General features: G+C 40.6%; 4 protein-coding genes across 7 annotated transcripts in view; 3 read left to right on the top strand and 1 right to left on the bottom strand.

The window, feature by feature from the left end:
- Positions 1-73,666, top strand: part of PDSS2 (decaprenyl diphosphate synthase subunit 2) — a 121,191-nt gene extending 47,525 nt beyond the window's left edge. Inside the window, exons 2-8 of one of the 3 annotated variants that reach the window (XM_062624851.1) lie at positions 661-792; positions 27,030-27,228; positions 46,741-46,815; positions 55,402-55,575; positions 57,015-57,146; positions 61,527-61,562; positions 71,437-73,666. In XM_062624851.1, coding sequence (XP_062480835.1) covers positions 661-792; positions 27,030-27,228; positions 46,741-46,815; positions 55,402-55,575; positions 57,015-57,146; positions 61,527-61,562; positions 71,437-71,595 — 907 coding nt within the window. In that variant the 3' untranslated portion in view covers positions 71,596-73,666. The remainder of the gene's footprint in view (positions 1-660; positions 793-27,029; positions 27,229-46,740; positions 46,816-55,401; positions 55,576-57,014; positions 57,147-61,526; positions 61,563-71,436) is intronic. The other 2 variants (XM_062624859.1, XM_062624868.1) reach the window with 2 other exon arrangements.
- A 13,530-nt stretch (positions 73,667-87,196) lies between these two features.
- BEND3 (BEN domain containing 3) lies at positions 87,197-110,950 on the top strand. 2 transcript variants are annotated; one of them, XM_062624725.1, is made up of 4 exons: positions 87,197-87,425; positions 98,995-99,039; positions 99,501-99,718; positions 104,693-110,950. In XM_062624725.1, exons 2-4 carry the CDS (start codon positions 99,006-99,008, stop codon positions 106,964-106,966), a joined length of 2,526 nt encoding a protein of 841 aa, XP_062480709.1. In that variant the 5' UTR covers positions 87,197-87,425; positions 98,995-99,005; the 3' UTR covers positions 106,967-110,950. The 2 variants fall into 2 exon arrangements, with proteins under 2 accessions (XP_062480709.1, XP_062480712.1); XM_062624728.1 differs by lacking the exons at positions 87,197-87,425; positions 98,995-99,039; positions 99,501-99,718 and adding an exon at positions 99,752-100,884.
- A 7,014-nt stretch (positions 110,951-117,964) lies between these two features.
- On the bottom strand, positions 117,965-122,521 carry MTRES1 (mitochondrial transcription rescue factor 1). Its single transcript, XM_062624697.1, has 4 exons — positions 122,432-122,521; positions 120,395-120,836; positions 119,482-119,554; positions 117,965-118,431 (listed from the first exon to the last, which is right to left on the bottom strand). Exons 2-4 carry the CDS (start codon positions 120,826-120,828, stop codon positions 118,255-118,257), a joined length of 684 nt encoding a protein of 227 aa, XP_062480681.1. The 5' UTR covers positions 120,829-120,836; positions 122,432-122,521; the 3' UTR covers positions 117,965-118,254.
- Positions 122,522-135,735: 13,214 nt separating this feature from the next.
- On the top strand, positions 135,736-140,632 carry CD24 (CD24 molecule). The gene is made up of 2 exons (XM_062624683.1): positions 135,736-135,899; positions 138,557-140,632. Exons 1-2 carry the CDS (start codon positions 135,831-135,833, stop codon positions 138,740-138,742), a joined length of 255 nt encoding a protein of 84 aa, XP_062480667.1. The 5' UTR covers positions 135,736-135,830; the 3' UTR covers positions 138,743-140,632.
- Positions 140,633-144,179: the final 3,547 nt, after the last annotated feature.

Genomic DNA, 144,179 nt, shown 5'->3' with positions numbered 1-144,179 from the left:
CACTGTTTTCTTTATTGAAACACTTCCAAGATCAACATCTTAAATTTTAATTCAGATGTTGCAAAGACAGTTCTGTTTTGATTTCCTTCAAAATTATACTCTGGAATAAAATGAGTTGAAGTGCTTGGTAATCTGTGATGTAGTTCTTTATATGATTTATTTTAACAAATAATTTCTATTATATCAGAGATAAGGGCTCTTATTTATTGGAAATAAGTTTAGAAATTTAATAGCATCTGGAATGTGTCGTCTCCTCTTCTAGTGATTTAGCCTAATCGATGAACATGTGAACTAGAAAGCATTTGACAAAGACAGAAAGAATGCAATTGGAGACATTACAGTCAAAAAGGAAAACTAAGCTTGCTTTGAAATAAGTTGATTTCTGAGGTGGTGTACCTAAGTGGTCATTTAGAATTGCTTTCAACAGATACATATTTGGTGGCAGTTTCTTTTTGACTCCAAATTTACACGTGCAGGATTTGAAACAGTTTTTTTGTTTAGGATTCATAGTTGTTGCTTATTTCCATGTAAATGTGAATATTAAAGAGTTGATGGAATGATGGCAGACTGAGGTCTGAGGTTTTTCTTTCCACTATGGTATGACCAGTGAAAGTAGATTGTGAAAACATGATTTTTTTTTTTTTCTGTCCTTTTTTTTAGGAGTTTTGTATATGATAGCCGAAATAACTTACAGATGCGAGGCTTGGTCGTATTGCTTATTTCCAAAGCTGCTGGACCCAGCACAGCAGACATCTCTTTCCAGCACAACATGGTCAGTGGAATTTATTCCAGGTATGTAGTAACATTTTTTAGCAAGATACACCAAAGTACATTTGATGGGCAACTTCATGGTAGTATCAAGGCATCTTAAGTTTCCTGCTCAGCCATTAAGGAAAATAAGTATTTACCTAATCACAAAACTTTGTTCCTCATGCTCTCCATGGTGAAAACTATTTCCTAATTTTTGTGTAGCTGTTATAATATCCATGCTTATATCTTAATTATGGCTTTGGGGCACAACCAGATAAAATATATTTGGGTCAAGATAGTTATTTGAAAATTTGGTAAGTGGTACTCACAATCAGAAAAGTAAAGATGCTAGAATATTTTCAGTTTGAGTTACTCCAGTGTTACTCAAGTACACGTACTCACTAGAAATTTCAGTCAGATTGCCCGTCTTGTGGAATACCAGTTGGTTTCACTGAGCATGTAGATTTTGCTGTAGACCTTTAGAAGGATATTTTCTCACAAAAAAAAAGCAGCTTAAATAAAGTCTTTACCTCCCACAATTTGCAACAGAATTACTGAGCTTACCGTTGAGGTTTCTCAGGTTCTCACTGAGGTAATTCAACTTCATTGAATTCCTGAATATTTTTTTTAGGCATTTAAACTAAATTACTTAATGCTAGTAACAGCAGAACTCAAAAGAGAGTGGCTGCTCTCCTTTGTGTGTTTGACAGCTAACTGTTCCACTGAGGTAATGAGTGAGATTTGGTTGAAAAATTGTAAAATTTGAATTTTTGAAATCGTTGTGAAAAATATTGAGTGTTGATTGGGTGGGAGAACAGTCAGTCATATTTCAGGCAATTGTATTTCTGACCACTGTGATGTATTAAATGAAGATGCACAAACTTAGTGAAGTGTTTGTATCCTCATTTGTTTTAGAAGTGCAGAGATAGCATTGTAAAATTGAAAGACCAAACAAAGATGTTAAAATGTATGTAGTGTCTTAAAATAACAGAGATGAAAAATGTGTGAATGGGTACAGACAGAAATAACAATAAGTAAGGAAAAAGATGAGGCTGCAAAAGAGGCTTGTTATGGAGGGCTCTGTTGTCCATTTAGCTGTTTAATTCCATTCTTGTTTTGTTTCATCCTTAATGTCCCTTTAGGGTTGTAAAGTTTTTATGTTTATATGCAAATGATGCTGTACGTAAGCATAATTCTAGTCAGTTATGGCACAGGAGGTATTTTAGTTTTTTTGGTAAATGATTAAAAAAGCTTATCTTAGGTATGTCTCATAGAAGGAGAGAAAAAGCATTATTTTTTGATAAGTAAATTCTTGAGTATGATAATTCTGACCCTGGAGGTAATGTTTGAGCATTTAAAGCTGCCATTGGGAAGGTGACTAGTGAAAGTATTCATTAAGGAGCAAATAAAACCTTGAATTAATAATGAGCCATTTGATGTAAATGGACATCATTGGAACTATGCCAGTTCAACCAGCTGAAAATCTAGCTTAATAATCTTAAATTTGAGCAAGTCAATAGCCATTATAATAACTAGTTCAGAGTTACAAAGGTACTCCAAAAATTAAGCACTTTTGAATATACACACACAGGTTCACTTAAGGTTCATTACTGTCTGCAAAAGTGATAGCCATGGAGTTATTATTTTAAATATATTTTCAATGACACTAAGTCTGTAGCATTGTGTAAATATGGGCAAACTGCTGCACACTAGGAGAATGCCAGTGTGTTGATTCGTTTTGTGCCATAGCGGGCATTTCTTGCCCTCTGCTGAGGTCATGATGGGCTTTGTCTTTGACTTTGGACTACTTTCTTTATCTAAGGTACTTTTTCAAATATGCTCTTAAACGTGAGTCTATTTTCGGATTTTGATTTCTCCATTGTATAAAACTAAGAGAACAGGCAGCTTGTAAAACTGTGATCTTAAAGGGCTTTTGTGATTGTTTTATGTATTATAAATAGTGTTCTACAAACTGCTTTCTCCTGAATAAGAGCAAAAGGACATTGTTTTCCATTAGTACATTTTTGTTTGCTCTCCTGGTTACGGTGTATATATTAGATGTATATATCAAAGGCAAAGTATATCCCTCAGTGATCTGAAGAAATATGCCTAATACTTTATTGTTCATATGTCTCCAGCTTTGAAAAGTATTTTTTGGGAACAGATTCTTAGAGATATTCAGCTCAGCTGTAAACTCTACAGCTCTTTTTGTTGCCATGCCATATAATTACTTCATCTTTATATGTAATATTTTTCTGGAAACACTAGTTCTGGCACTGTAATGAGCATCTTCATTGCCTGATACGTGATGTGAACGTTATGTTGTGGACTATTAGCTGGGATATGGCTCACTTGATTTTAGGGTACTTAGTAGTGATTAATTAATTGTATTCGTGAAATCTGAGCATGAGCTAATTTGTTCCAGTAGTTGTCAGCGATTGCACCAGCCCAGTCTTTCTTTTCCCACTGTTTATGTTGGAACCAGCTCTTGTGCTCTCTTTAAATATTCAGTCCACAGTGAATAGCCAGGTTACATCAGTTCACTATATCTGGTACTGCACTACATGTGCAATCTGTGACCAGGAGTATGTAACAGTATGATAATTATTTAACTTAAAAAAGCACAAAGAAACATGGTGGACTTTTTCATCCTGGAAACTGGTGTGTTCTGCATAACCTCTTCTCCCTGTTTTATGTTCCTAAATCACAATATAAGCAAGCAATACAATAACCACAATTAAAACAGAAAGACACCGAGAGCTGAATTTGGAATAGCACAAAAATGGGTTTTAATCCTATTCTCTGTTCTCTATATATGTCAGTTCATGGGACAATTGACCTATGTGTATAAAAATAGATTAGGTATTTGCTTAGCTGGCATCTGTGTTTTACTGGTACACAATGGAACAAAAATGATGCCTGCTACCAGAGAGCAATCTTTTCCAGAATAATGAGGATTACAATTTAGGTAGTTACAGGAATAGGGCTAATATAGTTATATGGTGCTGCCTCTGGCCAGCATTGCCTCCAGCTTTAGCACTTAATTTGCAGGAGACATGATCTGCCCACGTTAAACTGGGGGCGTGGGGGTCATTGTGTGCAAGAATATCGTAGTAACTGCTGGTTGCCTTATGAGCCATGCTGAAGATAAGGGGGGAAGTGTTGTAAAAGCCTGCTTGGCATGCTTTACTCTGTACAGCCACCTCACTATCAGGTTGCCAGCAATCTGGTTGTATTCCTGTTGGTGGGAAAAAGAACCTGGCTTTGCTTCCAGCTCAGCACCAGTGATCCCAAAAGAGGATGAAGTAGCTGGAGAGGGACTCTTCATTAGAGACTGCAGTGACAGGACAAGGGGTAATGGGTTAAAACTTAAACAGGGGAAGTTTAGGTTGGATATAAGAAGGAAATTCTTTCCTGTTAGGGTGGTGAGGCACTGGAATAGGTTGCCCAGGAAGGCTGTGAATGCTCCATTCCTGGCAGTGTTCAAGACCAGGTTGGACGAGGCCTTGGGTGATATGATTTAACGTAAGGTGTCCCTGCCCACGGCAGGGCGGTTGGAACTAGATGATCTTAAGGTCCTTTCCAATCCTAACGATTCAATGATTCTGTAATTCTATGATAAACAGTTCTATTTCGGCTGCTGGACAGACCTCCTAAAGTTGAAACTTTCTGCTGTTCTCTTAATCTTTAGGAAGGCATTTCTTTGGTTATGGAAGCATTGCAAATGTAATGATGAAGTGCAGCGCTCCCTACAGCATATGCATGTAGTATCATGTAAGGGTTGATGTCATTGCCTATACTCAAGCAAAGCATACATCCCGTATTCCCTTGAAACTCCTTCCTACTCCTGTGCCAAAGAGAAAGCAGAACTCACTTTTGGGTTTAGGTGGAATCTAAGTAATGATAATTTATCATGATAATAGTATTAGAGAACATCTTAGATGTGACACAAGATCCTAGAGTTTCATAAGAGGTTTTTTTCATAAGACCATTTCCTAACCGGTGATTACACTAGTCTGACACGCTCTTGCCTTCTCTCAGGACAAAAATCACTCAGATAGTCAAGTATGCAGCTTACTGGTTTTCTCCATTGCTGCTGGAAGTGAGGTTTTTAATTAAAGCTCCAGGATCATACTGCTTCTGAACACTTACAGCTTTATGCTTCATAATTGGAGCTAGATTCTTATAGTTGAAAATATCAAGACTGGCTTGGGTCCTTTCACTAAATACCCAAAAGGGGCATCTTTTTCTGTTCATGTCTGGCACTGCCAGATACTACTGGCTGGGGACTTGAGGAATCTCCTTGGCTTTATATTAAGTAATGAATTCCTGACATAGCCTCTGTTGCAGCTTAAAATGTAAGTAACATCAAAGAACAAAATTACACCATCTCTTCAGGCCTCAGTATCCTTGGCTCTAAAACAGCAAGTTATTTTCTTCTGTCTCATGGTTTGCCTGTTTTTTTTTTTTTCTTTTTTCTTTTTTTTTTTTCTTCTTTTTGCCATTAGTACCAATGTCAAAAATACCCTCTGGTGCTGGCATCCATTGAGTCAGCTCTGCAGATTTCCTTGGATGCTTGTCAGAGGCTTAAAAATCTGTATTTTTTTCAGTCAAATCTTCCAGGGTATTCATACTGGGGAATCCTATGGTTGTTGACAGGCGAAGACCTTTCTACTCTACCAAACTCAGCAAGTATGTGCCTATGTGTGGAATGGAATATGGAAAGTACTATTTGAGATCTGTACTAAAACTTGGTAAATCCAGCAAACAGATTTCTGGGTTGATATTATCAATACTGGCCTCTGTCCCTGCCTCTTCACTCACAGAATGTTGCAGCTGGCCTTTAAAGCTCCAGGAGTTACTCTCTTGCAAGATGAACATGCTTTCCTACAAGACAATGATACTCACTGGATAAACTTGTCTTTGAATTTCAGTTCTTCCTGCTACTTGAAAGAGTGGTGGTAATACTGTAGTGACAGTGATTATGAACATATATTCCTTTTACTTGATGTTTTAGAAACAATTTTGGAACCAGCATTCATGTTGCTTGCAACAAAATCCCAGTTTAGGTGGAAGATAGCAGTAGATGCCAATTCCTTGTTATGGTGGTGGATCTTTTGCTGATTGAATTCCAGTAGTAATTCTTAAGAGCCCTGGTTAACCTTTTTTGCAGACAGACACACACTGATCACACAGTTGGATTTCACATGGGCTTTGCCAAAGTCATCTTGTTCTCACCTTCTCTAAAGGAACATTGGTCTGCAACTTAAAGGTCTCCAAGAAATACCCCATCTCAACCAGAGGGTTTATTCATCTATTAGTTTCTTTTCCGCTGGAAGTTTTTTTGGTTGCAAAGCAGTCAGACAGGTAGGTGTCATTCTGAGCACAGAGGACATATTGCTCTGTCCCTTTGCAGCTCCATCTAGTTTATTCGCAGCTTTTCTAGATATTAAACCAAAGCTTTACCTTAATTTCCTTCCCCTGGATTCCAAAGAGCTTTCCACCATTTTCAGAGGAAGTACAACCTTTTGTTACCCTCTTTTCAGGGTAAACCAGATGCTGCTGATAGTACATCTGGGTTCTCAGGATAAGTCAAGTTGGAAGGGATCTCAGGTCTGTAGACCAATCTCCAGCAATGAGGTCAGACTCGTCTAGCTTTCTTCATGAAAGTCAGGTCTTTCAAGACCATAGTCTGCATATGGTGATAATCAGAATGTGTTTTAAACAGATGAATGAACTTTCTATGCCCTGTCTGTGGCCTCATGCTCTTTTTTTTTTTTTAATGCTGTAGTTGCTGTGCACTCATGAATATGTAGCTCACGAGAGGCCACACTGATTCTGGCATAATCTAGCCTGTTAGGTGTCCATAAGGTCATCTGAGAGATGAAATATCCAAAGAGCTTTCCATCCCAGATTTTCAGAATTAGTAACGTGGGCTGTGTCAACACTTATAGTGGGATCACAAGCTTAGAGGTCTTGTCTGTTTTAGGGATATGCCACCAAAAGTTGCTGTATATTAGTGGGGACACTAGGAATCTCTTCCATTTCTCATAGGTGACAGCTCGCCATCTGCAGCTCTATCTGTTCTTTCTCCAAAACCCATGCCATGGCAGGTGTAGCAGAGGTGATGCTGTGCTTGTTAGAGCAGTCTTTAATTGCTGTATGCATGAAAAACAATCAGGCTGCCTCCAGGGAATTGAAGCTATGTGACTGATGATCCTTGGACAACTTCAGTTTGTAAAGATAAATATGGACTAGCATAGTCAAAAGTGCAGAGGTTGTATAGTGGTTAATAGTATGTTTTGAGACTTGCAGTCTGCACAGATATACACAAATGAACATTGGTTTGTTGGTTTTACTTTTGCATGTGTCCTGGACTGCTGCTGAGCAGGGATTTTATGGTTGAGAGGAATCTGAAATGGCAATACTCTGTGTATTTAGTGTAACAGTGTATGAGGTGTGAGTACACCTGGAAAAAAAAATGTAAAAGGTGTTACACTTTGCGTGATAAACAGAATACTCCATGAGGATGCATACTTTGGGCTCTGCAATCCCTGAGAGCTCCAGATACTGGCAAGTAGTCTCTGTCCTGTCCTTGTGAATGCAACCTAACAGCTGAGAGATGGTAATGCTGATCTTGAATCAGCAGACTGTCAAATCTCCAGTTGGACCAGATGACTATAATAACGAAGGGCTACCTTCTTGTTTAGGAGCAGGTAAATGTTACCCTGCAAAGGAGGTCTTTTACTGTGCAGGCTGTACCTTCACTTGCTCACCTCACCAGTAAAATTTTGCCAGCAAATTCTTTCTACTGTAGACTAGCTTAAAGGTGTTTGTAATTTTTAGTAATCATTTAAATGCTTTCCAACTGAAATGTGTCTCCAAAAGCTCTATTTGATTAATTAATAATTCCACACAAAGCATCAGATAGTCTCCCTTTAAAAGGAAGAAAGGAAAATGCAAATCCATTACAAAGCCTCTTGGCTAATAAGCCATGGCAAACGTGTAGATTTTGGTGAAGGTGAGATTAATTGTCTTGTAACAGTGTAAGCGGCACTTAGAGGTTGCCTTGACCTCTTTGCTACTAAATGTTATAAAAGCCTTCTTTCTGGCTTTCATGGTGTAGGTTTATCTGCTGGAAAGTTATTGTAAAAGATGAAATAAAATCAGATGAAATAAAATCAAAGAATGACCATGGAAATTATTTTGTTTCCTACACAAAGAGTATGTGACTTTTCACCTCATCTTCAGGCCTTGCCCTTCTTTCTGTTTCCATAATCTGAACTGTACAGTGTAGTAACTTGGGGGACTGTATTTGACTGTTTCTTACGTTTGTATTTTGAAGTAAATAAATTATGCCTAACTCTGTCAAGGACTCCTGTTATGTGAAGGGTGCTTCCATATTTGTAAAAAGGTAGAGTTTGGTGGTTTTTTTTCTGTTTGTTTTGTTGTTTGGGTTTTTCTTTGTTTGGTTTTCCATTACTATTTGTCTGAGTTTGTCAGTAATGGAAAACTGAATTAGGTTACCCTGACCTGGTGCATTGCAAAGGGAGTGGCTGTCAGGAGAGTCATGCTGCATTGTATCTCTTCCCATCAGTCATGTAAGTCATGATAGAACATCTTTAAACTCCAAGAAGGCAGAGCATTTTTTTCTTTTGTCTGGTGTAAGTATTGAAACTGTGAGTGTTAGTGCAGAATAGCTGTTGCACTTTAAATTCACATTGGCTTATTGCACACAAGCCCTGGGTCTCAGCTGCAGATATTGCAGAGATTAATCTTATTAATGGAACTGCTAATTGGTGTTTGACGTCTAATTATAGTAACATTAGGCCGTAACAATCAGTTCTCACCTTTACTGGGGTACATTAGGACTCTTATCATAAAAATAATTTCCTCTGGGACCTACTGTTCTTATTCCTGTCTTCTGGAAGCTGGCTTTCAGTGAAGGTGTGGTACCCCAGCTAGCATGTACTTTTGAAGCTTAGCTAATTAAGTGGCAGAGAAAATGCATGGTCCTAAAATATTCAGTATCAAAGTACATTAATAAGTACAGTACTCTTGACAAAATTATTTGTTTGAAAGATAATGGCAAAAGTATGTCAAAATATGAGCAGTGGTGTCTTTTATAATCTTTAAGGCACGTATAATTTGGTTTCCCAATCCTTGGTATCTTTACCATAGTTTCAGTGGGAGGAAATCTAAGCTCTTATTCTGAATTATTCTATTTAGTTTTTACTCTGTAGGATAAGTCCCATGAGATTCTTCATCTCATTTACAAGACAAGTCTCAGGAGATGAAAAACACATACAACTTGATTATATATTCGTATTGATCATCTTCCACCTACAACAATAAACTCCAAACTTAAATCTAACAATATTACTAATTCATTACAACCAGTACTTTTCTTCATTAACTTTTATTGTTTTCAGTATACACAGTGTGTGCAAATACAGCAATTATGTGTTGAATATGAAAAGGTCCTCTCCTTATGCTGTGGAATGAATCAAAAGGTACTGCATTAAAGCTAATGAAAGACTGCAGAGATCTGGACTCAAATCTAATTCAGAATGTCTGGTTAGCACTAGATAGCTGAGCAAGGTAAACTCAGTATGTATATTACAAGGGGGTTTTGTTTTGCTTTTCAAAAAAGGAAGTAATGTTCAGTATCACAGAAAGCATGGTAGGGATAGCTTACCTTGGAGAAATCATAAGACTGCCTGCTGTCTCCTGGAGCTTCCTCCTCCCACTGCTTGTGAAGTGACTACTGGACTGCCACAATGTGCAGCATAGCATACAAAATGCTGCAGCAATGACAAAATTCTGCAGTGGGTCAGGAGCAGCTGTGGGAGCAACAAAGTCCTATCTTCACCCTAGTGGGAGCTTTTCAAAGACAGGCCTGATGACCTGTAGGTAACAAGACCTAGCACAGTCTCCCTGGCATCTCCACACATCAGAGCACTTTGCCAGAGCGGTTCTTTGTGGTTTGCTGTAAAATCTTTCCCTTGTAATACACTTCTGCTTAAGAACTTTCATGTTTTGTTTGCAAAAAATAAAATAGTATTTGTGAAGAGAAATTTCCAGCCATCACCTAAGCACAAACCAGTGCTATGATGAAAGCACAGAACAGCTCTGGGGACTGCTTATTCATCAGAATCATGATGTCAGTATGACCAATAGCTTCACAGCAAGTTCTTAAATACATGTATCTATATAATTTATTTGTCCTACAAACCCCAAAATATCTCCCATGCTTTCCCATCTGCTGAAGTACCAGCTGTCCTGTTCCCAAGCACAACCTAATAACTTCTTCCTTGACAAATTGTGCTGTACAGTTATTCAGTTTCAATACAAATTTCTAATATACTCAAAAAATTGTAGCAATATGAAGCATGACAAGGCTTACCATATGTGTTAGTTTTATTAATATGATTCAGTCAGTACTTTGATATAACGTAACTGAAGATACTACAAAATTTTTCATCTGCTGGGATGGAGTTGAGGTGGTCTTCATTATACTCCACAAGTATATGTATATAGAATTATGTAATTGTGGCGCATCTGAATATATATAGGGAGCATGTTGTTTCTGTGGTAGTAACAGATTGTCTGGGGATTGAGTATAAATAAGAGTGGGCCTGACTGCTAATGAGCATTGCCCTCCTAGCTCAGAAGGTATCGTTTTTTGTTTAGAGTTCAGGAGACTGCATAAGGGCCATGCAGCATCCATTCTCTTCCACTTGAAATAACAGGATGTTCTGGACCCTGATCACATTATATATTAAGTAAATGAATTAATTCAGTTGTTTCATTAGTATCTGGCTTCTAATTTTCAGTAGATTATCCTGTGGAATTTGTCAGCTCTGAGATGCTTGTAAAGCAAAAAACTAATAATTAACCACCCCCCTCCCCCCAGCCTGTTATTGTGGGTGGTGTAGACAGGACACTGTGTTGCTGGACAAAGAATCCTCAATATTTGTAATATATTCCAATATAAAAGTGGGCCTGTGAGTGCATACAGGTTGATAGAGAAAAGACAAGGAAAGAGAGAGAATCTACCACCTACTGTAGTATTATAGCCAGGATTGTTAAAGGTGGTGATAATTTTTCTTTGATATGAAAAACATGAAAAGGCAAGAGAAGATTGCCTAAAACTTCCATGTGACATGGTGGTTGTTGTGTTGGTTTGTTTTCTTTTTGGAGGCGGGAAGAAAGGGTTCTAAGTTGAACTCTGAAGAAGAATGTAAAATCAAAAATTCCTTATTTCAGAAGCTGAATTTTCTTCAGGGAGTGACAGCTGAACTGAGAGAAACAAATTTTGGGGCTGACTCCTTTTGAAGTAGACATTGACTTGTGAAATAAGAGTGCATGCTGATGTCTTCGTATGGTAGATCTTCATCTCCACAAGGAAAGTGGTTTGGGTATTTTTGATGCAGCAGTGGAAGGAACAGTAGCAAAAATTAACCTAATGAAAATGACTCATAGAAATGAATCATCTTCACAGAAACATTTTCAATAGGCATGAGATGGTATTTCAGTAGATTGGAATGGAGAATGTTAGTCCTTGTTTGTTACACCTTGGCTATTAGATTAAGACGAAAGTTAAATTGCTACTTAAATTAATAAGAGATTTTAGGTATAGACGGATTGCAACACTAGCATGTCCAGATTTGGAGATAATGGTTGCATTCTGAATTTAAGTTACTAGAAACATGTATGATGAAAGTAGTAAGTGATTTGAGAAGGGGAATGAGGAGTTGGAGAATTAAGGATAAAGATTTCAAGAATATGAATACAACATGGTATTCTAAACATGCTGTATTTGAGAAGGTGCTTGGGCCGTCGAAAGAAGTCAGAAAGGTGATGTGTTTTTCTAGGGTTTGCAGCAATTGAAAACTTCTGATCAGCACTGACAGCATGATTATGAAGCACGTTCAGTGCATGTGAGATTTTAGGAGCTTGATTGCCCAGCTTTTGAAGTCCGTTAAAAGTATTTGCAGTTGCGGTTTTTAATTTTTCCAAGGACTTGGCCAAATTTGTATGTACTTTTTGTGGAAAGAGAAGATGCAGCCAAGTAAATTTTGCATCTAATATTTCCAGAAAGGGATGAAACTTTTCACATACTGTGCAGTATTTCTGATTTCTTTCACATAATTATGTTTCACCAAACAGTGTTTTGTGGAAAGCTTATGTGAGTCTCTTAGAGCTGAAATTCCATTCTGGCTTCTGATGCTCACATAATAAAACCAGTACAAAAAGTTCAGCTAGACTCATGTGCTGTTCCAGTCAGCAAATTGAATTTTAGCAAAACTACAGTAGTGACTGCAATCAATAAAGGATCCTACTTTATGGACTCAGGTAAGAATTCTGCAGAAATTAAGCTTGTTCTTGAAGATGGCATATTAGCATATAGCAGTCTTTCCACCATCACTCACTAGAGGTTAATGTTGCTTGAATTGGTTGATGGTGTTTTATACCTTATTAAAGTGTGTAGATTGAATCATTCTGGGATGAAAGGACAAAAAAATGAAAGCATGAGATCTGCAGATACCATATAGAACTGCTGTAAATAAGGTAAAAATAGATGGAAATTACGCCAATGTTACAATAGCAGGTTATTTTTGTCATCAAAAGATGTTTTCTCAATATTCCATAATACTCTATTTGCATAGGATATATACTAAGAATAATGATAAAACTTTGCAGACATCAACAGCACCAAGTGCTTGTTACTATGCTGATATGGTCCCAGAAGCAGCAGTCATTGCCTTGATCCAAAAGGTTTATTATCCTTTCCCTGCTGGCAGTTCTGTCAACACACCTGGTGTAAGGGGCAAGGTCTCCGAGAAGTCTGCTGTCTCCCTTTAGCTATTAGCCTCCTTCCTTGTATGTAGCAGGCCTTACCCATCTGCTGCATACTTCTGCTTTGTGAAAAACAAAAACGTCCCTATAATAAAACATTTTAATTTATGGTATTGATGTCCCTATCTAGTTCTGAACATTGAAAGTTCAGAAGGGAAGAAGAGAGCAGGTGTGATAACCATACTTTTAATCGCTAACATAAATGCTGTTACAGCTGTTCAGAAGGACAGGTTTCCTTGACAGTATGAAGTACCTGTGGTTGTGCAAGCAATGTATGGTTTGATTTTTATTTTTTTTTCCCTCTGTGAGTTCAATATTTATTGGTATTTCAGAATATATAGCATGATTTATATAAGCGCGATAAAATATATACATATTTATATATATAAAATAAACCCCAGCCCTATCTGGTACACCGTGTTCTGGTGATTCACACTGTATTTTTTCATGCCTTTTCTTGTGCAGTTAGACATATGAACAATCTAGTCTCTTAACAGGACTGCTTATTTATCAGGTGTTCATTCTTCACTGCATAAAAAAGGTTACCTTCTTTTCTCTCACATAAAGAGGTTCTGTGTATTTCAAGTGCCATTAGTAGCAGAGCTTTAATGTCATGGTTACTGCACCTTAACTTTCAGCTACATTGAATACAATTATAGACAAACTCTTCAGAGATATTTCAGAGAAACACTGGGAGTGATAATTCATGCTGGCGGTCTGTGCGTAGTTGCACTACACAGGAATGGGAATTTCTGTTATGTTGGTTCAAACCACCTCTCATAGTCGTTGCAGATAATACGATAGCCATGCTTCAAATTCTTGGAGGGCTGAGGAACAACTAATACAAGAGAAAGAATTGTCATAAAATTAATTGTTAGCAGCTTGTTTCTTCCACTTACCTGTATGTGAGACCTTTTATTTCCCTTTGCAGTTGGTTTTAGTGCAAGTATTTAAATATTTTGGTTAAATAAAACACAGAATAGTCAAAATTATTTTTCAACCATGATGTCAAATTTGTTACAGAATAGATTTATGAGATGTAATTGGAGGATACTTAGTTTTAAGGGCCTATAGAACAAATCTAGATAACCCTGGAAGGATGGGTATCCTGGGTTGTGCCTAGAGTCTTTCCATAAGCACTCTGGCTGACACATGCTGCTGTCATAAGAGAAAGAATCTTGGTAATTCCATAACAGAATAAGTGATTTTCTCCATCATCATGCTTTGGTGACAGCACTGTCATCCAATCCACAAATTAATCCATTAGTACATTCCTCATCTTCTGATTTTTTTTTTTTTAATTATTTATTTTTATCAACAAGCCTTACTCAGCTCTGAGTTATGTTCTTTCCTTGCATCATCCTACCATCCCATTTTTTCTAAGGCAACTGTTGCCAAAGCTTTTGTTCGCCTCTTATCCTGCCTTTTTTAGACTCCTATTAAAATACCTGCAACTTGCTCACTTCAGTAAATGAAAAAAGAGCATAAAGCTAGCTCCATTTTAAACTCTTCTTTTGTCTTGCTTTTCTGCCATCCCATTGGGTTCAAATGTCTTATTTTTTTACCTTCAGCTGTAAAAACCCACAGTACTGCAGTTTAAGGAATCAGTGATGATTCTGTTGTTTCTAGGCCACTGGTAGTTGTGCAGAGGTGGGCTTGCTTGTGATTGGCTTTCTTGGAATTGGCCACTGGTTTTCCATTTTTGAATTAACATTACAGAATTCAAACTTACTGTGGATTGTCTGGAAACTTAGTGTGAAAATAACTGTAAGACTGCTGAATAATGTTTGCTGTGTTCTGCTTGGGCCTTTAAATTAGCCTGATGCCCTTTGGATTTTATAATTAATCAGGGGCTTGTGTACATTTCACATTGCATAAGTTTCATATTTGTTTAACATTTGCTGGTGTCTGCTGGTGAAAATGCCACCTTGTTGGGGCAGGTAGTTTTGTCAATAATAAAATGAACTGTATAACTGACAGGTAGTAGAATCAATTTGATGAAAATTGTTGTCGTTGATAGAAAACTGTTTACTGTACTTAGTTATCAGAGTACCTGTTCAGTTATCATAGACTTGCATTGCCTGGAATTAATGGAATTCTTTTTAGTTTTGTAAGATTCCTTTTATAATTATTTTTTAAGATCCTATTAAGTAAAAAATGCTTTATTATCTTTCAAAAAATTGCAAAATCACGGGTGGGATTTGTTGGCTAGTTTAACTAGGAAATTATCTAGGGGGTTCCCAAACTGGAGATGTGCTGCTAACATTGCTCTGTGTTCTTTAGCCACTAATTATTCACTAACGATTCAGGAAGTCCAGGTTTGGCTCCCTCAAGTATTTGAAAGGATGCTAATCCCTGGGACTGTCTGAATCTTCAGAAAAATCCTCTTCACCCAGGGATATAGGATACCAGGTCAGGAATGCCTGAGCAGGTAATGTTTCCCTCCCAGTAACTTTGTGGAACAGGTCCAGGTGTCCCATGTTTCTCCCCCGTAATCTCTCTCAGACTGACTGATTTTTTTTTTTTTTCACTGTTTTGCCATCTGTCTGAATGAATAATTCAGCATTTTGTGTAACAGCAGAATAGCTCAGCAGGAGTGGCCAGCAGGGAGGTGTAAGGATACCCTGGCCTTGTGAGCCGCGTGGCTGCTTGCTGTGAGACCCAGATTTCAGAGTGATTTTCTGCATGCCTCAAGAGGAACTTAGACTGAAAAGCCAGTTCTCTGCAGCCGTGTTGTCAGGTGGCATGTCCAGTGCCCTCCCTCTCTTACACAGTTTTTTGACTTCCAAATGCCGGCTGTCACTTGAAGTCTAGGGGACATGTTTTTAAGCAATAAACATATCCTTGCTTGTTCTGGCAAATTTTCACGTTTGCCTCATTACATCTTTTCACCCACATACATTCTATAAACAAAAAAAAGCATGAAAATAAATGTCTCCAACAGTCATTTTCTAGCTAGAAGTCAGCATATGCAGCTGGGTAGAAAGGTGCTTTAAATCATCTTATATGTCCTTCCTCAGAGATGGCACTCTAGTTGTGAGACAACTGTTTTTTCAACCTGCTCCAAAGGATGAGTTGCCTTTTGAACAGTTAAATATTTCTGTGCTGTTAAAGTAGCAAATTGAAATGCAGGTGAGAAACTGCAAAGCTAAGGTTGAAAGTTCAGTTTCAACTTTTAATTTTATGGCTTCTGTCGTTTTGTGTCACAACCTAGCTGTTGTTTTCACTTAGTATTATTAAGTAAGTAACACAGAATTTGCTTATTAAAAATAGGCTATCTTTCTTTATGGCAATGACAGTGAATTTCATTCTTTTTCATATCCTGTGTTAGATAATAGTTGAGAGAATAATAGGTTCCAGGGACCTTTGATCCACCATTATTGTAAACTAAAAATACAACTTAATTTTTTTTTTCCCTCTGACCATAATGATTTTAACCTTGTGTACTAATTCGAATGGGCTTGTGGGGGCAGAGTCTTAAATGAGACACAAATGAAGGAAAAATTGCTAATGCTGCCACTGTATATCTAATGAGCACTGTGTAATAAACCATAACCTCTTCAACATTTCTGTGGAAAATGGTGTGATTATTTTGGATGGTTGGCCCTTTGTGTATGGCTCATTACCATCTGGCATAATGTGTATGATATAGCCTGTAATTGTCAACTCTTATTTGACATGCTGCTGTTAATAAATGTGACTTGCATGGCTAGAACCCCCTAATGGTTATGTAGAAAACTGTAATTAAGGAAAATATGTATGCTTAGGTAAAATACACACCCTTATATACATAAAATAATTCTGTAGATAGTCTCTGTTTGAATTTATCTCCTGCTCTTTCTGGGAACACTTGTATGTATTCCCAGGTTAGTACAGCGCCAAATGCATTGCATTACCAATGTGAATACCTAAATGTGTGAAGACAGATATGAATCCTCAATGTAGGTTGTTTCCTCTTGCAGAACTTGCTTAAAATGGATTTTGAAATGTTTATTCTCTGTGCTGTAAGATAGAATTAATATATCTGTAGTAATAGAACAGGTTCTCAGCCTGGATTTCGATGCTCTTTCACTGGGAAGTAAGTGTAATGGGCAAAGTGGTGCTGATTTTGATATTTTCCTGAATAAGGTGACTGAAATAAACGCATTTGGAAATCCCAGTGCTTGAAAGCATCTAGATATCCTTAAAGGAAAATGGGCTTCTGGCCAGTAGTAAGTTTTCAGATACAGGGACTAACATTATCTGCTGCCAAATCTAAGTTGTCTTTTGTTTATTTTCTGAAAAGTTTCCCTCCCTTGGCTTTATGGCTTATGAATACATGAATAACTAAGAGACATCATCATTTTGATAGTCACATGGGCTTGCAATACAAAACAGGCAATAGGATTTCCCCAACTTTAATCAGCTTTAATACTTCTCCTTAAATGGGATTTCCTCAGGTATTACCTTCAATTATGCCTTTGTCAAAGTCCATTGTTGCTCTTAATAATAGATTGTGGAAAGTGCCTTCACTTTATTCTTCTCTAGATTTGCTTACATTCAAGCTGCTGGATTTTATTTTACCTTTGCTTGATAATCTGGGTGTTTTCTTCTCTTGCATTTGTTGTCTGTAGGCAGATACAAGTCAATCTTACAGATTCGGTGTCAGCCTTCTACTTATTAAATAGTAGTTCCTCCGTTTGTCTATTTTCTTTACTCTGATTACTAGTATGACTCTTCTCAACTTTTTCCTGCTTTCCCAAATTCTTTTGGAATGAAGTTTCCCAGTGATGGTTTTTACTGGCATCAGAAAGCTGGGGTTGACAGAAACACTACTTTTGCTAGTATTCTTTCCTTAAATGATCAATGGATCCTAGCTTTTTTGACCACAGTGGTAACCTGTATCTTAGCTGATTATCTGGGATGATCTGTTGTTTCACCATCCTTTCACATTTTTCCAAACCTTGAGTGTTTTTCCTGAGAGTCCCTAGTCCTGTATGTGTATATGGTCTGCTTTCTGTAGTTCTAGCTGGGATCTTTTGACTGATACTTTTTCTGCAATTCATATTTTCACTTGAACAAAGCATATTGAACCAGCTCAGTTGACTGTGTGCCGAGGATGGTTCATTCTCTTTGCAGTTTACCATCTATGTCATTCCTTCTGTGCAAGTTCCTAAGCGTGAGGTTTTTGGGCCTACTAACCAAAAAATTTTAACTACTGCTGCTGTTATAAATGTTATTATTCACTACTGGCCTGGAAGATATTTATATCTGCTGTGTAAATATATTGATTAAAAATATAACAGGCTTTCTAATATCCCTTGCCTTTATGTTGTTCTGTTTCTGCCCAATCTTACTTAACGGACCAATGCAGTTCTTAAAATTCTTCATGGCATTGCGGGTCTTTTAGTATATCCTTTTTATAATTGCTTTTGCACAGCTCCCTGTCAATCTCTGCATTTTTCTCATTCATTCTTTCATCAGTTTTCTTCCTTGCCTTGTTTCTCTGATTTGCATTTGTTGCTATCAGGTTTCCAGTTTGTTTGAGCTAGAGAGGTAAGGAATTATAGCTGATTTGGCTTGGTCTATGCCACTTTTTTGTTTGTTTTTTTTTTAATTTGGTTTTAATCAGCGTAGTCTTTTTAACTGGGGAATTGTGGCTTTTTGGTCATATATAAAAATATTCTCTAATAGTTTCAAAAAAGTATTCACATTCTTCTATTTAATTTATCTAATCCATTCAGCTTGTTTTATCATTGGAAATGTGTATAATACTATATGCTTCTGAATATTATGTCATTTATAAAGAATGTATGCTGGTTTTGATTAAACTGTTTTCATACAACAAATGTATTAAGATCACATTCACTTATACGTAAATTTTTAGTTCTGTTATGAACTCTTTGCAGCAAATTAAATTTTTAATAGGGATTTCAAGTTGAATGCAGCATTTCTTCAGCTGGGAAATTTCCTTTTAGAAATTCAAGCCGGTGACAGTACGTCAGATTGCCAAAATACATTATTCAGAATATTCAGTATTCTCGTGTACTATCTGCATCATCATTTGCAAAATGAGAGAAGCAGGTTTTTAAAGAAGTAAACATCTTAGCTCTTGCTATGACTTGATGTAGTACTGGATATGGTTTAGATAATCATTAATATAATCTATAGCAGACAATGACTCAAATTTCAACTTTTATTTATTAGAAGTTTAAGTTTTGGTAATTGCCTTATAAAAAGACAATATTGCATTTGACAGTTTTACTTCATTTTGGAAATGTGACTCTTCCCATAGGGGTAACCAGTGATTTTTAAATGGGGATTACAGTATGTGATTTTTATAATGTCAGATTTTAATAAATTTGACAATATGCTTATAAATAAGTAGCTCTAATTTTTGAGTTTGTTTGTTTGTTTGTTTACCATCAGTATTCAACTAATCCAAGAAATTTTTTTCCAGATATCTTATTTCTTTCTTTAGATCTTCAGATGAATAGTCTTGTTTATTTCCTTTGGTTTGATAAGTTAGATTAAGCTAGCCAGCCCTCCTTTAAAAAAGAGAGAGGAAAAAAAAGATCTATAAAATCTAAACTGTAAAGCTACTTTTTTTTTAATAATACTTAATGTAAGTACTGGCACATGTCTAGAGTCTACTTTTCTTCTCTAGCCATGTAGAAAGGGTCTCTAAGAAAAGGAAGAGTAATTGATTTCTCTGTTTTTAGCACCTTCTAGTGCTTATGAAATCTGAGATGACTGAAATAAAATGCAGAGCTATTTACGTTTCTCATATCCTTGCCTATGGGGCTTTTTTTAAAAAAACATACCTAGGCTTCCCTCCATGTCTCACATCTGAGCAATGGAAAACATTCTTTTAATACGTGTCCCCTGTAGAATGTCCCTTGCATTCTTCTCGCTATTGAAGTTGTAACACAACAGGATTTGCCTTTATAGCAAGCGTATTTGGATTCTTACCTTGTCAGCCCAGTTCTCCTGCTCCTCATCTGTTCACACATCCGGATTGTCACTGCTTTTCTGGATCTTACAATGGTTAGATACTTCTTACAGTGCAGGCTTCCTCTTGATGTTCTCTTCTTTATTGGTCCCATGCTCCATGTCTGCCTCAGAGTCCTGGAAGGTGTGAGTCTGACTTACTGATTCTGGTGCTATTTTTCTGCTGGCTTTTCTGATTAACACTTTTTCTTTTAAACTGAACTTGAGGAAGCGATTCTTACCAGGCCTTTGTCTAGATTCCCTCACCTGCTTCCCAGAGCTGATGCTTTTGCTTCCAGACTAGAAATTTCCTTTTAGTCTGTGTGATTTTAAAGGGGAATCACTGTGATGGTGCTATCCAGCAAAAGCAAAATATGCTGTGCTGTAGGCTGTGATCATTATTACTTTGCTGGCTACTAATGCCAAATACAGGAGTAAGCCAGATAGTCTTCAGACTCAAGTTCGCCAGTTAGGACTTCATTTTGCTGGTAGATGACAGTGCAGATATGAATTGCTTGCAGTTCACTGCAGGCAGCTGGCTCCAAGGCTTTGAGGGCTCCTAGCCGTGCTGTAGTGACACAGTGGTGCTTGTTTGCACATCAGTGGCACTAGTTGGAAACTGATGCAAATAGGTGACTTTCAGTTGCTGTCTGGAGAACAAAGGGAAAATCGGTTGTTCTGTGGTAGACCTAAATTAATTATGATTCAAGTCAAGACTATCAAAACCCTTCTTCATAATTCCTGTGTTAAGAAAAGGGAGAGGAGCTGGACTTCAAGTGCCACTTTCCCTCTTCTGCCAACTACCCACAGTGCTTAGGGAAACTGGCTTGCTGAATCCAAGTGAACATCTGCCCACTAAAAATCAAAACATTTTCAAGTCCTATAATGGGCTGAGGGAAGAGCTTACTAAGGCACATTAGGGGGAGAAGAAAGTAAGCAATATTCAGTGGTAGGGGTGATACAGACAAAAATATAATATCTTTTCAAGAATAAAGAAGGAAAAATACATGAAGGAGTATAGGTAGAAGTTTAATTTCAAAAGCTGTGATGCTAGGAAGGGGGGAAGAAGTTGAAAGAGGTAAGGTATGAAGCTGGTTTAAAAATAAACTGACTGACAGGAATGCAATTAAACAGCATACTCAGTAAAGTTCATAGAACTGTTGTCTTTCAACTTCCTTTATCCCTCAAGTGGAAGATGACCCTATGGTAGCTTAGTGACCAAGATAGGAGGAACCACAGGAGTCTTAGTCTCTGACCTCATTAAAGGATAACAGTGGGTAGATATTTTCTGCTGGATACAAATCATGCAATGAATATTTGGTATAAGCCTGCTGCTTTATCGTGAACGTTTTTCCTGTTTGTGAAACCACAGCACCAGCCATACATGTTCACTGGTTTAAACACATTCCCTCCCCACCCTGCTTTTCTTTCTGTTCATTGGCCACAAAAAAAAAAAAAAGGTAAAATCACTTACCTGCCCAAATACATTGTCAGTGCTTAAGATTATTACTTTAATTCTTTAGTCAGTGCCTTTTCATATGTAATTTTCCTCAAGAACTATTTTATTTCTCAGACTTGCAGATACATATGTTATTATAGTTGTCACTGAAACAGAGTGGATGTTGGTATGTATTTTTATTTTTAATCCCAAGTATAAAGGTTTTCATCCAAATTTATCTTTTGTATATTGACAGTCACAGACAAAACAGTCAGATGCTGGGTGTATACTGTTAGTCGCTTTAATTCAAAAGTTAAGTGATGAGAGTTCTTAAAAATTTTTTGATTTATCAGTTCCATTGTCTTTGTATGCTGCAGTTGCTTCCATTGCTGAGAATTTTAGAATATGGATTTTAGTGGCTAATTTAAGTCTTTGATCCATTTCTGTGAAATAATATGCCTACTATTAATGTTTTAAATTATTTAATGATTCTTTGCATAAGCTATCATCTTTTGAGAGCGGCAGTGTAGTTCTCACTGTTAGTTGATTATGGCAGTTAAACTGGCTCAAGTTTTCTTGCTGCTGAGAGCTTGAGTTTCCATTGCAAATAATGCAGAGGAGTATTTAAGCTGAAGTACTCTTTTGTTCACAGCAATACAATCTTGCTATGTAATGTTTCTGTTTTATCATATGTTTTGCAAAATGCTATTATTTCTTTTTAGAGTAGGACTTGAAATTGGGGACTGAAGTCATGCCTAAGAGCTCTTAAAGAGATCACACTGGCTAATGTTTCATAGCTCCAAATCTTTAAAGGTAGCACAAACAATAAAGAGAGTATGCAGGATGCCAGGAAGGAAGTCTGCAAAATTAATTTTTAAAAGTTGCATAGGAAATCTACCATCAAAACCTATTTTGTTTTCTTAGAATTTTGTGTCAGTATTTTGCCATACAGTCTTGTGTAGGCTTCAAAATTTATGTTGGATTCTGCACGAGATGTTCATCTCCATAATAAGACCATTAATGGTACTGTGTGGTGAGGCAGACTCCAAGGCATATGAATAGGAAATTTTAATCCAAAATAAAATTGTGAAATGAAAAAATGATTTATTTTTTTTTTTTACATAGAAGCATATTTACAGCATTTCTTCATTACTTCTTTATTTTTTCTCTATAGATGCAGTGCCTGTGTGAGTGTAGGGTTTCTACAGCAGTTGTATTTCTTACTTTGGCATCACAGCAGCAGGATGTTGCAGCTACTGTGGTAGTTAATAAGGACAGATATAAAAGATTTTTTGAAGTCTGCTCAGCAAAGTTCACCAAAACATATTTAAATCTCAGTGATCTGTGTGCCTTCACTGGGGGAGAGGGACAAGGGGAAGAAAGAAACTGCACTTGGTTTAGGATCTAATTGTCTATATAACCTAATTTTGCGTTTTTCTAGTATTTTCCTGCAAGCTGGTGTTTCACAGTCAGAGAGTCAATATAGCCCCAATGGACCTTGCTGAGTAGTTTTTTTGATTACTGGTAAGGTTAGTAGGTCCTTTGTACTTTCTAGAATGACAGTTACAGCTTGAGGTGCTTACAATCTAAGAGATACTTTGTATCAAGCATTTTACAGAGCTCTAGGTTAGGTATCCTGGTACTAGAAGTGCGGGAACGCAGAGTCAAGAGCAGAAGAAGAGGCCGCTTAGATGCTGTTCTCTTTTGCGCACTACAAGCAGGAAGGGTCTGTGAAGTCAGATTTTCATTAAATAGATGTCCTGGGTTCAGCTGTAATTGTTATGTTTCTCCTTCTTAGTAGCTGGTGTGGTGCTGCGTTTTCTGGGAACACTGATGCTTTTAGTGTTGCTAAGTAGAGCTCACTCCAATAAAGGACTTTTCAGTCTCATGCTCTGCCAGTGAGGAGGAGAATAAGAAACTGGAAGGAAGCAGAGATGGGATGCCTGACCCAGACTAGCCAAAGGGGTATTCCATACCACAGCACGTCATGGCCAGTATATAAACTGGGGGGAGTCACCCAGAAGGAGATCGCTGCTTGGGTTGGGCTGGGTATCGGTCGGTAGGTGGTGAGCAGTTATATTGGGCACCATTTGTGATTATTGTTTTCTTTTTCTTTTCCCCTTTTAGTTCTGTATTCTCTCCCCTTGTTATTTCCCTTATCATTATTAGTATTGGTGGCAGCAGTAGCGTTTTTATGTTATACCTTAGCTACTGGACTGTTCTTATCTCAACCCGTGGGAGTTACATTCTTTCAAGTCTCCTCCCCATCCCTCCAGGAGCAGGGAAGGGGAAGAAGGGAGAGAGAGAGAGCAAGTGGCTGGGTGGTTCTCAGTTACCAACTGGGCTTAAACCACAACAGAGTAGGGTGAAGAAAGAGAGAGAGCCAAGAACAAGTCTGAGGATTTTACAAAAAACTGGGAGAGGTGGGGGGAAAAGTATTGGTAGATAGTAATTGACTTGAAAGAGTGACGAGCCAGTATGTCCTGCTTACAGAAACAGAGGTTGTGGAGTCTCCATCCTTGGAGATACTGAAAAGCTGCCTGGATGTGGTCCTGGGTGACGGTGTCTTGGTGGCCCTGCTTGAGTGGCAGGGTTGGACTAGATTGCCCCCAGTGGTCCCTTCCAACCTCAGCCTTTCTGATACCTTAGTTGAGGAGGGAAGAGTGGGCTGTATTTCACAATTAACTCTGGTTAAGTAAGCACCTAACAGTAGAACTTGTACCTGTTTTTCTCTGTCAGAACTTCTTAGTAAGGTCCCCCACGTACTGCCTGAGTCTCTGTACCATCCTTTTTGGAATAACCATTCCTGCACATGGGTTGACTTTTGGAAGGGGAGAAAGAAGAGGACATTAGGGCACATGTGGAGCACAAAATGGTATCATCTCTTGAAACGTGTTGTCTGTAAGTAGAGTCTCTGGGGTATTTGGTGATGGCTTGCAGGGAGTGCTTGCTTCAGAGGTGAAGGCTGTGGAAATATATTAGCATTTGGTGAAAAAGCTTTCCCAGTTCTTAGCCTGCTTCCATTCAGGAACTTCAGGTGTTTTAAAGATATTGACTGTTTTCTCAGTACTGCCTTGCTATGTAGCTAATTCTTGTGGTAACCACTTCTTTGTTGTCTGAACACGGGCTGTGGAGCAGGAACAGGATGGAATCAGTAGGAGTCCATAATCCCATTGCCCTGTTGTTTCTGCTTTTATACACTGTCATATCTTCTTGTTCTAAGTTCAGCACTGCATAAACATTTTTTTTTATTTTGAGATTAGCTGCTTTCAAATACAGAATTACTAAATCAGTGACTTGTACTTCAGGTTAAGAAAGCTGTATACGGTATTGCTTTAACCATTCAATAGCATCTTGATAACAGCAGGTTTTCTTTGTGGGATGCTGGCCTTTACAAAGTCATGTCAAGAACCCTCCTGTATCTGTAGCAGTGCTGTGGACTTCTTATTATGCCTGGGTATTATGGAGGTTCTCACAAAAAGAAATATTAAAAAATCTATTGCCTAGGATTTCTGCAGTAGCTTTGGTTCTTATATTTTTAGTTTGCTAAAGAGAGAGGGTGGAGCAGCAGTGTATAAGATCAGAATTAGAGGCAGATTATCTCCCTAATATGGTTCTTGTTAGCACAGATAATATGAATACTGTTTGGAGAACAAATGGATTGTGGAAAAAGAAATTAAAACGTCCAGATCCTGAACATTTGGAAAGCATGACACTGATGTATTTGTGTAACCTTTTCATGAAGAGTGATGCTGAAGTCAAAGAGGGGATTTTGATTTCCTTCATTAAAAGCCTATTAAATGAAGAAATAGGACAGTCATTGTTTTGCTTCAGTAGTTGGGGGTCGTGGAGGCGGGCCTGATCTCCTCAGGATATTAATGCCTGCTTTCAGCTGGGGGAAATGAGCCTTCGCTTGAGTTAGCTGCAGCTTTATGTGCTCGTCACTAGGGATCCCCATATGTCCTGGGATCTGCGGCAGTCGGAAATGGCAGAGCTCGGCAGCAGAGAGCAGAGGGCTCTCATTGCTATTCATAACAGGTAGCTCGGCTCAATCTGCCCAGAGCCAAGTCTGTTTAATGTTGATCAGCTGTCCATCTGATAACCTGAATTGATATGGACATTTCCTGCAAGGGCTGCCCGGGCAATGACAGCAGGAGCATCGGGATGTCTTGTTAGTCTTTTTCTCCGAGCTTGAAATTTTATTAACCCTTTGTTAGAGCTGAGCCAAATGCGATTACAATACTGCGGCTGTAGGTTTTGGGAGTTTCTTCCTAGCCTCTTTGAAAAAACAGCGTCCACCTTCAGTTCCACTGTCTACATGGAGAATGGCTGGCTGTATTGTTTTCAGGTTGTTTTTCTCTATATGGAGCAAAAATTGTGAACTATAAAGGCAGTTTTAAAAACAGCGTAAGTTTTTTGTGTGTCTGTGATAAAATGTGTTGGGAACCTCTGTTTATCCTCATGTCCCAGTTCATCTACCTTTTGCATGCCTGCCCAGGCTTTACTAGCTCTTCTCTTGCTAATTGGCACAGATCACTGGCCTGAAACAGTTGCTGCTGGGGTTCTTTGCAGGTCAGAAATATTTGGGGCAGAAGGTTACTTTAATATCATTCAATGTGGTTGCAACACATCTGCACTGTCCTGAGGAAACAGTATTAATTTACTCAGTACTATGCTGGTACTGAGGCAAAATCTAAGCTGAGCATGTGTGAACAGGTGTATGTGTATGTGAAGGTATGGAGCAGTTTGATTACTCCGCTCCTGGTCACTTCTTGAATAAGCACAGGGAGCATAATACACCTTTGTACTAGGGTGCAATTTGATTTGAACTTTAGGGCCTTTTAATCATCTGTCTAGTTGAGAGCATGCATTGAATTTCCTCTCTGCTCATATGTGAAGTCTCCATGACATAAAGGGAACTGCTTGAGTCAGAAAACATGTGAATGTGCTGAAGATTTCCTGGGGGGAAAGTCTGTGTGTGTCAAGGTTTGCAGCGTTAAGAGAATGCTCCAGTTGCTCAGTTTCCCCCTCCACTTGTACCTGCTCAGTTACTATGTTTGTTCATTGCCCTGTTGTAGTTCTGAGCTAAGGTGACATCTCTGGGCTCCTTGGAGTGACAGTCACTAACTGTCAGGGTCTGCAGGGTTGAATTGTGCAAAGAGGGGAGGAGAAGGTTGTGCTAATGACTCTTGTCATGCCTTTTCTGAAAATGAAAATAAGCAGAGGGCAAGGCCCTATGAGATAACCTTTGTGGCCAGCGTCTCACAGGGATTTGAACCTCTAAATTCAGGATGTGGCACAGTGTGTTGGAATAAGAAGTGATTTGCAAACCTATACAAATAAAATTTGTTCTGCGCCCTTTGCTGGACAATCACCTTTGCTTCTCTGCCTCTTCTGACTGAAACAGCAAGTGAAATATCATTAGTATGTTTTTAAAAGGTTCAGCTGTTTCCCCTTTCCCCCCTGTGCCTCCCTCTTCCCCCTCCCGACCCCCCCCGACCCCCCCCAGTATTATTGAACTGCAAGGTATCCCATTATTAATTTAACTCTAATTTGAGCAGTCATTGACTGCAGCATTCTTACTGCGTTCAGATCAGCCTGCTGGTGACTCCTTTGCTGATATGTTCTTTGTTCCTTCCCATCAGTTCTTTCTGCGTGGCAGTTTCTTCATGTCAGTGTCCCTCAAGCTTCTAGAAGACAAAACAAAAAAAACAAAGCACCATAAAGACTGTATTGATTACTTAGCTTTGTTTTGCGAAAGAATTCAAACAAATGACAGCTCCAGATGGAACCTGTGGTACCTGCAGCTTACCTCGAAATACACAGTGATAGTTCTCTGTGCTTAACACCTTCTGGTTGTGGCTCCTGGAAGTGCATAGAACAACTATGTGATAATTCATAAAACATCTGTTTAGCACGTGTGGTTGGTTTTTGTTTGGTTTTTTGTGGGTTTTTGGTTTCCCCTAAGAATATATATTTTATTGATAGTGTACTTTTTCTTTGCTTTCAGTCAAAGAAGTCTGGCTGAGATCACAGAACTGATCCACACTGCCTTTCTGGTGCATCGTGGCATAGTGAATATTGGTGAGCTCAAGTCCTGCGATGGCCCGCTGAAAGATATGCAGTTTGGAAATAAAATGGCTGTTTTGAGTGGAGATTTTCTTCTAGCAAACGCTTGCACAAGCCTTGCACAGTTGCAGAATACCAAGGTAAAAAGAAAAAAATATCTACTGCCAGAGCAAGTAAGAATTAGTGACTCTTCTGAAAGAGAGGCCCTTTAAAAAATCAGCAGTTTGAATACGTCTGCATATATGGAACATCCTTTAAAGATGAGCATACTTATGTTATAGCTTTAGGTGGGTTGACAGGCTGCTGTTGCTATGAACATGTTTACCGCTGCCCTGTAGGATTACTGTGGTGATGTCCTCAGTATACATTCTGGAGCACTGTGGTAATGGATAAGTGGTTTGTTTGGTGAATTTAATGTGTATGTGGTGGCATGCTTACGACTGCACCACCTCTGGCAGACTGCTAGCTGAAGAAGTGTTTGGTTTTTTATTTTGTTTTACCTTATGCTTTGTGGATTGTTTGTCAGTCTTAGGGAATTCTTGGGGGAAAAGGCTTCACTGCTTTGTCTACACAACACTCAGGTGACTTTTTACTCTTAATGAAATTATGTTGTTAGGCATTTGGATGTCCCTGCGTATTGGATTGCCCTATTAATGTGGACGTGCTGTCTTCTAAAGGGCAGCTGCAATCCAGCTGCTTAGCCAAACTCTGAAACTTTACAAGTTTTTCATGACAAACAAATTGTATATATGTATGGTCTTAGAAAATGAGCCTGATGGAGACCTTAAGAGATCATTTTGTACCGGGTTCTTCTTTTCCCCAGATAGGATCAGCTACAACAAATTATTCTTTACATGTTTGTTTGGCTTGATCTTTAAACTTCCTATGGTGGAGGTAGATTCCTGGGCATCCATGTGGCAGTCTAGAGTTAACACCTCATTATGTATATGGCTGAAGAACTGATGTGCCATCCAGTGGAAACAGCAGACTGTTCATTTTTGCAGGGATGCTCTTCATACGTCTGAAGATTGCTGTACATCCTAATGTAAATAAATGTTTGCCATGCATGCAGTTGTCAATAGTCAACGTAATTTTAATCATGAGCTTAAGGAGTCTATGTTTTTAGATTCTCACGCTAAAGCTCATCGTGATGGTGGTTGAGTATTTCTGTACTGCTTTGATCATGAGTGTGACAGTTTCTCTCAAAAGTGGTGTCATTTTGTAACATAGAGCTGAGATTCCGGAGAAGAGACAGAAAATTAGATGTCAGTCTGCTGGAATAGCGAGTTAAGCCTTTATGGTGGTAACTGGTAGTAAGTATTAAGAAAAGTTTTAAATAGTGCAAAAATTTAGTCATACCATCACCAAAATGGGGTGCAATTGATTTTACTAATTATTGCTGATTTGTACCTGTTCATTTAAATTTTGTTTAATACTTAATAAGATTCTTAAGATGGGGCAAAGGATTTAACCCTACATCGATTTTTTTGTTTCAAGATAAGAGGAAACTTATAAAATGTCACACCTATTACTTTGCATTTAGTACATTATTAAGTATTGCAGCAGGAATATAATTCCTGAAGACTTGCCAGGAAACAAGCCTACAGTGAAATGAAGCACAAGTGCAAAGATACACTTTTTTTTTTTCTTCTTTTTTTTAAAAGCAATCATTATACCGCATGTTGGGAAATTCTGCCAAAACATTTTAGCACTTTTTTTCATTTTTCTGACATCTAAATACTTTCATAGCTTCTACATACGATAAGTGGGATGCCATTATGGAAACTGATTGACTTAGTAAATTATTCTTTTTCATACATCTAACCCTACTAGCAAAGTTAGAAAAAATTGAAGTACAAGCTATAGAAATCTCTTGACAGGTGCAATGATTTAAACATACTGTATTTATTCTTTTGTAAATGATGAATTTTCAAATCTGGCATCTGTTTTTCAGCAGTGTGAAATAACTGTGACTTTTTTCCTTCATAATGTTTTGTTTTCTTTGATGTAAAAAGTAAAAATCACAGTACTGCTTCTTTGCTGGCATTTACTTGGTAGCTCAGCAAATTGGCTAATGAAATGAGCAATGTTATATCGTTACATGCATGGTACTGACCATGGTAGGCTGTAACCTCTATAGGCATGCATAGCTGTTGTATAGACTAGAATTTAAAATAAACAGAGTTTTAGCATTAATTGAACTGAGATAATTTTATTGTGTTGTTAAACTCTAGTCTGAGCTTGTGTATGATGCATTTATCTCTGTGCTTCTCTCGGGGCTGACAATTAGATGTGAAATTCTGTAGTCATAATGAAATGCAGAGCTATTTTATAATTGCCAAGGGTAAAATTAGCAAAGTCAATTATTTTCCCTTAGGCTTTTCCCTGTAGATATTAAAAGGCTGCAAGGTAATTGCCTTAGGTAACACTTTGATTTTTAAATAACATTAAATATAGGAGTTGTTGTTGTTAATTCGTAGTAATTTTCCACTTGCTACTGTTGTAGAATCTATCTGTAATGATGTTAACAAGATTTGAGGCTCAGGGCTTGTGTTTTTGGGGGTTTCTTTTAAACTTGTGCTCATACTTCTTGTATGTTACTGAAGTTATGCAAAAGAAGGGTTGGGGTGTTTTCTTTGTTTTGTTTTGGGTTTTTATTTTAATACTTATTTTATTTTAATATCTGAACCTCAAGGACTAGATTTCTTGAATTGTCAGGGAGCCTCCTATAAGCTAAGTTCTGCTGTTGTACTAATATAAAGTCATCTAAAATTTTGTTTTCTGAACATGCAAAATAATTCAGAAAGAATTCAGAAGAAATTCTCATTTTCTACTTTGCGAAATTATGAGGCATTAATTATGATTACGAAGTTGGTATTGACTGTGGTTTAAAATAAAGAACTAAAGGGCAGATGTGTGTGCATGCTGCATTTCTGTAATTATGGCAGAGTTCTACATTTATTCAGATAAAAACTTTAAAATGAACAGTAATTTCTTCAGAAGCCTTTTACAGCTACAAAGCATTAGATTGATCAGATCACATGTACTTACAGTCCTTTTATACATTCATGTTAAGGTTTTGATCACCTTATACAAACTATCCTTGGTCTACTTTGTATTTTGGATGGTGGCTTTTCTTGGCCTGCTGATTGTGGTGATAAATTACGTTCGAAGATAACATGGGTAAAAATCTTATTTCAGAGCTGCGTCCTGCAGTAGATTGTACATTGCTAATCCATGGATTTTAAAACAGAACTGAGTCCCAAGATGAATTGGTTGGGATCTTTTAGTAGATGGTGTGTCAGCAGTGGCTTTAGGAACAGTGGGCCTTTGACAAGGAAAGGCATATTTGGTTTTTGCTACTTAAATAGTAGTAATGCCTGGTAATGTGCTGGTTTATTGGACTGAGGTGTGTTTATGTGGGATGATGGTATTATTTTGAAAGGTTTTCTCATTTTGAGGGTGCAGTGTTTTGATACTAGGATTGTAATAAGGTATTTGTAATAGTCATCACAAACATGTAGATGTGGGAGAGATGGAAAAGCATGTTTGCCTAATAAAATAGGGTACCTCCCAACTATCTTGTGGCTACATGCAGTTTTAAGTAAATATGTGAATAAATCATTAAAAAGTGTAAGATGATATGTTTAACTCTTGGTTCTTTGTTGCCATCAGAAGGTACTATGTCTTTAACATTTGTTATCTAGCTTTGTCTAGCCAAGGCTATTGGTATGAAACTGCTAACAGCAACTTTTGTTGTTTGAAAGTCCTTTGACTCTGGTCTGGTGCCGTTCAGATGCAAACACAGCAAATGTAATAAGCATTAATTCTGTCATCTGTCAGATAAATGATATGGACATTATAACACAAGTGATGTGTGAATATTGACTGATATTATCAAGTAAAGTGCTTTCTCGGTGTATATCACAGAGAAGTTGGAAGAAGCCTTTTGCTTCCTAGAGTATTAGAATCATCAGTTGTCTTACGCAACTATGGAGAGGGTGCATAAAGATACAATTATGACCAGTTTTGATCCTCCTGTACTTGGAAGACAGTGATACATAAAACTTCAGAAGGATGAAATTATGCATTTTAGTGCAATGCCTACTGTAATGTGCTGATGACTAAAGAAAACAATAAAATAGTATGTAAATGTATTGCTTGCAACTCCATAAACTGGTAGGAAGGCATCCTTTTGTATTAAAAAATAAATAAATAGCCCACAAACCAACCAAAACATCATCAGAAAACAGCAGAGCCAAACAAAAAAATAACCCCAACCCACCCGCAAAACAAAAGATAAAAGAAAAAAAAGCAAGCCTACCCCTGAAATACAGGCAGTGGTAGTTCTCCGTACTTCTTACTGAAATCTTAAGCGTGACTGTTTTCTCACTATAATTCATTGAGCTATTGTTGGAATGATTAAATTATTCACAGAAGTGCTTCAAAATCTACAGCCTGAAAGCTTGGAATTGAATTTAAGAATCTTGTCTATCAGTGCAGAGCTTTGCCAGAAGACTGTATTATAGAGCATTGTTTTATTAAGCATTATTTGTTTATAAATAAAGTGTACCACAGATGTAGTACTTAACATAAGGAATTGCATCCACTATATAAGTTTATGTGTACTTAAAGGCATAAATGTGTTGTTTATGTGTATGTGAACACAAGGCCTATTTGGTAAACAAGTTAGTCATATAAATCTTCTTATGTCTTCCTTTTGCAACAATCTGAATGTACCTTGCGCTTCATAAAAGATTTGCTTGATCTTCAACTATGGTTTCTACTTCTGGTTGATCTTAGTCCTATTGAAAAGCTGTTTTGAACTTGAGTGACTTGGCTCCTTGCTGACCAGTAAAGAATATGGAGAGCATCCCCTTTTTGGAATTATGCCCATTGCTTTTTTTGATGTAAATTGACATTTTTGAGAATTGACAAAGTTAGAATCTCCAATTTTAATTTTTAAATGTAATTTAGAAAAGGTAGTACTTGTATCAGGCTTTCTCTTGCCTTGAGTGATGCTAGGAGAAGAACATAATCTCTTAAAAAATATATTTTCAGTATTAAAACAGTGAGAAATCACGGGTTGGCTAAAGAAGTTATTCCCAGGATATGGCAATTTTGTGGTCCTTTCTTCAAAACTGAAAACTTACTGTAAAGGACATGAAGAATGCTATCCCATCAAGAATCCTGTAAGAAATACCCTTCTTAAAAGAAATGCCTCCTTGCCAGTGTAAAGACAGCCATTGACTTGTAATAGGTCCAAATTACTGTCCCCTAGAACAGTGCTTTACATTTTGTTTGAGGTGAGTAGAAAGTGCTTCTAAGTGTGAGATATTTTGAGAGCAATGAAAGTTATTTTGAAAGAGCTATTCTTCATTGTTTTCTCTGGTGGAAAATTTTAACCATAAGTCCTACTAAGTATATTTATGATGCATTTTACATAAAATAAACAAAGATCCTTAATCTGAATTTTCCTTCTGAGATTCAGTAGCAGATTGATGAGAGAAGGCAGGAATAAAGAGCGGTGGAGAAAAGGTGAGAATCAGGAGTAATGTGTTTGCTCCCAGTTGCAGTGTTAATTGAGAAAAACAGAAGCTGCTGATAAAAGCATTTTCAAATCAAAGTGTGTATATTTTTTTAACTTATTTTAACGTTTCACCTCTGCTCATGTATCCTTTTTCTTACCTGATACAAGCTGCTGTTAGAGATAAGTACCTTTAAAATGATCAGTTCACAGAGCAACTAGGTGACACTGAGGCATGAATTTGATAGGAAGTAGAGTCAGATTAGATTGAGACCCACATTATGATGTTGGATAGTGAAGTTCAGTTCTTTTGGAGGCGGGGAGGGGGAAGGGAAAAACAACCTCCACAATTTTTTCTAGAAAGCAGATAAAGAGCTTTTCTGAAGTACGTTACCGTGTCTCTCTTGCTGTACTGACGAGGATGATCAGGGGACTGGAGCACCTCCTGTATGAGGACAGGCTGAGGAAGTTGGGGCTGTTCAGCCTGGAGAAGAGAAGGGTGCGTGGAGACCTCATAGCAGCCTTCCAGTATCTGAAGGGGGCCTATAGGGATGCTGGAGAGGGACTCTTCATTAGAGACTGTAGTGACAGGACAAGGGGTAACGGGTTAAAACTTAAACAGGGGAAGTTTAGGTTGGATATAAGAAGGAAATTCTTTCCTGTTAGGGTGGTGAGGCACTGGAATGGGCTGCCCAGGGAGGTTGTGAATGCTCCATCCCTGGCAGTGTTCAAGACCAGGTTGGACGAGGCCTTGGGTGATATGATTTAACGTAAGGTGTCCCTGCCCACGGCAGGGGGGTTGGAACTAGATGATCTTAAGGTCCTTTCCAACCCTAACGATTCTATGATTCTATGATTTACTGGACTAGATAGGGAGTGGGACAGTATCTATATTGCTGCATATTTTTATTCTGATCTAGTATTTTAGAGTACTGCATAGGTGTGCCTCAAAAACAGACACTGCTGAAAAATGTAGGTAAGTTTAAAGAGCTCAGAATTTATTTATGGAAAAGTACATATAAGGAACACTCTTGTCTGGGTAAAGGGGAAGAAGAAAACTGAGGAAGAATGTAATGGTTTTGAACCTTTAATGTAACATAGAATCATGGCATGATTTGGGTTGGAAGGGACCTTGAAGATCATCTAGTTCCAACCCCCTGCCACAGGCAGGGACACCTTCCACTAGACCAGGTTGCTCAAGGCCCCATCCAGCCTGGCCTTGAACATCGCCAGGAATGGGGCAACAACAGCAATGTCGTAAGGCAATGTAGCCATCATGATGGCATTATTACAAAATAAAGCTCTTCCTTGGGCAATCCTAAATAAGCAGTTCTGTGTCTTAAAATATTGAGGTACATACACAGAATCACAGAATCCTAAGGGTTGGAAGGGACCTCAAAAGATCATCTAGTCCAACCCTCCTGCAAGAGCAGGGTAACCTAGAGTACATCACACAGGAACTTGTCCAGGTGGGCCTTGAATATCTCCAACGTAGGAGACTCCACAACCCCTCTGGGCAACCCGTTCCAGTGCTCTGTCACTCTCACAGTAAAGAAATTTTTCCTGATGTTCACATGGAACCTCTTATGCTCCAGTTTACACCAATTGCCCCTTGTCCTATCACTGGACATCACTCCCTCAGCGTCTCCTCATAAGAGAGATGTTCCATTCCCTTAATCATCTTCGTTGCCCTGCGCTGGACTCTTTCAAGCAATTCCCTGTCCTTCTTGAACTGAGGGGCCCAGAACTGGACACAATAATCCAGATGCGGCCTCACCAAGGCAGAGTAGAGGGGGAGGAGAACCTCTCTTGACCTACTAACCACACCCTTTCTAATGCACCCTAGGATGCCATTGGCCTTCTTGGCCACAAGGGCACAGTGTTGGCTCATGGTCATCTTCCTATCCACCAGGACCCCCAGGTCCCTTTCCCCTTCACTACTGTCCAGCAGGTCAGCCCCCAACCTGTACTGGTACATGGGGTTGTTCTTCCCCAGATGCAAGACTCTACACTTGCCCTTGTTGAATTTCATCAAGTTCCTCCCCACCCAACTCTCCAGCCTGTCCGGGTCTCCCTGAATGGCAACACAGCCCTCTGGTGTGTCAGCCACTCCTCCCAGTTTAGTATCATCAGCAAACTTGCTGAGGGTACATTCAGTTCCCTCATCCAGGTCGTTGATGAAAATATTAAACAGCACTGGTCCCAGCACCAACCCCTGAGGGACTCCACTAGTCACAGACCTCCAGCTAGATTCTGTCCCATTGACCACAACTCTCTGCCTTCTTCCTTCCAACCAGTTCTTGATCCACCTCACTGCCTGATCATCAAGCCCACACTTCCTTAGCTTATCTATGAGGATGCTGTGGGAGACAGTATCAAATGCCTTACTGAAATCAAGAAAAAACACATCTACCGCTCTACCATCACCCATCCACCTAGTTACTTGCTCATAGAAGGCTATGAGGTTGGTCAAACATGACTTCCCCTTGGTAAAGCCATGTTGACTGCTCTTAATGACCCCCTAATCCTTGATATGCCTAGAGATGGTGTCAAGAATAAATTGTTCCATCACCTTTCCAGGGATGGAGGTAAGGCTGACTGGTCTATAATTACCTGGGTTCTCCTTCTTTCCCTTCTTATAGACCGGCGTGACATTTGCCATCCTCCAATCCTCAGGCACCTCACCTGTTTCCCACGACTTACCAAAGATGATGGAGAGTGGCTCAGCAATGACCTCCACCAGCTCCCTCAGCACCCGTGGGTGTATTCCATCTGGACCCATCGATTTATAGATGTCCAGATTACTTAACTGATCCCTAACCCAATCCTCATCTACCAAAGCAAACTCCTCCTTTATCCTGACTCCTTCTGGGGTTATAGGAATCTGGGTCCCCTGGGGAGAGTCTGCAGGAGTAAAGACAGAGGCAAAGAAGGCATTCAACACCTCTGCCTTCTTTATATCCTCTGTCTCCAGGGCACCCACCTCGTTCAGCAGTGGGCCTATACTGCTTCTTGTGTTAGTTTTATTTGCTATGTATTTGAAGAAGCCCTTTCTATTGTCCTTGACCCGACTTGCCAGATTAAGTTCCAAGGAGGCCTTAGCTGTCCTAATTGCTTCCCTACATCCTCTAACAGCTGTCCTATATTCCTCCCAAGTGACCAGCCCCTCCTTCCATAATCCATAGATTCTCTTTTTCCGTACGAGTTTGCCCAGCAGTTCCTTGTTTAACCATGCTGGTCTCCTGGCTCCCCTACTTGGCTTCCTACTCATTGGCACACTCTGATCCTGAGCTTTGAAGAAATGGTTCTTGAATGCTGACCAACTATCTTGAGCCCCTTTACCACCTAGTACCCTTTGACATGATACTTCCCTTAGCAATTGATTCTCAACATTTGCATACAACTTAGCATATATTTTATTGGGGAATGTAAGAACAGTTCTAAGAAATGAATTGTGATTCATACATAATTATGAATCAATTGTTAAAACTGTTACTTGTTTTAATAATTATTTTTAGGGTGCAACAAAATTTACAAATTTGTATCTCTTTCTGAGAGATAAATTTGGTTTCAGTTTATCTTAAAGTAAAACATAAAAGGAGATCGTAATTCAAACAAACCTTATGTCCATTTAATGGATATATTGTTTTTCCTGCCCCGTGTTCTCGAACACTGGATTTTTGAATAAGAGTTCTGTACTGAAGTTTTGTTGACAGTCATGTGAAGTTCATTTGGTAGTAAAAAGGCACTCTTTATAATAGTCGATGGAGGTATGTACACATTGGAGGAAATCCTGTATGTTAGAGATAAAAGTGAAAATCTATTGGAATCAATACTTAGTAATCAAATTTTTCCCACATGACCTTAAAACTCTTGTCGAGTATTTCTGTTGTCATTAGAGGTAATGGTTCTTGTGATGGTGATCATAAAATTGTAGAACGATGCTATTCAGTCTCCTGATTACTGCGCTGTGCTCTTCCCATTGCCCCACTTTTTATTTAAGTTAATTTATTGTTCCAAAATAACACCTGAGCACATGAAGCATTTGGTTTTCTGCATCTTTTACACATTTTTGTCTATTATACTTCTGCTATCTCTTAACCGATAATATAATTAAATACTTGTAAAAATTTTATTATCCTAATGTCTGTCGTTATATGTTTGAAAAGTAATCTTCTTAAGAAGTTAAATTAGAGGATTAAGTGACACAGTTTATTAACTTATTAATTTAATTGAAATTCTAAAAATTGGCCTTAATCTGCAATTGTGGTAGGTTAGCAATAGTCTTCTGTTTGATCTGTAAGAATTCTGTTGCACTGCAGTGAATGTTGGTTTGAGATTACAACCACTTAATGTTGTTTTGATTCCTATTCATTGCATTCCTTAAATAGTTCTTTTACCTTAATGGACTTTTGCACCTGTACAATTTTTTAAAGCTAATGCTTATGTTAAGCTTCCCCAAAGCCAGACTCCTCTGGGGTTAGTATAGGTGTCCTGGGTTCAGTAGTAGCAGTCATTTTTTCTCCTTCTTAGTAGCTGGTGCAGTGCTGTGGTTTTGACTTTCGGCCTGGGAACAGTGCTGATAACACCGATGTTTTTAATTACTGCTCAGATGTTTAGTCTGGCTAAGGACTTCGTGAGTCTCATGCTCTGCCAGGGAGGAGGGGAAGCTGGGAGGAAGTAGAGAGAGGACACCTGACCCAAACTAGCCAAAGAGGTATTCTGTACCACAGCACGTCATGCCCAGGATGTAAACTTAGAGTTACCCAGAAGGGCTAGTTCGCTGCTTGGTCGAGCTGGGTATCAGTTGGCGAGTTGTATTGTATTCTCTCCCCTTGTTCTTTCCTTTATCATTATTGGTGGCAGCAGCAGTGGTTTGTGTTATACCTTAGTTACTGGACTGCTCTTATCTCAGCCGGTGGGAGTTACATTCTTTCGATTCTCCTCCCCATCCCTCTGTGATCAGAGGGAGAAAAGTGGAGGGAGTGAGCAAGGACTGTGGCTGATTTACGACTGAGCTTAAACCACAACAATAGGTCTGTATTGAAAGAGTTTATTTTTCTGTGATTCTTGCCCATGGTACTGCTGGAAAAATTTATGTTTAGATTTCAGTCTGTTTTCTGTCCTCCCACTTCTGCATGAAAAAAATAGTTAGGGGGAAAAAGAAAAGCGGGTTGGAGGGATCTCAAAAACAGCGATTTCTGCAACTTCCCTTAAGGCCATGTGTGACTTACAACCAGTGCCTTGTAGCAGAATGATTGCTGCAGAACGTGGAAGGACTGCGATTTGGACTGATACCAAAATATATAATCGTAGGTAGCATGGAGTTATCAAATCTACCATTGAAGCTCTTTCACAAAAATATGCTTCAAAAATATTTTAAAAGCATCGAGGCATGGAGCTATTGAGAACAGAATTGTGAGTGTTTGAGATTCTGTCTTAATGCTACATGGACTGAGCAAGTAAACAGTCTCAGGAGAAAGTTATCCACTTGGTTGTGATGAATTTTCAATAAACTACTAAAGATTTTCATACCGGTTTGCATAAAGTCCAAAAAATGGTGGGGCAATGCGAAGAGCACAGTGCAGTAGTCAGGAGATTCACTAGCATCATTCTACAATTTCTTACCTCTGAATTACCCCACTATTTCGTCAACTTGCATCTGAATTTGCCTTCCTCATAGTAGCAATTGGACACATCTTTCTGCTTTTCTGGTCTGCACAGCAGACCAAAGTCAGTGTTCATTGCTTGATTTCCCAAACCGAATACCTGTTATTATTCCAGGTAAATACTGACCTCCTCAGAGGTAAACCACACAGCTGCTTCTAACAGTTGGTTAAATAGTTCTTTTACTGACAGAACTACTGTTTGTTGCATTCTAATTAACAGAATGGTCTGCAAAATACTAATGTTATCCATACATGAAAGCAAGAGGGCTTTTCAGAGATGACAAGCATCAGTGAAGAAGAAAGTGAAAACTAATTTGAAGAAACTGAAGAAAAAGCTGATTTACTTGAGAGGCAAGCCAGAGGTCATTCAGGATATCAAGATAATCATTATACCTGGCAAATGTGTTCTGGGTAGTTGGGGTGGAAGTGTCTGTCCATCTTTTCCTCCCTTAGTGTATGACACTGACCTGACAGTTGTATAGTGGTGAAGACAATTGGCTTAGGAGTTTAAAGTGCATGCAAGCTTTGAGATAAATATATGCTTATCGTGTGTGTGTGTGTGTATAAATCAATTTAATTAAATGTTAAGGCCAAATTATGGAAGAAAGGTTCTTACTATATTTTTTTAAAAGGCAAACCTCCTCACTTTACAAAGAAGAAATTGCTTTTCAAAGATTTGAGGCAAACATTAAGAAGTGGCTATATTTGATATTTCCTTAACTGTTAACAAACTGTATCCAAGATGCTGATCACTGCCAGAATATGTAGGAAATAGATATTCAAAAGAAAGTAACATTTATTCTAAGAAATTGAAGTAATGACAAATTGTGGGCATGTGATATTTTATTCTGCATGAGAATACACAGTGTGAGAAAGGACTCTCAAGAGCCAGCAGTTCTGCTGCTTCATTCACCACTTAGAATAGGTATTGGCACTGTCTGGGTTTCTTAAAGCAGAGGTGTTCATTACAGCTCTTTTTTCACAGCAATGAATAACCATCACGTGAGAATTCATTGCTAAAAAGCTTTAGTTCATATACAAATTATAAAAAGAAAATGAATTTTCACAAAGTTGAGGAAGGTGATGTCCTCCATGAGCAATATTTACCATGCCAACTTCATTCTTTTTATAGGTGAAGCAGTGGAAGATCACAAGTTCTGTTTTCTTGGCTTTATTTAAAGTCTGTTTCTTAAACATAGTAAGATTTTGAGAGTGCATAGTAGGATTAAAAAGTAATCAAATCTGTTCTGATTAAACACTGTCTTAACAATAGTGTTTCAGACTTTTTTTTTTTTGAATGAGGACTTAGTACAAATTAACAAGAAATTTGGTTCAGGAGGTGGACTTTCATGACAAGGCAGTTAATGCACAGTTTTGCAGAAGGACTGGAGGTCACTGGGGTTAGTACGCAGTCAGCTGTCCACCTGGAGTACAACTTTAACTGAGAATACACTTTTCAAAAGTGGAAATATGTTTTTGTAATGATTCAGTTGCAATTCAAAGCTGTTAGCAATAGTGATAAGAATCTTAAGATTTTTCTGGATGGTCTTTCTTAGTATTCCCAAGAACATAACTGCTTGTAAAAGGACAATCTATTCCTAGTACAATTAGTAAACGTAACCCTTCCCTAAGAGAGTATTTGGCACAAGCTTTGTAGCCTTGGTTTTATTATTTCAAAGACAAGAAAAATAGTTGTTGCTGCTGCTACAGATGTGAGTAGGCAAGATCAGCTGTGGTACTCTTCCACCACATCTGAGGTTGGAAGGGACTTCTTGAAGTCATCCAGTCCAAACCTCCTGCTCAAGCAGGGTCAGCTAGAGCAGGTTGTCCAGGACCACGTGCAGATGGCTTTTAAATGTGTCCACAGATGGAGACTTCACAGCTCCTTTGGACAACCTGTTCCATTGTTTGATATCCTTACTGTAAAGTGTTTTCAAGTGTACAGATGGAATTTCGTGTTTTAATTTGAGCCCCTTGCCTCATCCTCTCAGTGGGCAACACCGAGAAGAGTTTGGCTTCCTCCCCTTCATTCCTACCCAGCAGGTGTTTATACACATTGTACTAGTAGGAGAGGTTAAAATATATGTGTCTTGTAAATAGGATAATAGATTACATATCTTCTCCTCTTTTTGCACTGCTGTGAAGCTTCTCTTTACAATGAACCTTCTCAGGGTAAAATTTTTAGTAAAAATGCTTTTACATCTAGAGTGGCTTCAAGTGCGAAAATACAGATAGTGCATAAAATTATGGCAGTAATGTAGACTAGTTAATAGTATTTTTAAACAAAATGCTGAGACATTAGACATCTTGCTGGCCATGAGGATGACTGAATCTTTGTATGAACTGGAACTGGTTGTTAATATTAGTGGTTTAAAATTCAGCAGCATTTCTCTTGGAGTCTACAGTCTGATTGCTGCTACTCCTGGTAGAGTGGGTTGTCAATTTGCTAGTTTAACAAACATCTGCAGCTTTGTTTTGTTGATTCTCTGTGTTGAGTGATAAATGGTATTACTTCTGATTAATGTTTATTCAGATACAGTCTATGCAAAATAGTTAATAGCAATTGCAGGTATAATTTCTGTCAACTTGGAGCTGATCAGATCTTTTATTTTTTTTTCATTCAGTTTAATCCACAATTCATTTGTGAACATATACCCAGTTTAATGGTTGTCTGCACCAGTATGACTGGATGTAATACCTGACAGCCATGCTTTTCTGCATCATTTATTGATGGAGGAGGGTTTTATAGTTACAGAACCCTGTAGTCACTATACTTGCTTTGTTTGCTGTTCTATACAGAAGAAAGATATGTAATGAAATTACCCTATCCAGAAGGGTCAAGCTGAAGTTATTAGGTATTTCCCTAACCTACATCACTCATCAACAGTTGGTTGAGTACTTCAGTGAAAGGATTTGGTACATTGGATCTGCAAAGGTATTAATACACTGTGTGAGGTACATGTGGACGTAGAGAAGAGAAAATTATATTTCTTCTGTTGGTTATGTTATTGGTAGGAAAATGACTGAATTATGCACTACAAGTCTTTATACTAATGAAAACCACTTCTGTGGATAGTATTGCATCAGCATTAAAAGGTAACTTAACACTATTGAAAATCCTTAGGGTAGACTCACCTTAAGGTAGGTATTTGACAATACTGAACAATATTCAAATTGACTGCTGCCGATTCTTTTGAAGGTTAGGGTTTTTTTTTATTTTTAGGAATTACCTTTTAACCAAGTAGTGGGTCTGGTGATGTGTTTACATTGCACATTGTATTTTGCTAGTAATTTATCACTGACAGAGTGAAGAAAACCATGAATATGTTTTCCAATGGCATTTAAAACTTGATAGAAAGCAATTTGCTGTGAGGAGTCCCTTCTGTGTGTTACAGCTAAGAGAGGGATGGCTTCAGAAAATGGTAAAGCTCAAGATGATTTCAAATAGCAAATCCAGTAGTATTCAATCAACATTACATTAAAAAAACTCTGTGGGCTGGCACACTTAGTTACCTGTATGACTGATGATGTTTGAGGAGATTACCAGGAAAAAAAACTGAATTACAGTGCTCTTGGAACTCCTTAGAGTTTTTGCTCCCTTTATTTAGGTATTATTGAACAGTCAAAATCCAGTTTCAGCTGTTTACTGAATTTCATCTTTAGCTTCCTAGTGTTGCAATGTTTCAGCATCAAATGCAGGAGAATTTTTAATTTTAAGAACTTCTCATTAGATTTTTAAAAGTAGAAGTATTTCCAAAAATTAACACCTGTTTGGGGAGGGAAGTCAAATGCAACTGAAAGAAGCTTTTATCTGTATATGTAATGTTTCCTGACTAATTTTCTTCTTTATTTGTATGGAGAGGTCTTGCTACGTTTTCAAGTCTATGCTTCAGCGGCAAGTAGGGTCTGTCATAACAGATGTGTGAGGAAAGGATATTGTTTCAACAGTAGGAAAGGAAAGAATTACTTGTGGTCCTTGAAAGGAATTTGGCAAAGCTAAGGTAGCTTGTCAGATGGAAATTGGGCAGGCTGAGGAACAAAGATACATCCCTTGCTGTGTTCTTCCTAGTGCTGTTTCCTGTCTTCACACAAGAGCTTCATCCTTTCCCTGATGTTCCCCTTGAAAATATCCAGTAGAGACTGAAGAGACACTGTGTTGCTACTCTGAAATAGTGGTCTGTGTAATCAATTCCATTTCAGCTGCTGAATTTAAAATAAAATAAAACCACCACACATTGAATGGAGCTCATATTCATTCATTTTTTTAAACTAGAATGAGAAACAGGAAAAAATCCATATGCAGTTTTATGTTGCAGTGAACTTTAGACAGAATATTTCAGAGACAAGTAAAGGGAACAAAGTGCTTGAGTTGCTAAACTGATGGCAGCAATGTCTTCTTTTCATCCAGGGTGTTTAAGAAATCTCATGAAGGATAACTGGGGCCCAGAATCCACTCTTTTCACTGTGCTTGAAGGAGTCTGAATCTTATTTTCTAACTCTGAAGAAAGTGTTCTACCAAAATGTCTTATCTGTGATTTTCCTGCTGTCATTCTAGAGTTAAACGTTCACTTTTAATTAAAATACACTTCTGTTTTCCATAGACAGAGCTAGATTTCCCAGGGCAGTCAACTACAGCCAAGAAATGCACTGCTGTACCTGTGACAATGAATGCATGGCCCTATTCTCTATTGACAGGTATATATAATGCTTTGAGAATTCTGAACCCTGAATTATCCTGTAGATGGGTCAATCCTTAGTAAATACATGAAAGATTTAGTCTGATTTCAGGAAAAGGAGTGAGGAAATTCAGTGTGTGGTTGGTTGAACATCCTGAGTAATTTTCTGAACTGCCAAGAAAACTAACAACCGTTTTGTTTTATTTCTTCAGTCAAGAATTAGAAAAATCTGAGCTTGAGAAACTAGACTCAAAGTAAATTTAAAGCTGTGCATTTTCTACAAACAAGTTACTATCCAGAAAAGGGCAGACTAAGTTTCATGAAACTTCAAACCTACAGAGCTCTTCTGGCATTGAAGCATAGCACAGTCTTCTGGACTGTTTCATATTTGCCTTAATTGGAGAGGTCATAGCATGGGTTCTGTCTTGCTGTGGAATCAGCAATCGTGTGCTTGTATCCAGAATTCACATCATGTTATGCACTTAGTTTGCCTAGATAGTAGGAGGGATTTTTGCTTTAACAGTCCGTCTTTTTTTTCCCATGTTCATCCTAAATTGAAGGCCTTGGTGTTGACCTTTTAAAAGCAGAAGAGATCACATCTCTACAAAAGGTGTTGAAGTAACACCTCCTTAGGAAAAAGAAAAAAAAAAGGAATAAATTAAAAACCAAACGCTGGCAGAACTGTTGCAGAACATGTGTTTAAAGGGCGTGAAATTATTTGCATGAGCACTTGTCACCTGCAAGTAATGGGTCATCCCCTGGGCTGCTTCTAGCCCTGCAGATGCTCCGGGGGAGCAGAAAATAGGCTTTAGAAGATGCTGATGCAGAGTGGAAAATGAAAAATAGAGTGGAAGTTTGTTTTTTCTCAATATGATGTTACTCCTGCTCATCTCAAGCACCCAAGAGGGACCAGACTTCTCAAAAATGTGTAGAGGAGTGGAAAAATAGCAGGAAGAGAGATTATGAATAAGCTGCCTTTGGTTTCTTTTCAGATGCTCCTGTTTTTAAGTACTAATTCTGGCAATACTTTCTTTCCTTCTCCGATCTTTGGACTTGTTTAAAATGGAGCTCAACCTTCAAATGGGGAAAAAAAGAAAAGCAGGTGGAAGCACTTGATTTTTCATCTACCTTTCTTGCTCTCCAAACTCTCTTCTCAGAAATATCAGCAACTGGAACAGGGCACTGGTCAAGCAGAAAGGCACCAATGAGAATGGAGACCACTGGGATACTGTTTTCTGCTCTTCCACTGGCATGCTGCTTGATTTTGGGAAGAATCAGTTCCCTGACACTGTTTTCCCCTTATATAAAACAGGAGGATATAAATTTTACAGTGTTTGTTGATTGCTTTCAAATTTTCTGATGCAAAGTGCTGCTTAAGAACTACTCAGTGTATCACTGACTGCAGGAACACTACTGAATCTGTAATAGTTTGTCTTCCCCTGTGTCAGTTTGGGATGCAGAGGAAAATTACCTGGTTTCCTCATTTCTCATTGCTTTTCCCAGCACTCAGGACCCCAGGCCACTGATGTTAAGCACCAGATGCTTTTCATAGATCGGATTAAGGGTTGATGAATTAACAGAGCCTCATGGAAGAATCCCACTGTGCTCTTAAAACTGGAATTACATTCCTGGTAGCGATCTTCATGGCCTTGCATTTACCTTTAGAAAAAGATTATTAAAAAAAAAAAAAAGGTTTGGAAAGAAGGGGGGGTAATATTAAATTCTTGCTAACATACAGTGTTCAATGTGTCACTAAAGTCTTAATTGGTATTTAATATATGGATTCTGCGAAATAGCGGATGTGTAATTCTCCTAAGATGTTTTATAAACTATAAGAGGAAGAGGTACAATTGTTCACAAATGTTTCACCAAGATTGTTTTAAATCAGTTAAAATTGCCTTTGAGAGCAGAGTTGCACTAAAAAGAGGGAGGAGAGATGGAAAAAAGAAACCCGAAAACAGGGTCCTGCTTGGTTTAGGGTTTCAGGCAAAAGAGGAAAAGGTCTAGTTATCCAGAGCCAGCTGCATTGTTAAAAGTTCATACTATCACTTTGACATTTAGAGTAGGACTCAGTGTCTTTGTAAATTCCTCTTCGTATTACCAGTGTAGGTCTCTGAGCTCAGACCATTTCACAAACCATAACATTTTTTAGTGAGTGATTGATCTGTATTATGTGTCCTAGCCATCAGAAGAATCTTGGGATGTTGCTTGTATAAACTGTAATACAATCTGATCTTGGGCATTTAGTTACAGACTTTCATAGACCTATTGGCGATACTCAGTCCTCCTGGATTTGGGAATAAAGCTTATCTGATACCTTAAAAAAAAAAGGGGGGGGGGGGGGGAGAGAGGGTTTTTTTAGAAAAAGGGAGGGGGGGAGAAGTCAAAAAATAAGCCCCTCATTTTCTCTGTTCCCCACTTAAATAACTCAACACATCTGGTAACACTGTAGGATCATTGTCCTTTCAGTTCCTCTGCAGCTCATACTGCTACAATATTTCTTTGGTATCTAGTTTCCAAAAGGGCAATGCAATTTGATTTTTTTTTTTTTTTTAAGGCTGTTTTTGTAGGTCTTGCAAATTAACCCATATGCATTGCAAGAAAAAACATGACTTTTAATCAGCACCATTTCTAAAGTTAGCACTTGCTCTGTGTATATGAATATGTATATGAACCAGTGCTTAAAAAAAAGAAAACACACAACCTTTCTGCTGGTACTCAAAGCTAGCATACAAATGTGTTTTTATTATCAAAGAAAGTATGCCTAAATGTTAAGGTACCTTTCCGTTAGGGGTTTTATCATTTGACTTCTTGTCTTCAGTTACAGGAATGATAATGAAACTAAACCTTTTAATTCAATCAGAACTATGTTGAGTTTTAGGAAGCAAAAAGAGGAATCAGATATAGACTCATATGCATAGGAAATTAAGCATTCAAAAATTAAAACTTTGAGAGCAACTCAAGGGCTGGCCTTAAGGTGTGCTTATTTGAAATGCCTGCATTTAATTTTACAATAAATCTGGGTGTTTTGTTCCAGTTAAGACAGTTCATGTGTATGACTTGAAATTGTACAGTAGTTCCAGGGAGTCTGTGCACTGCTTGTTTTACATTCTGGATCAAGTTCAGATTTTTAGGCTTCGCTTGAATAAAATAAAAAGTCTGAACCCTAAAGATAATACAGATTGATAAATCTGATTTAAACATTCCCGTGTTGCAGACTTTCAGTGTATGTGGTACAGCTGAGCCTCAGGCCATGCACTAAATACATCCACAGTGCATTCCCAGGGCACCCGAATACCAAATGATCACATTTGAAAGGTTACCTTTCTATGGATTCTGACTTTTCTGTATTAGCCGCAAAGATTAGAATTTTAACAGCTCCCAATGAGAGGTATTGTGAAATATTTACTTGACAGGAAAAAAACCAAAACAAAACAAAGCCCAGATGAGATATCGTCTCATATTCATGAACTGGGATTTATTAGTTCTGTGAACGTCCTTGTGAGAATATGCTCCATAGTTCACACTTCAGGAAAAAAAGTCTTGGTTTTCATTTATATTAACTGAAAACTTTGATAGAAGTATTACTGTAGTAGAGGTTTAAGCAGAGAGAGAATCATGCTTGTGCAGAATATATCCAATAAATCCTGCAGTCTTTCACAACTGGCTTTCTGCAAGGAAAGTTACTACCGTTTATCTCTCTGAAAGTTTGGCAGTAGCTTTGTTAGGAAAATTGGTTATAATTAAAGATGTAAGCCTTTTTCTCCTTTTCTTTTACAGGTTGTGGAGCTCATTTCAAGTGCTATTGGTGACTTAGTTCAAGGTATATATTATGAAAACTCAAAGTCATCTGAGGTAAGAATTTCAGTAGTTTTACATACCTAAGAAGTTTGGTGATATTCAAGTGTGACTACAATGAATATGATGACTCTCTCATCTGTTTAAGAAGGAGAGAGAGGGAGGAAGAGCGTCCTAGTGAGTTTCAGGTGTAACATTCTTATGGTATCTGTGAACTCTGGTGAACCTTTCTAGAAATGTTCAAGGACAGACTGTTTTATTCCTGTGAGTGCTTAATAAAATAATTTCATGTGTCATTACCAGAAGCTCTAGCTTTCCAAACAATTCCAGAGGTTTCTAGTTAGGATTCTGTTAGAGGCACTTATTACAGTGTGACAATACACTGTATTTAATGCAGTGAAAATATCACTGGTATTTTCATGTTAAGTGTATCATTTCCAAGCCCAAAGATGCTTACAAAATGCTTCATCCCAAACTTGTATCAGGTCCTTTCTTCTTCTGAGCATTCACGTTTTGATAGTACAAGCATGAATTTTGTCCTAGAATTGTAAGAGTGTAGCACTGTACCCTCTTCCACCAGAAGTCACCAGAATCAAGAGTGAGTAAGACTGTAGCACTGTACTCTCTTCCACCAGAATCACATTCATGGATTGCAGGAGTTGGCACGGGCAAAAACAGCAGCTGCCAGAGTTTCACACCAAATAATCTTGTATTTCTTCAAGGACAATTATGGATATACTATTACTATTTACTATTACTGTTACTATTTGGCAATGAAAATTGGTCAAATTAGACATAGGCATTTTTGTCTTTACTGGAATATTTAAGGAAACTTGCAGACACTTCTTGAAGTAGGCTTACTTGGGCAGGGCGTTGGAGTAAAAAAGCTTTCTTTCATTTGCTATGACTGTATCTTAACACGTGCAAAAAATCCATAATCTGAAGTTGCCATGACCTTTACAGGTTTTATAATAGCAAGTTTTTGCTCACTGATAAGCAGTATGTATATGTGAATACCTATAGGTAGATAGATACACTCACAGTGACATTGTCTCACATGCCTAGTTTGCCTTGGAGACCTGAATCTTCACATTCAGTAGGTGAAATGGCTTGAAGGTTGCAGATATATGAGTTCATTTATATTTGTTGTGTATTTAAATCGCAGCTCTAGTTTACTATTGCCACGCTGTAGTATGTAGCAAGATTAATACCATAGTGGAAGCCCTGATCACATGGGTTACCGCTACAGTAGATACCTGCACTGATGCCTCTGCACCAGCCAAACCACAGTGGCTGTCAGCTAACAGGGGCTGGGCCTTGGAGGGTGCACCCAGCTACTCCAATGGTCAGTAGCTCTCTCTCCTGCTTTGCAGCAGCAAAGACATGTTACTAAAACTAACCTCCTCTGAGCTTATTGCTCTCATTTTGGTTGAAATCAGGTAGGTAGGAAATGATCACATTAATGAGCTGAGCTCTTCCCTTGGAGGAAAAGAGAGCCTCTAGCAGGGAAGCAATAACGGCTTTCTCAGGAGATGCTTGGGTTGCGTACAGAGCATCCTCTGGCACCTCTCAGGAGGGAACCTGGGTGGAAGTGTGGCAGCAGTGTGATGTTGGGAACTTGATGGTCCTTCTGCACCTGCTGTGTTTAACCCACAGGTAAACAGACTTCAGCCTTCAGGGCTGCTTCCAAGTGCTTTTGCTCGGGGTTGTATGTTAAAATAGATTACTTCTTGGAGGTGTTTGCAAAGAATATTTTAAGCTTTGTTTTCCATATTCAGGCATGTTTAAATACAAGTAGATCCCAGAGATATCATATTTTAAAAAACAACTACTCTTTTGTGTGTAGAAGTAAAGCTCTGCAAGTTCATCTCCACAATGAAACTGCATTTTATCTTAACCTTGGTTGCTGTTTAAATGAGAAATGTGGATTCTTTTGGGTTTCTGCCTCTGCAGAAGGTCCTAATCTTCTTTTTCTTAGTCTTTCATTTTTTGTTGAGTTACTGAAGCACTCTGCTTGTGCAGATTGCAAGGGAAGTGCAAGATAAACTAAGTGCAGTTGCATGTTGTTTACCTGCCCTGGCCCAATTATAGATAAAACTTACTATGCTTCAGTGACTTTGTCTGTCTAAGGCGAATTGAAAGTACAGCATACCCTTTCTAAGGGGCACCCAGTTACCTCAAAACACAATTAGTACGGTGTCATAATAGATACTGAAATTTACATTACAGTGTTTGGAGTTTCATCTTTTTAATCAATAGTGCCTGGCTTCTGATGAGACCGAGAACAAGTGTGGCATTTACTTGAAATCTGCTTGAATTTATTTATTTTTTTTTACCTTGTCCTCTGGGAAATTTGGTTTCATGTTGTATATGAGACACATCCCTGCTGCTCTCCTCGTGCTATTCTGCTGAGGCAGTGTCCTGTTCTCTTCCTGAACATCTCTTCAGCAAAGATGGACAAATGGACTAAGTCATTTGTTGGTCTGCCTTATTTGTTTCCTTTGTGCATCTTACCTCTATCCTTAATTGCAATTTGACTGAAGCAAAAATGTGAACTACATTTCCTAGAGGTAAGACAAATGCTATCTACTCCACAACTAAATCTCAAATGTCAAACATCATTTCTTTTGAAGAGTAGGGCATAGTGATGAAACGGCATTTTCACTGCTGGGAATGTCTTAAATTTGGAAAAGCAGAAGGATACCTTCTCACTTGCTTTGTTTTTTTGTTTTCCCTTTTTGAGGCAGTAAAACTGTACCTTGTGTGTTAAATGACTTTAATGCAATTGTTATAAAGCTCCTTAGGACCATAAAGTAGACTCATTTAGCACCAAGTTGTTTTGAGCTTTGCTAAATGTACCTAGATGGTAGACAAAAATACAAAAACGACTGCAAAGCTAACCTTTTTTCTCTGAGTTCATGTTTACCTCAGAAAAACTTTTCAGTTTGCTTCATTTGGGTGACCCAGTAGGAAAATGGGAAAAATCATTTGACCTAACAATACTGACCTTACTTACTCCTGAAGACATATAATGGATATAATTATTTTACAGCTCTCATTAGCACTTTTTTCCCTTCTGTAAAACCACATGCAATCCTACAGCCGTCCCATTTTAGTACGTGCTGTTTGGTCATTCTTCATCTTGTCTGCATAGTGAGTCATTAGATCTGTGTGAAATGGGGAAAATAAAGATACTATTTAACTTCTCATCTTTATTTGAAGTGACAATCTCAAGTACAAAGTGTAGGCTTCAGTTGCAAAGACAGCCTGAAGGTTAGGGCTGCCATTCATGTTCAAAGTATCAAATAGCTGCTGTGGTTTAAGACATTGCATTAGCAATATTAAGCTAATGTTTTGGACTGTAAGCTGGAGCAGAAAGGGGTGATGTGATAAACCTTTGCAGCTTTTTGTGCTAAATCCCTTCTCAACCCAAAATTCTGTGAGTCAGAGGCATTCTTCCCAGTTCTCATCATTCTTTCCTAAATCTAGGTCTAATTTGGGATTAAAAATTTGTGCTTTAGTGAGTGCAAAGATGAAAATTGTCTAATCTGGCCTTCAGTCATGATCGTGGTATCTATTTTTAACAGAAAAAACATTGCACTGAGTCTCTGTTCCCCACTTTTAGGAGACTGAAGGCTTCCAAAATGTTTGTTAACTCACAGAATACTGTCACGCTTTTAGAAACCTTCTGTCTTAATATACCAGATCATTTAATGAATATTAATGAAGAATGCTTTAGTATCCCTGTCAGTTCACTGAACAAGAGGAAAGCCCAAGGTCAAACAGCAGAATCAAGAGCAGGACTTGAGTGTTGTCTCTTGCACTTTACCTGCAAGACCAGTCTTGCATCTTAAAGTATTAGGGACTTTCATGGGAAACTGCTTTGTTGTTTGGGTTTTTTTCCTTGCCTCTAGGGTATCTAGCTGATGCTAAATTTACATTACCAAAACTCAGTGTCAGAATGTGACTGTTATGTAAGACAAAACAATTTTCAACATGTTCCACTGATGGCTACATGAGCTGTCAGGCATTTTTGACATTTTTGATGCAATCATGTGAAAATTGTGCGTAACTAACATGTAAAGCAAGTTTAAAAAATAAATACATTAGTGGCAAGTACTCGTTTTACCAAATAGTGAATTAACAGGTCTTTGGTTTAGGCCAGTTAGGTTTTCTTCATGAAAATAAGTTTTATTTCTGGCAAAGCACTGACTACATGCAGTGAATTGTATCAAATCTTTGATGTTTGGTCACCAGCTCTGCTTTGAGGTGTAGTGTTTTGGAATACTGCACGTGTCCATCAACTGGATTGCTCTGAGTCTGTGTGATAATTAGGGGATTTGCTTATAAATTTTACTATAGGAGGTAAATCAAGTGTATTTTGAGTCACGTAAACCACCTTTTAGCAGTGCAGCACAGTCAGAGCTTTCACTTTTTTTCTTTTAACAAATGTTTCTGTTGCAGGACAAAAGGGAAGGATAAAATATGGAATCTGAGTAAAGAGCATCTGTGAAAAGAATGGGTAAATGTGTCAGAGGGGAAAAAAGCCACCATAGCTAGAAAGAAGGCCAGTGCTGTTTGTTTACTGCTTTTGTTCTTTTAAATACTAAGCTTTTCCAGGGAGATTTTACAGTAACAGATGTGGAGAGATATTTCCATTTATTAGAAGTGTACAAACTTTTTTAAAACTGTGTGTTGCTTTTTGTGCATTGTCATGATAAAAGTATTAGGCAGTCAGTGGCATGCTTTATTGACCCATTTGCAAACACCCTTGTTCCTCCAAAAGCAGTGAAGACATCTATTAAGAGACCAATAAAACATGCCCTGTCATAGTCAGCAAGCAGGAGTACATCTGTTGAAAGCCTATGTCAGCCATGTGCAAGACACTTTGCAGGGTCTTGCTACTGGTAGAGATTCATAGTTGCAATGGATTTTACGTATGTAAAATAGCAGTTCTTGAACTACATAATTTGAAACTTTAAAATGGTATTAAAAAATATTTGTCTTTTTCTGTGGATTATTTGCCCATTTAGAACTGAACTAAAGTTTGGTGTAAGTGGTTGAGACATTTTGATCATTCTGTGCAACAGCAGATGACTAAGAAAGAGCTGCCATGGTATGGAAAAAAAAACAAACCCCAAAATAAAGGCTCTCTTACAAACTATATAGCTGAAGTTTTACAATGAAAAGGCTCTGACTCCTTCCTGGTTTTGTAAATGGTTCTGTGCACTTTTAAGACATGATTTTTGTTCGTATTTTCCTGAATATGTTTTCAGCTTGAACTGTGTATAAGCATCTTCTTTGGTGTGACGAATCAAACTGATTTATTGTAAGTGCCACTTTTGTACTGAGGCTCCTTGTTAACACCACTAAAAGCTGACCTTCCTGATGGTTATGATTGCATATTTTGTCCTGCAAAGTTCATTTTCTAAAAGTTTTTTGTTTCCCATTGCCTGAGATGATTGTTTCAAACCCAGTCTAAATTATCGAAGTAGCTTAATATAAAAATCTCAGCTAGCCGATTTCTTTCTAACAAAATGGTAACTGACCTTGCCATAAGTAAAATGGGAGCACCCTCAGCTGTTGTTAATTTCCTATAGGAAATTATGATCAGCAGAGCTGGATTTGGGTATTTTCCCTGTACTCCTGTGCCAACATTATCCAAACTGTATCTGGAGTTGGCTGCTTTCTCCCAGGGATGGTGAGGGGTTCGGCATTCTTAATTCAGTTTCTGCTACCCATGTGACATCAGGGTTGATTATCATCTGGACCCATTTCTTAGTGACAGAACTTGTTCATGAGGTCTGAGCACTGGCAATTACAGCTAGAATTAATTCATGTTTAAACAGGCTTTGTATGAAAGGCTGGTAGGAGTCTTCTGGGCCAGCTAATGTCCACTTTTATATTTTATTCTTTGAGTCATCCACTGCTGACAAAAGAAAGCTTACAAAAAGTGAAAATTTCACTAAAAGTAATAAGTGTTGTCATGATGTCAGATTTTGCAGACTTTGCAATCCAGAACTAGTTTCATTTTTCCCTTGATGTTTTAAGATAGCGTTTAGCTTCTGTCATACATACCCTTTTAAGAATGCAGTGTGGTTGGTGGACATTATGTATGACATGAGACTTAAGCTTGGGGAAAAAAAAAGGCATTTGGATTGTTGGAAAACTTTGCTAAAGCAAGGTTGTGTCTGCCTCTGCCTTCTTAAGCAGCAAAAGCTTTAGGGGTATGTGATCATAAAGCATTCTGTGATTAAAATCAACTATATTTTGGCATGCAAGCTCTTATGCTAAAGCACAGCCATATGGGCATACTACCTTTTTACAGCTGGCTTTGTTCTGTAACCAAGAGATTCACGATAGCTATGTTTTTAAGATTTCAATAACATATCCTTAACTGTGCCTCAGATTTTTGTCATTTTTTTTGTTAGATACCCATTTTATATGCTTGACGCTCCTACATAATGTTCATGTAGTGGACAATAACTTCTTGTACCATCATTTTCAGTCCTGTGATGAAATTCAAACTTGTTTAAGAAGAATATGTTTTTGTAAGAAATCATAGAATTAATTTCCATGTACATACCAAGTTGCAATGACTGTTTAAACTTCTTGGGTTCCTGCAGTGGGCATTTGTTAATGTCCACATTTCTGTTGCTACTCAAAGGCTCTAGCAAGCAAGCATTTTCAACTTGCAGGTCTTCTGAAAGATTTATTTAACTTCATAAATCATTTCAGGGTACCATTCTAGAATATTTTTGTCTTGGTTGGATTTAAAACAAATAATTATAAAAATCACTGCCAATTTTCAGTATCATCCAGCAAATTTTAGTAAATACTGTTCTTTCACTGAGCAAATTGGTTGTTAAGTAAAAGATTGTGTTGCGTCTTCCAAGAGCTCCTGATTTTAAATTTAAAATAAATTGATCTATATCGGGGAGGGGGGAAGACTTGATATATGGGAAACTACTTGAACTAAATGCTCATTTTGACATTTTGCCAGTCCTGGGAATTTGCACATGCTCTGGGCTGAGTTAAGATATTAAAACAAATATACTACAGTAAGATGGAAGATTGGGAAAGTTTAGGTTTGACTTTGTAAGTTATCATATGCATAATAACAAACATGTGGTTTCTCTGTTCCTCGCTTTCCTTGTATAAGTTAATAGGATGTCTGAAAGCAAAGGCATTTTGATACAGCCCTGTGTTACTTGGCATTGGAGAACTCTCCTACTTTTTCCATTAGTCTCAAATTATCCTCTCCCTTGTAACACAGCACTTCTGGGTGATATCCATAAGGGAGGAAAATTAGAGCTGAACGGATGGATTCTATTTCATTTGTTACCGATTTCATGACAGATAATACCTTGCTAGAAAACTATAGGGTCACAGAATTACTTCTTGCTCGTTTCTGAGTAATTTAATTGACATCACTTTGAGGAAAAAGGCTTGTTATATAAGAGTCTTTTTTATATTACTCCTTTAAAGAATACCTTTTGGCTTAGTGTATGCTACAGATTTGGCTGAACTGAGAAACTGCAAACATTTAATGTTTATATGCTTGAGATTTTTTTTCTTTAGCTTTTCATTACTGATTTTATTTTTTTTCGAAGCAAAACAGCTGTGCCTTTTCTAGTTTTGTTTTTTTTCCCTTGTTAGAAAGTACCTAAAGGTGTGACAATAACATGCGTATGTGAGAAAGATTACAAGTCATGTCTAGCTTTGAAGATCCCTTCGTAGAATAGTGCCATTATTAACACCATGTGAGCCAAAGGAGCTGCAGTTGAATTTGGGTTTGGGGGGAAGGGACTGGGTTTGTGTTTACTAAAACACTTTTTGGAATGTAATCCAAATCAGTATTTTGGATACAAAGGATTTTGAGAAGTGTTGAGCATCTCTGACCTTACAGTCAAGGTGGTGAAGTTCACCAGAGGCATCACCGAGATCTCCGTCAGTCCCCTGGGGAAGTTAATACCTGACATTTCTGAATTACAGCTGCTTGGGTTTTTTCTTTCTTAAACGCTTTCAGTCATCCCTCATCCTTAATACAGCAATAGAAGTGGTGCGCATCCTTCATCACAGCCCTTTGTTTTTTCCAATGCAGTTCTACAAGGATTTTTAATACCTTTTGGAATTATCTTTTTTTTTTTTTTGACTAAAAAGGAGATATTGTAGGGACTTCTAAATTTTATTAGGGTTTGTTGGCTCTTGGTAACTGGCAAGGAGCTGAAGCCCAGATGTGCTCTGGGTTGGGGCTGGGTTTGGGGAGAGGAGTTGTCTTTTTTTTCCTTTTTATGTTTTTCTTCCCAGTCCCTCATGAGGAATATAGTCATTGATAATGTTCAGTGTAATGATAGTCATTAAGGAAAAGATCTGTGTTGGATCTGTTGACAGCTCCGTGTATTTTGCATTGTTCTTTTTGAGCAGAAAATGGAAATGTTGTTTGTTGAAGCTGCCAGTATATTTATTCTGATACTTTTCTCTACTCATCCCCAAAAGATACCCTTCTTTCTTTGGCACCATGGCACCCAGAGTTTTGTTACTCACTGTAATTCATGCTATCCTGTGCCACGCTGTTAACTTGTGCAAGCTGCCACAGCTGCAGTTCTGGTGTTTTCATGTTAGACTTTGTTTCATTTTCAGGAGAACTGTCTTACAGATGATATCTGCATATCCACGTGGAAGGAGCAGGCTTTCCTGTCACATAGTGCCTTGCTGGCAAAGAGCTGCCAGGCTGCAATGGAGCTAGCAAAGCACAGCGCTGAGATTCAGGACATGGCATTTCAGTATGGAAAACACATGTCTATGAGTCATAAGGTACTCCTTTTCCTTTTGTTCTGGGATCTTAAATATAGAAAGGCTTCTAAAATGTGTTAATCTTGAGCTCTGTTGTATACTGCCACTATGCTGTAGGCTTCCGCCAGCAGGTCAGTGACATTGAGAGATCTGACTGCTGACAGCTGAAGATGTTTGCAGAAGTTGCTGGTATGAACAGTGCTTATGAACAGTGCTTATGAACTGGCAAAATCACACTCCTGGCAATGTAGTTTATTTCATTTAAGCTCTATTAACATCCCTCACTGCATCTTTCTGTAGCCACTTACAACTTTACCTTCTCTGTTCCTACATTCTTCCTAAAGCCAGTGTCTCAGTAGCAGGAGTTGCAGGAGGAAACATATTTGTTCTCAGCTGCCGCCATGCAGAGATTCATGCTAAGAGGTTCAACTGCCTGCAGCAGCACACGAGCTGAGGCTTGCATTGCAGTGGCTGAAGGGCTTGCATACATTCCCTGATGAATAATCTTCTATGGAAGTAACTTCCAGAGGGGGTAGCTGGAGGATGAACAGGGAGGTCACCAGATACGGACAGGAGCAGCCTACACCTCAACAGCAGTACAATTTCCCAGAGGAGGCCTCTGACTTCCATTACAAGTCTTTCCGTCCACAGCTACAGTTAGTCCAAAGGAAAACACACACAGTGTGAAGTTTGGATCCTTGACACTCTTTATTTTGCCCTAAACATCTGTTCCTACTGTATTGCACTACTTGCAAGTATAGATGTAGCTTGAGACAGGCAGACAGATTCAGCTGAGTTCAGACACTTTCTAGTTCCTCCAGGAGAAGGAAGTGGTTTTATAAAGCACAGCTTTATTGCCACAGAAATGCCACTATGTGGTATTACTATATACAACTCTACCAGTAAATTGTTTGTTGTGCAGACTATAATCTTAATATATTGTATATGCTTTAATATTAATACATTCACTATTGACATATAATTTTGTATAAAGGATTTTATAGTTTCCAGAGAAAACTCCTAGCTGTGTAATTTTTCCTTTGTCAGAAGGAAGGTCACATTTCATCAGCTTCCTCAGTTACTGAAAAGTAGAATGTATAACCCTTCACAGATTAAAACCTGATATTCTTTCCACCAAAGACTGAATCATTCTTTTCTTTGTAATTTTCCTGCTTCCTGCCACTCCTGGGCTGCATCCCATCACTTGCCCAGTTCTGCAAGCTGTCCAAGTTTCTTTGCAGATTCTCTACATGCTTCTCTTTACAACTTCCCACCACTGCAATGCTTGCAACATCTTCTTATCCTTCCCCTAAACTTGAAAAAGCGCAACCAAAGTACAAGTGTCAAAGCAGAAAGTGGCGAGTAGGTATAAAATCAGGATATGGACCTTCATTTGGTGAGTGGGTGGATATGTAATAGACTGTTCCTGGGAATTGAAGGAAGATGTTCTTCTCTTTCAGCTACATTCAGACCTCCAGCCATTTGTTAAAGAAAGTTCTACTGACACCATGGCCTTCAGTTTGAATTCTGCTCCTGCAGTCCTCCATCAGGAATTCCTTGGGAGGGAGGCATGGATTAAACAGATCAGAGAGGTAAATTAAAGCACTGTTTAGAGTTTCCTAGTTTTGGAGTTTGTATCTCTCTTCCTGTCTGTACTTTCAATCTGCAAAGAAACTTAGAAATTAATATCAAACAAGACAACATAGAGGTTACCTCTGCTTTCCAGTACTTAACACGTCTCTCTTTCATGCTTTTAAGAGAGGGAAATCTAGGGACATGAAAGTCAAGCTTTGTCAAACTTCTGTGTGTCTGTGTAACAAGTGAATTCATTTGCATGGAGCATATATGTCTGTTCTCTGCACTACTTGTGCAAGCCCACGTCTTACCTTAAAGGTACTTTCGCTGACAGCTTAAAGCACGGGAGTTTGCATTTACAGTTGGTTGAAAGGTAGGCACATATTTCCTTCTGCCAACTTGGCCCTAGGAGCAGTATTTTGAACTGGGGAGGGAGGAGGGCATCTGGGGAACTTGGGTTACTGACCACTACAAAATATTTATGAGATCTTCAAGTGAAGCAAACCTTTTGTCATTTTGAAATTAAGGGCTGCTAGTTTATAATGTGTGATGAGGAATTTTGGAATTCTACAATCTCAACACAAGGCTCCTATGTGGGTGGAATGTAAATGAATTTGGATGATTGCAGTTGGAGAGTAATGGTATTACCACAACACAGTGTATAAAAGCTTTGAAACAATTTCCCATCTGCAGAATCTAGAGGAGGTTGTAGGACTCCAGGAGTGCCGTCTGTCTGCTTGTTAATTCTCGTACCAAAAATGTGCATTATAGAAACAGTAAAGCAGTTCTCTTTGAAGGGGGTGGGGAAGTGACATGAACTATGCATAAGTATTTATTGACTATTACTTTAGCTCAGTGCATTTGGTACACCTTGTCCAGGTGCCTTTCTTGGCTTTTGTTGATTTAGAAAGGAAAATTACCTTTCATTAACTACAAGCTCTGAAGTCACATTCACTATGTGTCATTCAGTGTAGGCCAAGCACTCAAACCAGAGACTTTCTCGTGTTGGCAGTATTCATAAGGGTATGCTCATAAGCCACCCTCTTATGCAATGTCATTTACACAGTTTAAGTAAGCAAAGCATGCACAATGGACTTGGTCCCTGGCAGGTAGAATTGTTCGTAGTAGCTAGGGCATATGGAAATCACATTATAGACCTTTAATTACTGCTAAGTAGTCTGGCTTTCTCCTTTAATTATTTTCTCATCTAAGCATTCATACAATGGAATAAAGGCATCACCTTGCCTTAGCAGCTTCCTTCTCCTACAGGAAGTTTTTTGGAGTTCAAGCGAGCCCCATTGCACCTAGTAGCCTCCACAAGGGTACACAGCTCTGAGAGCATGCGGCTGGAACTCGGTGCCGGTCATGCATATCTTAGATGAAAGCAGTTTACAGAGAGCTCATGAGGGATGTCTGAACTACTGAGGAGGGCCCAGAATTTTTGATTGTCTCACCACAGCTCTCTTGTCAGAGGTCTGGATACAGTGGTTATTCCCAGGGTAGTCTTTGCACCTTTCTGCTGCTGAGCTGAAGACCTTGTCTTCAAGCTCCCTTGTCTCTTCATTTGGAAAGAGCAAAACACATCAGATATCCAGGTTTGGGAAGTTGCATAAACATTAGATATATGTGCTTTGAGAAGATAAGATTCTTACTTGGATGAAATTTAGAGACTCCCTTAAAAGGGACTTGGGATATGTATAGAGAGAAGCCTTGTCATAGGAGGAAAAATAATGTCTAGGTATATGTGTGTGCATACATGGATATATACATATATATGCACACACACACACATATATATATGTACACAGGAATGGATGATCTGTCAAGACCCAGGTTTCTCTTGTTCTCACTGATCTCACCACCAACACTCCCCACCTTTGTGAACTTAAAACTAAAATGCCCAATGAGCTGGAAGAAAGGCATTTATCAAGTGTTTTGTCCAGCATTTCTCAAGTATAGGATTTAAGACATGTGAAAGGGACCATTGCATCTGAGAAAGAAAAAATCAGTCTTGGAGAACATCCTGAAAACCTGCTCCAAAAGCATTGTTAAACCTTGCAATCTGCTTATCTGATGCATTCTGAGTAATTTATTCAGAGATTCAGGGATCCTTTTAGGATCCTGGCAAGGTGAGTTGATATCACACCACATTATTTACTAATAATGGATGTAATGGTACTGCTGTCCCTCACTGCTGGCACATGGTGATCTTTGGTGTTCAGGAGGAAGGCTGAATTGAGTTGGCCGTTCATGTGTCTTATATGATTGGTAAGTAGAATCTTTGAGTGCCCCAAGTCTTGACATTCAGAGGTTGAGCTCCCAAACCAAGCGGTGAAGCCTAGAAAGTTATCTAAGTTTGGTAAGAGTGCACAGCTTTTGCAAGACAGGCTTAATACCTTTGAGGAAGCTAAACCAGATGCAGAAGTCTGATGTAAAAGGAAAAAAAGTCTGTGTGCCTGAGATTGGGGTCAGTCAAAAAAGCTAAATTATTGAGAGGATAAAAAGAAAGCAAGCAAAGGTGCAGTGTAGTAAAGGCTTAGGAAACAGACCAGATAAGGTTACTGCTTGGAGAAGCACAACTGCCATTGACTTAAATTCTTGAGAGAATAGTAGAATGGTTTGGGTTGGAAAGGACCTTAAGATCATGCAGTTCCAACCCCAGTGCCATGGGCAGGGATGCCTCACACTAGACCATGTTGCCCAGGACTCTGTCCAACCTGGCCTTGAACACTGCCAGGGACAGAGAATTTATCACTTCTTTGGGCAACCTGTTCCAGTGCCTCACCACCCTCACAATAAAGAACTCCTTGCTGCTTGTAATGTGTATTAAATGGAGGAGACGTCACACTGAGTACACCTTTCCTGGTATTGCCAAGACTAAAAAGCACCTTCCTCTAACAAGTTGGCATATTCTCCAGTGCAGTGTGAATCTGCATATAGGCAGTCATTTGTTAAAGAACATACCTGTCATGTTTTCTGATACACAATATAACTTGCTAGATACATTCTGAAGAAGCTGTAAGATCCAACCAGTATGAATAAAAGTTGGCAAATCAAGGAGATGAGAATACACAAATAAGGAAGCACTTACTGGCAGTGGTTTTACTACTCCCAGATGCTATCAGGCTGTTTTCTTAATATGCATTTCAGAAAAGCTGACTCTTAAGAAGCTTAAAGAGATACTAAAGAGGTTTCATGGATCAGTCCCCTTTCTCCTTCAGATAAATCAGTTTTGATGTTTAGTGTTTTCCTTTCTGTTCCACTTGCTCAGTCTCTCATCTGTTCTTTTTTCTGTTCTTCTTCCCTTACAAAAATTAATTTATTTTCTAAATCTGTGCCATCTCAGTAACATCTCTTCAGTGCTGTGCTTGCCACATAGTGTTCCTCTTCAGTGCAGGCCTCAGCTTTTCTCCTTATGCCAGCTCAGCTGCTGCCCTTGGCTGCTCTCTGAAGTCCCCACAGAGGACATGGAGAAGTGTAGTGGTCCTAATCTACGTCTTTTCAGGAGATGTATTCTGGAAGAACTGAGGTTTGTGGTCTTCCCTTGTGGAGGATGGAGGAAAGAAATGGGTGATTTTTTTTTTCTCAATGTGCCTTAAAAGAGAAGAGCTGGAGTTGATGGAGGTGATAATGATAAAGCAAGATATAACCTAAGGGAAGGGCTTCAGGCTGGTTAAGAAGGAATGCTCTGCACCTAGCAGACAACTGCCACTGGATCAGAAAGACAGACCTCTTCTACATCGTCCTGTGACAAAATTGAGGAAGCTGGACCACATACTTTTCTGCATCTGGGCAAGGAGAAACTTAAAATTTGTTCATACTTCTTTCTGAATGTATTAGAAGTTACAGGTTGTGTGTATCTGCTACCTAAGTAAAGAGTAATGCTAATACTTAAATACAATTCTAAACCAAAACTGCTTCTAACCTAGGTCGAGTAGCACTGACATGGTCCTGATATCCCCTTTGGACAGCTCTAGGCTATTACCTGTGTGCAAATCACTGTGGATATATGAAGAGTACTCTCTTAAGATAATAAATCCTGTTATTGTTGATAAGAAATATAGTTTATTTTGGAATCTCATGGGAGAGATTAGTTAATGCAAACAGCAAGATTTCTTAAGACCAAAACATTTTGAATTCAACAAATGTTTAACCACAAGTCATGATAAAAAACCTAAAAATTGCATTGAGTATGTGTAGCTCTCGTCTGAAACAGAACCATGTTGTATAAGCTGGTAACACATTTGGTTGTATTTTGGGTGGGGGTTTTTTTTCTGTAGCAGATTCCTAAAGAAAGTCAGTTTAAAGTGGTAGCTCTTTTAATTGCATTCTTTATTCCTGCAACTTTAGACAGTAGTATGTAATGTCGTAACATAAAATCTCTCTTTCTCTTTAAGGCACAAGGAAAAGGAAATATAATGGACTACAAGAAGGTTGGTAAATTGCATTTAAATCTCATTATTTGTAAAGCTTTTTTGTAATATTTCAAAGATATTCTTGACAGTTGAGAGCAACTTTCTAAAGTCAGTTTATAATTTTTGTGTCTGTATACAGAGGCAGAGAAAATGGCTTGTGCAATTTCTTGATTTTTAAAAAGCCAGTAGTAGTGGGCTGTACTGTAACTATCAAATGTAGCTATGTAATAATGATGTTTGTCATTATTTATCCCATTTACTTCCCTAAACTTGGTTTTGAAACCAGGCTTCTGATGGCTTTTGCGGTCTTCTTTTTCTGCAGTTATTTGTGGGTTAGCTCCCATCAGCATGCTCTTTGTAGTGATAGAGTGTGCAGTTACTTAATCTCACCTTCATGCCATGCCATCTATTAAAAAAATATACATACACATGTTTTATAATCACATGTGTTTCTTCCAGTTCCCATTATAACTTTGAGTTAGGTCACCACTGTATTTGCTACTGGGACTGCTCTATAGTAAAGGCAGACCTGAACTAATTAGCTTGAAAGTAGCTAGGAAAAAGAGCTGTAAAGCTCTTGAGAGCTGCAGTAGATGGCTCAGAAGATTCCTGGTTAAATACTGGAGCACAGCGTGCTTGTGGTGGAGACAGGTGACATTGTGTCCCCAGCTGACTCCCTGAGCACAAACGTGACTTGTTTGCAGTCTTAAGCAGATTATGAGGGTCCAGTCAGTTATCTCCAGCATCTGTGTGGAAAATAATATATTAATTATTAAGCCTCATGCATGATTGGTAATTGCTTCTTGAACCGGGGCCTGAAGTGTTAAAGCTATCACTGCTAGCATAGAAGGCTAACACACAGGTACAGGTCAGACTGTTCCTGTAATTACTCTATTAAGAAAATATGTAATTTGGATTATGAAAAAAAAATCTCTGTCCTTCGTTTCTTTTAGAACATAGAAAGGATCTCAGCCTTAGCTTGCTATTTAAAATCATTATGCCTTTATTTTTTTTTCTATAATAGACGAAAACTGATAGAACTGTGATTTTGTAAATCACCACTGAAAGCACTAAATTTCTTCTTCAAATATGTCTGAGACACTTCTGTGAAGGTTTAAAATGAGCTACTTGCTTTCTTAGGTCCAGAATGGGTTTTCTCCTTTAAATTGCTACAATTGTGATCCAACCAGTATCATTTCCATAGTTAAGAAAAAGAGGGGGGAAGGAAGCACCTACATTTGCTTCACTGAGTTAAATATTTGTTAGCATATTCTGTATTTTGACTGAAATTATTTCATATTTTGGATCCATCCATTAAATTTTAAAAAATATTTTGTGCTTGGGCAACTTGGACACCTGAATAAAAGGAAAGGAAGGGGGAAAAGCCCTTTAAGTTTTGTATTTTGAGCAACTGACTTCAGCCATAAAGCATGTGATTTACTGGCTCTGGCTAATTATCTCTTACACGAGCACAGATGATACAAGTTTAGTAATGATGGTGAAAAATTCTCCATGGTTTTCGCGAGCTCAAAATAAAAAAAAAATCAACTTCGGTTGTCACAGAAATCACTTTCAAAAATCTGATGTTAAGTCCCTCTTTTCTTTCTTCGTTTAAAAGAAGTGATCATTAGTTATATCCATGCTAAATGAACCCAGTAACCTGTAGCTCACCCTGGCATAGTAGCTTGACCAGTACATGCACACAGCCAATTAGAAGCCACATTGTGCTGTACAAACTAGTATTTCTTTTTTGCCCTTTGCTATAATGTCTTTGTTTCTGCATCACTAGAATCAGTGTTTCGCACATTGCTTAGTCTTTTCTTCTCAGTATCAAGGGCCCCTCTCATCTTTCTGTTCAGTTGCTAGAATTACTTTGATGTTCCTAATCAAATCTGGGGGTTTGTTTCTCATTGAGTCTCCAAGATTTCTTCTCTTTCATTTTGTAAAAGCAAAGGTCACCAAATCTCACTGTAGAAATTCTGAAAATTTGTATTTGGGTGGGGGGTGTGCTTTTGTAATTTATAATTTTGTAATTAGTATTATTTTTGTTCTTTTAATTTTTTGTTATGAGCTTCAGTCTGCCACGTAGTTGAGATAAGAATGTTATTCCTTTAGTCGAATTCATAAATACACGTATACAGAAATCAGTAGCTGTTTAGCCTGCTTAAGAATATGTACTTGCTATGGTTTTCAGTTACAGTAATGAATGAAGGTAAATTTGAGAAATTGAGATCCACCCATTTAACTTGCCTCCTTAAAAGGCAAAGGTCTTATTTTAGTTCAGTTGTGAGACTGCTCCAGAATTTTGAATTGTTCTTTTGATGTACTTTACATTAAAATGGTATCCCTGTTTTTTCACAGACAAAAAGATACCTAGATGGCACTAGTAAATTAAATGAGGGCTCTGACACAAATATAGAAGTGAAATGCTTTCTATTAATTTGAGGTCTGAAACTGTCATGTCAATAAAGTCACTACGTTCTGCAAACATCTTTTAGTACTTTTTTTTTCTCCCAGCTTTCCTCAAATCCTTTTATCAGAGGGACTTTGGTATCAGAAAAGGCTTATTTTAAGGTCTGTGATTCTTAATATTTTTTTCTCACATTCATATCTGAATGTTTCACTCTTCCTTCCCTGTCCTCCTCCCCCCTCCCCCCTCTATCCCCCCCATCACACCACATCCACATTGATCCATTGTTGTGGTGTTTGAAAGCCTTTACCAGAGATTAAAAAGTAGTTTCAGCTCTGTTTTAGCGGTATTTCTCAAATAACAAAAGAGAAAGTACCAGTATATGGCAGGGACAGAATTCATGTATGTCATTGAAAGAGACAGTAACTTTCCTGTCACCCACATTTGTATGTGTTATTTTGGCAAAAATCTCAGACTTTTAAAATCAAAAAGCTTTTATCCATTTTACATCTACTTTGCATGCAAGATAAGCTGTGTAATTCTAAAACAATAAATTGAGATTCTCAATTTCATTGTTACTATTTTATAATATTGATTAAAAACTCTTCACTGAAGTCAAGGTCTTAATGGTGGTTGGCATTATACAGACTTGTTAAATGAGTGTAACAAAGGCACAACTAGTAGCAAAAATGAGTAAGCTGGGAATAATGCTTATTTTCTGGCCAAGTCTCTAGAATAATTAAAAGGCTAAATAAAGAAATACATCCTGTGTTTTGCAGCCAATGAATATGCCACTGCAAGAATTTGTTGGTTTTCTAAATGAATATTCAGAAAGGATGCATTGAGTCAAGTGAAAGAGAACATAACAAAACTTTATTTTTATGGTAGCCCTGTCCACTTGTTCTGCTGGCTCTTATAGAGGCCTTTCACCCAAACTGGCATGGGAAATATGGTGCATCAGCATAGTATGCTGTTACACACTTTGCTTTGTATATTGAAACACTGTGCATGATAGCAGCTTTTGTACATTTTGTACTGGAAGTAGCATGAGTCAAGAAGCGGTAGATCCTGCTGTTCATACACTGCATGGCACTAATGTCTTCCCGTTTGGTAGGCAAGAGAAAAAGAGGGTCACATTTGGAAACAAGGAGGTTTCTCAGTGACACCCTACTGTCATGCAACTCAGCAGTGACGCAGTGCCGTCCAGTTGTGTTAGCAAGAGTCGCATGGCTCCCCTTTCCCAGCTCAGCATTGACCACCACAGTGCGTTCATCCTCCTGCAGTGCTACCAGCAAAAGCAGGTTTACAGTTACAGGTGGAAATGGCAGTAGCCATGTTTGTTTAAATTCCAGAGAATCATCATGAGATGTGTTACGGGACTGTAGGCCAAAGGCTCTTTTGCTGCTGAAATGCAACAAGAGTTAAAACCAAAGGATTGTTTTTTGTGGGTGCTTATGACCTGTGGTGGTTTTCTGTGAAAATTTATCTCATTTGTTTTGGAGCAACCACTCCCATGAGTTCCTTTTTTTCACATATATTAAAAACAAGCAAACAAAGAGAATAGTCAGAGATTTACTGGATGTAGGGGGTTTGATGTGTTCTGTTATTACCGAAGCAGCCAAAACCATTCAGAAGCAGCAGTTTTCTCCTTTGTTGGAATTAACCACAACTACATTATCAAGATGGACATCCAGTACCAAAAATCAGCTGCATCTTTGTTTTTAATAAGTATTTTCCATAGCTTTTTTGGGGTGAGAATCCAGCACAGCTTTTGTTTCATTAGAGCAAATCATCACATCTTTTAATATAAGTACCAAGTGAATTGTTTGTGTATACTAAGATGACAATTAACAATCACTCTTTGCCTTAATGTGATTAAAGAAATTCATGCTTTTTGGTAAAACGTCATCACTTCACTACCAGTTTAGATTTAAAAGCTAGTGGGCCTCAGTGGGCCTTGTTAAGTTCACTGTGAAAGACATGGAAATGCATAAGGAAGAGCAGTTAGTGTCTCTTCTAAAATATTAAAGGGTCTGTACAATCCATCAGTGTCTTGGGGCGACTTGTAATTTTTTGGCAATGTGTATCCCAAGAGCTGCGTAACAGCAGCAGTGTTCCCTGTAAGCAGCCCATCTTTCCTCAGCTGTTGGGGGTGACCCTCCAGATTTGGTCCTTTTCTGGGTAAGGTGTTTCTGAGTTTGAGATAAAAGGGAGTTTTTCTGTTTGTCAGATGAGTAAAAAAAAAAATAATCCTACTCTGCTAATGGAAGTGTCTGCAGGGTGTTTTTGCTCTTTAAAGATGCAATTTTTTACCTTTTGTATAGAAACAGATTGTAAGAAAGTATTGGATAAATAGTGCGTATCATGCTGCATATAGCCAACAAAGACTTAGGAAAAAAGTAATTATCGTTTGACATTATGAAGTAATGTAATTAAATGATTGTCCAGCACCTTTTGAGAAGGAAGAGCATAACCCTCTGTCCAACTGCAACAGCTGTAGGAGTGGAAGCTGAGACATTCCAAGGTACTTACAAAGCAAAGGAAAAATTTGACAAAATTGACCTGCTGTCTGTGAAACATGGTACTCAAGGTAACATTTCAGCAGCCTAAAACATCAATGCGTATTGGGCATAAAGTTCCCACAAAACAGAAAACAAATTTAGAAAAGCCAGTGCAGAACACTGCAAACTGAGCATTATTCACTCACTCGACCACAGGTCAATTTAAATATTGTGTTTGGGTATGTGCTTCCTGCAGTATGGCAGTGTCATTCGCTTTCACTTTTACTTTCACTGCCCAAAACTGGGCACAGAACTCCAGACTTGCTGAATGCACTTGTTAATCAGCCCAAGAAGTGGCTGATGATCTTTGCTGCAAGGACACACTGCTTCAAGAGAAAAAAAGCATGTGTAGATAACTAACTGTGAAGGAAAAAGAGTGTAATTGAACCATCAGAAGAACAGGACGTGGACCTCTTGGCCTGTTGGTCATTGATTAAAATCTACTTAAATGTCAAATCTGCTTAGAAGGAACTTCTGTTGGATGACCATTTAGTACCCTGTGTGAAAGCAGCAGTTGGTTTTGAGATTCACCATCACCATTTTATTACTCTTTGTGTATTTGTAACAAATCAGTACAATTTAAAAGCTATGTAGATCCTGCCAAGGTAGTTAATCCAAATGTAGAATCCTGTATGAATCTGCCATATATACTTAATTAAAAAAAACCCAAACATTAGTGCCATAAAGTAGGTATTCTTTTTATTATTCACTTAATGCTCCACTGCAGGAAATAATTTCTCTGTTTTAACATCTCCCTAGCTCATAAACAGAGAGATGTGGCGCACAAGCACACTCTTTGCTTTTATGGTGGACTTATAAGGTAAAGTCTGTGAACAGGGAAGTTCTCATGCATAACCATCCCTCTGATCTCGCATGTACAGCCATAACCACAAATGGACTATATATAGTTATATGGCCATTGCTTGAAAATTGCTTTTATTCCATCCAGTAGCTTTTAACTTGAGAGATGGAAGCAGCCCTGAGACGAAGGTCTTGAACCCAGATCCCCCTTTACATAGGAAATAGCTGCTGTCACAAGTTTTGGTTCTTGGCCCAGCAAATGTTACAGTTGAGTGGAAAATGCCCCAACTCCAACTATTTGGTGCTTATGGTTGTCTCCTGAAGGATAGGAAGTAGAAGCTTGAAACCAGGGGGCTGATATAAAACACTCCTTTCCAGTCAGCAGTCTCATTTCCAGAGGGTGATCTTCAAGCAACAGTCAATGGCTTGTTACCATGTATTTGCAGGATATGCCTAGAGCATGTGGGTGCAGAGGGGGATAGTGGAAAACGGCCTTAAAGGTGGAAGTGCTTAGAAAGTGTCCCTTTCTCCTCTTGGCTTGCCAGTATAAGATGACTGAAAAGAAGGAAATTATGAGAAAGGAAGGAGGAGGCTGAAGAACTGCTCTCACTCAGCAGTTTGTCCTCCTGTGTATATTCAGAGCATTCAGAATGAGAAACCTCAGCACTTCCCTCCTTTCCATATCTATTTTCTTTTGCTTGTTCTGTAACTCTTCATCAGAGCTATTCCTTTTTCCAGCCAAAGACTAGCAAAGGAGGAAAAAATGAAAATAATTTCATTGCAAGTCAAGTGGATGAGGCTGAGCTTGGGCAGATAAAACAGGCCGGGCAGGGCAAGACCCAGCACTCAGCCAGGCATCTTTTTTCACAGACTATGAAGGTAGTGATATTGCTGTTGCTTATTCTTAGATTTCTAGAACAGCCTTCAGAGATAAAAATTTGGGGCTCTGAGCTTAACGTGTACAAGGTAAACCTCTCAAGTCTGGCCAATATCTGAATATATTGAGGAAAACAAAAGGTGCTAAAGGAGAACAGTGCTGGTATGTTGGGGGTGGCACTTCTCATCTGAGCCTTAACTTCACTGTACTGCTGCAAGACTATTCTTTAAGCTGAATTTAAATAACCAAAACCCATGGGTGATTTTTTTTTTATCAGACTCTTGGCACCTGTAGAGTGAAGTAAGGTTTTAGTGCCAATAGTCTGAACAAAAGCTTAAAAGTTAAAATGCAGTATTCCAGCATAGCTAGGCGTACAACTGGAGAAATGTGTGCTGAAGCAATCTGTGTTTTGACTTGTATTCAGTTGTAATGACTGAATGAAATCTGAAGAAGGTTGTGTTTTAATGATGGATGAAATTGTTCCTACAAGTGGAAATATGTTTGAAGCACAAAATGATGCCGTATAAATAGAGACTAAAAGAGCAGATTCCTTTATTTAGAAGAAATTAATGAGGGAGCTTAATTAAAGTTTATAAAGTAATAAATAAAAGCAGCCCATTTTGCTTTCCTGTTTATTTGCCTCAAAAATTAGCTGCTCCTCTCCAGATGAAATTACAAAATAATACATCCAAACTGGATACATTGACTTTTTTTTTTTTTCTGTCTACTTAGTTTGTCAAGTTCATTACATAAAATCATTGAAGCTCAAAAATTAGGAGAGTGTGGAAAATGTCGATGTAATACAACTAACAGTACATTTTATAGCTTAAATTAGGGGTTTTTTTTGCATGTAGCAGTGCTAGTGAAGCCTGGTTTCCTATGGAATTATATCCTGTATTTCTTCAATAATTATCCCACTACAAGAAGCCGAATTTGTAGTCTTCCCCCTGCCTTTCCTTTTGCAACCCCAGCTGAGATAGAAGTAAGCATGCAGTCTGGTTAATCCAGGCTGTTTTGCCTCGGTGTATGCTTATTTAAGTTGACCAGCTGCTTCTGCAAATGGAAGAGAAAACAGGGAAGTTTTTATGGACTATTAATTAATGAATGAATTGTTAATGCACTATAATTGCTAATTTTTTCTAACTGAGAAGCTGGGGAAGGAGCTTGCCACATGAGCAGGTATTTTTCATTTCGAGGTTCCTTGAACTTTGTTTTGAAACATTCAGTAGCGGATTAGCCTGATTTTTTTTTTGTAGAGCAATTCTTCTGCATATAGTTTGACACGAGCTTTGTGATTGTTTTGGCTTCAAGGCACTGCATGTGTCCAAGGACTACACAAGACAAGCATGTAAATGGATTGTGTCCTTGCATTAGAATTCTTCCCCTTCCAGATCTGGTGTTATGAGTAAGTCTTAAGTACATATATGCAAACATACATGCTTAAACTAAGCTCCTCTGACCTTAGAACAGTTTGAAGACATTTGAGGGGCTATTTTCTTTCTTGTTTATGTCTCGATGTATACTTACATGAGTATTACAAGGTGTGCTAAACCTTTTTTAATGAGCTTCAGCGAATCAGCAGAGGGTGCTTCAAGGTGTGTGGGTTCTATCATTTCACAAACTTGTGCCTCAAGAAAGGGGAAAGAAATGCCTTTTCACACTACTAGTGTACCTTGTCTCACCTATCCCCACCTTGGCTGTGGAGCTGTGGTGAATGGCCGATTCCCATTCGTTAGAAGATGTGTTGAATTAGCTATGCAGTGCATTTATGCCCTGGGGCAAGTTCCTTTCCAGAGCACAGCGCAGGAAGATTCTCCACTGAAGTGGAGAGTAAAATTTTTATGAACTGGGACTTGAACACTCAAGTGCTGTAATATGCTTTCAGCTAATTTCATCTTTAAATACAGATAATGAATCCACTTCAGTTTGTACTCAGATAAGAAACGTCATTCTGTATGAATGCAAGTATCTATAAAAAATGGATGACTTTTACAAATCGGTCATAGCTTAGATACTTCTTTTTACATGATTTAAACTAGATTGATAAGGTTATACTGATGTAAATTAATCAGGGCATTGGGCTGTGTATTGGAGGAAAACGTGATTTATAAAACTGCGTAATTATTACTGTAGATACTTGTGTTCAAGAAAACCCCTTATTTTAAAAGCCGATACAGTGGGGATGCAAAGGCAGCTATGAAAGCCAGGTGGGGCACATTAAAGATCATGAAATGCTGTCATGCTTTTGGGATAATTAAATCCCAAAGATCCACAGGGCCTTGATTCCCAGGCCCTGGTATGAGGTATCAGGCTGGAGCTGCTCTGGGACACCTGTATTTTAGAGCAGAAAATGTAACAGGGTTTCATGACAGTCTCCTGGTGCTGTTCAGGGAAAAATAATAATTAAGAATAAAACCCCCTTAATTAATAAGTGTGATTATTATTTCAGCTTCAGCTAAGCTGAGATACTGGGAAAAAGCAACATGTTCTGTTCGTCATTTTTGTTTGTGTTATTTCATAGGAAATTTAACCTGCCGTTTACTCAGGTGTTTTAGGTGCCAAACCTTTCCAGCAGCTTGCCATGAAATGTCTGTTACACCATGAAAATATTTCCTTTCTCATATGGTGCATCACCAAACCATTGTCAAATTCCCTAGCCGTTCTGAGAAGACTGAGTTTGCATGGATATAGCACAGTGTGATCATTTAACACATCCCAGTTTACTGACAAAATTTGCTTTTGTCCACTGTACCAAACATAATCATATGGTATATAAATAGAAACCTGTACTACAAAAGACAAGAGTTCAACGTGTGTCATCCTGTGCCTGTTTCCAAACCAGGGGGTGGAATGGCTGTTCATAACATGCAGTTTTTGACTGCAGAAAACAAAGAGTGCAAGCAAGCGGCTCGGCTGCCAGTTCTTGCACAAAGCTCTGGGGCAGCGGCTTGGATTTGAAATGCCCAGATATTTAAAAAAGTATTTCTTTTTTATTAACGGTGTGCCCTTTGGAGACCCAGCATCTTTCTGGTGGTGAAGTAATGGGTGATGTAGTTTAAATTACCCATGGCTGTGGTGTAGCGGGGAGCCAGAACAGAGCGGCTGGGAGCGTTTCAGAGCTTTGCTGGCTTTGGTTCTCACCTTTACCTCGGGAAGGGGCAGCGGAAGGCCCGTGCTCTCACAGATAATTGTGGACGCCAGCCCTGCCGAAACCCACCCTGTCGTGCCTGTGTTTCCTGACAGCTGCAGGGAGCGATCAAAGCCGGCAAAGGTGTGACATCTGCCATCGACCTCTGCCGCTTCCACGGAAACCGGGCGCTGGCGGCCCTGGAGCGCTTCCCTCCCTCCGAGGCCAGGGCCGCCTTGGCCAACATCGTCTACGCCGTGACCCGCTTTCCCTGACCCGCCGGCCCAGGAGGGGCTGCTCTCCTTCGGCCGGCAGGAGCACCGCGGCAGGGACCTCTCCAGCATCCCGCACCGCTGGTCACCCCGTCATCCCAACGGAGGGGCGCGCCGGCCGCCGCCGCCGCCACCAGCACAGTTTGGGAGGGGGGAGTTAAAAGAAGGTCAGCGCCGGCTCTCGCTTGCCGTGCCAGAAGCACACTTGAGGCTGCACCGGCAGAAATAATTAATGAGTGCCGTTCGCGTGACCTCAGCAAATGGACAGGAAATAAGTCGGTATTGATTGGGCACCGGCGGGGACGGCGCCAGGGCGGAGGCCGGTGGTTTTCCTGACAGAGGGAGGGAGGGATGGAGGGATGGAGGGGCGTGAAGATCCAGGTGTCACAGGAAACCTGCTCGAACCTGCCCAGGGAGAGCGAGCTGCCGGAGCCGGGAATTCACGTAGCCACTCACCAAGTGCCCTGGGAAGGGCAGTTTGGGGGTTAACGGGGGAAAATCCTCTGTCTGCCTGCGCGCAGTCCTGTCGCCTCACACTGTTTTTATGTATTCAAATGTAAAATTGCCCTGTGCTTAATGCTTTCCGTATTTGAGAAACTTGCTGAGAAAATGTGTCACGCATGGTAAGTAGGAGCTTTAAAATATTTAATCAAATATTAATTTGGCTCTGTTAAGGGAACGGATTGCCTGGGTTTTATATTGTGCGTATATGACATGTTGCTCTGGGTCAGAGGGGGTTTTCCAACTCTTCTGGGGGAGGGAATATCCCTCCCTCAAATCCAGCAGCTTGTTTCAACACAGTCTTGCACAAAAGAATTTCCTGGGTTTGTGACACTTGTGTTTAAGCCAAATAAATGTTCATTTGTAAGCCTAGACATCGGCCTTTGGCAGAAAGGAAGAAGGAATGTTCTTCTGTGCGCACAGTCTTTCACCACACTGAATGTAAAGCAGAAAATACTGGAGAAGTTTTGAACCTCAGTGTGTTGAATTTTGAAGTCCAATTACAGGCAGCGTATAAGGTGTATCAGAAGCCTGCAATTTGAGACCGTCTCTGTTTTGTTCATAGGAAATGATTTTTGTGGTTTGCATGCATGCAATCTGAGAGCGCCGTTGACAAGAAGGCTGAGTTTACATAAATGATCTAGATTGAGACTCAGCTACCTTTCTTCCTTCTGTGGTGTAATTACAGCCCAATCTGGAGACAGCTAGCACAGCAAACAGATTTCATTACATCCCTCACTCAAACACTAAGTGGAGTTATTTCTGTTAAATTCTCCCCTCCCTCCTTCTCCCCCTGCACTCCTTCCCCTGTCACACAGCTTGTTTGTCATAGACCAGCATGTTGCATTCCACCGAATGCAAAATATAAATAAAAACTCTGTCCTCTAAAAATACACTGAAAATACACCATGCATATAATGTACGTAATATTCTCTGTAATATAAGCCTATATTAAACCATAATAATTATATTTATCGTAAGCAACCATGAGGCACAATCTGTGGTTAGGAGCAGCATCCAGAGCTCGGGTCTCACTTTGTTCTGGAGAATGGCTTTGACACCAGGCCCCTTCTTGCTTGCACTTTCTTTCTCATGCCTGCCCTGGCATTCCCGAGACTCTGGCACTTCTGTTGCTGCAGCAGGATGGCTGGAGGCAGAAGGTGAGCACAAGCAGCGTGGATTAGCCAAGGCAGCAGCAGTCACCGCCAGCCTTAGCTAACCACTGTTCATTTTCACCTGTGATGTTCCCAGAAGTTCTGCTAACTTAAAACATGTGCTCGAAAGAAATACCCAAATTCAGCCAGGGTCCTATTTCAGCTCTTTTTGGCTCTGCTTTTTACATCTAGTAGGAGCCATACATCATCTCTTTGTCTTTCCTCTATAATTGGTTGCTAATGATTTAGGCCTGCAAGAAGCTTGGGTCTGCTGGAGATATTCTGAGCCATCTCACCTCATTTGTGTGAAATAAATGTCAAACATGCTGCAAAACTGTGTACACCTGGTTTATTTTTTCATGAAAGTACGTTTTTTCATTTGTACTTTGTATTAATAAAGGGAAATCAGCAAAAATTAATGGCTTTTATTTTGTATTTTTATCGCCAGAATGTTCCATTTCCTCTTAAACTATTCTTCAACCTTAATTTAAAAAAATCAACCTGAATTGCCCCTTGTCAATATTATCAGGTAATCCTGTATTTAATATTTGCCTGTAATTGTTGAGAATTTTTTGTTGTCTTGGTTTCTCCTGGTAAACTACAAGCAAATTATTATACCCCTCTGTCAAACTGGGTCATTGCTGTGTGTTAATATACTCCCTATGCTTTATACAATTTCTGAGCAACGGTGGAACACTAAGGCTGCTCTGGCTTTACCTCCTTGATTCCCTATCCCCACCTGTCTGCACAAGGAGGCTGGGGAAAGGGAGGCCTGTGGTCTGAGGGATGGCTGATGAAGGTACTTGCACCATTTACTTCAGTTATCCACCTCCTCAACCAGACATACGTTCTGACTGCTCCTCCAAACTCATCCCAGGTCTTGTATTGCTGGACCATTCTGCAGGTGTACAAAATACAGGACAAGGTCCCAGCTGCTGAATTCATCTCCTACAAAGAGCACGGCTGCAGTGGCTGAAATGGCTGTTTCACAGTTCTGTGATGGAAAGTCATTTAACTGCCAGCTGTGCGTTTCCAGTTCTGCAATTGCGATAACACTGTATAAGAAGGTTGTTTGGGAAATGAGGTACTTCCAAGAATAGAAGTGTTGGCTGGAAGGGACTGCTGAAAGTCACCTAGTCAGTTCTCCCATTTGAAGTGGACTGTTGCCAACATGAAGTCTGGTCTTGGGAACCACCAGGGTTCCCTGTGCAACCTTTCCCAGTGCTGCTCCACCTTCCTTGTGAAGGAGGTTTCCTATGTCCAGCATGAACATCCCTCACTGTAACTAGTGGCTGTTGCCTCTTATTTATCACCTGCCACTGCCAAGCATGGTTTGGATCTGCTATCTCTGCCGTGATTCCCTGTCCTGCAACTGTGTGATGCAGTTAAATTGCCCCATAGCCTCCTCTTACCGGCCAGAGCAGCCCCAGCTCTGTCAGTCCTTCCATGGCCATGTGTGCTAGGACCTGACTAATGGAGTAGCTCTCCAGTGGCCTGCATGACTTCTGTATCATCCCTGTTGTGCTGTGAGCCCAAAATAGGCCATTTCAGGGGCAGAGTCACTGAGAAGGGTAAGGAGGAGAGCAAAACTTCACCCTGATGTGCTGGGGTTCTGTATAGCATCCCATATGCTGCTGTGTTTTGGATTTGTGACCAAAACAGCGTTGCTCATGCACTAATGTTTTCGCTATTGCTCAACTGTGCTCGTGTAGCAGTGGGGCTTTCTCTGCTCCTCACTCTGACACCCACTGGCTGGGTTGGTGATGGGCAGGGGGCTAGGCGGGGGTACTGCCGGAACAGCTGAGCTGAACTGACCACAGAGGGATTCTGCACCCTGTAGCAACATGCTCAGAAATCAAACCTGGGGATGGGGTGTGGGCATCCAGCTCCAAGGGGTCTGCTGCTTGGGGATTGTCTGGGCATCAGTCAGCTGGTGGTGACTGTGTTTGCATAACTTTTGGATTTTAGTTCTCTTTTTTTCCCCCTTTTACCTGTTAAGCTGTTTTTAACTTAACACACAAATTTCCTTGCTGTTGCCCTTCTGATTTCTCCTCCATCCCACTGTGTGTGTGTGGGGGGGGAGCTGTGAAGTGCTTAGGTACTGCCCAGGGTGAGCCCACCACAGTCCTTTTTGGCACCGGTGTCAGGTTTAGATAACAAGGTATTTGACCAGAGTATGCCAGAGGGAACTTGGTATAGCTGTTCAGCTGCTGCTGATCGTGATGCTGACTTATTTGTTCTTGACCCACTCCGCGTCATGCTCCCTCTCTTGCTGTACCTCAAATCTGACAGCTTGTTAAAGGCAAGGTTTGGCTTTTGCAGTTTGCTGTGCCGTGTAGTATTCCGTTGTGTTTTGCCTCGGAGAACGATGGTGAAAGCGCTGGCCCTGAGCCTAATCTGGTAGTTGGGCTCTGCATTGCTGCTGTCCCAGTAGTTCGGGAACCATCTCGTGGAGACAATTAACAATTACACCTTTTCTTCTTTTCCTCTGAGAGCCAATTTGTGGAGGAAACAAAGAAAGGCACCGTCCCCTTCATCTCCTGCAGGGTTTTTCACCTCGTTAACAACGACTCTTCAGTATTTTGAACGTCCCTAGGTAATCAGAATGCTCACATGGGTGTGTCTCGAGAATCTGTTTCCAGCTTTTCCTTAGGTTAAGTAACTGTTTAGGAACGTCACACAGGGATGTGCCCTGAGGCAGCGTGGAAGGGTGTGTGGGAGAATACGGGCAGGTACCCAGAACAGTTTTCACCTCGGATGGTGTGGGACTTGGCCCCCCAACAACTGCAGGATCCTGATAAAGTGACACAGCATTTGAGAAAAGGATGCCCTGGCAGTGCTAAAGGGACACAACTTCTTGTGCTCACGTTGCCTACCAAGGGGGGCAGGGGCAGAGGGTCTCTGGATCTGACCACATAGAAAGGGGCACTGTGGCTAAGACAGAGATCCAACACTCATTTCTGGTCACCCCTGTAAGTCGAGAAGAAGTGGCGGAAGCAGAAGTTGACTCATTCAGTCTGAGAGGAAGAAGCTGCTCTTAAGAGGGAGCAGGGGGAGGAATCAGAGAGGCATCTGGTTGTGCAGCAGAGCAGCCACAAGAACAGGAGGGGAAAGACAGAAATCATCAGCTCCTCATCTCTGAGTGAGCTGCAAGATACGCATGAGGATCACAGCCATCAACCTAGTGAGCTAATTATCAGCTGGCTGCTCCAATGCTGGGGAGCATTGGAGCCCCAGCACTGGAATGTCACCTGGGGCTGACGTTCAGGAATTAGAGGGCAAGGAAGCCCAGCATCTGGGATCCCTCATGAGGGGATGGGGCATCAACAAAGGGATTGAAAAAGGAGCAACAGTTGGCAGTCTCTGGAGGCAGCTCCTGTTGAGTGTGGAGGAAGGGCATCTCCTTAAGGAAGATGTTGTAAGCTATTGAGACAAGTGGATAACCACTGGGAGTGGTATCCAGTACCTGAGGGAATTAGCAGTGATACAGGTCACCTACAGCAGCCTGGACAACAACCAGGTATCTGAAGACCAGTGCGTAAGTTCCATGGGGTGGAAGTTTGCATGGAACACACCATCATCATACACCAATACCTTGGTGCTAATGGGTTGGCCAGACATGGAGGCCCCAACTGTGAGTAGATTGGCCAACCAGCACCACCAATCTGAAGAGAATCTCTCTTCCACCCCACCTCTACAGGCCTGTGTCTCAGCAAGGGAGAGACTGTCCCAGTGGCTCCAGCTGTTGGAAGATGGTATGTCTTCCTCCTCGCCCATACCAGCCGTCAAGTAAGCTGTTCACTGCCAAAGGCAAAGGGTACCACACGCACATTTGCATGCCATGCTGTGGTTCTGTATGCACCACCACAAGCAGCACATGAGGAAGTGATGAGGCGAGCCCACTTAGAAGCTGGGGTATGTGAACTGCGAGGAAAAACAGTGGCCAAAAAGGGTCCATACAGGAAAATTACTGATCCAGTTGCTGTTAAGCAATTCCCCAGACAGAGTAGAAGGGCTGGTACCCCTTCTGACCTTAATATGGAACTTCCAGTTTGCAGTTACAAGAATCAGGTAATGAGTACTCCATCCAGGAAATGAGGGGCCATGCCTCCAGCCAGGCGGAGGAAAGGGACAAGTTTATCAGACTGTGTGGGTTTGATGGCCTGGCACACCTGATCAGATGGCTGTGCGCCTCCTAATGTAACCCAGGGTAGGCCTTGCCTTATTTGCAGTAACAAGTGCACCATATTCAACTTAGCATCCAACTCGATAGAAGTTGCTAAAAGATTGAGAAGCTCTTTTTAATTTCATGGAAACTTGAAGGAAGAATTCTCTGGAGTGGCTGGGGAATGCTTCTTGCCCCAGGCAGTGTTAAAGATGCCAGACCAGCCTCCTCGGGGTAAACCTGCTGGTGAGATCTCTCCATTGCTTTTTGTTCTGAGAAGATAGTGTTTGTATTTTCATAGATGTAGAAGGCTAACTTAAGCAACTGCATCATGCTGCAGGTTAATCAAGGAAGTGGCTTCTGGGTCATACTGTTGGCTGTTGCTACTCTCATCAACTACTTCAATCTTGCAGAGAAGTGAGGCATCAAAACTTTTTATTCTTTGTAGTCTTCAAAGTACTTTTACCTGCACAGTGTCTTATCAAAAATAAAGTGAAAGCTTTTCGGTCTCTCAAAGCAGCTCAAAGGGAAGAATATTTCCAGTTCTGGAACCGAGCTGTTCTGACAGTCTTTTCATTAAATTATTTTTCCTTTCAGGAACCAATCCTTAAAATTGGTTAAAATTTACATAATTAGCATTCACATGTTTCTCTTCTAGGGTAAGCCTGTTTGTCTACAGCTAAGAGTGAGTAGCCATTAAGCTAAAATTCTGCACTAAATGCCTTTAAACTACCCAACAAGATAAAGCACAGATCTGGCTCGCTGTAAGTTGTGAAGGGGAGAGAGGGCTACAAACAACTTGGCAATCGATACAGGACAGCTTCACACAATCACCTTTGTCCGCATCTCCAGGCGGTTGCACTCGTGTGTGACTCTGCCCTCAGCTCCCGTTGCTGCCGAGTTCACCGCCACCAACATCAGCCAGAGGAACGCGCTGGCTCCCCCACGTGTAGGAGATGGGTTCTCTGCTGTCCGCGAAGCTGACTTGAATTCTTTCCCATTTGCAAAGTGCTTGCTTTTGTCACGGTACATCTCTGGAGGAAAAGCAGCCTTGTTCTCCAGAACAGAAACAGCAACAAGAGGACTTACTGAGCTGGAAAGCAGCATTCTGCACTGTTCTACCGACTTCATGTGATGATATTGTAAGTCTACTTGCAGCAGAAAACAGGGATTAGTATCACACAAGAATGTTACTCTTGGCTAATAGGGACAGACAGGTGTCCCACTGACAGCTAAAACAATACTTCTCAGATTTATCTGGGATTTAAGGCATTTCCTTATAAAATTCATTTTGAGGAATATTTTGATATGATTGTATAGGAGAATTGCAGTTTTGCAGCAACATCATAAAAAATGTTGGTTTAAAATTTTCTTCTTTACCCCATTGCACTTTGCCTTCCTTCCTTCTCCTCTTCCCTCAGACATCACAGACTGAAAATACACTGGTTTATTATTAGAACGATGGTCAACATTTACAGTTTTAAGATTGTACACAAAAGCGAGTATTGTACTTGCACCAAAAACAGCATCTTAAACCTATATTATATTTTTATGTCTTCAATGTTTACAGCAACTGACTTGCATCAACTGCAAGGTTCAAATTTCAGCACTTATTATATGTCAAATTATAAAAACGAAATGCTATATGGAAGTAATTAGAAAAATCTAAACCAAGTATGATAGAGCAGAGTACTTCCCCCCCCCCCCCCCCCGAGAAACATAAACTCTCATTTTAGAAAGCTTTAAACTCTGCAGATGAGCAGGATGCTTTCTAGATGTGACCAGCTTATCCGAAACAGTGTGATTAGGAAATGAAGCATTTCTCCCTCTTGGCCAGTTTTGATGAAAGCTCTCCAACTTGCACATTGTGTCTGAACATTTCTTCATTCATAGCATGTGCCCATCGAAAACTGTTTTCTGCTTTCAGCATGTCAGCTGTACTATTTATAAGCCAGTCGAACAATGCTAACTAGAGGCAGTAAAAGGTGTGTTTCATATGCAAATCACTAGCAATAATTTTCTACAATTACACTTAGTTGCTCGCATCATTATTTTCATAAGAAATGGGTTTAGCAGGAGAACATTACAGCAAAAATGTCTGTATTAGTAAGTCTTATTTTTTATCAAACAATTTTGTTGCTTTTGTCAACCTATGGAAGTTAATATGTTAACATCTTACATAAGAGTTCAAAAACTGTGAATATCCCAACCTCTGCTCCGATGCTGTTTGCACACAAACAATTCTAGATGGCTTTTAGATGTACATAGAGACTAAGATAATATACCTCTGCAGGAAAATGACCAGGGTTTAAACATCTAGTATTTCCTAAAGATCGCTGCTGCTGCTGCTAAAAGTGGTCACATTACTAATGACTGGAAGTATTTCTTATATAAACTTTTATGCAAAGTAATTGCTTTCAATCACATTCTATTGTAGTAATAACCACGAAGCAGGTGGGGGGTTTCTGTTCTTCATGTAAAGCCACATCTCCACACCTACACTTTTAATTAAAATAATAGTTCCAGATTAAATTTTCCTAATTTCAAAGGCAAATTTCTGTTGGATAAAATGCATTCATGTATTAAATACGTGATTGTTCTCAAAGTCATTACCATAGGGTAGGTATGACTGGGTTATACTAGATGGGTTATAACTAGGTGGGTTAAAGCATCTCGCAACCATCAACCAGAAATCCATGTTCAGAAGGGAAGGTTCCCATCCACCCACAGTGCAAGATTCAGGAGTGGCTTCCCAATAGTAGTGAGGGTAAAGACCGAAGATCACTAGCAGCTTTTAAGACAGTGACTTGCTTGTGAAAGGGACTGTGTAACATGATGGCCATGATAGAAGCAGCTGGGTCTCAAAAAAAATGGGCTGTGTCAGTTTCAGGTTCTTAAACAAAGAGGATTCCTTACATAAGGATTTCTGCAATCTGGATATTGCTACTTCCATTAAATCATAATAAAAAAAAAAAGGGTTTACATAGAACAAAAATAGAGCAAATCAGACAGCTGAGTTCTCAGAGAAACCTACTTTCCTATGTTGCTTAACAAAATACATATTTTTTAGTATTGTTGCAAATATTTGAACTTGTCATATCTTAATGAGGTATGAGACTGTGCAGCAGGCCCAAGAAATGATTTCTCTATATAATGAACAGGATATGGAACTGAGTGTTAGGCACACAAAGGAGAGTGTACTGTTTGCACTTGGACTGGGAGATACGGATGTCTTTGAGAGATAGGACTTTAGGGGCTATATTTACCCCTTCTGGATATAAGACAGAATTTTGCAAACAGACCTTTACGGGATAAATGTTTGATCATTCAGAATTAGTTATGGCGTGGATAATACAATGACTGTGCATTAAGTGAGCATTATTTCATTTTAATTGCAAAGCTGTGAAATAGCATACAATGGCGCAGTTCTTGGCTGCATTAACATAAAGAGAACTGTGATTTCATTGCCAAGTGATTAAAAGAGGCTTATGTTTCCAAGAGTGAAGTTGCTCAGATTTGTCAGTTTTTAAACAGTTATGGATGCAACTGATGTCTAAGTAAACTGCTGCAACACAGAAGGAGATTTTAGGTTGCTCGCTGGCTTAGTTACTCTATTCTTGAAGCTCTGTTACATTTCTGTGCTACTCCATCTTCCACTGCAGCTTTGATCTGATTTTTATTTTAAGCTTTTATATCAAATTCTCCTTCCTTTGGTGCTCAACTGTTACATAGCTGCTGTCTTGCCAGTACGCTCTGGTGCCACTTCAGTCTTGAAAATGTTGTGTTTTTTTTTTTTTATAATGAATGTTCATTTCTTCAAAACTTTTTTTCAGTGAGCTAAATTCCAAGTGTAAGATTTCCAACCCACATGCACCTGCAGATGAACCGGCCTTTTTTTTTTCAAATCCAGAGATTCCATGTGGATTCAGGTTCAGGTTAGATATAAGGAGGAAATTCTTTCCTGTTAGGGTGGTGAGGCACTGGAATGGGTTGCCCAGGGAAGTTGTGAATGCTCCATCCCTGGCAGTGTTCAAGGCCAGGTTGGACAAAGCCTTGGGTGAGATGGTTTAGTGTGAGGTGTCCCTGCCCATGGCAGGGGGATTGGAACTAGATGAACTTAAGGTTCTTTCCAACCCTAACCTATGATTCTCTATTTTGACATCCTCAATTTGGCAAGCGATACAATTATGATATTTCTTGCCCGTCTCTGTGAAGTGTAGCTGAACAGCAATTCTTCAAAGTTTCCAACAACATCTATCCTTGTACCCAAGAACAAGAGCCAGGGTTGTTACAAAATTTAAAAAACAGAAGACAGAGTCATGTAACAATTTTGTTTCTCAGAAAAAATAAATGCAATTATATTAACTGGCACACTGAACCAGTATTCCCAACCAGTATAATACGTTGCTGGCAGATCCCTCCAACACTGCTTGCAGCACAGAAGTCTAAAAATATAAATGAAGTTCAGGTGTCTGCCACTGTTCTTCTCTGCCTAGGTTATAGCAGTGTATGGATATTGCTGGAAGCACATTACTTGTTCAGTATTGTTGCCTGTGGGCCAACAGAGGTTCTAAATATTACTGTGCAATGTGTCCATACATGTCCTTTCACTCTGACTGCCAGTGAAAAGCATTAAGGTATGTGAAGCTGTTTATTATGTCACCTTATTTGCCATTAAATATTTTGGTTAAACTTTGAATTGCAGACTATGTTTTACTGCAAATCAGGTATCGGATGAGTTAATTGGACTGATTTTTTTCATGGTGCCTCTCAGTTTCCTTCAAAGTCCTAAAAATCACTTTGGTTTTTAATTTTAATCCTAGGTGGAAGATCAAAACCTGGGTGCCTTCTTTTTTTTGGTTTTTTTTTCAGCAAACCTATTCAGTCTCCCTGACATCTATTTTATATCCAATACATGCCTAAGTTAAGGTGAATTCCAAGCTGCCTAATTTAAGAACCTGATGAATTTTGGTGAGTCAGTCCCCAGTTCCTGATGTCACACATATGGTTAGTGGAAAGAGCTCAAGTGGACACCTGCCACAAGGGCAAGGGGTAGCCTACCTGACTTCCCTCTGGAGGGCAATCCAGCCCATTTGCTCAAGTCCATTTCAACCCTATCCAGCACATAGGAACCCGCAGTAAATATAAGCCTCCATCTACTAGGCCATCCCTAGGGCAAAGCACCCTTCCAGTGGCAGCTTTCACACCACACTTGGTAAAGAAACCACACCACATTCCAGAGGACAGCTGCTGAGCTCTGGGCTTACTTGCAAGAGGGGCACCCACCCTGCCTGCTGCACACGTGGTGCACCAGCAGCACAGGAATCACTAGAAGTCATCCCGAGAACAGGTAGCAGGAAGCCTCGGTACTGGTGGGGGCTTGTTTCCTGGGGGCTTGTTTTACCATTAGGGTCTTAATGTAAAATGCATGTAAGTTTCAAGGAACTGGCTTTGCACACTGGAGTCCTCTCATCGCTGAAGCTGTTTTCTTGTCTGCTTTCCTTCCTAACTCCCTGACTCTTGTGTCTGGCTGCAAGGTGGCCTAGTTTCAAGATGTGTGGCAGAGAAAAGTGACAGACGATGTACTGTATGCTGGTACCATAGCAATACTTTTTACAGAATCAAAATGCCAAAATTAGTTGGTGCTGAAAGTGCTTTCAACATCTCATGCGGCATCCCTGCCTGCTGAACGCTCTAAGTAAGCTATTGCAAGGATCTATAAGAAAGAAGCATCACTGAAGGTTTCAAGGTTTCATGTTTATTCCAAATGCATGTGGCACAGGAAGCACAAAGGCCTCTAAATTTAGGGTCATTCTTTTGGCCATGTTGCTGTACCAACCTTCAGCATAGTGAGCTGTTCTGACCCCCAGCACAGGGCCTACTGCTGTGAGGAGTACTGCCAGCTCTGCTGCCTCCCTGCCCACCTCTGTGGTTCCTCACCACTGTCCAGCGGAATCTCGAGCTGACCGTATCCTTTAACTAGTACAGAGAGGGCATTCTCCAGGAGGAGGGCCTGGCAACTGCCAGTTTCTATGGGTAAACCTCAAGGAGCCTTCACAGTCCACCCTTACAGAACTCCACACAACTGCAAATGCTGCTTTCAGCGTTCAGGGACTCTGAAAACACATTTTTTGTTGGCGGTGATGGCTGAAGTCTGGTTGCAGTGTGGTCAGGTCAGCAACGGCCTGTTGCACTCGAGAGCAATGGTGATTTTTTTTCCTGAAGAGCTCTCTCGCTGGAGCACCACAACTCCCCTCCCTGGTGACCTGGAAGTTTTGAGAGATTGCTGCAGTGTCACAGAGTGGCTTTTGAGCCAAAGGCATGAAGGGGGGAAAAAAATGAATGTTTGAATAAATGACTTGTATAGCACAAGTTCAAATGGTAAAAAAATGGGACTTGTCTGGCCGAGAAGCCAATCTAAGCTTGCTACCTGCATTGCCTGGAGACAACTCGGCTCACTCCCTTTCCAATGAATGCTGTTACTGCAACAATATGCTTGTGCTTCTTTATGCTTAGCTGAGGCCCTTCAGGTCTCCTCCTGGGCTTGGGTCCCTAGTAGCTACAATGCCTCAGGCCAGTACTATAGAGCAGAAATGAGGTGGAGTTCAAACTGACAAGTATTTTCTCAAGGGCTCTGAAAGTGAATTTGGGATTCCACTGGCTTGCTCTTGCCTTATGGTTGCTTTTCCTTAACCCCACTAAGTGAAGCATTCAAGTAAAATCCAACTGAGATCTAGCACTACTTAGCAGCTGGGCCAAGTGTTGAAAGGTGGTACCCTTTAAGCAAACCTTCAATCAGCCTTACAATAAATGGAGAGGGCAAATTGTATTATAAACTTCAGTCTTCATAGTGCTAACTATAGGCTCAGAAAAGTTATCAGAAGTGCTCTTTATCTCTGAAGAGTGAATAAGTTGCTAACTGCATGTCCTGGGTTCAGCAGTAGCAGTCATTTTTCTCCTTCTTGGTAGCTGGTGCAGTGCAGTGTTTTGACTTTCAGCTCGGGAACAGAGCTGATAACAATGATGCTTTGGTTTGACCAAGGACTTTGTGAGCCTCATGCTCTGCCAGGGAGGAGGGGAAGCCAGAAGGAAGCAGAGACAGGCCACCTGACCCAAACTGACCAAAGAGGTATTCCATACCACAGCACCTCATGCCCAGGATGTAACGGGGAGTTAGCCAGAAGGGCTGGGAGACTGCGGGGTTGGAGGAGGTATCGGTCGGAGCTTGGTCGGGCTGGGGGGGGGGGGCGAGTTATCGGTCGGCGGGTGGTGAGGTGTTGTATTCTCTCCCCTTGTTATTTCCTTTATCATTATTATCATTGGTGGTAGCAGTAGTGATTTGTGTTATACCTTAGTTACTAAACTGTTCTTATCTCAACCCGTGGGAGTTGCATTGATTCTCCTCTCCGTCCCTCCGGGAGTAGGGGGAGGGAAAGAAGTCGGGGGGGGGGGGGAGTGAGTGAACGAGCTGTCTGACTGGGTTTAAACCACGACACTGCAGAACAGGCATTAGCAAAATGTATACTCCAAGTGATTCATCAGAGGAGTTACAATGCTGCTAGTCCCTGCTTTTAAGGGCTCCTTTAAACAGCTGTCTATTAATAACAATAACAAAAAGAGCAGTGAAGTTAAAATCAACAAACTATTATCTGTTAGGATTATTCATGGAATGTGACACTGTGAACACACTAAAAGCCCTAAATGCCAAATTTAGACAAGCAACATGAAGTGGAAGAGGGGAATTTTAGAGAACTGCTTCTGACGGAAGTGCTAAAAATGTGAAACGGTGAGGATTTTTTATCTCAAGAGCCATTCTTGGTATTGTTCAGTTCTAAGGCAAGTGCAGCTATCTAGAGAAGTGCTGAATTAGTTATGGGGCAGAAGATTTATCTGGGATTTTTTCCCAGTTCTCTCTCGTGTGTTTTGACTTGTTTTAATATTTACTTTTACTAAAAACCAACAACAGCTTCTTACAGTGAAATGTAGTTTCAGAGATAACAAATGAAAGATTTAGCTCTAAAATTCACAGCAGTGCCCAGAGCTCCCGTGTGTTACCTGCAATTTACTTGCTACTTGCCCAGTGTGATTTGCCTTGCTACTTTGATCTGATACATCCTTTGTGCTGGAATCCATTGCCCTTTGTGGCAGGATCCATCCTCACCTATTTATTTTTATAATAAGCACCTTTTATAAACACCTTTAGACTTACTCCGTTTCCTTCTGGAAAAACAGAAACAATTACAATATAATTAGAGCACTTGGCTGTGTGCTTTTATTAAAAGGCAAAATGACTCCATTCAACAGAACAGCAGTACGAGCAGTTTATTGTGTAAGTCAAACATTTCGTGGAAAGCTGTCAAGTTGGGCATGTTGCTAATTTCAGTCATTAGATACAGCCAAAAAATGTAATTGCCAGAACTGGCCATAGGTTACAGTCCCGGACTTCCCTCCCCCACATTTGTTTTTAATCTTTGGGAATCGGTTTGTTTTTCTACGAGCTGTTTGTTGAAAAGGCACGTACGATTTGTCAGATTAATGTAATGTCTTGTGTGCTCCCGTCAAATCCAGGGGAGATAAAATCTACAAGGATACTTAATTAAAAAAGAATGTGATCTGGTTTATAAATCATTGCTGCCAGCCACCCCCGAAACGTGCGCCGTGGAAACGGCCTCGCGTTAAAAGGGTGCAAGAAAAAAGCATAAACTCCTTAGGCCCTGATGTGAGTTAAACCAACTCACCGAATTAACTTTCTCCGAAGGACAGGCTAAGCCTTAAACGGCACCAAACACACACCAGCCTCTCCTACTGGGCAGTACGGAAACCCACGTTAACGTTACATAAAGGCGGACAGCGCTGCCACGGGTGCCGCCAGCCTGCTGCGGCGCCTCTGCCAGCGCCGGGACCCCACACGGGCCGGGCCGCTGCCCGCGCAGGGGCCGCGGACGAGTGTGAGGAAGCATTTGCGGCACCCCCGCGCACCGCCCGCCTGCCGCACGGCATGGACGCGCGGGGTGCGATGGACTCACGGGCTCCGCAGCCAGCTCCGGCCCCTGGCGGGGTCTTCACAGCCGCCGGGCAGCCTCTCCGCTCGCCCGGACGGACGGAGCCTGCCGCTGCCTCGGCTGAGCGGGCAGCGCAGCTCCACGCACACAAAGCGCCGCGGGGCTGTGGGGCTCCAGGAGACAGGAGTGGGGCAGCACCCATTTACCTCATGCCGCGGGAGGCGGAGGGGGACACCGGCGGTGCGGGGCCGCGCCGCCACCACGTGCCCGCCGCCCCCCGTCACCTCCCACGGCCACGCGGACCCGGCTGTGTCGCGTCCCGTCGTCCCGTGCGAACACCCGCTCCGACGGATCTCCCCGCACGCACGTGCGCGGCCCGCCCGTGTACCGGCTGCCCGCGCCGCGGACACGCGAGACCGCGCCCGGCTCAGAGCCACCCGGCCCAGCCAGGCCGCGCTTCCACGCAGCCGCTGCCTTGCGGCGGGCGCGCCTCGTCCCCGTCTTGTCCCCGTCCCCATCCCCATCCCGGTCCCCGTCACGCGACGGGAGCGCGCCTTCCTGCAAGGAGGCGTGGATGGGACGGGATGGACGGGGGGTGCCGTGGTGCAGCCGCGGCCGGCGGTAGGGCTGCCCGCTTGGCGCCCAGTGGGCGCCCGTGGCGGGGGCGCGCGGGGTCTCCAGTGGGAACCGCGCGTTCCCTGTCGCTGGCGGCCGAGAGGGCGAAGGGGTGGGGATGGGGGGGGGGGCGGGGGGGAGAGCGGCCTGCTCCTCCCCCCTCCCCTCCCGCCTCTGCCTCTGCCCCTGCCCCGGGGCGGCGGGTGGCGCTGGCCGCGGCGGGTCGGGGCTCAGTGTCCTTGTGCGGAAATGACACACGGTCCCGTCACGTCACGCGAGAGCGCAGCGCGCGGACCCTCGCACACAAAGAGCGGGGGGGGAGACGCGGGCACCAGCGGCGGCCGCTCCAGCCGCCCCCGCCGTCCCGGGGCTGCCGTGCCCACGCGCGGAGCTGAGGTAAGCGCCGCTGCCGCCGCTCGCCTCCCGTGCCGGGCGGGAGGGGCGCCGCTCCGCGCAGCCCCCGGCGGGGAGCGCCGCCCCGGCGGGTAGGGGAGGAACCGGGAGAGGGGCCGCGCCAGCGGAGCGGGGGAGCGGGAGGCGCGGGGTCGGCCCCTCCCCCCCCCCCGGCAGCGGCTCGGGGTTCCGGCGCCGCTCTCCCCCCCGCCGCGGGGGGCTCTTTGTTCGTGACTTGGAACGGTGCTGAAGCGCTGCGGCGCGGGGCACGCGCGCCCTGCCCGGTGCCTCCATCTGCGGGGTGCGCAGGGGGAGGGAAGGAGAAGGAGCGGGGAGATTGGAACGGTCACGCCGCCGTCACCTCCAGCCTCACCTCATCCCCTCCTCCCTCCTCTCCCCCCCCCGCAAGCCGGCCACATAGATCCGCCCGGGCAGGGTTCGGACCGGAAGCACCAACCGCTGCCGCCACCGCCGCCTCGGGCTCGTGGGTCTGACCGCGGAAGCGGCCCCGGCCGCCGCGTGCGGGGCGCGCGGGGCGTCCTCACCGCAGCCCCCGCCTCCGGGCGGAGCGACGCCGCCGCGCCGTCCCCACGTGGCGCCTTCCGCCGCCACCGCCCCTCCGCGGGGAGTCCCGGCGGCGCGGGGGGGGGGAGCTGCGGCGGAGCGGGGTTCCCCCTCCTTCCCGGTACCGGGTCCCGCCGGGGCGCATCGCGCAGTGGTTTCGTAGGGGCCCGTGGAGCGGCGTGGCCCCGTGAAAGATGGGGCTGGGGTCTGGCTTGAGAAAAATGGTGGCAAGAGCGTCGAGAGAGTGGTAATTCACGCCGGTTCTGGGTGCGTGGTGCACTGAGGGGACCGGAGAAGGCCACCGCGGGGGAATTGCCTGCTGCCTTTGCCCGGCTTGCCTGCATTGCCCGCTGCCTCTACCCTACTTTCCCCTGTGGTATGTCCACACAGCCTTTTGTAAATAGAAGGGGACAAACTCTGAAGCAGCAGAATGTGAGCCGGCGGCAGGCCAGCAACCATGTGACAGCTTCCACATAGCGTTGACGCAGTCCCAGAGCTTTTTGGATTGAAGTGCTGGTAGTTTGTCGCTGCCACCTATAAAAACAGTGTGTGCCCGACCCTCGGGGCAGAGACATTTAAACAGGGGAAGAAAAACCTCTTCTTTGCTTCTGGCTGATACCTGCTATTCAGATTATTAATGTACTTGAATGACTACATCTAATAAAACAAATAGTTGCCGTTATGTGTTGATAGATTTCTCTCCCACTATATCAAAGTCAGCACTGGGCCAACTACACTTTCTGTCTTTGCTAAGTATTTTCATAGCTTAGACGTCTGGTAGATAAAAATGAAGCAATGTTGAATGCAGTTCGGAGGAGATTTTAAGTTGTCTGTATGAAGTTCACATGGTGCAGTATTTTAAAATAAAAGGGAAGAATGAGAGGAGAGAGAATGAAGCATTGAGGAAAACAAAGTGTTTCTAATAGACCAGGGAAGGCACCTGACTGAAGAGAAGCCAAATTGATGCATTAATTCTGGAAGTAAGCTAGGTTAGTATTTTGCTGATCACTGCAAGATTAAGTTGGTGTTTGGTAAAGTACAGGGGACAGGTTGAGAAAACTTCTGTGTTGGGCAACTTGTGGGAAAACTGAGAGGAGTGATTTTTTTATTATTTTTATTTAAAACTGCATCTGCAGATGTAACTAAAATTAAATAAAGGCCCAAAGTGAAAACATGCCCCGTAAGTCCTGTTGGCAAAGTGCCCTCACTGCAGGCTGGCTTCAGGAGGCTTGAGGCTTCCTGTCCTTCTCCACAGGGCAGCAGAGGAGGTTTTCAAACTATGTTAAGTATAGGAATCTTATTGTCTGTAAGAGTAATGCTTCCAACAACATCTGCTGGTGCTTTTAAAAATACACTTTTTTCATAGTTTTAGAACTTGTTCTACATGTATTTATAGTTCAAACATGATTATAATGTTAGAATACTCTTTTCTAGGGTATTTAACGTTTCAAGTGTCAGTACTGAGTATCAAGACTAAATTTTACTCAAAATCTCCACTTTTGGCTTCAGCAGCATGCTAAAAAATGATAGAGTAGAAAGCTTCTGCTTTTGGTATTTGTATTGTCTGCTTGCATTTTGCTCATTGTTTGATCAACTGAAGCAACACTCTTATTTCAGTTTAAGATGAGTAGTCAGTTTTAAATCAGGGATTTTTTTCTTAATAAACGTGGTTTCAGGTATCAGACTTCTTCATCCTGCTGCCTTTTCATGCTCCAGCCTTTTCAAAATTTTTGCTCCAAGAAGACGCAAGTTATAAGGAAACCTGACTAAAGATATACAAAGTACAGTCAGGGCTACAAATCAAACAGTACAGATTTCCCCTTCTTTCCCCAGTTTCTGTCTGTTACAGTAGTTTCAGGTGTAATTTGTAACATTAATGGGTAATATTTCAGGCAGCATACTGGCAGTGACCCTTTCTAGTTAGTTGCTTATTCTGAACATCGTACCAATGAGTATGGTACATGAAGGATAAATAGAAAATAAGAATGAGAATGCAGAGAAGTACAGGTTAAAAAAAGCAAACCAACGTTCTTTTGGGGTTTCTTTGTGGTTTGTTAATTTGGTTTGGGTTTTTGTTTTTGGTGGTTTTTTTTGAGAAGGCCTTGTCAAAATTCTGTAATATTTAAAGTCAAATCACTGGCCCGTGGAATTGTACAGAAGGCAAACATTGCCTCCACAAAATAAAACTTACAGCACAATTTTGGAGTAGTACGTATGTGTAATTCAGTTGAATTTAATGTGAGTTATGTTGGTTTTGTACAAGTTGGAGGAATCAGATGTACCCCTAGGATAACTGCAATATTGAAATTACTGAGCCCAGTGCTACAGCTAGGAAGTAAAAGATGCAGATTACTTGGCTCTCAGCACAGAACTCAGAACTCGCAGTTCTCTAGGTTTGCTTCTGCATCCCAGCAGGAGAGTTTTCCAAGAGACAGCCTGGAGAGCAACACACATGCTGAGCAGGAGGCAGCTCCTGGGCAGCCTGAGCAGTGGTGCGTGCCTTCCTTCCTGTCTCCTCCTGGGACTGCAGGGCTGGGTGTTGGGAATGGGTGTTTGCTGTTGACATTTCAAAGCATTACGCGGGAACTGTTCTTCTAAAGCATCATGAGGGATGGTATTTCACGCTGTCACTGGGTGGTTAGAGCAGCCCTCTCCTCACCTGTGTGGGACAGGACTGCTTCCACCAATGTTTCCACCTACCTACCCCAGCTTTTGAGTGTGTGGTCTTCTTACCTTGGGACACATCAGTTGCTCTCTGTGCTTTATCCAGTGCATGTTTCATATGAAATACCAACAGACTCGAAGAGAGGGAGCAGGACCACAGACGCTTGACTGTCCAGTGAGTATCTAGCTACTAGAGTGATTAATCATTGTCCCTTACTGAGGATGAATATGTGTACAGTAGTTTTGGTGGGCTCTGGGTAAACCACACTCTTAACTACATAGCATAATACCATTGCAATGTTGTGATAAAAGTCCTGTTACAGGAAAGTATGTGTAGGAGGAGGTGCTACTTTGGCTGTGAAACAGCAGTTCAGTGTACAGTTCATTGTAAAATTTAGCCAATGTTACCTCCTTCCAAATATCAGCTTTTTTGGTATTGCCACCATTAACTTCACTAGGTTACCTGTGCTTTAAGAGGAGTGTTGTATCTTTCACTGCATGATAATGGTAAGGAAATTGAATAGCTTATATCCACATAGGCTGTTAAACGCATATTTAACATTATTAGCAAACACATGTATCCTAAGTTTTGACCAAAATGTAAGGAACGTTTCATGTCTTCATAAGCAAACAACACTGGAGTAGAATACTTCTCATTGAAGCCTCTGAGTTTTATATATGAAGCAGCGTACCACCACCATGAGGCTTTAAAAGGAATGAACATTTCATGATATACAGTATCTAAATTCCTGTATTTCTAAAAGCATTTTTATAATCAATAATGACGAATTAGAGACATTCCTTCCCACCTACATGAAGATGCTAAAATATTTAGTGGGATGGTGTGCCTTTAAGAAGTAGCATCTACACATTTGCTATGCATTGATGAGCTGAACAGTACAATGTTATGCAAGCATTTAAATTATAAATAGCAAATGTATAAAACTGATAACAGGCATTCTTATTGGAGTATATTAGTTAAGACAATGAATCGCTTACATTTGTTAGTATCATTAACAAGGGTTATGAAGTCAGAATTGATTTCCGCAGACAGCATGTGTGCACTTCTGTAGTTTTCTGTGCAGTTTTTGCACTGCCTTTTTTTGTTTGTTTGTTTTGTTTTCAGGACTTTTTACATTAGATAAGGGAATTTGAAGAGTAAAGAGTTACTTTGTTTTAGTTATGAATAGCAGAACAACAGTAATTTTTCTGGTGGACTTTTAGGGTTTGGTTTTGGTTTTTGCGGGGGGGGGGGTTAAGTCAGAATTTGAAAGTGGTCCATCACACATTTTATGATTGTGGATGCAGCAAACTGCCTTGATGTTGTCAGTAAGATCTTTTCTGTTTGCATTGTGCTGTTTCAGTGGTCACAGTCGTAAGTAGGTCACAGGTAGGGAAAGTATCCTCCAGATCCAACACATGAGTAATTGTTAGGTGGTAAATAGGAGAAGAATGCATGTTATGGAATGATTGAACTTAAGCTTATGATTCAATTCTGTACTGTGTACCAATAAGTAGGTACTTCTACATAGCTTTATGCATTATACTAGGTGATATGAGACTGAAATACATTTAGAGTATGTTTTGCAATTTGCTCCCTTACTCATAAAATCTTTTGTACCTAAGTGCTTTAAATCCTTAAAGCTTCAATGCATATTTTGGTTAGGCTTGTTTTTGATAAAAGGATCACATTTTTGCTCTACTTGCAAGAGCAGCATGATGCACTAAATGCCCTAATTTTTAAGGTATTCTTCCATGCTTTGAAGCTCACAGCATTGTGCTATGCACTGAGTTTCCCTGCTAGCTGTGATTTATACCATTTGAATGTTGAATGTTGTTACCAAAATTGTACAGAGGTACAATTAAGCATCATAACCTGATAAGTCCTTTGAAGAGAGGTCTGTGTCTAGTGATACCAGTGAAGTAGGGAACATTAAGTCCCTTTGTTGAGTTGTCTCATTCATCATCTAATCAGATGTGGGGAAGGGAGAGCAGGCTCTGTGGGAAGAGGATTCGGCCAATAGTGACAGCCAAGGTGGGCTGGGACCCCCTCTTCTTTCCCTGTCCCCTTGTGCTCTGGCCCACAGCTCTTCCTGCTTGCCCCCTCGGTGTGCCATAACCAGATGATTAGATTGCTCTTCTAGGATTTGGGGATCTGAATTCTTGCCTCTGCTGCAAAATAGAGTGCAGGGAAAAAAAAAAAACAAAAACAAGAAAAAGAATAAAATAAAGAAAGGAAATAAAGCAAAACGAACAAAAAAACAACCAGAAAACCCCAAACACAGACACACACACACACAGAAAACACCCCACAACAAAAAAAACCACACCAGATTTTTCTGGCTCCCAGATACCTCTTTAAGCACTGTGCCATTGGTAAGTGAAATACCCTACACTTATTTATGACTGTCCTCTATAGATTCCCATAGTACTGAGCGTGTTCTGAAAATGGCTGTTGAATCTTAGCCAGCAGGCCAGATGCTGAGGAGCTTCTCCTAGTACAGCAGTTCCAGCAGAAAATTGGTATCTGGAATCTATAACCACTTACAAGTTTAGCTAATAGCTGAGTGGGATGCCCAGATCTTGCTGCAAATCACAAGATCGCAAATCAAACAACACTTAGATTGGTGTCTAGAGTTTCACTGTAATGAGACTCAGTTTATTAGAAGTAGCTTAACTTGAAGTAGAAGGACACAGTGCTATATATCACATCAGTTCTTTGCAAATAGGCTCATTGTGCCTTAGTTTAAAAAGAACAGTATCCTCGGTTATGTGATTAAAAATCTACTTATTTTTATTTAGTTCTCTTGGAAGAACAAAGCTCTGAGCACCTTAAGAAAACCATCCTTTTGGTTCATCTTCCTTAACTGTTTCAGAAGTGTCAGGATGTGTGGGCGAGTCTGGAGGGCTGAGCTCAAAGTAATGTTTCTGTTTTCCCAAGTGAGCGCTGGCATCACACAGACTCTTGTTGCATGACGCCTAGCAATGGCTCACACAGGTATCCATGCAGTACCAGCACTAGTAGCTATCTAGGCAGTTTAAATGGGAAGGTGAGTACATTCTGATACATAAATATGGTGTTTATTTCTTGTGACATGAATTATGTAGAAGTTAAAAACCACATACTCTTTTCAAGACAACTGTTCTCATTAGATGAAATGTAGGCAGTAAAATCTGATGACTTACTGTTTGTGTTGTGAGGATGGGGTCTGTTTACCTCTTCTTCCTTGATTGTTGAATTTGTCCAAGTGCTACACATCTTACTGTTTATTCTACATTAGACAGCGTTAGGTAATGACTGTACTAGAATACCATTAATCAAAGGCTCAGTCTCTTGAAATAAAAATTAGAATACTAGCTATTTGCTTCATTTTTAGTGTTCAGGGGTGTGGGATCCATAATAAGGGTCACAAGATTTATACTTTCTGAGTTTTACCCATGTTCTAGTGAAAGCATAGAGAAACAGTATGTTCATTTACTGATTGTAGGTCTGTTTTGTTAGGTGTTTCTGAACTGTTCAGACTTTTTTTTTAATTTATATACAAGATAGGAACCAAAGAACCCAGAGAAAATCCTTATAAAACAACTTGGTTCACAAGCTAAACTATTTACAAGCAAAACCCTTAAAACTTGAAGTTCAGGTTTTGTGTTCATATTTTGTAAAGCACCATATTTTTGGTCATTTCAGGTGGAAATACTGGTGCTTAAACTATAGCTCCAGTGAACTTCATTAGGATCAAGATCTAGCTATTGACCTAGCTGCTGTTGTAGGTGTTTGGTATGTTTTAGAATGCTTCTTCCAGATCCTTTTTTTCACCAAAAACCAGGATGTACTGCAGCATCTGTCTGTGTCTCAGCAAGGTAAGTTGCCAAGGCTGGTTGCTCTGTCAGTTACGGCTGTCGACCTCTGTTTCCAGCTTCAGCACAGAAGCTGGAACTCAACACACTCCTTCCCAGAACTAGCTAACTGCTGTCCTTTAGGTAGCATCGAGTCAGTATTAGGCTAAGGATGATAAATGTATGTATCTTCTGTTTTGAAAAGAGACATATAAGAATGTAATGTGTTTGTGTACTCCACATGACAAGGAACAATTGTCAGTGTCCTGGGTTCAGCAGTAGCAGTCATGTTTCTCCTTCGTGGTAGCTGGTGCAGTGCTACTGCAACTGCTGAACCCAGGACAGTCAGGTATTTGCTTTACTGGACCCATTTCTGACTTGATTTGCACTTTTTTGTCCTAGGTTCTTTTAGTTCATTTTTACTTCCAACTTTGTTTATTCTCACAATCTGGCCCAGAATGCAAACTCAAAACAGATTTTGACACTGCTGCATCTTCTAGGGAGTCAATAACTATTATTCATAAGTACTGATTCATTGTAATCAGTAGTTTAAAGAATCTGAAATGTTTTATCTGTAGTGGACTTTAAACAATCAACAGAATTATTGTTAACCTTACATATGCATACAAGCATGGACATGCTAGCACAAGCACACAGACTTTTCCCCTTCCCATAGGCAAGTCCATTGCTACCCAAATTTGAAGCAAGATGGTGGTGTAAATAGATGATAGGTGAAGTTTCATGAAATGGTTGAACCAAGGTAGTGGCTTTCTGGTATGAGAGAGGTTGGTTTTAATCCTTCCTTTCTGTCACAAGCCTCATGCATACTCCTTACTGGGGGCCACTTACTTGCCTTACCCTTCACCTCTCTGAATTAGCAGAAAAATAACCCAGAAGAGAAAGAAGTGAATTGTCTTCTGTCAGTTTATCAAGATGGAAGGGCTCACCCATGCTTGACTGAGGTGGACACCCATGCTTGACCAAGGGAGTAGATGGAACTATGAGGCAGGAAATCAGAGGGGTAGTTGAATCCTGTCTCTCATCAGAAGCTTCTACATGTGCTTCATTTTCTCACAATGTTCAAGTTGTTACAAATCTCACTAAGAAGACAAGAAACCTGGTAAGGAGAGAGATATTGCTGGGACTCCCAAAAAGGAAAAGGTTGGACCTCGTGCTTTGTTTGGCATTAAAGAGTTCAAAAATTGTCTCTAAACTGGAGAGACGTGGATTTGATGGATGGACCAGTCGGTGAATAAGGATAAGGATGGTCACACTCAAAGAGTTGCAGTCAATGGCTTGATGTCCAAGTGGAGACCAGTGACAAATGGTGTTCCTCAGGGGTTGGTACTGGGACTGGTGCTGTTTAACATCTTAGTCAGTGACATGGACAGTGGGATTGAGTGTGCCCTCAGCAAATTTGCCGATGACACCAAGCTGTGTGGTTCGGTTGATACGCTGGAGGGAAGGAATGCCATCCAGAGGGAGCTTGACACGCTTGTGAGGTGGGCCAGTGTGAACTTCAGGAAGTTCAACAAGGCCAAGTGCAGGGTCCTGCAGCTGGGCCAGGGCAATCCCAGGCACTAATACACATTGGGCAGAGAATGGATTGAGAGCAGCCCTGAGGAGAAGGATTTGGGGGTGTTGATTGACAAGAAACTGAATGTGATCCAGCAATGTGAGCCTGCAGCCCAGAAAGCCAACCGTGTCCTGAGCTGCATCAGAGGAAGTGTTGCCAGCAGGTCAAGGGAGTTGATTCTCTCCCTCCACTCTTGTGAAACCTCACCTGGAGCACTGCATCCACATCTGGGGCTCCTAGCATTAAGAGGGACATGGACCTGATGGAGCAAGTCCAGAGGAAGCCACAAAGATGACCAAAGGGCTGGAGCACCTCCTCCTATGAAGACAGGCAGATTCTATGGAATACAAAGCCCATTCTTTCTAGGTTTCATTGATTCTGATGCTGGGTTTGACTATTCTCTTCTAATTGTATTCTGGCAGTTTGTTTTTTTTTCTTAAAAAAGAAGACATCAACCAAAGTAGTACCACTGTTTTAAATATGTGAAACAATTGACTTAATGTTACTTGACCTGAGTTTGGGGTAGCTTTGGTCTTCTGGTGTTGCCTCTTTTAGGAAGCTAACTCTTAACCAGGGTATGTGCTTTGCTTTAGTTTCACTTTTTTCCAGTTTTAAAGAGTGGTTATTCAGCTCCTCGTTTATCTTTTCCTTCCAGTTTGCTTGTATTCTCCCAGAGGAATTCTCCTGCACCATTTTTCCTATTTGAATAGCAGTAATAGCCAGAGTTAGAAAGAAAATATAATTCCCTATAGCCTCTCCTAAATATTTCGTGTTGTTCTATCTGACGCTACCTTTATAGTAGTATTCTGGCTCTGTGTTTATCATCTTGTCATGTTTTGCTGTGATAGAGCAATCTAGGATTATCTGGAAAACCATTTTGATTTCCATTACAGAATGTTCTGTAGTGGTACCAGCTGATTCGTTTACTGTCACCTCTGGCCCTCACAAAATGACTCTTGTCATGCTTCTTGAGCACTGGCACATGCTGGTCTTGTACCACATCGTTCAGAGCTAAGCCTGCTGCAGCCTGGAAAACTGTAAGATCTAGGCATTGAATATCAATTTATGACCATATGAACAATTACGACTATGTGCTTTTCTTAAGGTCCAGTGTAGCTTTTTGATGGTGCTGTATGAAGTACACTGTTTTAGGGTTTTCCATAAAGAGCTGTAGTGGCTGTGTCTATATTCCTAAGTCCTGTTGAGTTAGTAAGACTTGATATTAACCCTCACTGGTGTATATCAAGTGGTTTAAAAGTTGGTGTGGGCGACTTAGGTTCATATTATTATGTCTCTGCAGGAGTTTGCAGAACTTTAAGTGATGTGATTATAGTATTGTAAAGTTGGCATAATTTATATGTGGATCAGTTACTAAATGCAAGTCCTGAAAGAGGGAATTATGGTGGTTAAAAGGAGTAGCTGTCTGAGGGGTTTGCAGTAGCTGTACATCCAACTGAGAGAGACTTCTGATGACGTGATGATGAAGTCAAATCTCTTGTTATCCTCTTGAAGATGCCCTTTACAAGGCTGTATTTAGGGGACATGTTGAAGACCAGGGCATCAAAGAGTATTTTGGCTTCTAGAGTGGCCCGATATGAGCTGGTATTACAACTCCATGCATCTTTTGTTTCGGTCTGTGCATTACACGTTGTGCAGTTGTACAAAATCTTATCCAGAACGTGGCCTCATTACTTACTGTTAACAGCCATCAGTTCCTGAAGAAGAAAAATTTATAGCTGCACAGTATTAAAGTGTTTACAGAGTTTTTAATAGTCTGGGCTTTTGTTTTGAAAAAGTACTTCTGTTCAACACCGTTCAAAAGAAAGGTAGAGACTCTTACCAGAGCCTGTCTCTTTCTCTCCCCATCCCTCTTCTAAATTTCATTGTAATTCCCACCCCTGGGCTGTATGTATGCTTTTGATTGATTGGTTTTATTCACTTACTCCAGCCAGAGATAAGCCTGTTTTGATTTCAGACCTTGGCTAAAAGATAGGCAGGAAGAAGAATGCAACTGTGAAAATGTAAAGCAATAATATTCTGGGGCCAAGTAAACCTAATGCTCTGTTTAGATGAACGAGCGGTGGGTGACAGTTTACAAGTCACCAGCTTGCCAACTGAGTGTCAGTTTGCATCTGTGTGCCCTATAACGGTCAGCGAGATCTGATTGAGTTGTTTGCTTTGTAGATCCCCAAAAGATTTGGAGTATCTTTTAGGAACATGTTCACTGATTGAGGTTTGCCCCCAAACTTGCAAAATTAGTTTTCCATGTAACAGAAGTACAGCTGAGTTCTTCATGTGAGAAGTAATGCTAAAATCATGCTAGAATAATACATATGTTTGGTTTTCCTTACAAAAAATATTCCTACATTATTTAGAGGCTAACAGAAAAAAAGGAGTTACTGTAGATCTGCAGAGGGCTCTGCTTGAACTGATGCAAACCATACCAAAAGACCAAAGATTTTTAAACGAAAACTTGACTGCAGCATGTGTATTATAGTTTATGATGAGTTTTCCTTCTCTGATGACTTTGGGTCACCCACAATGACAATACAAAACATTTGACTGTAATAAGAAGTGGTGACTTGGTACAGGATGGAGAGTGTAATGCAGTTAACTTCCATTTATATACTGCCAAGATATTTTATAAAGAAGGTGGCTTTTATTTTTCTCCATAGCAGAAAAAGATGGTTTTAAATACTTTCCTAGCTGTCATATGTTGTCTGCAGTATGGTTTGCACGTAGGCAGGTCTATAGATGGCCATGAAATTTACTGAAAATTATTACAAATGTGGAAATTATCTGTGGGCTGCTAATGCCTAATGGCTCTAGATTAAAAGTATATTATATATATTATTTTCTGATTATAAAAGCAGATGTAGATATTTCTTGATGCCGAAAGATGCTGATAGTTATTGTTTTTTTGTTCTTTAGTGAGATAGAAGATGAATTCAGCTGAAATCACTGATGAAGATGAAGGTAAAATACTACATTTTGTGTAACTTATGATCAGGCAAAAATACTTGTTGAATTAAAGCCTTTGTAACCTGCTAAAAAATGTGCTTGGATCAAGACAAATTACAATAAGGTTTTAAAAAAACTATCTAAAATTCACCATTATCATTATTACTCATTGTATTTTCTGCTCTGCGTCCTTCCCCCCTTCCAAATAAATCTTCCTACTGTAACTTTATTTGTTTATACTTTAGACTCTTTGGGGAAGAAACTGTGATTTACTGTATGACTGAATGGTTCCTAGCTTAATAAAACTTGTCTTTTGGGTGGCCTCAGCATACGCTTATTGTACAAGTCATAAAAAATAATGATGATTTTCAAAACACATTTTCATAAAAAGAAACAAAACCTGAAAGATTGTATTATGGGTGTCATGGTTTTCTGGAGAGAGTGCTTTATCTTTCTAAACCTTCTTTTTTTTGCAGTAAAAATTCCTAAAAATAATGTTGTGAAAGTCGAAACAGAAAATGAAGATGAAGCTCTAGACTGCTCAGTATCATCCAGATCTGCCGAGAAGCACTCACTGGATGGCACAGGTACTTTCCTGCAGGATTCCAACAAACGGAAGCAGACCTCACTTGGTTGCGATGGAAGCCAGCAAGATGTCTTACCCAGCGTGAAGAAAAGGCGCTTTACACAAGAGGTGACTTCTCTGTACACGATTCTGTGATTTTTCTGCTCATATTTTATAGGCTAAATTTGTTGCTGCTCCAAGCAAAATGCCAGTCATTTAATTAGACTTGCATTAGTAATGAGTTCAAGGCAAATGTGGTTAATCTTAACCAAGTTTGCACATATTACTTGTCTGGGTATTTCTTTAAATAATGTGGGAGCAATTATATATATGAAATACAGTTACAGGTTCATTCATTCATATGAAGTATACTTTTGTTGTTTGTCAGAGAATGTAGGAGCAGGTAGTGATTTGGATTAATTGACTGTGACTCTGATTATAGTCCCTCTCATGTCATACAGCCCTTCAGCTGGATCCTCAGTGATGGAATCAGGGCTGTAATTCTTCCTTCTGTGACACAGATTTCAGTGTCAGTAAGACAAGTATAAATTTGTGCGTTATTTGAAAGATAAAAATGCAGGGATGCAGAAGACTTCAGCATATCAAGAACAGAATATATAACAACTTTGGGTGCAGCATCCAACTTATGACACTCCAGATGTTTGTCCAGGCAATGGAGGAGATGCTCAGTCTCTTCCATTATCCTGTTCTAGCGTTTCACCTCTCTAGCAATCAGAGATTTTCATTAATCTTTACTGAAACTGAGCAAGTTTCTTTTTGTCCCTGTTCTTTTCAGTAGGGAGAGCAGTGATCATCTGTTCCTAGAAAAGTCATCTGCACATGGGAAAATTTATGAGGTGTTGTCCACCCTCAGCCTTTCAATCCAAGACTAAAATTCTGGGGTTTCAGTTCTTCTTCAGAACTGACCTTACATTTTTGTTGTTCTTGTGAGACTCCTGAAAGGGTAATGTCCAGTGCTGGGTAGTCACATCTCTTCTAACACCCTCTAATGCAGTGTAATGACCTCCTGTTCCTCACACTCAGCACTTTATTAAAATAACCTAGATTCAAATTCATCCTCTTTTGAATAACTTCAGACAGGCCCTGGGTTATATTTAGTTTGTGACCTACTCTAATTCACGTACCCTTTTCTGCTGTTCTGCTACCTAGGCAGTTACTGCGTGTTGTATTTGCGCATTTCATTTCTCCTTCCTAGCCATAGCTCTTCATATTTCCTTTTCTTAACTGTCGTCTCTCTGACTTCTTGGGGCTGCTTTTTTCCCTGAATGCCTGTGGTAGGTAGGTTTTAATCATATTACACATTTTTTTTTCATTTCTCTTTTTATAATGTTTTACACAGAATCATAGAATAGTTAGAGATGGAAAGGACCTTAAGACGTGCATTCAGATTCTTAAAAGAAGCTTCATAATGGTCTCTGAACTGTGCTTGGGTTGCATTTTACTGTTTGCCTTTAATAAATTTTTAAATTTAGTTTTAACTTAATTAGAACTTTGGACTTGAGAATATCAGAAAGTGACCCAATGACGAAAATTCATTCTTGAGTGACCCAGAGAATCAGCATGTTTAGTTAAATAACCGACCAGAAATAGTCCTCAATCCTAACTATATTTTTAAAGTTACTTATCTAATACCAATATTTTGGTTTAGTTGATGACTTCTTTAACTATTTCTAATTAAACGGAGAACACAATGTTAATTATTTTTGAGAATATTGTGCTTTGTAATAAATTTTTACTACAAGTCACATAGGCATCTGTGTATGGTATAAGCAGAGCTGTACTACTTATGTTATATAACTGTGCTGTTGGGCTGGTGATTGTGTTACTAAATGACTTTCAGAAGACATTTCCCTTTTATTTGTTAATTCTGATTGTCGTTTCATAACCAGAAATTCATTTTCTCTTTTTTTTTTTTAAGTGTCAAAGATTTAAAGAAGTTACAAAAGTTTATTTATAGGGCATTTTTAAGTTCTTATGTGTTTGATAGAACCTCTTTAAGTGGTTCTTGCTCATGTGTTTATTATTCTTTACTCATATGCTAGAATATTATGCTCTGTATTCTTACAGATGTTTAGACTTTGTTTATTAAGCATAATAAACAAAGTGCTGGACTTTAGCACTGAACAGAGCAATAACTAAACAACTTTTAAAACTTGGCTTTAGGAGTCAGAGAGATAATGTGGGAGACTATTTCACAATTATTTAAATTGATTGATGTTTAGCAAAATGCTGCATTTTGCAAATTCTCAAAGAATGCATATAACATAAAAACTTGCTATGCAAATGTAGTATAAAAAGCAGCACTATTTTATGTAGTTTGAATCTCATAGGACATTATCTTGCTTATTTTTTTGATGATACTTTAAAACTGATAATCTTAAATGGGTATTATCTGAAATACACTGATGTTTAAAGATCAGTGTACACAAAATGGATTTTAAAGTATTACATACTAGTTTAATTGGAGAATTTATGAAAAGCCATGTATTTATGCTGTGAATAGTGCTGTTCCCAGATGGAAACTGTATAAAGACAAGATAATTGAAAGCAAAAGGAAATAAAACAAGAATATATCGGGAACAAAAAGTCTTTAAATGTAGGCCCAAATGTGTTGTCATCCATTAGTCAAACAGTGACTATGTGTTTCTGAAATGCAGATAACCAGATCTGTTCTGCAAGAAGATCCATACACTCTGAGCTGCATTAGTGAAAGCACAGAAGTTTTGCTGCCATCACAGCAGAGATCTGCTGTAGTTCTTAGCATGAACACTTCTCCTCCTCCAGAGCAATGCACCCAAAACTGATAACGCAGACTTCCACAATATTCACTTCAAAGTGCAGTAAGATAAATGAAGACAATGAATTTGTACTGTTTAATACATTCTAATATTGCTGTTCCATGGCTCTGTGTGAGGTATGCATTAATAGATGTTACTCCCACATTGCCAAGTTTTATTACATAAATAATTGGGGAAAAGGTACAGCAGGAGTTCTAATCAAAACTGACAGGCAACTGGTGGCCCCTGCCAAGCTATTTAGTAGAGAAGGAATTGAATGAATCGGACTCTATATGTGAAGGAATATTTCTAGTATTCCCTGTAAACAGGAATGTTAATGGAAGAACTAGCTATTTAGGTAGCAGATCACACTGTATGCATAAGAAATGTATTCTCCAGAATTGCAGTTTTGTTTTGTTCTTTTATCTAAAATGGTAAAAGAAGTTTGTAATTTGGTCTGGATGTGTGACTGGGGAGCAGAAGTATGTTTATTGCCAGTGCAGATTTTAATGACTTGCTTTCAGGTGATGTCTGTTTGGGAGAGTTCTGTTGCCATCTGGAAATACTTCTGTTTCTCCACTGACAAGTATAGGTAGTGCAGACAAAACATAGGACCCTATAGTTAGGTGGGAGCAGTGTGGATCTCAGTTTGCTCACAATTCTTTTGTGTTCTGATATTTTACAAGTCACAAAGAGCTGATTTAGTTAGGGCATATCATACCACTTGCTGGGGTAAAAGTCACCCTTTAATAGCTGGTGGTGTTACAGGACTCTAGTTCCTTGCTGTCCTCCTAGCAAATGTGCTGTATGAGTGGGACTGGAAGAACAGTCTTCTAAATGGGATCTGGACATCAGGTGTAAGCCCACCATGGCTAGGAATTCTGCAGATATCTGTGAAATACATTGCCTTCGCATTTATGTTTTCATTTTATCATCTGTCTGTCCATACAACTTTGGATGTGAAAAGCATGAGGTTTCATATATAGGGTTGTATGATGTGAATGATACTTCACATCTTCAACTTCATTGAATCTGCTTGTTTCTAAACTTGGAGTGGAAACCAGCTTGTTTTTTCTGAGCCTTTTTTGAGTATACATTGCATTAGAAATTAAAAAGTAAGCAGATGCCAAGTGTGAGTGCACATAGGGTCCCCATCAATTTCATGAGTGTTACAGTTCTGTTTTTTTCAGAGGAACTTTTAATTCAAGTTCCCCACTGTAGGATGTAGCAGGGTCTTCAGTAGGATTTCAAATTGCTTGTGGCTCTCAGACCTCAAGTCTGTTTTTCATTTGTTTCAATACTTAAATTCAGATTCTGTGGGTTTTTATCTAATTAATGTTCTGTGGAACAAGCCAAGCAAAATGTTTTGGTACAGTCTTCTCTAAAATCTGTGAGTGTTTTCTCATGTTTGAATTCTGTATGTTGGATTTTGATTCTGTTGTATCTGTTTAGCTTCCTAAATATTCTATGTGCAATATCCATGTGTTTGCAAAAAAACCCAACCCACCCAAGCCCTGCATATTTGCAGTGGGTTGGTGAAAATTCTTGCTTTCCATTTCAAGCAGAAGAGTTAGAAATTATTGAAAACAGTAATTCCTTAAGAGATCATTACTGGTTCTTATATAAATAATTTAGAAAATTAGATACACATGAGTCCAAACTTCCTGCCTTTCAGAAATAAATAAATCTTGGGCTTCCCTTTTTAGAAAGGCAATACCAAGGTGCTTTTCACTTTGTTCTTAATTTTGTATTATTTAAATTGACTTTTTTCTTTTTTTAATTACAGTTCACTTGAGTAAGAAAAGAAGCATAATTTGGGTATCTTACAGCCTTTGAGGTATTTTCAAAAGCTAAACTGAAGAGAGTGCTGGAACGTTAAATGCAGTTGTTGGAGGCAGTGGCAAGGTCACAAGACCAGGAGTCAGAAAACCTAGATTCTATTCTTGGCTCTGCTGCTGACTTGTTGCCACCTAAATTCTTTACAGCCCAAGATCCTCGTATGCGAGGTGAAGCATAATGATACTTGATTTGTGAGAGCATTTAGAGCTCTGTGATTTAGGAGTACTAAGGGTTATTACTGCGTTTCTATTCCATGGAAAAAAACATGACCAAAACAAACAAACAAAACCACCTTCACTAATACTTTACTGTCTTTTTATTTTTTTATATAATGAATTTATTGATTCTGATGTATTTAACACAGCTAAGTCCTCTGGAGAAAATTTGACTTTGCATATGTATGCAACATATTTATAGCTAATATTTTGAAGGCAGTCTTACTAATAGAATATTTATTCATTTAAAGGGTCCCCTTTCAAACTTGAAAACCAGAGATACTGGCTCACCCACTCAGGTAAATACAGAGCAGCCAAACAAGAATAAGAATTCTAACGTAACGTGGCTCTGTGAAGAAGAGTCTTTCAGTGACATAACCACTCCATCTTACAAAAAACCTCTCTATGGCATCTCACACAAAATCACAGAGAAGAAGAACCCACCAGGAGCAGAGCAGTTTGCTTCCTATGAGTTGTTTGAAAAAATCAACCCCAGCAGTCCCTTGCCTCTTCGGACTTTGAATGACCAACGCAAAAGGGACTCGGCTGCAGCCATTGCTGTAACAGCAGCCACCACAGATTCTGACCCAAATATATATTCTTTGATACAGAAAATGTTCTACACACTTAACACCCTCAATACCAATATGACTCAACTTCACAGTAAAGTTGACCTGTTGTCTCTGGAGGTTAGCAGAATTAAAAAACAAGTCAGTCCAGCGGAGTCTGTTGCAGACTTCAAGCCCCCCCCGGAGTACCAGCTGACTTCTGCAGAGCTCAAACAGATCATGGATCAGAGCACATCAGGTGGAGATCTTGCTTGCCGGCTGTTGGTGCAGCTCTTCCCAGAGCTTTTCAGCGATGATGAGTTCAGCAGAAGCTGCAGTGCATGCGGCTTTCTCAACAAGAGGAAACTTGAATCTCTTCATCTGCAGCTGATCCGTAACTACGTGGAAGTTTGTTATCCTTCTGTGAAGAATACAGCTGTGTGGCAGGTGGAATGTTTGCCTCAAGTCAATGATTTTTTCAATAGATTTTGGGCTCAAAGGGAAATGGAAAACAGTCAGCAGAACGTGCAGTCGTCCAGTTTTTATGAGACTGAGCAAGTCGAATCCTCTCATTTTATTGATGATAAAGAGCAGGATGAAGCTTTGTCCTTAGACAGGAGTAGTGCCATTGCCTCAGATTACATGCTGGATGCTCAGGATCTCAATGAATTTTTAGATGAAGCTTCTTCTCCAGGGGAGTTTTCTGTTTTCTTGTTACACCGATTGTTTCCAGAACTCTTTGACCACAGAAAATTAGCTGAAAGGTACAGCTGCTTTGGAGACTCCGGAAGACAGCTGCTGGATCCTCATCGGCTTCAAATAATCCGTAGGTACACTGAAATTTACTTTCCAGATGTACAAGAAGAAGAAGCCTGGTTGCAGCAGTGTGTGCAGCGAATAAACGATGAGCTTGAAAACACATATATGGATGGAAGTGAATGTGATCAGATGAGAGATGACTATTATGATTCTTCTAGTTTACCAGATGATGTGTCAATCATAAAAGTGGAAGACAGTTTTGAATATGAAAAACCAGGTAGACGCTCAAAAAAAATTTGGCTTGTACCCATAGACTTCGACAAACTTGACTTTCCCCCTCCTGATTTTGATGTCCCTGTCCCAGATTACCTGTTGAACAAAGAACAGATTAAAAGCATATATGAAAGCAGCCTTTCCATAGGCAACTTTGCCTCTCGATTGCTTGTTCTCTTATTTCCTGAACTGTTTACTCATGAAAACTTACGGAAGCAATACAACTGTAGTGGATCTTTAGGCAAGAAACAGCTTGACCCCACTAGAATTAAATTAATTCGACATTATGTGCAGATACTGTATCCCAGAGCAAAGAATGACAGAGTGTGGACACTGGAGTTTGTTGGGAAGCTTGATGAGCGGTGTCGACGTAGAGACACGGAGCAAAGGCGCTCGTACCAACAGCAACGGAGAATCCATGTGCCAGGGCCCGACAGGAGGGAATTTCTCAGCTATGTAATAAACCCTGAGAGGTTTCGAGAGGAATTTGAAGGGCCACCACTGCCGCCAGAAAGAAGCAGCAAGGATTTTTGCAAGATACCGCTTGATGAGCTCGTTGTTCCAAATCCAGACTTCCCTGTGCCTTCTCTGTATTTGCTGTCTGATAAGGAGGTAAGAGAGATAGTGCAGCAGAGCCTGTCAGTCGGCAACTTTGCTGCCAGGCTTCTTGTAAGACTCTTTCCTGAACTCTTTACTCCAGAGAATCTCAGGCTGCAATACAACCATTCAGGTGCTTGTAACAAAAAACAGCTCGATCCTATCAGACTGAGACTGATACGTCATTACGTGGAGGCAGTTTACCCTGTGGAGAAAATGGAAGAAGTATGGCATTATGAATGTATACCGAGCATTGATGAAAGATGCCGGCGTCCTAACAGAAAAAAGTGTGATATACTGAAAAAAGCAAAGAAAACAAAAAAAGTGACAGATTCTTTAAATTCCTAAGACTTTGACCACTAAATTATTGTCAGGATTATGCTTTGGTTTAGACTGAGGGGCCTGTCAAGAGCTGAGGGTGATCAGCATCTAGGACAGTCAGGCGCTAAGTTTGTTGCTTTTTAATGTGTGTGTTGCGTTTATGTGGGCACCACAGCAGTGGGAAGTGGCTTACTACATTTGTACATGGGTAAAGACCGTAAGTCATCAATGATAGCACTATCAATGACTCGCTAAGAGCATGATTTACACTGGTGCATGTATTGAAACTGTATTACTCCACTCCCCATTTCTGCATCTTCTGGGTTTTGTCACTTTCTAATAATAAACAATTTTTTTTTAAATCACTGTGCTCTTCAGGGGCAGTTCTTCATTGTACCCTTCTAAACAAGTCTTGTGACTTCATTCAGAGTTTGAAATTTAACCTTAATTTCAATTTGAAAGTGCCATGTTCACTGGAAATCATTGGAATATTGGACTTTGTTTCTACAGTAATTGCAGTTTCGTATTTGTTCTGTTCTTGATGATACCGAGATATTGAAAACAATAAAACCATGTCAAAGAATGGGTCAGAATGGTGTCATTTGCATTTTTGGCCATCACCCAGGTTTTATATCTAAACCCAAGAATGAGCTGTTGAGAAACTGAGATGTGAGCACAGACACAATGTGAATTTTTGGTTGATGTTTTTTTTAAATCTTGACAGGACAAGCTTGATCCTGCCCCTGTGAGTTCTTTTCTTTTGTCCAGTGTCGCTGCTGGTGTGACAGAGGATGTTTGAATAAAGCGTGTCAGAACAGACCCAGGCGGGTACCCATGGAATGTCTTGCCATCGCCTGCTTGCTGCTGTGTTCTTAAAATAGCAAAGATATTTGCTAACAGCAAAAAGACCTGAAACAAAAACTTGGAAAAATTTTAGACCTTACTATCAAAATCATGATTCCAAAGGTTTCCAGTGTTCATACTGAATTGCAGATATAAAAAGTATGTGCAAAGATGGGTTTTGTGATAAAATTCAGTGTTTCAGGATCCCCTATTGCGAGCTGTGGTAATGTAACTCATTCTTTGCTTAAATGCAGCAGCACCTGGATATTTTGGGTGTAGGAATATTGAATTCCCTCACTTTGCCAAATTGATTTAGTGTAATTGTAATTAGTAGCTATTTGGAGACATAACTGTGTATGTATAACTTGGGTTCATACAGTCAGGTTTGCATCATTAATATATTAAAGTGTAACAAAGATCACCCTGTACCCAATGTGAATTTGCTGTATGACTTGTCACTGGAGAGTGCTGCTTTAAAACTATTTTTCTCTTCTCTTTTTTCCTCACCTTTTTTTCCTTTTAATACTGATGGAAATGGTGAGAGAGAGTCAAACGTGAATTTTTAAGACAGTAAAGACAGTGATTGCTTACTGACCATCGCTGGAACACCTTAGAGCAATTGTTGATGTTGTCTGTGGTCCTTTTTTGTTGTTTACTTAGATGGGTCATAGTGTCAAATTTTAAGCCAGTCCCAGGGTAATTTTCTATTTTAGCATTTGTAAGAAAGTACAAAATATTTGATATTTTTACTTTCAGATTTTTAGAATTTACTGCTCTTAGAGTCATATGGATCCCTTTCTTTTAAAAGCAAAACAGAATGTTTTTTTCCTGATGGCAAGAACTAGTAAAAGTATTATGTTAAACTGGGAGTAAATCATAATAGTTAGTAGCATTTGCTCATTTTCCCCATATGCTAGCAACATTCTCAAAGAATGTATGAAGAAAATCATGAATGTACTAAATAATACACTGATACTGTTTATATCCATACAAATGTTTCCTTTTGGTTTAAATAATAGCAGACCATGCACAAGATGGATATCAAAGCAAATATGGCTATAATAAAAAATGAAAACATTTTACCAAAGATAAAGAACTGATACCACAATGTCTGCATCTTTCATTTTAGCATAAATTTAGCAAACTGAATGTATCAGAAACCAAGACTTTCACTTGTAATTGTATGCTACCTAGCACCTCTGTGAATTTTTTTACATGCACTTTTATGGGAGATAAAATAATTACAGAAAATATTAACAACTGTTTAATCTGTTGTTGTGAATAGCTGGCCAGAAGGTAAGAAATGCATTTTCTTATATTAATGTCATACATGTTTTGCCACTTAGTGATGTTGAAGCTCCCAGAAGAATTTGATTTGCATTAAGCTTTTCTACAATTGACAGATGTTCCTAGCTAGCATGCAAATTTGAGATGTACTGGCTTTTACTGTAGATGTTGACATTAAGTAACAAATTCAGTCAATTCATATTACCTAAGTAGTGAAAAAACAATTTTCACCTTTTAAAATTACATTTTTGAAAGTGGGTATAGAAAAATTTTAATTGTTTTTTTCCTCTTAACTTCTGATTGTTGTATACATTCCTTTTATCTCACTCTTCACAGCCCTTTCATGATTTGTTTGATTGTATGTTTTATAACTGATATCAAGAAAATACAGACATATGAGTAGTGACATAGCTCACTAATGAAAGCTATTTCGGTGCATCTGAAGTACAGCCACTTCACCCAGTTGGTCAGTCTTGTAAATAAATTAAAGGTATATTATTTTCATACAAGCGGAATGCTGTCTGGTGATTGCTTGAGTACAAGCGGGAAGTTTTTCTTACAAAGTCTGTTACTAAGGTCTGAGATAACCTCAGCTGTTCGGGCAAAGCATAAATGAAAATACCCTGGTTTGCTGCAGCCATTTAAAAATATTTTTCTGTTTTTCAGACTTTTTTTGTTTAAAAGAATAAAGTTGTCATTTTGGAAGTGAGGCTATCATAGGAAGATTGCTAGATATTGAAGTGTTCGGAACGTGTGTAGCCATGGACACACTGACTTGCTATGGATGACTATTACTTTCTACCTACCAGGTCAGTAAACCCTGTTACGGTGAATATCAAGTGTCGCTGTCAGCTTTAGGTAAGCATTGAATAGCTGACTTCTAACAGCTGTCTGAAAGAAACAGTGTAATATAACTATGTAGTTTTGTGTCTTGCACATTTCCCACAAATTAAAAACTTACTTAGAAGCTTTGTAAAAGATGCAAAACAGCATATCAAAAGGGAGATCAAGTATGCATCACTTTATTGCCTCTTAACTGCATTCAGCTGTCAGAATCAAGGAGTCTGCAAATGGAGAAAAATCTTTACGTGAAGTCAACCACTTTGTTACACTGATGTATTACAGCCACCAAAGTGTTTCATGTTCTATGAAATGTTTGTGACTGGCTTTTTTTCTTATCTTCAAGATGCATATAATATATTTGTAGGTACATTTTTTCAAAATCTGTCATTTACTTCTTTTCAGCTATTGTTTGATATTTGTATTGTGTTATAGCAGTGAGAAACAGGGGATCTTGTGCTTGACACTCTGCAAAGGCACACCAGGTCTGATTTCATGCTGGAAGGGGATAATATGAATTCTACAGCCCCAAAAGCACAGAAAATAATATGCAGGTTTTAGTCATAATTTATTTTTATTCAGATTTTGGTTTTGCTGATTAAAGGGATGTGAAATAGCTGGAAAAATCAAGGTCTTAAGCTTGCTTGTACTGAGGGTGGGGTATAAATTGACAGGTGTTCTTACTTAACTGTGCACATTTTTGTTGATTGCACTTAAAATCCATGGGAGAACAAGTGTGGCAGGTTCGAGCCTATGGTTTTCCTGAGTAAATGAAACAAACTCCATCACTGTCATTGCCAAAACTACTTCAGTTCCTTGGTTTGACTCTGATTTTTTTCCTTTATTAGTGCAATGCAGTTAGCACCAACAGTTCTGGGGTTTTCTTCAGGAACATTCTGAAAACATTGCTTTCAAATGTGCTTGAAGTTGTTTAAATTGAATAGATGAAATGATGGTTTAGTTCCCTCTCCTAATTCGTCCTTCTGACTGTCTTTGCTAAGAAAGACAGAAAAAGAAATAAATCCACGTTTGTTTGTCTTCGTTCTTTCCTACATACTTTTTTGTCCTAATAGATACATTCCTAGTAGTAACAGTGCTTTTGAAATCCTCATTTTACCCCCTCCATTATAGAAGTCATTCATCTAAACTTCTCACGTGTAGCGATAGTTTAATTTCCTATGGAAGTTTCTCACAGAATACTCATCACTGTCTTCATCACAGCTCAGAAACGCTGTTCTGAGAGGTCATCCCTCCCACAGCAGAGCACTGGCTGAAGGAGCTGCTCTGGGCTGGCCAGTCCCAGTGCTTGGAGGCAGATGACTCCTGACAAAATCAAAACTCCATCATACTCACATTTTCCTTCTACCTCATCTGACTGTCAGGAGATTCGCCCGTATGCTGTTGTTTTCATCCAGCATCTGCCTTTCCATTTTTATTATTTTCTAATTAGTAGCTGTAAAAGAGTGGGCCTGTGACATGGGCAGACCACCTGCTTACTCCATCTCATCTGTCCGTGATGGGGCTGCGGTCCCCACTGAGCATTTTTCTTTCAGTAACAACTCGGAAAGAATTTTATTCTCACAAGAGCTGTAACAGAAAGGAATGCTGTCCTGGAGAATACAACATGTTCTTTTCCCACTTCTCCCTCCCTCCTTCCCCCCAAGACAAACATGAGTAGAACAAACCTGGTTTGTTGGGTTTTTTTTAGTAGGTTTTCCTTATTTTCTGTCTAAAAATTTGGCATGACTTCCCAGTCAAAGAAATGGGCAAAATCACCATGTGTACCATCATGCTAAAATTTGTGGTAATGGATGGAAACAAAAGGTAATTACTGAAGACTGGAGGAAGATCAGCTAATAAATATTTATCTACGCACACACAAACCTCAGGTCATCATTCCCAGTTTCCTTCTCAGATTTCATTATGGCAAAACCACTGCTTGTCATTGTTTCTAGAGGCGTTTTGTAGTCTTGTGTGTTAGTGCTCATTTCTCTGAGAGGCAGAATATTCCTTTAATCAATAGACTTTCAGGAATGTACCACTTTGATTTAGCTCATAAAGGCAGTGTGTTAGCACAATCTGCAAATGTCTTCTGTGGAATGAAAATCCAGAGGTACTTGTCAGCAGTAAGAACAAGTCAGTAACATCAGACCCCACATTTGAGATCTGGTTCCTTGTATAAAACCTAGAGTTTGGGTTTATGTCATGTAATGTCCCTTGTCTCTTGCTCCCTATCCCTCCTTGTTCCAATAATTTAGAAAAGCCAGGGTCTCCCTGAAGTGCTTGTCTGTACGTGCATTGAATGCTGAAGCACTGGAAACTGAAGAATTTTAGCTTCAGCAGTTCTCAGGTTTTCATGGCTCCCCCACATCCCCCTTTTGCATTCCTTTCCCAATGCATGCTGTTGTAGAATGACCACAGCAATTGACCTGCACAGGCTGTTGAGCTGTAACTTGGTAGGTGCTGAAGGCAGACTGTCCTGTTCTGACATGCCATTGCAGAAAGAAAAAAGGAAACAACCCCAAGAAAGAAACAAACACAAACCCACAACCAAACAAACCCTCCAGTCAACCAACCATAAACCCCAGAAACATTTTGCTTTCTGTTCTCTGGAAAATAGAATTGCCTGTTATTTGGCGGGGGGACAACAGAGGGGTGAGAGTGTAACCCCCCCTCTCTGTGGTAGGCAGCAGAACTCTGAACCTAGTCAGAGCATCAACATGTGCCTGCTTTAGTTGACCAGGCTGACTCCTGCCAGACCCAACAACTCCTGTGTGAGCCATTTCCATTACAGGATCCTCCCGCACCCTGTTCCATGATGAACGTTCGCCCATGGGCAGCAGATGCTGCAGTGTGTAACGTTGCTTCTGTAGCAGGCAAAACATGCAAAGCTGTCGGATGATGCTGTGTGCTGCCCCAGTGACACTGGGTCCTGAACCCACAGCCTGGTGGTGCCTGCCTCTTACAGGGCCAGGCGAAGTCTTCTGGATCAGGTCATCCCTCTGTGCAAGGGCAGGTATGCTGGCTATTCCAGACTCCATCCAAACAGCCTAAGGCTGGACTCATCTGTGTTTAATGCAGAGGTAGTTTGGACAGCATAGTCATCATAGCAGCCCCCAGTGAACTTGTCAGTCACATGTCAAGCCATCCAAACCTCCCTTTATCACCTCTCAGCAGTATCTCCACAAGGAAGCCCTTACGCAGAGTTCTTCCACTATGCAAAGAAACAGCAGATGCTTTGCCAGATCATCTGATCAGACACTTGACCATGTTATCAGATAGACTCCATCCTTAAATTCATGGCTGATGATGGGAAGATGCACAGCTGATTCCCAAGCAAATTTTATGCTTTACACACAGTCTATGTGAGCCAACCTTGTCTGAAAGTGCCCTTGAATGGCTGGCAAAAACTGGCTGTGATGTGCCTGTTTCTATACCTCCCAGAGCACGTTGGCTCTATTCGCCGGGCACTCAGCATCAGTCATTAACCAAGCTTTGTCTTTCTTTAGCTCACAGATCAAATGCTTGAAGGCTGCAGAAACAGGCACAACCTGCTCAGCAATGTCTGGCCCCAATAAAAAGGTCTGATCAATAGAGAAGCTTATCCAGGACAGATCAATGCAGCCAAGCAGAACAGCTACTCACTTTCCTACTGTCATAGTTTTCCTCTGAGATCACCCTGACAGTGACTGAAGCTTTCTTTTCTGAAGCCAACAGGTACAGTTCTCTCACCAAACACTGAATCCACAGAGGCTGCTCTCATCACCATCACAAGACTATCGGAAGTCTGCCTTTCTTTTCCTTTTTTTTGCTGATACCACTAGTGGATCAACACTTAAAACCTATGAAAGCCTGTTTCCACATTCATCTGCCAGTGAAGACCTGGTTTTGGTAGCAGTTGTAGAGTAACAGAATGGTTTGAGTTGGAAAGACCATCTAGTGCAGCCCCCTGCCACCTGCAGGGAGACCTTCCACTAGACTTGCTCAAAGCCTTGTCCAACCTGGCCTTGAACACTGCCCGATATGGGGCAGCCACAGCTTCTCTGGGCAACCTGTGCCAGTGCCTCATCACCACCATAAAAAATGTCTTCCATATATCCAATCTAAATCTGTACTCTTCCAGTTTAAAACCAGTGTTCCTTATTCTCACTGCAGGCTCTGGTAAAATGTCTCTCTGTCATCATGAGGAAAGGGCTAGGTCTTGATTGCAAGCTCTTGTCTACTTCCCAGTAGTCCAGTAACCTTTTCCAGAAGTTAAAATCTAAGGTTTGGCCTAATATTGTATTTATATTTTGTCTAACTCAAGAAATTACCCTGCCAGTGCTCTTTCTTAGTCTATGACTTTCAGGGTTGCAGCTTTCCTGCTCATTTTGGATGCCAGGCATGCGTGCACATTTTGTTGCTGTTACTGGTTTTATTCTACACAGAACAGACCCTTTCAGAAAGTTAATTTCTTCATGTCTTTACCTTAGCTATCCCCAAGCCCCAGAGCATCCCTGTTGTTTACGAGTGGGGTCCTATTGTGGCCCTGTAATCTTTGGTGTGAAAGCTGCCACTGCTGGAGGTGACAGGCAGCATGACTGTATAAACTGACAAGCACTTGACAGGTAATGAATGATTACTGACCTGCAGCTGGAGCTCACTGATGTATTGCTTGTAACACATATTTCTACTTGCTTCTCTCAGCATCCCTGGAGATTATGGGAGCCACTTAGAATAGCAATGGTAAGTGGAATTTGAGAACAGAGGGTGCATCTCATCTGTTTATGTCCATAGCATTTGGTGCAAACTCCAATAGAATGGAAACAGCAATGCCTGCAGTGAAAGTACAGCCTGCCATGTTCCTCTGGGTGCTTGCTATGCTGAATCCCTTCACTTCTGCAATGTAAGGGTCACCAAAATCCCCTAGGGAATCTTGCCAGGATCATGTCCTGTTAAGAATCACAAGTGACCAGAAAAGGTCACTGTGCCTCTAGAACTAGAACTAGACATGTACCTGCATCTTTACACATCTACACAACCGTGGAAAAAAAGAAAAGCCCAAACCAGCACAGATTTTAGCTAAGAAAGTCTTTCAGATCCCACGCTCAGCAGCCACCACTTCAAGGCTGTGCGCAGCAGCAGGTACAAGTCATCTTAGAGTCATCAAGTAGCTGTTGCCAGTTGAGCCCAGCAGTTCCCATGCACTCCTAACCAGGTGGGCACCACAGCTTCCTCTCACCTCAGAGATATTTCATGCAGAGAAAATCCAGTCATTGCTTTCCCAAAGCTTTTATGTGTACCTGATAGTCCGATGCTTTACCAGAGCACTGGGTTTGCTTTTGGAGCAACAGTTTCTTGCCTGCCCATTTAGGTGTCAGGAATACCAGAGAAAAAGGGCTCTGCAATAGGCTCCTGCCGCCTGTTCTGGGCTATCTTCTTTCCTCTGGGCTCTCCAAATTAGGTTAGGAGCAGACCACGGACTGGATGAACAGTAGCTGCCTGCTCCTACTGACCAGCTTTCCTGTAAACACACACCTGCATGTGGCTGTCTAAACATATGTAAACAGAATAAAAGCTGTCTGCACCACATTCATCCAACAAGTTGCTTGTGTTGGGAGAAGCTTATGTTCAATGTTACACAAATGTGAGTGGTTACTCCTGAGATGCCTAAGTGACAGTATTTTCCTGTAGTAATACAGGAAGGTGGTTTTCATTACCTTATCGCCTGACCTTTGCTCAGATCTTTATACCACCTGAGTATTAAATATTCTTCTAAGTGCCACAATGAAATTAATACGTGACAAACATACTTCATTTTTCTCTGCATGGTTACGTGAAGAACCAGCAGTACTACACATACCCTCACCGATCTGCCTTCTCCATGGGAGCAGAATCTTCCTGCCATGATTGATTTATAACCTCCTGACACAGCTCATGAGGGAGCCAACTAGGGAAGGCACCTCACTGGACGTGTTGTTCACAAACAGAGAAGGACTTGTGGGTGATATGATGGTTAGAGGGCATAGCAATCATGAAATTATAAAGGGGTTCAATTATTGGAGAATTAAGAAGGGGGGGTCAGCAGAGGGAAGACTTTGGCCTGAGTCCCTTGGGAGACAGTCCTGAAGGGCACATGAGTCCAGGAAAGCTGGACATTCTTCAAGCGGGAAATCTCAGGCACAGGAGCAGGCCGTCCCCCTGTGCTGAAAGATGAGCCGTCAGGGAAGAAGAGGGGCCTGGCTGAACAGAGCTTTGGCTGGAACTCAGGAATAAAAGGCGAGTTTATGACCTTTGGAAGAAGGGGCAGGCCACTCGGGAGGACTACAGAGTTGTCATGAGGTTATGCAGGGAGAAAATTAGCAACACCAATGCCCAACTAAAACTTCATCTGGCTACTGCTGTAAAAGACAACAACAAAATGTTTCTGTAAGTACATGAGCAACAAAAGATGGGCTGAGGAGAATCTCCGTCCTTTACTGAATGCAGGGGGAAATATAGTTAAAAGGGATGAGGAAAAGGCTGAGCTACTTAATAGCACCGTTGCCTCAGTCTTGTGGGAAGACGAGGACAGGATGCAGAATGAAGCCCCCATAATCTAAGGGGAAATGGTTAATGACCTGCTACAGCACTTCAACACACACAAGGCTATGGGGCCAGATGGGATCCACCCAAGAGGGAGCTGGCAGAAGTGCTCACTGAGCCCCTTTCCATCATTTATCAGCAAACCTGGCTAATGGAAGGTCCCAGTTGACTGGAGGTTAGCTAATGTGACACCCATCTACAAGAAGAGTCAGGAGGATCCAGGGAACTAGAGGCCTGTCAGCCTGACCTTGGTGCTGGAGGTTATGGACCAGACCTTCTTGAGTGCCATCACATGACACATGCAAGACAAACAGGTGTTCAGGCCCAGTCAGCATGGGTTTATGAAATGCAGATCTTGTTTGACTGACCTCAAGCCCCACCTTTAGGGGGCCTACAAGGATACAGGGAGGCTATAAGGATGCTGGGGAGGGACTCTTCATTATGGACTGTATTGATAGGACAGAGGGTAACAGGTTAAAACAGGTAACAGAGGAAGTTTAGATTGGATATAAAGAGGAAGTTCTTTAAGGGTGGTGAGGCACTGGAATGGGTTTCTCAGGGAAGTTGTGAATGCTTCTTCCATGACAGTGTTCAAGGACAGGTTGGACAGAGCCTTGGGTGACGTGGTTTAGTGTGAGGTGTCCCTGCCCCTGGCAGGACAGTTGGAATTAGATGATCTTAAGGTCCTTTCCAACCCTAACTATTCCATGATTCTATGACCTAATCTCCTCCTGTGACAAAGGTGACCAGCTTAGTGGATTTGAGAAGGCTGTGGATGTTGCCTACCTAGACTTGAGTAAAGCCTTTTGACACCATTTACCATAGCATTCTCCTGGAGAAACTGCCTGCTCATGGCTTGGATGGATGCATTCTCCACAGGATAAAAGGATGGACACCTTACCGCTCCCTACCACTACCTGAAAGGAGGCTGTAGTGAGGTGGGTGTCAGTCTCTTTTCCCAAGTGGTAGGGCAAGAGGCAACAGCCTCAAGTTGGACCAGGGGAGATACAGATTGGATATTAAGACAAATTTCTTCACCAAGAGGGTTGTCAAGCACTGGAACAGGCTGCTCAGGGCCGTGGTGGAGTCACCATCCCTGGAGGGATTTAGAAGGGGTGTAGATGTGGTGCCTAGGGACATAGTGCTGGACTTGGCAGTGTTAGGTTAATGGTTGGACTCAATGATCTTCAAAGTCTATTCTAACCTAAATGAGTCTATGATTCTCTTTTATCATGAAGTTTCCTTCTTAGAAATATGCAGCTGCAATCAGAGTCCTTCTGTATTCTTGGTATAGCAGCACTGTGTATTAAGCACAGAGTTAGTATGGTTAACCAAGCTCAAACCAATAATGAAAAAGGAAGCAATTTCACATAATTGGGGGTTTTATCCCTAACTATTTTACAGATGTAGAGATAACATTAACAAAGCAGTTCTGCTTGTTGTGCTGTCAGCTTTAATGTAACCTTTCTGATTAACAAAATTAGACAGCAATTAAACAGTGATCAAATTAGTCTTTATTGGTTCATCATTTATAACATCTGTAAGGAAACTGCCTGGAATTGTAAGGGTTGGATCTTCTATCCCACAGCGCCATGAAACAAAACTAACAGCAAAAAGTGACAGGCTTATTGCATGGATATTGACATACACAGCAGAGGGAAAGAACATTCTGACACAAGCCCTTAACAAAGGGTACTGTAATTTTGTTTAACCAAAATTCGTATTTAAGAATAAATACGGTCTTCTGCAAAACTCTTATGCTGCCACATGCAACCCCCCCATCACTTAAATACATCCTGTTTGGGCACTTTTAAGTGTTTCCAGCGCCTCACAATTACTTTGTATTTTTCACTTTCAGTTTTGTTAGATACTTTTTTTAAGACTACCCGCATAACTATGGCAGTTTCTGTTTCTTTATCTTCACCTACTATGAGATCCAGCGTATCCCCAGTTTTCACCTGGAAACAGAAAAAGATGACTGATTATCAACATTTCCTGGGAAAACAAATCCCTACAGCCTATGTCCAACTGTAACTCTGCTCCTTTCTTTCCATTTAATATTCTTATCTCCCAGGGCAGGAGGCAGGCAAGGCAACACCAGACACACTACAAATCCTCCAGCTATGAAATTCTAGGAAATCCCTGGCAATAAGCAATTAAATATCTCATGACATTCTCTGCAAAAAGCTTTACCCTTCCTGTTCTATGGCTGATGCCTAACTGTGAAAAAGGTGCCATGTAGTATGTTGGAGGCTTTTCCTGAAGGGTATTTCCTGCCAATCTTTTTGTATCAACACAAACCAGCAAAATGCAGTGTTCTCCCTCCTGCCTTTAAAAGGGCATTTACTGTTTCAGAGTGCTTGCCAACTGCCTATGTTCTTTTCAAACATCATACAAGCAGTATGCCTCTCAAAAACTAGTCTTTAGAGAACCAGGAAATAAAACTTATGACCCTTTGATGACCATAACCACCATGTGGAACCACCCTCACACACAGGGTGGGTTGAAGTCTGTCATCATTCTGGCAAGCTCTGTCATTACACAGTATGGCTTGCAACCCTTCCGGCTCTTCTACCAAATGTGTTCCTGTGTGCTCTGCTACAAATACAACAACCTCACCTGAGCTCCCCCTGTTTCAATCCCTATCATCAAACTTTCTCCTTACTCATATGCCTGCTCCACCAGTATCTCAGATTCAATCTTCTGACTCCATCAACCTCACATCGGTATCATCACTTCCTTCAGCAGCTTTGAAAGTTCTGTCCTTGCTGCCATCTGTCTTCTCCTGACTTTCTGCCTTAGATTTTACTCTCTAGTAACACAAGTCTCCTGCCTGCCTTAGGGAGTAACACCTTACCCAGAGAATCATAGTCACACACATACAAAGCTGGAAGTGGTGTTAGCGATGCTATTCATTCGCCTTTGCAGAGCAATTTAGAGGGAGAAGAGGTCATGTCTTAGTTATTTTCTTGTACTGTATGAAAAGATTAAATTGTAAAAAGTCTTACAGTTCTACTTTTCTTCCATAGTTTTTCTCCATTCAGCCTGAGTTCATTACTGTAGAATGCATCTTCTACTTTACTGAAGAAAAACAAGGTTTTATTGAATTTACAGTGTGCAATTGTTTCTTTGCAGATACACAAGAACACCATTCATGTGCAAGGCACGTTGCCACAGCTCTCATTTGTGCATAAAGGATACCTTTATTTAAGGTCGGGACAGACCTGAACTAGAAGTAAAGAAAAAGTCTTTCATAGATATTACATGAAATAATAGAGTATAGTTGCTCTGTGCAAGCCATGAAAAGCTGTTTTTACAGACCTGTCTCCTGAATATCCAATGAATAATATCCCCTTTCCTGCACCAGCCAGGTTAATAATTTGTAACTCATCAAGTTATACTAACATTCTGTTTTAAAAGCACTGCAATATAAGGCTTCTGTAGGTTGCACTAGATCAAACACTGTGGTATATTTACGGACTGCACTCTGATATATTTACTAGTACATTAGGCTTATACTCACCATCACCTATTTCTACAGCCATTAAGTAGTGTATTATTTTACTCCCTCAATCTCAGATTAGATCTTTTTGTATTACTTAGTACAGTATTTTGTGGTTTCTTCATTTTAAATAAATAGCAACTGATAGAAAATGCCTCCTCAGCAATCTTAGAAATACTGCAGCCAGCAGAAAGCAGGCTGTTTCAAGGGAGGCAAGGTAAAACCCACAAGAACACCCATCCATCCAAAACATTTTTAGACAGTCAAAATAGCTATGCAAAAAAAAAAAACCCAACCAGCAAACAATGTCCCCCTCATCTCCCAATATTTAGTTATTCCAACATTAAAAGAGTTATCAAGCCTCAAATTTCAGACACATGACACCTTTATCATGAGCAGGCTTCTTCTGCCCTACTTACTTTCTTGCAATGTCTAGGCCAGCTTTCATGACCACATCGTATCGAAGAGACTGCACCACTTTTTCAAGATCCTTGTAATCTTTTACTACATTGGGGTCATTTTCAAATTCATCCTCCAAATCGCTTTCGCTTTCCTCTTCGTCCTCTTCTTCCTCTTCTTCTTCTTGCACAGTCTGTCTGCTCCTTTTAGAGCTTTTGCTACTTTTATTCCGCAGAGGAAGTACAGAGATATACTCTGGAGAAAGTCTTGGTGCACAGAGTTTTACTGAGGAAAAGCTGGGACATCTTCTGTAGTTTACTGTGCTTGCTTGACAGCTACAGAACATGCTTCTCCTCCAAGAGGGATACAGTTTATTAGAAGAGAACTTCTCCCACAGTCCAAACCAGACATTTAGCTTTCTAAAAGTAGTGATGGGGAGTCTGAAGCCAGTCATAGCATACCCTAAAACAAAACAAAACAAACATTCATGAGCAAAAATGAGCAACTGCTTTGTCTGTTGATGGATTTCTCCAGGTACAACATGACAGTTAAAACAAAAAGATTATAAACTAGCTCCCAGCCGAGCAATCAATGCATCACCTAAAAGCGCAAGGCTATACCAACTGTATAATCTGCCTTTCTCACACACCACCCACCATTACAAAGAGATAAAACATCAGATGAAAAGCAAACACCAATAATCTGGAATAATCTCTTCATGATTCCTTTTCTGGTGTTCAGTATCAACTGTCAAACTCTGTCCAAACTTATTTGTGGCATTTTTCTCCCTACACCTGAAATATAATTAACAAAAGCATATGTCATAAAAAGCATATAAAAAAACATCATGAGTCATCGTCAATAAAAACAACCTGCTCAATACTGCAAGCAAATAAACCCAGAAGAGTCAAAAGCTGCTTAACTTTAGATTCTGCCTGGACCACAACACTCCTGCATGGCAGAACACTGTAAAGCATCCTACCCTGTTTCTCCAAATCTAGCATCGTGGTCGAGTTCTAGAGAAACAACGCTGCTCTGTGTAGTGCAATAGGGCTGACACCAGCAACAGCAGTCTCGCATGCTCTCCAACATGGGGAGCCATCTCTAACTGGGGACAAGTAGGAGAAACACACAAAAAACCACACCCCAGACGTCTTTCAACACTCTCAGGAATTGATTTCCAGCTCTTCCTAGTTCGGTGGAGCACTACCTTTTATTACGACTTGCATGTGTGGAAACACGTGTTTCTTCCTGAGACTGGAGCTTGTTTTCCCCACACCCAAGAGAACTCTGCTGAGATCTTTATGAGGTGGTTTTTCTGGCTGGGAAAAAGCCCTGATCAACGAGGGCAATTATTAGCCAAATAAAAAGAACCACACCTCCCTTGGCTTTCCTGTATTTAAATACATGAATTTAAAATACATGACATATAAAGTTTACGGTGGGTCAATCCTCACTTAAAGACTTGGCACCTCTCCTCCTTTTGGGGACAAACTCCTAGAACAGTTATTTGAACGTGTAACCAACTATTATTGCTTATTTCTACTGCTCATTCCTACTTCGTTCCCCCTGACCGGCGGGTACAACCGGCCGCCGAGAGAGCCCCTGCCAGGAAGGCCGAGAGCCGCCCCACACGCGAAGGGCGTCTTCTCACCCTCGTGAAACCTGAACGCGGACAGCGATGAGCCTCGCTGCCCGGTGAGGACACAAGTCCGAACGCCGCCGGGAGCTGGCAGCCCGTTCAAAAGCACGCAGCCGAGACAACGCCAGCATTCACGGCGTGCGGTGCGGGCCCGCAGACACACAACCCCCCTCCCGCCGCGGGGACGGTCTCTGACCCTCTGTAGCGGGCCCGCCTCTGCTCGGGGCTCCCAAGGAGCCCCGGCTTCCCTGGCCGCCTCCTCGGCGCAGGCCGCGGCGCGCAGGCCTGCCCTTCGCACCGGACCCCGTGCCCAGACCCGCGACCTTGGAGCCGGGAGAGGAGGGAGGGGCGCGAGGAGAGAGGGGAGGCCCGGCCAGGCTCGGCGCGCAGCGGGCCGCGGCCTAGGCGCGGTTACCTGGGTCATCCAGGCGCCTCGGGCCCGGGCCTGCCGCTGCCGTCCCCACGCCGACGCTCGCAGGCTGGAGGCGGAGCCGCCTCAGCCGGGGCTCGGCGCCCTCTGCCGGAGCTGGAGCCCGGAGGAGCGGCTGCAGGCGGCGGGGTCCTGTACCCGGGAACAGAAGTTCCCCGGGAGGCGGCAGCCTGTGCCTCCCACCTCCCCTCCGCCGGTCCCCTGCCCCGCGCAGGTCCGTTCGAGCTGTTACTCCATCGTTATTTTCCAACGCACGCTGGTTTGGAGGTGGGGGGAGGCAGAGCGCGGGTTTGCCTGCCTGGGTGTCTCGGCAGCAGCTTCCCCCCACGCCCGAGAGAGGTTGCCGGCGAGCCCCGCTGGGCAGGGCTCTTCCTCCCTCCCTCCCTCCCTCCCCGCCGGTGCTGCTCTCTCACTGCTGCGCAGTGAAAGCAGCCTGAGTAATGAAATTGATACTTTTCATACCGTTTTTATTTTACGCACCTCTGATCTTCCCTTTGTAATACTTTCGGCCCCTCAGGCTCTGCCCACACGCCCAAACCAGAAAGCAGTGAAAATCTCTCACTAGGGAGATGACTCCTAGAGTTTCCTGACCACAGACTAATAGGAAAGCTTGGCCTCTGTGACAGTCTAATACAAATCCTATTGTGGCCTGCGTTTTCCCTGTCCTTATCTTTGTTACTTTCCTTCACATTATGTCCCCCGCTTTCACTCCACACCCCCATTACATGGTGGTAATCCATAATCCCTCCTCTTTGGAGCTCAGAAACCAGGACAGGTCCATTCCCCCCCCCCCTCCTGCCTTCTCCCAGCTTTCTCCATGCCATGCACCAACCACCTCTCTTGGTGCTTTGGGATGCCCTGGTTACTCAGCATTTGGTGAATTCTCTGTGTCCCTACAAACCAGCAACAAAATGCAATCCCATCAGATTGGCGGCAGCATCTTGCCCTGGTGTAAATGGTTGTACAGGTTTGGTGTAATTTTAGCAGATGGAAGACCTCCTCAGCTTTAAAGTTCTGCTTCAAAATGCCTGTTACCTGTCACCTCACCTTAGAGACCCATCCTCCCTTGGAAAATTATCAACAAATATGATGAGTCATGTAACTGTGGAAATAACTGCTGTACAGCAGCTCTGCAATTAGCATGGGCAGTATAAGCGCTTAATTTTATGCTTCTATAAACTTGGCCATAAAACATTTGATTGAGAGGTTCTTATGCCAGGGATATTTTGTAATGGAGCAGTTCCTTGGCAGATCTATTTCCCTGCCTTAGAAACCTCCCTGGAAAGGAAGATCCCAACATCTTTATGTAGTTTGAATACCCCAGTGCCCAGTTCTGTGATATCTGATCAATGTCGGTGGGAATATAGCTGTTAGCTTTATAGCACTTTCCCCCCATATCTCTTGAAATACACATATCCTTATTAGGAGAGAAAACCAAAAAAAGGTTGGTAAGAGAAACTTTCTTGCATTTCTAGTGGCATGCAGTGAGTCAGAATAGAAATGAATGTCTCAACAGAGGGGATTCCCTGTGCAGAAATATTGTCTCCTCTGGGAGAGGAGGAACCCCACACCCAAATCCCAATAAAACCTCCTCAAGCCTAGCTCTGCATACACCCCATTCTTTTCAGAGCCTTTAGAATCTGATTTGCCTCATGTAGGATTAAAATCTTGCTCTAACTTTGCAAAGAGAGAAGGTAATTTACAGTAAACAAAGATGTAAGTATTAGTCTTTCTAGGTTAGTCTGATAGTATACATCTTTATTGCCTCTCATCTCAAAAGGCAAGGTAAAGAACATGCCTGAAGTCCCTCTGTCTTTTATATTCATCAAATATGATGACCTAGTGGTATCTTACAAAACCAGAAAGTAATCCACAAAGCAGAATAAGAAGGGCTACAATATGTACTCCACTTGTGTGAGGTCCTGGCAGCTTCCAACCTGGGTCATGAAGTGCATTTATTACTTACAAAAAAGGCAAAAATTAAGTATTATTATTTAGATTATTATGCAGTATTAATTACTCCTGAGTTACTTACATTAAATTGTGATTATAACCAAAACGTTCCGACGGGTGACCAGCCTGAAAGTCTCTTCCTGTACTTTGCCGTTAGATGGCAGTGCAGAGCTCCCTCTGCACGCAGCCGCCAGCTCAGGCTGCGCTCTCTGAGGCTTTGCTGAAACAGGCTGGTCAGCACAGAGGTCTCACAGGGGTGTTCTTTAAGCTGCTTTCAGGCGATTTGAAGCTTTATTTTATTTTATTTTATTTTATTTTATTTTATTTTATTTTATTTTATTTTATTTTATTTTATTTTATTTATTATGCCATTTTATGTGATTTTATTTTATTTCAAATCATATGACGCCTCAGCAACATACAGTGAAAAGTTTCAGCTTTGGTAAGAAGCAGTGATCAGTCACACCTGGCAGGTTAGTGGTGGTCTATGCATCCTTTTGAAGTTTGGGTGAGAAATTAGTCTGATGAAGATGTATTCGTCTTCCCATGGCTATTCTCATAGAACTGCTTCATTCCTTTTTTTTTTTTTCAGTGGAGTCACCTCCTGTCTAGGAAGGGTAATTCCTCTCTTGTTTATGGTTTTCATTTTGTGTATTTCAATATACTCCCTATGACATTCACGTACAAGGAGATTTGTCTTTTAGTTTTGATAGCTCAGAGAAAAAAAATCATGATAGCTTTTGACTTGTAGGTGGGAATCTGTAATTGGAAGTTCCCTCCCCACTGCCTAGGGTTTTTTGTTACCTTTATTTTCCTGCAAGGTAGGTCAAGTGACAGCAGTAGATCTGCTGACACTCATTCAATGTCAAAATAAAGCCATGTTGCCATTCCAGCCCTGTGAGTAGCTCTGACTAACGTTCTGCAATGCACATCTCACCAGATTACTTGTCACTGCAGATTTAACTTCAGCATTAGCTCATTGGAACCACATGCCTTTTAAATGACACTGCTTATTTCAAGGTGTACTGAGAAGGTTCAATGCATATTTATGCAGCCTGGGAAAACACAGTGTCCCTGTGTCAGCATCGCCTTTAAGTTTGTCCATATTAAGCTGAATAATGAGCGAAAGCTCCCTGACTGCTAATTCACCTCTTCCAGTGTCACACTTACTGTAGCTGCTCAGGTGTTCCCTTTTCTTAGTCCATAGTCTGGAGGCAATTTCTCTAGCTTGCTACTTGCATCCAATCCATGACCAAATAATCCCACCATCTCTTCCTCTAAAGCCCATCTCTTTCATGCAGCAGAAGCTCTTTTTCTAGCCCTTCCAGTGCTGTCTTTTCAGTGGGAACCCTGCTCTAAACTTCTCACACATTTACCCATATAATGTACTGTACCATTTTTACTATAAAACATTGTTTTTCTTCTCTTTAGGACACCTTTAATGTCTCCAGCCCCAATGAACACTGAAACTTGGCTCTGTCTCTCTCCATTTACCAACTCCTTATGATACCATTTCAACTCTTGCAGTAACAATCACATTGTGAACTTCTGTACACTTTCTTTTCTGCAGCCATACTGGCATCCTGCGCAGAGAATATCTTTCTAGAAGGCAGCAAGGTCTCACAAAGTACCTTTGCTTTCAGCCTACTTATTCCTTGAAAACTCATCTTTGACATTATAGTGGATAACTAGTAAGGTAAGGTGGGTAAGTTTCAGGTATGTAATGTGATTGTTTTACATTTCTTTAAGTGATATAGGTATATAACTTTCTTTAAGTGATATAGGTATATATCAGACAGAGATATAGGTATATAAAGTAACATTCTTTTCCCCCCTCCTCCCACCCTTTTCACTCTCTGACTAACTGCTATAATAGAAAGGAAATGGAGATGGGCAGTGCAGACTGCTCTGACCAGTGCTGAAGAAGCTGATAAAGGCCACCCTCATCGTGATGACCCATCTAAACCAGAAATACATAGCTGCCTTGCCAGTGAAAATCAGTGTTACATCAGTGGTTAAGCAAATGGGAGGACAACAGTGAGTAACTTCTTTCAGTCAGCCTGGTATTAAGCCTCAGAAATTAAAGGCTCTGCAGTTTCACTGCTAATTCTTCCACTCCCCACTTTGCTGAGAGGTTTGCAATGAGGTGTTCTTGTTTGTTTTTCCCCTCAGTTTCTTGTTTGTCAATTGTCTAAACCACTTTTTTTTTTTTTGTAGGAAAAGTTAGTTTTTCCTAAGACAGGCTTTCAGACTTTCATTCATTCTGTAGTGAACATGCTCAGGTCCAGATCCACTGTAGGATTTATCTAGGTACCACTAGCAGTGGTTGGCAAATGCAGTAAAAAGGAAAAGCAATCAATTAAGCATTTTTTATTTGAACCTTACTTATTAGCCATAGAACTATGAATTCCATGAGAAAACTTTAATTAGTTTGAATTATTTGTTTACTTCTGTTTCCTCTGTATTCTGCTCAAATTAATGTCTTTACTATTTAGAATATAATGTTCTCTAATTGATAGTAACTAATACAAGATATACTCAAGTCTAACGTAATTAATTTTCAATGAGGAAATTTAAATTTTCCTCCTAGATTTGTGTACAATTAAAGTTTGTTGGGTTTGCTAGGTTTTTTTAACTGGTTTGTGTCACGTTTGCTTTTAAAGGCAGAAAAAAGGCTGTTCAAAATATTTCATCTTCCATTGTGGCTAAGGGGCAAAGTTGCCTTGATTGGCACTTATAAACATTACTGCATTATGAAGGAAAAAATCATCTGTAGGTTTCAATACACTTTTGATATTAAAAAAGAAATAATATAATTAAAGATGCAGTAGAGAGGCTAGAATGTCAGAATAATCGTATTGCTCGGTGCCAAGGCTGTCTCGTCCTTTCACAGCTCCAGAGATATTAAAGATATGTAAGTCACAAGTCACACAGTAGGACGATCTGGGATGATCTGTCTCCCAGGGAAGTGTGTCCTTGCAACACTTGCTATTTAAACTCTCAATGTCCTCATCCCTGCAGCTTGCCTAATGATACCCTGTGACAAAGAGTTCACCATCTGAAAGATACATGAAGTCAACACTTAGTGATACACAATACATGTCTCTTTTCAGCAGTTCATCTTTTCAAATCGTAAACTGCTCCCTTTGTCTACTAAGAAATGGGAAGAAGAACTAATTGCTTTCTAGAACTTGTCCATTTATACATATTTTAATAATTTTTTGTTATTTTGTTTTCTAAAATAAACAGTTCCAACTCTCTGTTCCTGTTTGTCAGTTCTTTTGATGATTCATTCTCACTACCATGTTATCTTTGCCTGTCCTGTACTCAGACTAGAAAGTACCCAGAAAAGGTTACAAAAGAATAAGCCTTTCAGGATACCATGCCACAGTCATGACTAGGAATGAAATCTGAAACTGTATGGTCTGTAAGGCAGTTACCTTTTTATATATACTATCTTTTTGATACCTGTGGGTAAAAATCTGCCTTGTCTACTGCCAAAAAGATAGCAGTAGATAAAAATTAAGCAAACAGTAACAAAATATGGAAATGGAAGACTACTATATTCAAATTGCAAGATACAGATTTTCAACACTTCTCAAGAGAAGATAAGGACTCCCACTGTTATTAGAAAAAAAACATTGGTCTTGAAGTGTGTCAGAGAGAGAAGAAATCCCAACAGTCATAAACTAAAGATGATGGTTAAAATGACTAGTAAGGATGCAGAGATTTTCAATAAATGGTTTTCATTTGTTTAACCATAGAATCATACAATAGTTAGGGTTGGAAAGGACATTAAGATCATCTAGATCCACCCATACTGCCATGGGCAGAGATAGCTTATCCTAGACCACGTTGCCCAAGGCTCTGTCCAACCTGGCGTTGAACACTGCCAGGGAAGGAACATTTACCACTTCTTTGGGCAACTTATTACAGTGCCCCAGCACCCTCACAGTAAAGAATTTCTTCCTTGTATCTACCTGAACTTCCCCTGTTTAAATTTAAACTTGTTACCCCTTATCCTATCACTACAGTCCCTGATGAAGAGTCCCTGTCCTTGTAGGCCCCCTTCAGATATTGAAAGCCCCAGCTTTCTGAGCCTGTCTTCATACTGGAGGTGATCCAGTCCCCTGATCATCCTCATGGCCTTCCTCTGGACTTGTTCCAACAGTTCCATGTCCTTTTTATGTTGAGGACACCAGAACTGTACACAATACTCCAGGTGAGGTCTCATGAGTAGAGGGGCTCCTTTGACTTCCTGGCCAGGCTCCTTTTGATGCAGCCCAGGATACAGTTGGTTTCTGGGCTGCGAGCACACACTGAAGCCGGCTCATGTTCAGTTTGTCATCACCCAACACCCCAAAGTCCTTCTCCGCAGGGCTGCTCTGAATCTCCTTTCTGCCCAACCTGTAGCTGTGCCTGGGATTGCTCCAACCCAGGTGTAGGACCTTGCACTTGACATGATTAAACTTCCTAAGGCTGGCATCAGCCCACCTCACAAGTATGTCAAGCTCCCTCTGGATGGCATTCCTTCCCTCCAGCGTATCAACCGAACCACACAGCTTGGTGTCATCAGCAAACTTGCTGAGGGCACACTCAATCCCACTGTCCATGTCAGCGATGAAGATGTTGAACAAGACCGGTCCTAACACTGATCCCTGAGGGACACCACTCGTTACTGGTCTCCAGCCGGGCATTGAGCCATTGACCACAACTCTTTGTGTGTGACCATCCAGCCAGTTCTTTATCCACTGAGTGGTCCATCCATCAAATTGATGTCTCTCCAATTTAGAGACAAGGATGTCGTGTGGGACAGGGCCGAACGCTTTACACAAGTCCAGGTAGATGACATCAACTGCTCTACCCCTGTCCATCAGTTCTGTAGCCCCATCACAGAAGGCCCCCAAAGTGGTCAGACAGGGTTCCCCCTTAGTGAAACCATGTTGGCTGTCATGAACCCCCTCATTGTTTTTCATGTGCCTTAGCATGCCTTCCAGGAGAATCTGCTCCAAGATTTTGCCAGGCACAGAGGTGAGACTGACTGGTCTGTAATTCCCTGGATCATCCATTTTCCCCTTCTTGAAAATGGGGGTTATATTTCCCTTTTTCCAGTTGTCAGGAACTTCATCTGACTGCCATGATTTTTCAAATATGATGGACAGTGGCTTAACAACTTAATTCCCCAGCATCTTCAGGACCTGCAGATGGATTTCATCAGGTCCCATGGACTTGTGCACATTCAGGTTCTTAAGATGATCTTGAACCTGATCCTCTCCTACAGTGGGCGCAAGGTCTTCATTCTCACAGTCCCTGCATCTGCCTTCCAAGACTTGAGTGGTGTGGTCAGAGCACTTGCAGGTGAAGACTGAGGCAAAGAAGCCATTGAGAACTACAGCCTTCTCCAAATCCAGGGTAGCCAGTTCTCCCAATAGCTTCCAGAGAGGGCCCGCATTATCCTTATTCTGTCTTTTGCTTACAACATACCTATAGAAGTCCTTAATGTTATCTTTGATATCCCTGGTCAGACTCAATTCTAATTGGGCCTTAGCTTTCCTGACCTGATCCCTAACTTCCTGGACAATATCCCTGTATTCTCCCCAGGCTGCCTTCCTTGCTTCTACCTTCCATAAGCTTCTTTTTCCTTCTAAGTTTTCTCAGCAGTTCCTTATCCATCCATGGAGGCCTCCTGGTCTTCTTGCCCCATTGGAAAATGAGCAGAGTGAAATAGCAGTGTAATATCAGGGTAACTACTTTTTCATCCACTGGTGAGAGAGGTAATGCAGAATATCACAGCCACTGGGAAAAATCAGGTACTTACATAGATAGTGCTCAAGCTAATGGCAAGAAAAAGGTGGTTCCACTAATTGCAACCAGTAATAAATCTTATCATAGAAGTAAAATAAAAATTCAAGAAGATGGTGAAAGGGCTAACATTGCACTGTTGTTCAAGAAATGGAGTGAGATAATCTCAAAATTACATCAGACCACGAATGTTACAAAGCTGCTGCTGCTGCAAAATGAGAGACATTTCTTTCTAAGCTGCATCTACAGAGTAGTTGCATGCTGAACTGTTGGCTTGAGTGGAGTGTGCTACTTCAGACAATATGATCTGATGAAGACAGATTTGAGAATGTATAAAGGCAAGAGGCAAAAAGGCATAGAAATTCTATGAAATAAGGTTGAAGAAACAATATCTGTTCCTCAAAATAAGGGAAAATAGAAGTGGCAAATGTCTGAGCTACTAGTCGACACTCTTTTGATTGTCAGTGAAGAGAAGAAGGCATCTCCAGGATGTGATTAATCTGTTTCACATGTTTATGTTGAAATGAGATGAATTACATCATAGAAGCACTCACTTCCCTTCCAAGGGAAGCACTCACTTCCCCCACCAAGGATTTCCAAAGAGACTCATTTAGATGTAGACAGCTGCTATCATGTCACCCTTCTTTCCTTCTCTCAGTGTGAAGTGCTTGATATGTTTTCAACTGGTAAACCGTTTGTGATATATCTGACCATCATTATTATCTGTGTACTTTAACATGGCAATGTAATAAACCATTACTTTAAATCTGCAGCAAAGAAGACTTTGTATTAAGAGAATTATTCTGCAAAGATAGTTTGACAAAGAAACAGGAGGCCTATGAACTATGGAATACCGTTCACTGATTTTGCCCTGAGAATTATGTTTTAACCTGCATCAGATCAGAAGACACAGAAAATTGCTTTTGATCATTTTTACTTCTGCATGTCCATAGACCTGTTATCTGACATTATGCCTCAGGAGTTGAAGGAAAGCCTGTCTTAATTTTGTCCCATACCAAGTAGCATGATCTCAAACAATTCCTGAGCATGATTCAGGGGTTGGTTCAGGCCACGGACAACTACCCACCAATAGGCAATTCAGAGTCAGCCTCCATTTTCTGGAGGCTGGAAGAGTTTAATAGTATGGGCATGGCTAGGCATGTCAGTTGGCCTCAAGGACAAAGAGCAGGCTCTGCTACCATTTAATTTGTATTGATGTCACCCAAGAGTTTGCTTGACTTAGGGAGAAAGGTGTGCTTTCAAGCAGATCTGAAGCCACACCTAATTGTGTAAGCTGACACCATCCCTTGAAGGCTACCCAGAAATCAAAAGATCCATGGGTATTAGGGTGGCAACTCTTAAACATTTCTTCTTGAGACTATTTCTGGAATCACAGTTTCCCTTCTGCTCAAATTTCCGGGTTTATGATTCCAGGACTTTGTTTGCTTCCATAACCATACACCTCTAAATTAGGCCAGTCTAATGCTTTTTGCCTCAGATTGGCATAGAAGGGAAACTGACACTATTAGAACCCTGGTGTAATCAGAGTCTGGATTGTGGCAGCAGGGCCCACATCTGAAGATATGTATAGTTGAATCCAGTCAGCGTTTGTTATCAAGTGGAGATTGACAGTACAACCCATCATACCTTCCATTAAAATCTCTACTAACATAAATTTAATATAAGCTTTCCACTGGAAGAAGGAATGTAATCCTCAATACATATTCCAAGTTCTTACCCAAGACACATGTCAAAGAGCTTTGTCCAGTTGTCTAAAATCAGTTTCAACTTGCCAGTTCCCACAGTATTTCAGTCTTGTTCTGCAATGATAGTGGAAGTGCAAATGTAAAGAAGGGTGCTTCAAAAAATCCATCAAATTTTGATTATATGGCTGGAGCTTTGATGCTTCTAAAGACTAAACAAGTAGCAGGACAAGGGCCAGCCTAACTTGTGAAAAGATGGTGTTCCTATGTATTAGGAAATATTGTCCTGTGAGTTTCTCAAGGCAAAATCCAATATAGCAAAAGCAGACATCAAGGAAACTTACCACCAGATGTTGTCAGCATAGATCAGCACACATGGGCTAATATGTGCAAAGCTGGATTTCAAAGCTGTCCCTTGGAAAAAGATCGTGTTCTAACATGTAAATGCTACTGCTAAACCCAGGACAATAACATTCACATATGGGCATTAAATAACTAAAATAACTCATAATATGACACAGGTGAGTACTATTTAAAATATTTAAGTTTAAATGGATTGATACTGGCAGCTAAAAGGCACAAGTAAATTAATGGTTCAGTCACAATCAGTTCTCATGAATTCCACTCAGTGCTCTGACTATATTTATTTTGCTAAAGCTTGTTCAAATTTAAATACTTTAGTTATATGTCTCTGCTTCCTTTTACAGACAATCAGGGTGTCTTTTTCCTGCCAGTCATTTTAGCTAATCTTGTTTGCTAATGCATTATACATAGCAGCACAAGTTTTGCTTCTCATCACTAGATTGAAAGTTAGGCCTATTGCAAAATTCAGTTGACTTAAAAGTCACCAGTGGAATATACAGCTGAAATTACATTTAACTCAAAAGATCAAAGTAATTTTCTCCCTTCTCTTTGGTAAGCTTTCTCATTAAATATTATGTGTTTAACTGTGGAAGGTGCTGAGTACTAATTGGACCCAGAGAAAAATAAAGGAAGCAAAACAATGGGAATTTAACAATAATATTTAACACTGTATCTTGGCATCATGAGAGTACTTAGAGCACATTGCTGTCAAAGGATGTTTGATTGACAGAGTATATGGTCTTTTATGACAGAAAAAAAAACCGTAAGTGCCTTTTGGCCACCAGATAGCAGTGCTTCACTTTATACAGTTCTCAACTCAATTACAGTGTTTCTTGCCTCGTAGAAAAATCTATATATTGGATCCTGGTCTCTTGCACAGATACATCTTTTGCAGACTTCATTATAGACTTCAGATGAAAAAAAAGTAAAGATTTTGGAATTAGGAGTGCAGGTGATTTATGTGTTCAGGAGGAATCAAGAATATTGCAGCTTTCCTGAATGGAGAGAGTTGCTTGTAGAAATCTAATGGAGCTTAGGCATTATAATTCTATTTTCCAATGACAAAAGTTTCAAAGAAAGTCTTGGGCTTAACATATTTTTAGCACTTCTCCCTTGCTGCCAGTACATTTCCTTATTTGCATTAGAATTTGAGGAATAGTTCAGAGAGGTATGGTTTATAGCCTCAGAACATAAACTTAACATTGTTTTATTATTTCAGTTAATTTATCATCCCTGCCAAATATTTTAAAGACTCTGTGTTTTTCTTCAGTTTTAAATAAAGGAACAGACTTTATAAGATTTTTAGAAAAAAAAAAAAATCTCCATTTTTCACTGAAACTTGTAAAAAGGCCAAAAGTGGAATATTCTAATATAATAATATTAATAATAAGCAGTTGTATAATGCTGTGTGGTTCATGTCACCTTACAAGAACCATGCATCATCCTAATTTTTTATTGATGCAGTTCTAAACCTCAGGTGAGGTGCACTGGGTAGAGTGAATGGGAAAGGCTCTCTGATAGTTATTCCCTTATTCTCACTTGTCCCAGTTTTGACATTAACATGTCTCAGCTGCTGCTTTAACCTGCAGCAGCCAGTTATGATCCTGACAGGAGTGTGCAACAGGAGGGTGCAACAGCAGTATAGCTTCCTTTTCTCCCAAACAAGGAGGAGAGAGATTATAATGGAAACCATCTCTGTCAGCTTTACACTAGAATATTCTTTGCTCGGGCTATTTTAGAGCCCTAACTAGATTTCCTTACTTTTGTAGCTCCACCAGGGGACCCAGTGTCAGAATGGCATGAGCCCTCACTTTGTTTGATTGACGTGACTTCTCTCACAGGGAATTTCACTTTTCTCTAGCATTAGGCATGTCTACCGAGTGAAAAGGTGATCTTCCGTCCCGTTTGTGATTTCATTTAACTGTGACAACTCTAGCAAACTCTTTGTAAGGAGAAGTAGTGACAGGAATGTTTTCAGCTTTGTCACCCATCTCTTATTTTAGGCCATCACAATTTCCTTTTTTCTCTTCATATATAGTCGTGAAAACCCATCTTCTGGTAACCATCTTAGAGCAAACAGCCAGCAAGTATTCAGAGATGTAGGACCTTCAATTTGATGACTATTCCTATAGCTATTCTGTAGATAGACTATGTCTCTAATAGGAAATTGATGGGAAAATGTCACTTCAGGAGTGCATTAGGCTTAGTGTAGCTCTCAGAAGGTCTTTCATTTTGGTATGGAACAAGGATTGCTATCTTGGGTGGTACAGCTCGCAAAATGCCTTTATTCCTGGAAAACCAAAATTGCTATAGCTTTGTCAGGCATTCTGAAGCAATTAATGTGCGGCTGGCTTTAGAGTGATATATTTTTTCCTAACACAAGTCCCAGCATTTGGTCCTTGCCCTTGTTTCCTGTGCCTTGGGACCCAGTTCTATCACCGTCCTTAGAAACTCTCAAAAAGCAGTCCTGCCCCTGGAGATGGCAAATGAGTTAAGCAGTGCTGAACCTGGATATCTCTTCACACTTTGTTCTGAGATAAACATGAACACATCCAAATCTAAAATCCATTGATTAGTCTGAGCTACCAGGACATCTTTTAAACGGAAAGAACTGCTTTGTCACAATAAGATCAGCACATCAGTGTCTCTTTTTTGCAGTTTATACAGCAGACACAAATATTTTTACTAATTTGGCTGTACGCTGAAACACCTGACTGATTGGTGAGACACTGGCACAATCTATTGTCTATTAAGGGAGGAGATACTATTTAACTGTAGTGTTCACTGTGCCAGAAGCTAGAACCTTAAATACACAGAGGCTGGCAGAACTGTTCCACTTGTTACACAGGTTTCCTACTCTTTAAGAAACAATGGTAACAATGAAATATTTAGATCCAGAGAGTGCTTTTAATTGCAACCTGTGGTTTGAAGTCTGAGAACCAATGGTAAGGCAGCTTGGAACGAGATAGGATCTGAACTCCTCAGCCTTTCACCCACTGTCCCCATCAACTGGAAATACTTACAGCCGTCCTTACCTTTCCTTCTCTCTCATGATTTGATATTAATTTATTTTTTCAATGAAAATGCTTCATGTTTCTACAAACGGAAGACTTTCTCAAGAGTGACTGCAACCCAACGTCTGCAGCCCTGTGCCAGCCCCTCCGTACCAGAAACGAAACGCCGGCGCTAGACAAAGGCACCACCGCCCGTCACACCTAGACGGGGGGTACCAAGCCTGGCGGGTCTGCCGAAGGCAGGGAAAGAGAACGGCTGGCACTGCCCTGCAGGCGCTGCCCCAGCGTCCCGGCCCCGGGAGGGGAAGAGGAGCCCCAGGGGGTGCGGGGACTCGCGGGGCGGGGGCAGAAGTGTGGGGAGGAGAAGGGGGAGGGGAAGGAGGAGGGGGTAGGCGGTGGCGGGGCGTCACGAGAGCCCGCGCTGCCGTTAAAAGGCCGGGCGCGGCCGAGGGGCGCATCCCTCTCGCCTGCAGCCACAGCGGCAGGAGCTGTAGCAGGCGCACCGGCAGCGCGGCAGGACAGCAGCAGCAGCAGCAGCAGCAGACGGACATGGGGACGGCGCTGGCGGCGCGGCTCGGCCTGGGGCTCCTGCTCTTGGCCCTCCTCCTCCCCACGCAGGTGAGCCCCGGAGCGGCTCCTCGCTTCCCCGCCGGCGCGAGTGCGAGAGGCGAGGGAGCGGCCACGCCGAGACCCTCCCGCAGGCTCCCGGCACCGCGGCGGTGGCCCCAGGACCGGGTTGGGGCGGGTTTCGCCTGAGGGGCCGCTGGGCTGGCGGCCGTTAGGGGTTGCTGCCGCCATCCCGCCGCCCGGGCCCCCCGCAGCGGTGCCCTGCCGAGCGGCTCCTCCGCCTCCGCCCAGGCGGGGAAGCGAGCCCGGGCAGCAGCGGCTGGCGAGGGGCCGCGGGGCTCGTCCCGCAGCCCTCCCGGCGGCAGGAACGGGCTCGGGCGGGCGGTGGGTACGTGCCCAGTGCCCCGAGATGGCGATGCCGGGTTACCCCCGTCAGAACAAAACCAAAAACCCCAGAAGAAGTTGGAGTTGGCCGCCTTTCTTTCCCTCGGATCTTCGAGGGAAAGCCTCGGGGAGCAGCGTTAATCCCCCCGCTCCCGGTGATAAGAAGAGGAACGATCCACCGAAACCTAAGTTAGCTCCGTAAGGGCAGCAGCACCCTGCTCAGAATCTCCCCGCACCGTATGGGGCTTTGGATCCTGTTCTAGGGTCATGGCGGGTGCGGGAGGTTTGGGATCTTGAGGCTAAGACAGTAGCCTCTTGCTGATGGGCTGGCCAAGTTTTACCCTTGCTGCAAAGGTAATGAATGCAGTAGCGATTTGGCTTTCTGTAAGCAGTCAAGCCAAGCGGGGCTACCAACTACCGCATCCATGTGTAGAGGCCACCTTTTGAAAAAGGTCCGTTTTGCGGTATCAGAAAAATAAATAGCAAAGTAATTCCTTCGCTGGAGGTTGCTTTAAATATTCCCCCCCCCCCAACCTCCCCTCTTTGTTTGTAAGGAAGGGCTTTATCCCTTCTCCATTGCGCTCAGTGGAGTCTTGCCGTGATGAGAGCAGGATCACACCCTTTGAGTTACCAGTACTTGTCACATGCACGTTAAGAAGATCTGCAAGGATTCTATCTACCATAGGACTGTGGAACTTGGATCTAAGCCCTGCCACTTCCACAGTAAAAAAACCTAAAAAATTAAAAAAAAAAAATCGATAAACTGGGTTTTCTGTTTAAAATTAAGAAAACAAAGTGGGAAACGGCAGTGGAGACTTTGTATAAGGACCAAAAGAATTCCACGGCGGGTTGGGACCTGTCTGGTATCCAGCTTGTAGGTTATTAACACTGCAATTCATTATTGATCACTTTTGGGCTGGTTTCAACAGAAACTTCCACACAGAGATTTTTTTTTTTTAATCCTGCAGTGCTAAATTGCTTCCAGCATGTGGCCAGTTGCCAAAACCCCAAACTACCAAAAGCCTTACACCATTCTGGTGTTTTTCTATTTCATGCTTATTTATTTATTCCCATGTAGAAAATAATTAAAGAAAATGCTCATGAAATTTTCCAGTAAATTTAACATTGATTTCATGGCTTCAGTGTTGAGGAACTGTAATTTATTTTTTCTGCTAGAGAAAATTAATTTTCTCAGTAACACTAGAAATATGAGACAATAAAGACACCTTTTATGGAAAGTATTATTTATTAAAGTAGTTTTTATTGGGGTTTTTGTTGTTTTTTTTTTTTTAAAGAAATCTGGGTTTACTTCAGCTAACTCTTATCAGAGCTTGCCAGAATGCTCTGGTGTAATACAAGTTTGCTGCCACAGAGCTGCTGACACCAAGCTTGCTGTATTGTGCTCATTTTGGGGGATTCTTGCCCTTGTTTTTTCACCCTCGTGTACCACATGCATTCTTCCACTGGAAGAAAAGAGCATGTTAGATTAACTTTGAAAGTTTTCCTGTGTATGTGTAGGAAATAGCCTGGTACTGAAGTTACATAGGGTGTATTTTATGTTCTATCACTATAATGCAGAGTTATGGGAAGGAATTGTTTTTGTTGTTGTAAGCTTGCTTTCTGTCAGCATTTTTTAAATTTGCTATTATTATATGCTATCCACCGCATTCTTTATGCGTGTGCTCTAGCATGCAGATAGGTTATGGTTTAATCAGTGCAGCTCCATTGTTCTAAGTTCTGCAGTTTGGTACTACCACAGCAAGATAAGAATCAAGAGAGGCTGAGATATAAAGTCCATTTACAAACCCCACTATTGCTTGAAAGCAATCCCCAAACCAGGCCCAGAAACGGTAGCAATGGAAAACAAAACCAGTATTTGCTTATATTTTTGTTTGTGGTTTAGTCTGCAGAGGCAATGAATTCATACAGTTGTCCAAAAGTCTTTTCATAGTAAGATTTGTATTTGCATAGCTTTACATTTGCCTTTTTTTTTTTTCTTTTTCAGTGTGAGTTTTTTCTGAAACCTGCTTCTCTAGGTCTAACTTTTGATTTAGGGCAGGATTTTGACAAAGTGGTAGTTACGTAACATCAGAAAAACACTTAGAAAAATGTTAGATTTAATTCTTTAATAATGCCACGCATGCATTTCAAAATGTCTTTGTCCTTAATGGCACAATGAGAGGCATGAGCAATTGTGTTTATCGTATCTGAGTACTGTGACTGGGTGGTGCTACACATTGTTCATTACTACTAATTTTTCTTCTGATTTAAGAAAAAAAAAGAAAGCCCCCTTTTTGTTACTACTTTTCCCCCTTGCATTCTAGATTTACTGCGATGCCAATGGAACAAGTCCAACACCTTCAAACAATTCTTCAGCAAGTTCCACTTACCTGTCAGCTGTCACAAATTCACTGAACAATACCACCACTCAGGGACATGGAAATTCCCTTCACTCAACCACAAGTCTTCTTTTCATTCTCTCAGTTTCTCTTCTGTATTTTTGCTGTTAAGAAACTCTGGCATGGAAATGGCTACCACTCCCACCCAGTTTCCTGAACCATCTGAGATGGCTAGATCTCTGACCCAGCATGAAAATAAACCAGACCAAACTCCGCATCAAACCAGTTTGGTTCCACTCCATACTCAAATTAGTACCAGTCTGATCTAGAGAAGCACTCAGTATTCTGACTTTCCAAAGCTGACCAGTGTGAAAGACCAACTTCAGCAAGAGGGTAAAATGATGAGCTCTTCTACCAAATGAGTTGGAATTTGAAACACAAGATGGAAGCAAAAAGAGACAGTATTGACACCCCCTGATTTAAAGCTGAGAAGAAATGCAGTATCTTATAATAAGGATGGATGATAACCATTCAGCCTTTTTTCTTGGTGGAATGTTATTTACCATTGAGAATGAGAATTTGAAGAGATTTTATTTTTCATTTAAATGTTGAAGTCGACAGGCTCATATAACCACTAGAAAACACAGAAAAGCTCTAATGGTTCTGTTTCTTGCAGAGCCTATATTGTTATGACCTATGTGTAGTAGGATATATGCAAAAGAAACAAAATATCAGTGAGAAGGATTTCTTCTATAATTCATTTGAATGAAATGGTTACAAGGCTAAAATGGATTACCAAATTTGTGTTAGAATCCCCTTTATTTAACCTCTGAGTCCTAATCAAATGGCTAGCTGTGCAGGGCTAGTTTTGAAATGACTAAAGCCTATTGGTTTTTGTCACAGTTGAATTATTTACAGTAGAAATTTGAATTTGATATTTTATTTAAATTGTTTTCATATTAAACCATATGTGCCAGAAAAATGAGGTGTGGGAACACTGGGAAAAGTACCAGGAGCTTTTTGTAAGCTAAGTTCAGACAAAACCAGAAAAAAGTCAAAGAATAAATATCTCCTTTTTCCCCAATTTCTCCTCCCAAGTTCTACAAATTGTGTAAGGTCTTTTTGCTCCTGGAGCTTTCCTTAATTATGAAGGATTTATGGATTCTCCTGAGTAATGTTCTAGTGTTGCTTTTTTTTTTTTTTTGGCACAAGGTGAATAACTTGCTGGTTTTTGGTTTTGTTTGGGTTTTGTTTTTTTTTTTTGTTCTGAAGAGTTTTAATTGTGGTAGTTTACTTTAAACATGGGCTAATATTTGTGCGGGGGGAGAAGGAATGGGGAAAGGAGAGCAAACCGCCAAAAATAAGAAATTAAATGAGCAGGTGTTTGGAATATGAAGACTGGAATCTTAATTTAATCAGTGAATTTAAAAGTTACCTTTGTAAATACTACTTTTTAAAGATTTTCTGAATCAAAATTGCTACACTTGCACAGATCGTTTCTGTATCATCCAACACTTTAGATAATAGAATCTGGTACTTGATCAGGGCAAGCGTTGTTGAGGAGGTTCAACTGCCTTGATGGTAAAACCTTGTCAGAAAAAAATGAATAATGTTGATATGATCACATGTGAGTATACATGACCACATTGCTGTGTACAGATAGATATTGTGGTATAAGATCATGGCAAACATGGGTGGCTCTTGAATTACCTTTTCTTTTTTAAGACACACATCTCTCAGTTACATTACCACCAACCCAGAATATCACATCTTAATAGCGAACTAACACAAATTCATGTCAGAGAACATGGACATTTCCTTATGCTTATCATTTGTATCCAGTAAAATGTTAATGATTGTATTTTTGTGTTTGTGTAATTATGCTTTGATTTATTAGCTACTGATTTTCATTGGAAAAAAACTGTAAATAAACCAGTGGACAGGCAATGCATTCTAGATACACTTCCAGACACTTCTACGAAAACCTGTAAGTTGCCTGCTTAAAGTGAATGAACTGTTAAGCAAGATGGTAAATGTGATTAAAAACCTCAAGGTCTAGAACTGCTGAAGTGTACTTAGTTTTATTTCTCTGTGAGGTTTAGCGACACTGGGAGTCTGGATTCTGCTTTCAAACCAGTGAGTGAGATTTGATTAACATCTCTAGTAACTGTAATAAGATTTCTATACTTACTACAGCCTCTTTACTTTCAAGCTGTCTTAATCTTTCATTTTAGATAAACAGCAGGTAAAGAGTTTTCCTTTATTTCTTAATGTGGCAATGAGTTATTTTTTTCTTATGATAGCTATTTTTCACTTTCCAGTTATCAAACATGTGAATTAACTGTTTGAGGTTTCTGTCTCCCACAGACCATAGTAATATCATAAGATATCCTCATAATACAGGTTTCACCATGCTCGATGAAGGACAGAGTGGAAGAGGTAGGAACATGTGTAGTATTTTGCTGAAAAGCAAAAATCACCTGCATGAGAATTCAAAACCAAATAGTTTCAGTTCATAACATTCCAAAACCGTGCTTTTGTTGTTTTCCAGGTATGCTACTTTCTAACAACCCTTAAAGGCCCAATGCTATTCTGAGTGGTTATCTTTACTCCCTGGCTGTGGAGAAAAGCATTTAAAAGTGCCTTGCTGCTTAGGCAGGCTGCACAACAGTCTGCATTTGTCAGTGGGAAAGAGGCCCCTGGAGAGGCCTCCCAAGGCCAAGGCTGTGGAGGGAATGCAGCACGGCAGGTCTTTGATTGTGTTCCTTTACTTTTCCAGTAGGCTGAGCAAACGCGAGGAGCAGGATGAGTTTATCAAAGCTGGCTGTTTGAATAAATCTTGGAATGCGCAGGGAGTATAGGAGCACATTGTTCCTTTGTTTAGCTTCCCTGTGAGTGCTCCAGAAGAAAGCATGAAGATAACCAACCATTACCTGTCCTGTATCTTTTTTTTTATTAAAATAAAAATCCAAAACTGAAAATTGAGAGACTCTCCAAAAAGAGACAGGCTTTTTTAAGCCTCTGGAGTGTTTGAGGTTTTCACCAGTCCAGATGAATGATATAAAGAAACAATCTGGCAACTTTGTTCCATTCACAAAACAATGGGATCAGTGATGAAGAAATCTACCCAGGGAAAAAGGACATGATGGATTTATGTAACAAAATGGGAAGGCGGGAGGGAGGGGAGAAGAATGGAGCCTACACACTTCACAACTACTTAATTTTTTAAAATGACACCTATAAGAACTGGAGCCAGCACTTAACCTATGCCTCTCACCTTCATGAGTCTGTCCAGCTGGAGTGTGTCTGGATAACGTACATTGCAATGACTCTGAAACAATTCTGCTTCTGTCTGATGCATGGCACTGCTTTTGTTGTAAACATACGCTTGCCACGTATGTACTGAATAAAGCATAGTGTTGTTATTTGAATGAAATAGTCTAAAATGAGCACTTAGAATTTGTGTGCAGCCTACTACTGTTCCTTCCTTCACAACATCATATTCTGAACAGCCCTTTAGTTTTTTCAAATTGCAGTTTTCAGCTGGTTTAGAAATCTGCAGGGACTTTGAATGAACAACTTCCATTCAACAAGAAGACTCCACAAGGTGAGGTATTTTGGGCCGGATCCAATGCTGTCATACCCATAAGCTTCTGCTCGTGGCTTCCTTGTTTTCAGTAAGATGAAATCACGTGCCCTGAACCTTTCTATCCATGTGTGAAAGGCAGTGTGCATGGCGCTGCTGTGTTATGCTAAGAACAGCCCTACGTTCTCTTTGTGGAGACGTGACATTTTTCATGCCTCAATAAATGACTATTAAAATGAACACAGGGCTATTCTGACAAGGCATTCACAGGTTTTAGCCTAATCCCTCAAACATTTAGGATTTACCTGTACAATGCAAATGCTCTCACGCTAGTTCAAGACAGCAGTATACTTCCTAACGTCATTAGTACAATATTTTGTATGGAGTAATTTCTCCTGAGAGTAGTTCTTACACCACCCATTGGCCTGCGGAAGGGCTCATGAGAAGGAGTGCTTGGAAGACCAGGTTTTTTTTGTGCCTCTTTCCAAGTCAGCATTTCCCTGCACTCAGGTTACATCAGTCTCCACAGCAGACCTCACAATGACACCTTGTACCTGAAAGCGAGGATGTATATAAACATGCATACCTTGGAGGCAGTTCAGAGTGATTTGCATTTTGTGTGCATTCAGGCTTCATAGGGATTTGATTTCCCATACATGACTGAAATGATTTAGACAGCAGGCTTTATCATCCAGCAACTTAATTGTAATGGATACAATTGGGAACATTTCTTGGTTTTGTATTAACGATAACTTTGAAACAGGATCTATCAGCTCCACCTCTGAACAGCACAAAGCTCTTCATTACAGAGAACATGTTACATTTTATGCACTGTACAGGTGTACTGTGCCCCAACAGATAAAGGTGGTTATTTTAAATTCATCGCTTTACTTGCAGCAGTTTAAAGAGCAGTACTAGGCTTCTGCAAGACGTGCTTTAAGATGCAATGTTTTCATCATTATGCAGTAGCCTTGGGAAAGATACTTGATCCTTACTTTGGTTATCAGCCTTCAGTTTTCCAAGAGAAGCCCTCACCATTCTGCTCATGAATGCATAATTGCTCTGGTTTAGTCTTCATCAAAATGTCCAGAATGAATGGCCTGGAGCTGAAGAAACATGATCAATTTGATACAGCCCAACCAAAATCCTAAACGAATGAAATCTCATCTGTGAACGGTCATTCAATTCTCTCTTGAATCCAGCAGTACTCCCTGCAATGTATGTGCTACAAATACATGAATAAAACATTTTCAAACTTTTCAGAAGCAACCCGAGACTCTTTTATGCATTCAGCTTAGCAGGAGCTATGCTTTAACAACTGATGGGTGTACAATATAAAAATTGAGCACGCAGCAGAATTAAATCGTGGTAGCTTGGTTTTGCTGCATAAACTGAATGATCACATTCCACCAAAATCTCTCCTGAATGACCTAGTGTGGAAAGTATTCTTTATGTGGCACAAATTATTAAAGGAAGCAACGCCTCTGTGAAGCGATTGTTCTGTTTCCCTCTTTTCAACAACTCTCATTGTAAACACAGCGTGGACTTTTTTCAGATTGCTTACTGTGCATAATGTGGACTTAAAGTCTGTGTTCATTACACTGAATATGTAAACTTCACTTGGCAAATGCTGTATATATTTTTTTCTACTGAATTAGGTAAAATGCAAATGGTTTTGAGAGATAAGACTGAACTTTTAGACCAGAGAGATACATATGCCAAAGTACAGTTACAAATGCATATACTCTGATTGATTAGACTAGTAGGATTCAGAACTGATTGAGTACCTACAACTAATTATAGCAATTTGAGCCATAATAACAAGGATTAAAAAACAATTTTAAAATTGGTAGAAACCATGGTTTGAGGACCCTCATTGCTTTAGGAGTCACAGTGAATTTTCTCTGCAAGCAGATTACCTGGTAGTTTTTTAGTTACTAAGGCAGTCTGAGGTATGTTAATAGCATGAAAATGGACTTCACAGAATCATAAAATATGATACAGAACACAGACGTGATGGAG

Source organism: Pezoporus occidentalis, unplaced genomic scaffold (assembly GCF_034315485.1).
Source record: "Pezoporus occidentalis ecotype Australia unplaced genomic scaffold, CSIRO_AGI_Poc_V1 ctg109, whole genome shotgun sequence".
Classification (NCBI taxonomy): domain Eukaryota; kingdom Metazoa; phylum Chordata; class Aves; order Psittaciformes; family Psittacidae; genus Pezoporus; species Pezoporus occidentalis.
The sequence above is the reverse complement of the archived record's forward strand: the minus strand, read 5'-3'. Positions and strand labels throughout refer to the sequence as shown.

What these genes read in the sequence shown, in the direction of transcription:
- BEND3 (XM_062624725.1), top strand. Translation starts at nt 99,006, where the DNA reads ATGAATTCAGCTGAAATCACTGATGAAGATGAAG. An exon ending in AATCACTGATGAAGATGAAG is followed by an intron (nt 99,040 to 99,500) that starts GTAAAATACTAC and finishes TTTTTTTTGCAG; the next exon opens with TAAAAATTCCTAAAAATAAT. An exon ending in AAAGGCGCTTTACACAAGAG is followed by an intron (nt 99,719 to 104,692) that starts GTGACTTCTCTG and finishes ATTCATTTAAAG; the next exon opens with GGTCCCCTTTCAAACTTGAA.
- MTRES1 (XM_062624697.1), bottom strand. Translation starts at nt 120,828, where the DNA reads ATGACTGGCTTCAGACTCCCCATCACTACTTTTAGAAAGCTAAATGTC. An exon ending in GGCCTAGACATTGCAAGAAA is followed by an intron (nt 119,555 to 120,394) that starts GTAAGTAGGGCA and finishes GTTTTTCTTCAG; the next exon opens with TAAAGTAGAAGATGCATTCT. An exon ending in TATGGAAGAAAAGTAGAACT is followed by an intron (nt 118,432 to 119,481) that starts GTAAGACTTTTT and finishes TTCTGTTTCCAG; the next exon opens with GTGAAAACTGGGGATACGCT.
- CD24 (XM_062624683.1), top strand. Translation starts at nt 135,831, where the DNA reads ATGGGGACGGCGCTGGCGGCGCGGCTCGGCCTGGGGCTCCTGCTCTTG. An exon ending in CCCTCCTCCTCCCCACGCAG is followed by an intron (nt 135,900 to 138,556) that starts GTGAGCCCCGGA and finishes CTTGCATTCTAG; the next exon opens with ATTTACTGCGATGCCAATGG.